Source organism: Camarhynchus parvulus, chromosome 2 (assembly GCF_901933205.1).
Source record: "Camarhynchus parvulus chromosome 2, STF_HiC, whole genome shotgun sequence".
In the NCBI taxonomy this organism is placed as follows: Eukaryota; Metazoa; Chordata; class Aves; order Passeriformes; family Thraupidae; genus Camarhynchus; species Camarhynchus parvulus.
The window spans coordinates 45,919,803-46,026,491 of record NC_044572.1 but is presented as its reverse complement, the minus strand read 5'-3'; the positions used below and the strand labels follow the sequence as shown (position 1 = coordinate 46,026,491).

The following is a 106,689-nucleotide window of genomic DNA, read 5'->3' as shown; positions in this document are numbered from 1 at the left end:
CAAGAGAAAAAAAAAATTAAAACTGTATCTTACTGCACTCACACCAATGCTACCTCTTTAACACCTTTGTTGTGATTCAATTCTGACTGCTTGAATCAACAGCATTTGGTAGAGGCTGTATTCTTAATAATTAAAATTCTCTGGGGAAATTGGAGGAAGATAATCTTTTTGAAAGAACTATAAAAGACTAGTGCTTAAAGAAAATCTCATCACTAACACAGTACCCAGGGGCTCAAATTATAACAATACAGCATGTAATCACATATTGTTTTTCAGCTTCAACAGAAGTGTTATAGAAAACATATACTGCAGGGAACACGGGATAAACTACAAGGAGCAATCCTTCTGGCACAGGAATGGTTTCTTATTAGTATTAGCCTGTAACTGACAGTTTACTGTCATTTAAAACCAGAAAATTGCATGCGATATTGGCCATTATCTCCTGCAGTAATGAGATATCCCCCCAAAGATTCATGTGAGTGTTTATGGTTCATTCTCATTTCACTCAGGAAAGTGCAGTCTGGCATCACTATTACTGTTATGGATTATGCATTATAGAGGCGTCTCAGTGATACTACTGGATAATGGTGTCTTATGGCTTCTCTGAATAGATTATTAGATTTTTTTTTTTTCTGCTTGAAATTCTCCTTCCTGCTAAAGCAATAAAAATGTTGAACTTTTAGCGTCAGTCTAGTCTAGGAAAACAAACTAGTTGACATAATCTATGTTGTTTTCGCAGTTCACACTGTGTGCATTTGTGAGTAAGACAAGTGAGATCTGCTATGAAACAGCTCTCAGAAAAGTCTCAGAATTTTCCTAAGGGAATTTTCTTTTTCCATGCACACCTAACAAGTAGCAATGAAAACTCAGCCCTACAGTTCTTCTATTACTCAGCTAAAGAACACCAGCTATAATATCATTACCATAGTAATAGTAATTTGTTACTCATTCTTCCAGTCATAGCAATAAGGCAGAGTTCTCAGCTGATGTGCAGTGAGACTTCTAGAGATGGATAACTTTTCCCTGGGCAGTACAATAGTTTGTGTCTGCAAGTAACACCAGAGCTAAGCAGTGCCATGGCAACTGATGGCTCCCCTCTATTTGTTAGGTATAGCCCAGCCTCCTAAAGAACAAAGCTCTGAATTTGTGGAGACAAGCACGTGAATAAAAAAATAAATGTCCTTTGCTTTCTGTTAAAGAAAAGCATAGATGAAATCCTGGCATGGATCTGAGGTTTGTATCTAATTTCTTCTGGATGGCAAGCTCACTTCATGTTGGCAGTATGTTTTCTTTGAAGCTCTTATCCAGAATGAGTGCAGTAATTCCCCTAGAAAGTTAAAATAATCTCTTTTCTTTTGCCGTCAACAAGACCAAATGTAATTTGAACTGTACATTTACATGTACAGTTGCATTAGGGCACCATGATGTAGGAGGCAGTGTTCCAAACAGGCTTCCCCATGGAAAATACAGTATTTGATCCTGTGGGAATGATGGTGTCCCTCTCATGAGATTGATAGGACTCTCAAGCGTGCGAGCAGAAGAGGGGAGCTTGGATTGTTAGGGACGTTTGCAGACACAAATGCAATGTGTCTTCTTCTGCAACTTTAAAGATGCTTAGATTTGGATGGCAGAAACATTGCTCTCAAATCCTGACTGTTTTCCCCACACAGATAGTCTCTTGTCCTGACCACTGTTGACATTTTCACTGCCCCAGGGTCCCCGGTCACTTTGGCTGGAAGGGCTTGCAGACCTCCAACTCCTGCGACTTCAGGTCAGATGAGACATGTTTGAAGAAGATAACTGGTCAGAATTGTTTCCTTAGAAAATACTGGTTGTGAGTAGTAAAGCAGAGATCTGTCCCAGTGGGTTGTGAGGGGAGCAGAGGAAAGCTTGAGACCCCAGGTGCAGCTGTAATTATTTGTGAAGTGGACACTGCTCTTTGGGGCCCCTGATCCAAATTCTTCACCTCCAAACACTAGCCATGAAAGGTGACAATTTTGTTTGTAATTCTATGCTGTTTTCCTCAGAACCCCATTTCTGCCCTGGTGTCCTTTGTGGAAGCTCTGTAGGTTGGCAACAGCAAGCACAAAACCCCTTACCACAACCTAATGCACACTGCAGGTGCAACATGGATGGTCTGTTATCTCCTTTTCTCCTTTTGAAGACTGACATAGCACTAAGTGCAGGAGAGAGCTAAAGCCAGACAACACTGACAGGAATGCATTGAAGGCTTAAACAAAAAGAAATAATGAGCATATGGTACATTCCCACAGTGGTTGTCAAGACAGACAACAAATATCTTTGAAGGTGGGCTAGAGAAATTGAAAGCAGACAAATTCCAGAATGATGATCAACCACTACAGTTTGGGTTTGGCTGGCAGCTCAGAAAGTTGCTGGTCCATTCAGTGGGGAGGGTAAATGGTAGTGAAGGCTCAAACTGCCCAGGATACACATGTATCTCCTTTTCTTACTCCTGGTTATTGCCACAGCCAGAAAAGGAAATAAAATGCTTTTTAGTCTGATCCTGCGTGACAGCTTTTTGGCACCTATTATTAGTTTCATCTTTTCCCAGCATCTCACTTGTCCTTGGTCCCTGCGTTGGCAGAAGCGTAGGGGCAAAGGTATCAGTGAAAGGGAGGTTCCTCTGTTCAGTGTTTTGTGCTGTTCTCTTGTTACACCTTGGCCATTCAGGGGTTGCTCTGTTTGTGACTGGTACTTGAAAACACGCATTTCTCTTCTTTTGTGCTTAATTTCACTGGGGTCTCCGCTAATGAGTGTGCAGAAGCAGCCAAGGTAAGCACTTCCAGGTGCAGGGATCTTTGCAGTACAGAGCAGGCAGAGGAACCCAGATCAGCAGAAGCTGAGGCTGTTACTGCAGCTCAAGTCTTCTTGAACATTCAGTCATTCCATTCATGCACAGTCATTCTAAGCTCTGTAGCGAGGAACTGCTGAAGAAGAGGAATGAGAGAAACCCATGGCTGAACATGTTTTGGCCCAACCAAATGCCAACTGTCTCTTAGATGGGCTATATAAAATCCCCATAAAAGTCAACATCACTGATGGCAATGTGTGTTGGTAACACCTTCTTCTGCACAGCTTGCTGAGGAAGCTGAAGAAGTGATGCTGCCAGCATGTACTGTGTGGTGGAGCAGAGGACAGAGAGGTGCAAGCTCACAAGGCATAACACAGCTCCTACCAGGTATTTTAGGCCAGTTTCAACTACTATAGAGCTGCTTATGCTCAGGAGCAGCCTTTGTGCATATGGTCTGTCTTTCTGCACTCCATTGATTGCCACATGGATGTTGTTCTTGGTTATGAGGACAGACTATTTTGATGGAATTTTGTCACTTGTTCCTGATTGTGTCTGAAGTAAATAAAAATTAGGTTAGATTTGCCACCAATACAGCTGCCTATTCAAAATGGCCCATTAATCCTAAATTGGTCACTGCTGCTTTTAGGGCCATTAGTTAATGAAAATGCACTGCAGGCTGTAGTCAGTAAGACAAATACAACGTTGAGGAATGGAAATTGCTATGGATCCCATTTTCCCCTCTCAAACAATGGAAGAAGGGCAGTTTTCCCTTGGGGCTACTCTGTTTCAGAAAGTGCCTGGATGGAGCAGCTGCCCAAGTGCAGCAGCCCTCCTGCCTGTGTGTGTTCCAAACAGCCTTTTCCCAGCTTGCTGCTTCCTGGTCTGTTAGTCATTTAGCTGTGTCATTCCAGTGCTCTGCTTTCACCACTTGTCCAGATATGGAAGGTGATACTGGCTTTTGAAGTGTCCTCTGGTGTCATGGGAGAAAGGCCATTACATCCCCTCTTCCTGTTTGTAATGGGACAAATTCTATGATCAACATTTCCTCTGTCTGTGGCTCACTAATATTGCATCTCTGCTGTGACAGATCTGGTCTCCTTCTGCAGGCCTTGAGGACAATTAATGGACAAAATCCATAATTTCAGTGTTTACTTACTCCTTTTACTTACACTGGAAAATCCCAAACTCTGTCAACATTACTTTTGTGTTCTCCTTAGGTGCAATCAGGGTTCACTACAGCTGGGCCACTTGCAACGGGTTAGACTTTTTCCATACACTTAGCTGATGGATGCCAGGTTATTTTTCTACATTTTATAGACTTTTTGGGTGACCCAGGTGAAAGACACTGGTGACAGTTACCCCACCTGGAGTACTCCAGCACAGGAAGGACATGGACCTGTTGGAGTGAGTTCAGAGGAGGACCAGCAAGATGATCAGAGGGATGGGGCACCTCTCCTATGAGGAAAGACTGAGAGAATTTGGGTTACTCAGCCTGGAGAAGGCTTTGGGAGGCTCTAATTATGACTTTCCAGTACCTGAGGGGAGCCTACAAGTTCTTGTAGTAACAGGACAAGGGAGAACGAGATCAAACTGAAAGAGAGTAGGTTTAGATTAGTTATTAGGAAAATATTCTTCACTGTGAGGGTGATAAGGCACTGGAACGGGTTGCCCAGAGAAGTTGCAGATGCCCCAATCCTGGAAGTGTTCAAAGGTGGATGGGGCTTTGAGTAACCTGGTCTAGTGAAAGGTGTCCCTGCCCATGCCACGAGGGTGGAACTAGATGATCTTTAAAGTCCCTGTCAACCCAAACCATTCTATGGTTTTGAGCTGTCCTGCTGACATGCTAATGCTTTGCAAAAATCCATGTATAGTGAAAAAGGCTTTGGGAAAAAAATTCTTAGGTGTTGTAAATAAACGTGGGATATTTCCCATCGCGCCTAGGTGCCCCTACCACTTCAGCAGCTCAATGCTACACAGCACAGTTTTCCAAACTGCACCTGAGGGCGTAGGAAACACAAAGGTAAAGTTAAAAACTAAAATAAAATAAAACATCTACTTTAGCTGGCTCGGCGGCGCGCGGGTCACGTGGGCGCGCCGCCGCCAATCGGAGCGCGCCGCGGGCGCTCGCGAGGCTTCGGTCTCCATGGCAACGCTGGGCCCGCAGCCGTCCGAGCGCCGGCGGAGCGGCCGCCATGGTGAGTAGCGGGAGGGGGCCCGCACGGCATTCCCGCTTCGTCCCGGTATCCCGGCACCGAGGCGCTCCGCCCCGGGCGGCTGGCCCGCAGCAGGGGCAGGGGTGCGGCCTGTCGTCATGCGGGAGCCTCTCGGGGCAGCTGCGGCCGCCACCTGCCCTCCCGGGCATCCCTGCCATCCATGCGGAGTCTCCCAGGGCTTGGGGTTTTTGCGGGATCCGATGGCCAGGTGGCTTATCTGCGTATCAGAGTGGCTGATCACGAGTGGCCTGTGCTTATGTGTTTATTTACTAGTATAATTTCGTTTCTGTCTGTAATGAATAGAAGCTTTCAACTAAAAAAACCCTCCAGCAACAGCAAAGACGTCATTAATTTAGTTTTCCGTATGATCCCTCATCTGCTATATGTGGGACTTGGTGGGCAACATCGGTCTTGCAGCCACACTGTAAAAGCTGGTTTTATTTAGTGCTGGTGCTGCTTCCTCGGCTGCATTGAGTTTCCAGAGTATTTGTCAGGACCCAGGACATCCCTCTGGCTGTCCTGAGCAGCCAAGACCCCTGCCAGGGGGCTCAGAGACCCTGGCACAGAGCCCAAAAATGCCTGTGGTTTTGATTATGACCTGTGGAGTAAGTTACCAACCTTAGATGAAGATCTGCAAGCCATGACAAATCAAATAGAATGACAGTGAATTTATTGCGGGGTGAAAAAGTAGATTTTGAGGTTTTTAGAATGGAGGGGCAAGATGGAGAGATCTAGGCGTGTGCAGCCTTTCTCCTTCTTCTTCTTGGCCTCCATCTTCTGCTGTGATGTTGGCACTTTTAGATTGGTTTGGAGTAGAAGCTCACTGTCTAACATAAGTGATAGGTATTGGGAAGTAATTGTAAACATTGTACACGTAGTTTTTAGTATAAAGACGTAACACCACCCCTGGGGTGGGCAGAGTGCCTGAACTGTCTTGCTGAGCGGACCTCGGCAGGACAGGAGAAGGAATTTTATAGATAAGGAACAATAAACAACCTTGAGACCGAGAACTGAAGAGCTCTGACTCCTTCTTCAAGCGCCAGGCTGGGAAAAGAGGCTTTCTAACTTCTCTCAAGGTCACTCTGACCAGCTAGAGACCCTAACAAGTATTGATTGATCATCCAGGTATCCCAGGATAGCATTGTCACTGGAGCTTCCCTAAGGACAAGGTGATCAGATGAACTGTTTTGTCTGAGTTACTACATTGCTGTCTCTCCCCAGCATCAGCCAAGCTAACGAAGTACATTGGAGTAAATGAAATGGACCTGCCTTTGCATCAGCTCTCCAGGGACTGTGGTGACAAACTCCCAGTCGTGCCCTGTTGTGCCTCCTTGTCACTCATGCTACCTGCATGAACTGTGTAGTTCTGATGTGATTGCCCATGCCAATAATCCTTTGAAATAGAGGCATGCATAAAAGGGCTACTTAGCCAGCTCTAAAATTACTTCCTTCTTAATTTGCCCTGGCAATGTTTGTTTCTGGGTGTCCTGGTTTAGGGCTGTTGAAAAACAAATTCAGATTATCACTTAAGATCTCCTTCTTCATCAAAACCAGCATAGGCAGCAGGTCGAGGGAAGTGTTCCCCCCTCTGCTCTCATGAGACCCCATGTGGAGTGCTGCATACAGTTCTGGTGTTTCCAGCTTGGGAAGGACATGGAGGTGTTGGAGCAAGTCCAGAGGAAGAACATGAAGCTGACAAGAGCACTGGAGCACTTTCCCTATGAAAATAGACAAGTTGGGGGTGTTTAGCCTGGTGAAGAGAAGGTTGTGGAGAGACCTCATAGCAACCTTCCAGTAACTGAAGGGGGGCCACAGGGAAGCCAGAGAGAGACTCTTCATCAGGAACTGCAGTGATAGGACAGGGAGTAATGGGCACTAATTGAAAGAGAGTAGGTTTATATTAGATATACAAAAAAAAATCTTTACTGTGAGGGTGGTGAGGCACTGAAACAGGTTGCCCAGAGAAGTTATGGGTGCCCCATCCATGGCAGTGTTCAAAGCCAGGCTGGATGGAGCTCTGAGTAACCTGGTCTAGTGGGAGGTATCCCTGCCTGTGGCAGGGAGTTGGAACTAGATAGTCTTTAAGGTCCCTTCCAACACAAGCATTCTCTGATTCTGTGAGAAGTCTCAAGAGTTTACATAAAAAGTAACAAATATAACATACTTTCCTCTGGGCTTTTGTTAGTACATCTATGAAAGATACGTCATTCAGCTACATTATGCATGTGTAATGTAATACCAAGATATATTTATCCAAGACCTTCATCTCCTGTACAATCCTTCTGGTTCTGATTGTCTGATTGGCTCTGTCTCTCTGATTTTGTATGACTTTTTGGAGGTTACTTGAGCCCTTCCTTCCGAGTACTGGAGCTTTCTCACCCACTTATGAGAGGTGCATAGGGACTCAATATACTAAAATGTGGTTGTTTTTCACCATGCTAGTTAGCAAGCTAACCCTGTAAAAGCAGTCACAGGAGCTAGTCAGAAGGCAAATGTTCACAATGGTTATGCTCATTTTTCCTTATGTTTGTGCTTGTATCCTCCTCCACAGGCAGAGCTGGGTGTTAATGAGCACCACCAGAACGAAGTGGTCAGCTACATGCGCTTCGCTCGTTTCAAGCGTGGCATGTGTCTCAAAACAGTGGATTCTTGTTTCCAGGACCTCAAGGACAGCAGGTGCTGTGTGGGGTGGTGCTGAGCAAGAATAAAGTAAAATATCCTAGCAGCAGTGGCAGGTTTGAATACTTCATGGGGCAAGTTTTCTCCATTTAGGTTTTTATGTTCTTGTATTTTCCAGAAGTCAAATGCTTTTAAACCCAAGCTTGTCAAATTCTTAGGAATTAGCAGAGATATTGAGATCGTGACATTGCTTCATATCTTGCTTCTGATATGTAAATTCAGTGCAAGGCTGTAGCTGAATTAATATTTGTAATTTTACTGATTTAAAGAGAAAATTCAAATAAAATAACCGATTAGTAATGCTGTGGTCATCTAATAATGACTGACAGTGGATGTTTTTAGGAAACATTGCATTATATGAGTGGTACCAGTGTAGTGAGATTTCATAACAAAGCAGAATTGTTACCTTTATCACACCTGACTCATCTTGACCTCTCTGTTTAGACTCGTTGAAGAGACCTTCACAGTTGACGAGGTGATAGACATGCTGGATGGACTGCAGAGTGTTGTACACAGCGAAGTGGAGTCAGAGCTCATAAACACAACTTACACCAATGTTTTACTTCTGAGGCAGCTCTTCTCACAGGCTGAGAAATGGTACCTGAAGTTACAGACAGACGTCTCTGACTTGGAGAATCGGTAACAGCTGTTGGACTGTACTTGCAACAATAAGAAAACTTCAAAGTGTTGACTATTTGCATTCTTTTCCTAACCATAGAAACCAATTCTTTTACCATTGTATCAGTGATAGGTTAGCTTCAATGTTTCCACCTATAAAATAGCAAGATACAAAATAATTTCAAAATTGTGAGCAAGATGTTTTATTATTATTATTCTTACTTGAATTAATAATTTAAGAGCAGGTGACTGGACTCAATTAAAAACTTTTGTTGTCCAGTTACATTATATTGTAATTAAGGATGCCAATCTATTGTAATGCATGTATCACGCCATTGCATAACATGATCTGTTGCGTTTATGGTATTTGTGTAGGACTTCATTCTGTACTTCTAACAAGAATTTTGCATGCAAGAAAAAGCATAGCATCAGCCTGGTAAAATGTGTTTCATAGCATAGCTCTTACTAAAGAAATGCGTGCTTATATTTTTTCTTTGGTAAATAAATGCCTCTTCATTTTTTTTTCCAAGAGAATTATTGGACCAGGTTGCTGAGTTTGAAAAGTCAGAATATACCTCTTCAAACAAAAAGGTAAAATTTTATTTTAATCAAATCATAATCAAATGTCATGTGGAGTCATGGCAGATGTTTAAAATGCCTAGTATTGACTCTCTGTGCCTAGGAGAAGACCAGAACCAAAACCCCACCATTTTTTTTCAAAACAGTCTTTGAAACTCTCCAAAAATTCACATTTTGCATTTTGGCACCAGGGCTCCCTCTGAAGTGCTTTGGCTGTTTCCAGAGTGCCTGTTCTGCCCTTCTGGGGTGTGCCTCACACACCTCATCCCAAGGTCAGACAGACCAGGGATATGTGGCAGTGTCTGCTCCTGGGTTCCCTTCCCTTGGCACCTGGGCTGAGACTGGGACATTCACTTGTGCCAAAATGGACCCAAGAGCTGAGAAGATTGCACAGTACAGATGTCACTGTAGCTTGTCTTGCATCAATATGGCTGCAAACGTTATTAAAGGTGTATTTATGTATGTTATATTGTATTTATATATATAAAATACATGTTATTTTTAATACCTTAAATGAGAAAATTATTTGGAGCTTTGTAGATACTTTTAACTCTTACAATCACTCAAATATTATGTTCTCCTTACTCCTTTTTTATTTTGGTTGCTGCAGGATTGTCAGTCTTCTGTAGAATCACGTTTGCAATACCTTTATGTCTCTGTGCAGTGTCTTTGTTTAACTTAAGCTCAAAGTGAAGTCCATAACTTAGGAGCCAAGGAAGCAGTAAAAAAATTAACTTTAAATAAAAGGTTGTTAATTTCCTTTTTAAAAGAAAGCTGGATTGACTATCAGTAGTTATTTTACAGGCTAGGGGCTTTTCTACCCCCTTGAAATATGTATAATTTAATTTTTTCAACTTTATTATTTCTTTAGTCCACGGCAGATCCCATTAAACCAAAACTTGCTCCATTAAATGAAGGTGGATCAGAGCTGCTAAACAAGGTAAGAACTTGACTGTTCAGGCAGTTGTGGTCAATGACCATTCTGCTTATGCAAATGAACTGAATAACTGTACAGTAATGTTTGTATAATGTGTCTGTCACTATATAGACATCACAGTAATATATCCCAAAATGTAAAACAAAATACTAGTAAATTAATAAACATTGTAAGCATCAGAAATTTATTGTGCGATCTCTAACATGTATCGCAGTATCAGCCTTTCTTTTGCAAAAAGATTTTGGTCTTTGTAGTAATTTATTTTTCCATTTCATGGAGTAAAATAGTAAATTAGTTCCATACAGCTAGCTGGTGCTTCAACAAAGAAGTAAATTAAAATATGCAGCTGGCTGAAATTACCAGGTTATTGAACATTTTCTGTATCGCCTCAAGTCAATCTCATTACATCCATTCTTTTTTGTTTTGTAAGTTGGTTAAATTCCTCCTGAAGAAACAGGCACTTAAGGAATTTGGAATTTACTGGTTTTTAAAACATTTGATTTCTCACTTGCTAAACATTTTCAGAATTACAAAACACTTTCTAGTACTTAATACTATCAATAATTTTTATTGGGTGTTGTACTCATTTCATTCACCTGCACTTCTAAAATGTCACACTTCTTACAGTAACCTTTAAAGTTTTTGATAATCAAGATAATTAGCAAGGAGTTTTATTTTCTGTCTTCTGTCCTGCATTCCCAAAATGATGTGTTGAGTACAATGTCTGTCTCAAATTGTTGTTATTCTCTACAATAAATAAAGTGTTCAAAGAATTCAGACTTGTGTTTTGCTTATAGGTTAATGTAGTTTTCTTTCAAAAATAATTTCAAAATCATAACAGTTTTTCTTGAATATGTGCATCTGTTGTCTTTTTTCCCCCCTAATCATTCAAAGTTCATGTGGTGAATTTTCTCTGACTGATAAAACATGTATATTTCCTGTGACAGAACAGGAGATGCAGTAATCTGGTATTTGTCTCTTTTGAAAAGGAATTGCAGGTAAATTCTTCCTTGTCTGTTGATTGAAAATATGAATTATAAGCAACAATGAGATTTGCATCCCTGAACATGCAACTTTTAATCATGAATCTTGCTCTGATCTTTTTTGCAGTAAATGCAGTAAAGCATGTGTTTAAGTGAACAGCCGTATATATTACAGTAGAATTGGAGACTTAAATTGCTTTCTCACTGAGGCAAAAAACCACAATAAATTAATGAACTATTGATTTCTTATGAAGGCCATTTTTATAAGCATTTAGGGTCTCTTTTGCTTTCCTAAGTTATGAAGTGTATTTTCTTCCCTGAAATATTTGCAAAATCCAAAATGGTGCCAGGGTGTTCATAAACATTTTCTTGTTCTTTAACCCAAAGACAGTTGCTCATCTCCAAGAAGAAAATGAAAAATTGAAGACCAGACTCAGGACCATAGAAACACAGGTAAATTCCCTGTAATCTTGGATGCTTAATGTTGGTTACATATTTTAAAATACCTGAATAAGAATCCCATGGTTATTATTCTTATGTTTTCAGTTAAAATACATTTTCTGAGGTTTTAAATTTTCAATGTATTGCAGGCTACTGCTGCCCTAGACGAGAAGTCCAAGCTGGAGAAGTCACTGAGGGATTTACAGATGATCCAAGGAGATCAGAAGGTAAGTATAATTATATCCCTCTGCTCCCATTTAACACAACTGTTGCCAGCACATCCAAAATGTTGGTCTGTATGGTGTGTTCCTGTTCTGGCAAATGCAAGAGTTTGAGTTAGTGTTGTTCCTGCTGACATTGTCTGTTCCTGCTGGTCTGTCAGTCAGCAGGTAACCCATAACATTAGTTGATGTTATGACATGTATTCAGGAACTATCAGGAAGTAGTAATCCAGAACTCATATTCCCAGGGCTGATATTTGTATTAACAGACATAAATCTATGTCTGTCTGTTTCTTCATGTTTAAGAGTGATACCTGTCGTTGTCAAGATGGTCACAACACAAAGCAGAGACCACAAGCATTCTCAGAGGGCAACTCTTTATTATTGAACATGACTGACCTTTTATATACTTTCTAATTGTTCATACTTCTTCTATCCTATCACCTACAATAAATCAACATAACACTACTAGTAAAAAGTTACAGTGACTTCAGCTAACTTTCTCAAAATACTTCGTCCAGCTACAAAGTTCTCTTCTTATCTTTTTTCAATTCCTCACTTCTCTTAGTCTCCTTAGTTACAGCCTTGAAAAACTCATTATCAGCTTCTTCTTGCTTCTCAGCTTCTCTCTCCTTTAGCTAACAAGCCCGCTGTTAACCCCTTCCCCAGATACCTAACCTGGTTTTTAGAGCAACAATAAAACACTAATTCTTTCTCACATTTGTCACTTGATGTTGACAGGAGCAAGCCAGACTTGCTGCTTGTTTGATTTTTTTGTAGTTCTCCCTATATCAGCATACTGTTAAAAATGTTTCATTTTTTATTTTTATTACTTGGGGTTCCTAATCTGTTTTGTAAATGAGGACTTCAGCATGGTGAGTTGCTGCTGGCAAAAAATGTAAGAAGCCTCAAGTCATGTTGACACAAATAACTTTCTTCAGGTCACCTGAGTATTCTTCTAAGTTTCTACATTTATTTGTCAATAATTAGAATTCTCCAAAGTTTGTTCATGTGTAATTGTGCCTTAAATTTAAAAATTTCAGTTCAGGCTTTCAACAAAATTAGAAGACTTTAATCCCATTATTTTGAGTAATTGACTTTAAAATTCCTGCAATATTTACAGATTAGAAAGTGAGGTTCAAGATAATAAAACATTTCTATTTCAATTTTCATATTTTAATCCTGATTTCTTTTTATTTTGCTTTCTACCTGGTTTATGGTATGTACTTGGTTTTCTTAATATGTTAAAAGTTTACTTAGTAGCTTTCAAAATTATATTCAATAATATTTTTAATAGGGAACTTGATTAATCAGTCATGGCAAATATTTCCTTTCTCTGTTTTGTTAAACTTTAAATTATTAAAGGTTTAAAATATAAAGGGGTGTATTAAGTCCTGGGTAATACTGTTTGTAGTGTTAAAAGATTGGAACCAAATCTCATCCTGCTTTTCTGGTTAAATATGAATTGGCCTCAGTGTCAGGGCTGCTGAGTATCTTCAGCTTTCATGTCCTAATTTGCCCTCTGTAATCTGTCACTTTCTCTCAGTTGTTCATAAAGCAGTAGATTTCAAACTCTTTGAACAAATAAATGACTGCCAAACCACAGCTGGTTCTTAGGGATCACTCATCAGATTGGGGTTTTTTTAAATTAATAGTTAATAGACAGCTTCATTTAGAAAGTGTGAGTTACAGTAACTGGGAGTAACTCCCAGCAGTAACTGGGAGTAACTGCTTTGTTAGTTCAGTTTAATTTGAAGATTTAGAATTTTGCATAATTGACTTATGTAATGGTTAGTAAATAACAATTAAAATGTACAAAATGGATGTAGTGCTTCTCAACACTGCAGCCTTGGACTCTGTCTCAGAATTCAAAATAAGCTTTTCATCTGTATAGGTACTACTATCCTGTTCTCAAATCTTATGTTCCAGATAGAAAAAGGAACAAGGCTTTCTTAGGTTTTAGATTTTGTTGTTTTAAGGTGCTTCTAGTTCAACCTCATCCTGGGTCATGACACTTTTGAGTTTGAAATTGAGCTTTAAAACCTGAGAATGTTTTGTGTTTGGTTTTTTGCTTTTCTTTAAATGAAAATTCATAGAACACTTACACAATTATTATGTTTCATGATTCAGAACTGATGTTCAGAAAAGTTTCAGTTGATTCTTCTCATAAGGAAACAAGAAAGTTGCTTTGCAACTTGGAGCCTCTTTGTGTAAGACACCTGAGAACAGCGCAGTGTTGGTACCTGGCTGAGAGTGTGAGCCTTTACACTTTCAGCCTTTCCTACCTGTCCCACACTAACAGCTTTGGAAATGTTTCAAAAACACATTGTAGTGTAGCCATTCAGATCTTAAACGGTAATTTACTGTTTCTGTATGGTAAACAGCTTCTTGTAGTATGATTCATCCTCTGGCTCTAATTAATTCCTAAAGAGGCAAAGTACAGGAACTTAAAATCTCATCTTGGCTGAGAAGACATTCCAGCCATCTTTAAAAAGCATTTATTAACAAGTTTTTAAGTTATAAATCAGTGCCTGCTCTAGCTCCTTTTTTAGTTGAAGCACTTCTCATTTAGGATTTGCCGGAGTAACTTGTACATCACTATTAAAAGTGAAGATGTACGTACTTTATGTGGAATTTTGCACTTAAAATTTTAATTATTTCTTCTCTTGAGTTTGACATATTTTAAATATTTCTTCTGTTGAAGAATAATGCAAACCAGGATATCACTGAACTGGAGAACAAAGTGGCAGCTTTGAAATCCCAGTTTGAGAAGACTTTGAATGACACTACTGCAAACCAAAAATTCTTGGAAGAAGACTTAGTGACAACAAAACATGACTTACTGAAGGTTCAGGATCAGCTATCCACAGCTGAAAAGGTTAGCATTTTATTGCAATGTGAAGATGCATTCCTTACTCACATTTTAACTGATTAGTGATTTAATGAGCATAAGCTACAGGATGCAGAGTTTACCAGGCTACACTTTTGCCCTTGTATTTTTGTTATTTCAGTGGCAAAGCACATGAAACGTAAAATAGCAAACCCACAACTAACTGCATTGTTATAATAGAGGAATATTTTAAAATTTACTATTTATCTCAATAGAAATTTTTAAATGAAAAGCATATTCCCAGTCTTCTGAAGACTTTTAGCTTGTTTTTGTTAGAAAATGAAGTTGGGCTATCTATAGCTGCCCCAGTAACATCATTTGAATCTACCAGATGACTTTATCTAAATTTGAGTAAGTTACAGAAAACTAGTATTGTCAAACTTGAGGAGGAAAAGCAAGTTGTGTTTTATAAAAAATATTTTTTTCTCTAGTCTTCATAATATGTAAATAATATGTTGATGTTATTATGTAGGAGCTGGAGAAGAAATTTCAGCAAACAGCTGCCTATCGCAACATGAAAGAGATTCTCACCAAGAAGAATGAGCAGATAAAGGATCTGCGTAGAAGGCTTTCCAAGTAAGTGGTGCTGCCCTGTCTGTCTCAACAAGATCCTTGTTCTGGATCCATGTTCTGCTCCCATTTTGTCTCTAAAACAGTCTATACATTTTCCCTTAAAAAGAACTTCTAATAGGCTATGCTCTGATTTTTGACGAACCGGTCCTTTGAATGGATGTTTGGTGTGGTTAGGACTGGTGTATGCAACAGCAGCTGCCATGTAGCAAGTAATGAGAGAATTTAGTGTGGAGAGCATACAGGGTATTCATGGCTGTAGTAGATAAGTCCTACAGGTGCTACACACAGAGATACAGATGGGAGATGTTCCAGCTGCTTTGGCAATTGTTTGGGTTTATGGATAGGTTATTCCTTCATTCTACTATTTGGTAAACTGGCCAGTTTTAAAAGGAGAAAACAGTCTAAAAAGTAAATGCGTTTGTCTGTGGCTTCAGTCATACAATAAACCTTGACAGAAATGTGTCACTCTTGGGTGTAATTTATTGCTTTGATTTGTTTAGAGACAAAATGTCTTTGGAGTATTTTCTAGTCTGTTTTAATTATTTTTCTATTTATTCTTTTTTAATCCTCAGATATGAGTCAGAGGACTGAAACACCAAAAAGCATCTGATCTATCAGAAGTTGTCATGGAAAGAAAATGTAGGCTGGTATTATTTTTCAATGATTTTTGGTTTTTTTGAATGGTGTATTCTTTGCTTCTAGTGTTTAAAGTAACTCTTTATTAATATTAATTTCACACTGAAACTCTTACCTTACTTCCTTTTAAACCTACAATTTATGGGTATTAGTTTCTGCAGTCATGTTTTAATAGTTAACCATTGCCATTCCTTGAGAAATAGCACACAGGACCTTGTTGAAGAACTGAGAATATTCCCTACAAAAAAAAAGGAGTTTATTTTTGTTAAAAAAGGGGGGAAAAAGACCAAAAATATATGCATTAGAGTTTTTGATGTCTTCAAGGTGGAAACTCCAGTTGTTACTTTTGTGTAGTTAATGTAGTTATGAAGTAGCATTATATGTAAAAATTCCATCAGTGAAAGAGTAGGAGGATCAAAAAAGAAACACTGATTCTGTAATGCTACTTCACACTGGACATGTCATAGCTCAGCAAAGTGTGGTCAGTAGCATTTTTCTAGAGGGTGTTCATTAGATAATGAGATAAATATGCTTTATAGCCAGAGTGCTGGACTCTTTCAAATAGAGTTGTGCTTTTTCACTGTAATTGATTTAAAGCAAATTTGAGCATCAGAAGACAGATTTTCATTTTGCCAGTATTCTAAATTGTGAGATGATAATCTAAATATGCATAGGAAAGTTAGTGGAGCAACATTTTTGGGACAAAGTTATTTTAGATGTTTTCATCTCCTTTCTTAATGTAACCTCACCAGAAAACAGCTTATTTCTCTTGAGTCTTCGACTTGTAATTCTCTGCCTTGCATTTGTTTATCAGTTGCCTAATAGTGCATTCTACTTGTTCATCTGTCCCTGTTCATATGTATCTTGTATTTTACTTCAAATAAAACACTATGTTTTCAAACATTTGATCTTTAAGGAGCTGGATTTTTTTAATAGGAATGTTTTGTATAGCTATTTTTAAAATATCTGTAGGACTGGGTGGCAGATCAGTAAAGAATCTTGCTAGAAATGAGAACATGTAAGTTACAGATTTGTGCTCAAAGCCACGTCACATCAAACAGCTGTAAAAGAGAGTACCAGTGACAGGGCTGAGGGTGTTTGTGTTACAGAAACTGGCATTTAACAATGTTTTTCTTAGGAGCTGCTTGAACTGAAACGGATCTTTTTTCCTCATTATTTCTTTAACAAGCAAAGCTGTTAAAATTGCTTAACTCAAATCTGCCAATCACTTGCAGTCTGAGTTCTTCTTTTTTCTCTAAGTTTAAGTTTTCATGTGTTCTGTAAGTTCTCCTGTCTTTTGCCTCCCACTGGTTAAGTGAGGTTGGTTTGACATAAAGTCCCGTGCCTGTGGCAGGATGTTATTGCTGTAGCACAATAGTAGAGAGTTATGGGGTGGCATCCTCCTCATGCAGTGACAGTTAAGATAATGAAAGGTATTCTTTTGCCCCTTGTACAGTCACTAAAATGTTAAGTTCTTAATAGGCGTGTACCAAAGAGCTTTTTGGCCTGTGTTTGCTCAGAACAACACGAGTACTTGTCTGGATGAATGTTGTGGGTTTTTCTTCACAATAACACTCGCTTTATGAGATCAATTACTATTTCTAAAATGGCAGGTAAAGGGTGAAAAAAGCCACAGATTCTCATGACTCCTGCTGGTCTTCTCATCAGTCTTTGACTCTAGAATGTTGTGACTCTGTAATCAGCCTTAATTATCTACATAGAAACCGTCTCAACAAGAAAGTACACTGTCAGCTTCAGTACATGGCTAGGTCTCAGTGAAATAAGTTGGCTTAGACAAGCATTGTTACACACCTTGTTATGTCCTCAAATAAGGAAGGCAAATGTTGTAAAGAACTGTGCAGTGCAAAATTAAAACTCAGACTTTGATTTCCTGCCTTTCAGATTGCCAGTTTAGCGAGTGTGGGATCACTGAGATGCTCGCTTTTTGTGCTGCAGAATGGCTAATTAAAAGTCTTGTGTGGAGCTCTTGATGAAATACGTCATCTTTGACAGGTGATGTACCTGTCAAAAAAAACCTGGAGTATTATACAGTTGTGATTTTTTTTCTTGAGATAGGTACAATATTTTGAAGATGGAAATGACATCTGAACCTCTCCTGACAGTGCCTGATGTTTCTAAAACTTCACTTCTTTCCCTGACGTGTAAACTCTAATACTCCTTTTAGCAGCCTTTGTTCCTTGTACTGCTCAAATAGACATCATCCATTTCTTCCATTTCAGTTGTTAATTCCCTAGATATGCCTGAAGGGAATGTTTAAAAAGAAAATTCCCATATGACTAGCTGGTCTGCAGAAATCAGATCTCTTTCAGGCTGGTTGGGGTTTGGTTTTTGGTTTTGTTTTGTTTTTTTCTTGCAGGCTGAAGAATATGGGAATGAAATGTAGGCATCTCAGCTTTGCTAGTACTGACTCTGACAGCCAACAAACAACCCTATGGTCCAACAGTGACTTCAGTGGTTGTTAATAAATGAGACAGCAGTCCTGCATGTTGCCATTGTAATGAGACCATATATTAATCAAATATCTTTAACTGTTAATAAAATGCTCATTAACCTGTTTTTCTCTTGTGCCTAATAGCCATTTAAAAAAAATGTCCTAAGGTGAGTACTAATACCTACATTGACACTTAACCTGCAAGTGAACCTTTTTGTTTGATATTGAGACTGATATCTTGAACAGCTGAAATTTGGATATTTCCCACATACCTTGCTTTTAGGAAACCCAGTCATCTGCCAGGAGCTTAGATTTCAGTCCAGCAAAAATGTTTGTAAGATTCCTTAGTTTGATTTCCCTCTTCTGGCATTATAAAGGACAGGTCTTTACTTTTGTGTGACATGAAATGCTGTGAAACCACAGTGGAATTTTACGGCCTCAGGAAGCAAATGTGAATCATGTTGGGGTATCAGGTGGCTGAATGGATCAAGCTTAAAAGGTTTGATGGGGCCTAGAAGGATGTGCCTTCTAAAACATTGTGAAGTAATTTGAAGGTAAGTTTGTATATGAGCAGGTAAGAATTGTTATTGTAATTGTTACCATGGTTATTTTTGTAACTGACTTTGAGCAGAGATGTGCCTAGGGAGTTACCCTGTGACTGTTAATTTAGACAACATCCCAGGGAAGGTGTTGTCCCAGGATTCCTGCTCTGCTCTGGCTGCCCAAAGACTCTCCCTGAAGATGTCTAGATGTGCCTTCCTTAGCAGGGTCTCCTCTTGGACATATCCTGACACATTAGGCAGCTCCTTTGGAGTCAGCTCTTCTCCAAATAAAGGTGGGTAGGTACATGTCATTCTGTTTCAACAGAAAGTTTTGTTTGTTAATTATTTGGAAATTCTTTTTAGGAACTTGTTGATGTAGTGCCTTGGAGTGTGCAGGACTGTGGCAGGGCAGCTCACGACTGACAGCTGCTGGTGAATAAGAGAGCTGCCCAGAGACCTCCCCAGAGTGCAGGCAAGCTTTGACAGAGGAGGAAGCAACTGGCAGATGACAAGCAGAAGAACTGACTGAGTAATCCAGCTGTCTTTTAGTGACATGCCAGTTTCTGACTCTCATTTGACACAGGTCAGTTTTGAAGTCTGGGTGAATTAGGTACAATTCTAGGAATCCCAATTTTATGGAGTGAGTACCCTAAAAAATCACACAGTCAGAAGATGGATAGAGCTGTGATGCTAAGGAAAAGAAAGGAAAATAAAAAGAGAGACTGTTTTCAGGCATGCTTTTCTTGGGAGGTTGAGGTAAAGTTAAACAGGATGTTGTTTTAAGGATGTTTGAGAGGCTGGAAATGACTTCAGGGTACAGACTTTAAAGGCATCATCTACAGTTTGGAACTAAGCAGCAAGTAGTAGTGATAAACTGGAAGGAATAATTGTAATCCTAGTAACTGCTTAGAGGAGTAACTGTAACCTCCAATTACACATAAAGCAATTGCCCAACAGTTGTCATGGCCTATGAGTTGTCAAAAATCCAGACGGATTCTTTCTTTCCCCTGGGTAAGGAAATAGGCATCTTAGGGTAGCAACTGTCAACAGTGAATCCCAACAGAAAACCCATATGTGGAAGCTGCTACTCCTTGTCTGCATATCTGCTTCCCTTGACAGCATCAGTAAATACATGCAGAGGCTGCAGATACTCCATGCCTTTGCTTTGATTGTCATCTGACACACTAGCAGATACACACTAGCAGTGTTTGCATCTGGAAGTGAGTTCCTCCAGGAACTGAAGATACTAAACACCAGAGCTGCTGACACTTTGTCCCCCTCCCATGTCTGGCTCATCAAGGAAAGCCCAGAAGGTTTATTTTTAAATCTGAGGGGTATAGTGGTATGTGTTGGAGGTAGCATGATAAAGGTCCAGGCTACCTGGTAGAATTTCTTCCCTTGTTTCTATGACATTTGCCAATTGAACTATTGAGCTTCTCTCCCACCCTGAAATCATTGTCCCCAACGTGTTGTTAGGACCCCAGATTCCCTTTTTGTCTGCGTTTTAGGTAGCTGGGAGAGGCATTTGTCTTTTCACTGTACTGGCGTCAAGAGACACAAGACCAGGGTTTTTAGTTGATACCTTCACCTAAGCACTTGAGGTTTTACTTCAGTGAGAAATGGGATTCTTTGCTTTGTTTATCAGCTTCTGACTTGGTTTACATAGGACAGTTCTCCTGGGCAGTCCCGTCAGTCCCTGGTCTGCTGTGCAGATGAACCCCTTCCCTTCTGAACCACTGTGGCAAACCCCACATCTCAAATTTTTTAGGTACTGCAAGAAAAAATTCTTTCTAATCCTTCTTTAATATGAGCAGTGATATGATCAAAATTTCTTGCATATGTCTATTAGAGCCTTATCTTTGTCCCTAAAGATAAAGCCCAAGCCCTTCTCTAACCCCAATGAAAGCAATTCAAAGGAGATCAAATCATGAACAACATCAGAAATTGCATATTGATAATCTGAGGTGTGTATAGAAAGTCCCACAGCAAGAATTCCTGTGTGTTGTCTTTTTAAATACATTTAAATATATTTAAAGTGTGTGTCCCAAGGAGCCAGTAGATGACAGGCACTTTGCTGGGTACCTATGTGCATGACCACCTTTCAAAAAACCTCACAGTAGTCTGTGATCCAAGCTACTGATAAGACTGACATTTGTGAGAGGCAAGGATTCATCTCATTCCACTTGAACTTCCTGATCTGGCCTAACCCCAGATGAGGACATCACACCTCTCTGCCTGCACAATCTTCTCCAGTCCATTAGTAAACTAGTTTGAAATGTAATGGGGAGGAGGTACAGAGCCAAGGAAATCTTTAACTTGATGATGCTCATCAGTAGGAGTAATCCATTCACACAGAAGCAACCCAAGTGGTAGCAATGTGGTATTTTTTAGGCTGTCCTATCAGCAAATTATTTAATACTGTAAGCTATTTATACACATAATTTATAATAAATCCCACTGCCAGGGGCCGGCATTTGACTTTTTAATAATTTGTGAAGGTTTTCGTGATATGGGACAACTCACATTCTCTGTGTGTGTCTTTCAGTTTAACAGCTTACGGATTTAAAATTACCTTGTATTATTCCTTCCAGCAGAATTCTGGGTTATACCCATGAGACATATTGCCAGGGCTAGCTGGCATGCTGCAGTTCTTCAGGCAAGACAAGAACTGCATGGATACTGCAAAAAAAAATCACAAACTCCCTCAAAACTCTACTACCTGCAGTTTTGGCAACCCCTGATGTTTTCCAATGAGAACTTACATCTCTAGCACCATTCAAACACACTCCAAAGAACGGATGCACGTATGGGAGATGTGTAAACCTCTTGCCATCACCTGCTTTAGCAGACAGAAAAGCAGTGTCCCAGTTTGTGACTTTGGTAATACAGGTGGCTGGTCAGCAGGTCCACCTGAGTGCTGCTGCTGGGCTCAGCAGCACTGCAGGACACACTCTGCAGTTCAGGCTCCTGTCCAGAGGCCCCAGGGCTGGAGTTCTCACCCATACCCACAGCTGGAGGCTTTGGCTCTGCCAGTGCCCAATGGGATGTTGGATCAGCACACCCACAACTGACTGGGACCAAATTCCTGGTGCTGTAGGAATGAGACTGACAGCAGCTGAGTGAGTCATACTTGTAAAATGATCCTGAAAGGTGCCCTGGAAAAACCCCATTTAAACAGAGGAAGTAGCCGAGTCCCTGGAGTTGCTCAGCTACTTTTTATTGCTGCAGACGCTGCTGGCAGCCTCCTTCGCTGGGAGATCTGTCCAAAGTGATTGAGCTCAAAGTGTACCTTGGCTGGGGCCCAAACACACAGGGTTCATGTTGAGATGGGGCACCTCAGTGTGCCTTCAGACAACCCAAAGGCCCCCTAGATCCTTCTGCCTCCACAATGATCAGAGACACCTTTTTCCACTGCCCTTCCACTGCCCTGCTGCTTGAAAGTATTTTAGAGCAGCAACCCCTCAGAAAAGTTCACCTGCAGCAGTGGGGTTTGAGCATGAGTGTGAATGAAAAGAGACTGGCTGTTTCACAGTGTCACACACATGCAGAGTATGTAGAGGGAAAACCTTATTCCAGGAGGGTCAAACTTGAGTGTTGTCAAGTGTGCACCAGGCTGGGGACCTGCAGGGCTGATAGGACTGTTTCAAGGCCACTTTTGGAAATGGGGAGTGTGCTGGGTTGGTTGAGGTGAGCACCAAGGCACAGTGATAGGATGTCTGAGGATTCTGTTTATTCTTACCCTAAAAGCGCTGACAGTCTCTAAACCCAGTCCTAATTGTGTGGGAACCTCTCTTCTGTGCAATCAAATTCAAGCTGGTGCCTCATGCACATGAATGCCACTTGGTAGGAAGGTAGCCCTGTGGGGAAGGTGTCCTATTTCCAAACCCAAACTGCAGCCCCGATGTTATTTCCTCACAGCTTCAAGTTGGCATGTGAGCCACTAAAAATCCTTCCCAGAAATGCCAGTCAAAACCCAAGAAGCTATTCACCCAAAGTACCAATTTTATAGTTCTGTGTGCGTCTATAATCTATTTACCAGCATTCCTATTTCAGTATGTGCCTGTTAATAAGATTAGTAATTAAAAAGCTTGATAGGAATTGGCAAGCATAACTCCTCCGCCTTTCCCTCCCCTCCGAGCCGGACTGGCGTGGAGTGTGAGGCACGGTTGGCAGAGTACCTGAGGGAGTGAAGGCAGGAGGCTCTGCTGCAACCTCTGCCTGCAAGAAAGCAATGGAGAAATCCAGACCCTTATGGGACAATCCCCTGCAGTTTGTTTTTGCCTGCATTTCCTATGCTGTGGGGCTGGGAAATGTGTGGAGGTTTCCATACTTGTGTCAGATGTACGGAGGAGGTGAGTGTGGTTTACATTTTCTTGCTTCCCTCGAGGAGTGGGGCAAGCTTGAAGTGCAAAAGTATGTTGTCCATGTTCATGCTCTGTCCACCTAGCAAGGTCCAGGGCAGAGAGGAGGTTTGGCTTTCTGTTGTTGTGCAATCTGTTTTATTGTGGCTTTATTTTATTTTTATTGTGGCTTTATTTTATTTTTATTGTGGCTTTATTTTATGTATTCTTTAGCATTAGGTTTGTACCTGACAGCTGCTGACAGCAATATAGTGGCATTGTTTCCTGTAAGTGCAATGAAACAGTGGAAAGGTCCATGTTTTCTAAAAATACTGAGGTAGAGTGAGAGATATAGATCCACATAGTATTCATTTATTATATTTTTGCCCCACTGAATCACTTTGAAGGTGTCAGAAACTGGTTCATCTTCTTGTACATTCACCTATGGGGACTCGGAAAATATTGAGAAAGGGAAATGATTATACTGATTTAACTTAAAGATCAGCTGTATTATTTCAAGTACTTGTCATTAATATCTTTTATACAAAGCCTTACTTTAAGAGATGATAACTTGACTGCAAATCTGCCTTGAAGTTGGCTGAAATGCCTTAATCAACAGGAGTTTCATAGCTAAAGCCTCCCAGGCACCTTTGGAAATAAGGAATAAATTGATTTGTCCTCCAAAAATAAATAAACCAACCAAAAAGACCTCAAAACCCTCTTTAAAAGTTTATCCTTCTCCTGGGTCCAAACTGAAGGAAGATATTTGTGGCATATATGAGCCACAGCTGTTCTTCCTTAGAAATGAAAAGTCAGGTAATTAGATTAATTAAAGACCATTATTAATAATCTCATCTAGTATACAGCTGCCATATTTTTGAAGAATCTTTAGAAACAGGCTCTCTATAAGACAATCAAGTTTTTTTACTACTTCATGCTTCATCTGTTGACATGGCTGGGGACCCGTCTCAATCTTGCATTAAGGGACGTGATGAGCATCTGCCTTATCTGCTTCTGGTCTCCTTCTGCCTTTTCTTCCTTTCAGGAAGAAACACTGAGATGTTAAACAGCTTTTTGCTTTTATGCTTCTTTGTTGGCTTGTAGCTTACTTCTGAATCCACTTGTGGTGGTAGCAGTTGGTTCGTGCTGCTGTTTGAAAAGCCATCTCAGGGCTGAGGCTGCATCAGAACTATCCTGTGGGATCAGGTCAGAAAAATCCAGATAATATGGTGGTGAAGTGTCAGTAGAAGATAGATGCTGCAGTGGCTGAAGCTTTCTTAGTTCAGATAGCAGAAATTATAGATGTGCTGTAATTTTGTGTGTATTCCTCTCCACATGCTTTAAGGGTAAAGACTTCGTATCTGAGCTCTAGCACAAAGCTTAAAGTGTGTTCCTGTACGCAGTCAAACTGCACGTGAATAGTTTGCTAGCAGCCCATCATGGCAAACATCCTGAAGGACAGCAAAACTCTGACTTTTGGGGGGCTTTTTGTCATTCTTTTAACCAGCCATCTATATTGTGGTGAAAATTCTCTGAAAGGTGAAAATTCTCTGCCATGTAACCAAAACTGGAACATTTGGTTAACCTGAATAGAAGCTTAAATAAGCTTCCCTGCTCATTGCAAGGGCTTTGGACTAGATGATCTTTAAAAGGTGACTTCCAACTCAAACTATTCTATGATACACCCAAGAATTTTCTAAAAGCATGTTTAATAAGAATGTTTTTCCATTATTTTTCATTATATTTTCCATTGTTTTTCTCTTCACCACATATTTATGTGAGGAAAGGCAGCTCTTTCTACTGTGAAATCAAAACTCCTGACAGGAGGTTTTGCTTTTCTTAATTGTTTTATCCACTGCCCTCTTAAAGAGGATTCTGTGGCTTTCCTGGGGTTCACAAAACCCACGCATACACAACATCGTTTCAGGAACTTAAAAGCTGGATATGTCAGGCTCTGGGATTAATTAGGGGGGTGCCAGCTTCTTTGGCATCTTCCTTGTAGTAAAGCAGGGAGCCAGTCCCTGTCCTGCCCAGCAGGGCAATAGGGCCCTTATCACATATGATGCTGAGTATTTGTAACCTGAGTATCTGCAGACTTTGTAACCTGTCTGTTCATCAGTAGTTTCCCTTCTTCTCCTCCTTCTCCTTGCTTTCCTGCTGGGTGCATGACCTGAGCAGAGCAGGGCGCATTCAAACCTCACAGGTGCAGTTCCTCTGTCCCTAAGCAGGCTGGGCCAGCCTCAAGCGCGGCTGGGCTGGGTCTGCAGCGGGGCTGGTACTCAGCAGCACTCAGCCCTCGGCGAGGAAGCCCCCGAGCACCAGGGAGGAGCCTGAGCAGGGCCAAGGGTGCCACTGGCCAAGCCCAGTGCCTAGAGCAGAGCCAGGGCACACTCCGCACCTTTTGCCAGGTACAGGGATCTGGCCTGGGGGCTGGTTTGTGCAGACAGCTGGCACCCGAGGGAGCAGCACACGGAGTCAATGAGCGGGGAGTTGAGTACAGCTGATTCCCAGCTGACAAGGAGCTGGTTTATCGGCTGCCCAGAGTTACTTGTGTGAGCTGTTTTGGTTCTTCTCTTTGGGAAGTGTAGCACTAGGAGCAAGATCTGCGTGCAAACAGGATGCAGAGCAAGGGGCAGGGGCTTGGGACTGGCACCCCCAGCTGCGGGGGGACACTGGGGTGAAGAACAAACCTGAAGGCATTTCTCCTCCTTGCCAGTTGGCACAGTCAATGCCAAACATGTGGCAGCGCTGCTGGGAGGGTGGAAAAGCTTTGCAAGGCCTAGTGCTGATTCCCCTGTGGTAGATGGCAGAGCTGCCTCAGTGGCTGCTGGGGCAGCTCACACCCCACCGGCACAGAGCGGCTGCGGGAGCTCTTAAACCTCCGACGGCTCCCTTGCGGCAGAGGAAGTTATCTAACAGACTAACAAAGGGGTTGTTAATAACAAGGGAGCTGGGAGGTGGGAAATTAATTCCCAGAATAAACCGGATTATTGCTCTGTGTTTATTTCCAGGTCTTTGCCTCAGTCGCTGCATGGAGTTCATTCCTCCACAGCGCTGCACAGAGCCCATTGCAAGGAATGTTAATGCCACAGATTAAATCCTAAATAAGAGATATTTACGTAAATATTTTGGCTTACTGTAAAAAGGGAAGCAGGGAAGCCTTCACAAAAATCCAGCTTTTGACTCAGTCAGCAGCTCTTTCTGAAGTGAGCCCCAGGTCGAATACAAGGATTTTATTTTTTTCTGGCAGAAATTTAAGCCAAAGTACATCCTGATTGCCAGACAAGAAGGTCCTTTTCCTTTCCTCGCTGTCAACCTTCTCACTCCTGCTGTTCCTCTTCCACAGGAGCATCTCTGTAGCTCTCCATGCGCAGGGAAGCAGGGATGAGCAGCCCCATGCAGGAGACTCAATGCCTGTGTCCCAGGGTCTGCTCCCAGGCTGGGAGGAGAGGCCCTGGGGGAAAAGCCTTCATTCATTTGCTGGTGCTTGTGGGCTCAGGATAGGAATTTGGGAGCTTTTTAGTTTGTTTTTTTGGTTGTTTGGTTTTTAATTTTTAAGCAAGGCCAGTCTTCAATATGTAACTCAAAACTCTCTGCTTGACACAGACGTTGCTGTTACCTTTTCTTTGAGCACTTTGGCTCTGCAGCAGAACACCCCACACTGAAGTAAATCTTTCCCTTGTCCTCTTTGTCTCATTATGGGTTACAAGGTTTGGCAGGTGGCTGGTTACCCTTTAACAGCCCCAGCCCCCAGCATTGCTCAAACCGCCCGGATGCATCTGTGCAGCGCTGCCACACAGCAGGGCCGACCAACACAGTTTAACAGCAGAAACCCCAGCCCTGCCAAGTCCCTGCGGAAAATTCCCTGCTCCCAGGCAGCCAGTGCCCACCAGCCTCTGGGACTCTGCCTGAAACCTCTGTCAGATGTCCTTCAGGATTGGGGCCTGTTCTCAGTACTCCAGGTACCTGGACAGGACCAGGACCCAGAGCCAGCCAGCCTCTGAGGCACTGAACAAAAATAGGGCAAAGTGGTGTTTATCTTGCTGCTGATCTGCTGAAAGCTGACTGCTGGGTTTGTTCTCCCAGGTGGCTTTTTGATCCCATACCTCATCATGCTGATTGCCGAGGGGATGCCGCTGCTGTACTTGGAGCTGGCCGTCGGGCAGCGCATGCGGCAGGGCAGCATCGGCGCCTGGAAAATTATAAGTCCCTACCTCTGCGGTGTTGGTATGTTCTCAGTTTCCATCTTTATTTTCCAGCATGCAGGGAACGTGGGTGATCTTAGATTGGAGAGCTTTGTCTTTCAGAAAAAACCCAGGTGGGAGCTCAGGTTTTACTGGGTCTCACGAGGCTGAGCAAAGTCAGACACCTCATGGCATGCATTTATCTTGTCCTTCGTTGGGCACTGGGGCCAGACCCCAGCTTGCTGTGTTGGGTCTGGATTCAGAGGTGTGAGTCCCCTTGCCCTCAGGCGGACTGCCAAAATCATGTTGTGGAGGCCAGTGCTAAACCCAGCCCTTGAGGCTGCCTATACTGGGCTTTGACCCCAAGAGCACCTTCCCAATAAGCTCAACATGAGTGATAAAATGGTGCCTTAATTTCCTACTGTTCCAGTCTACCATTTACCAATGTCTACTCTTAGCTACATTTGTATATTATTCAATTACCCTGAAAACCCAAGCTATCATCAATTTGCATAAGCATACTTTTTCTTTTAATGACACATTGAATATTCATTCCCCATGGCCTAGAGTATCAAATCCAGGTCAGGATAGTCATGGTTGGGGGAGGAGGCAGTGACTACAGTGACAGGGACGTGCCCTGTGCACATGGTTGTGCAGGGACAAAGCCTCTCCTGTGTCAGCCATGGCAGTGCTGCTCCCGCATCCCACAGATGTTGTGGAGCCTTGGGCATTCTGGGTTTTTTTGCTGATCAAGTGTCTCCCTCCATACCCACAGGAGTTGCCAGTGTTGTCGTCTCCTTCTTCCTCTCCATGTACTACAATGTGATAAATGCTTGGGCCTTCTGGTACCTCTTCCACTCTTTCCAGGTGTGTGAGCCCCCAACAGCCCTGCTTGGCCCCTCTGTGGCTGCAGAGGGTGACAGTGGCTTTTCCTTGGTGCTGGATGTTGCACAGCACCATTGTCAGCTGGGAATGGGGAGGTGGAGGGATGTCAAAAACTTCAGAAACCCCAGGGCTTTGCTGCAGGGAGAAGTGAGGCAGTGATGTCCTCCTCCATGGTCCTCCCAGAGACATTGGCTGCTGTCTTCTCCTTGCCATGGAATTCAGGTCAAGGCCAGGCTTGTGACACCTTGGTCACATGCCTTGGTGCCAGGGTGCCCTGCATCCTGGGATGGGCCTGTCTGATGTCAGGGGAGAGGTTTGGTCCCACAGTAGAGGCTTGGAGAGTGTCACCTCCAGGGGAGAGGGTTAAAGAGGCTCAGTCCTTGGAGAGAGAATCAGTCTGGTCATCCCCAAGGAAGAGGGACAGAGCTGATCTGTCCTTGGGTAGGGGAGTTCAGAAAGGGTCATTTTCAGGGGAGAGGATCAGAAAGCATCAGTCCTTGGGGTGAGGGTCATTGCCAAGGGAGATTGTCAAAAGACATCATCCCCAGGGGAGAGGGTCATCCCCAGCCCCTGCAGTGCCCTGCAGAGAGAAGCAAGCCTGGGCAGAAAGCTGTCCTTGCCATCATCCTCCTCCCTGTTCCCCACTGGCATCTTGGCTCTCCATGCCATGCCCTCACTCATGGCCCTTCCTGCCAGGACCCCCTGCCATGGGCCACCTGCCCCCTCAACAGCAACCGCACAGGCTACGAGGAGGAATGTGAGAAGACTTCGTCCACGCAGTACTTCTGGTACCGGCAGACGCTGAACATCTCCCCGTCGCTGGAGGCCAGCGGCAGCGTGCAGTGGGAGCAGGCGCTGTGCCTGACGCTGGCCTGGCTCGTGGTTTACCTCTGCATCCTCCGCGGCACCGCCTCCACCGGCAAGGTGAGAGCGGGCACAGCCCTGCCGAGCCCCGGCGGGACGTGGGGAGTGCTGGCAGGCAGTGGGGAATGGCTGCTGCTCCTTGGGGTCAGGTATCCCTCCGCAGCACCGAGCTCTGCTGCCCTGTCAAGGTGCAACTGAAGCAGGATCAATCAAAACGCTGACACTGAAAAAATAACCCAGAGAAGTCCTTTGAGAACAGCCAGCTCTCTCTCATGGCCAGTTGTCAGGCTGCTGGCCATGAGGAAAGCTGTCTGCCCCAGCCGAGCTGTGTCAGGAGACGTCTATTCCTTGGTCTTTGCAAGAAAAACAAGACATCTACTGGGCATTTTTTGCTTGCTTTTTATTCACAGCAGGAGTTATGAGGAATTGGGGAGAAAAACCCCAATGTCCTGGCTGAGCCTGCACTAAGCAGCAAGCTGAGGGCTGTAATCCCCAAATCGTCTTAGCCAAATACAGAAAGCCAAGAGACGGTAAACTAGGAATAACCTCTTAAACTTGCTGCAACTGATTACATTAAATTTTGATTCAATTTGATTAAATTTAAGTTTGATTTTGACCTTTTATGAGCTCTGCTTGCCTTCCTTATAGAGCAAACATGATGATGATGATGATGATGATGATGATGATGATGATGATGGTGATGTGATGATCACCTTTGCCTAATGAGTTTTTGATAGATGGTTATGAACTGGTGTTATGCTACCAAATGATGTAGATCTGAGTTTGCAAATGCTGCAAATATTTTAGATTTTTGTTTGATTTCTAGTCTAAGAGAAGACACTTGGAATAGTAGCACAGGTCTTCAGGATTATTAAAAACTTGTTTCCCTAAAATGTAAATCTAAAGTTAGATTTGTCTGATAAAATTTCTTTAAAGATTAATACATGATAACAAACACATTAATGAAATTATTTATGTGAAGTGAGACTGACATAGCAGATTAGCTTTGTCTTACATATTCTTTAGACCAAGGTCTTTACCCTCTTTCCCCAGGTGGTCTATGTGACAGCGTCTTTGCCATACTGTGTTCTCATCATATACCTCATCAGAGGATTAACACTTCATGGAGCTGTGAATGGGCTTGTCTACATGTTCACACCAAAGGTACAAAAAAACTGTATTGAATTCTTCAGGAAACGTTATCGGTTACTGGGCACGTAACTTTTTTAAAGGTCTTGGTCCTTCTTTTTTTTAATACTGAATTTTTGCTGCAGTAACATAGGTCTGGCAGCTGGGAACCTCAGCTGGGAATGGCTGGAGGCTGCCATGGTGCCCATAAGCTGCTTGCTTTTTCCTGCAGAAAAAGACCTTCCCGTTAGCACAACCTACTGCTTCCAGTCAGAGCAGTAACCCTGCCCAAAACCATCCCTGATCCATAATGAGTGCACAAAGAGCCCCATCCCTGCAGGCTGGAAGGGGCAGTGCTGGGCACTTGGTGGAACTTCATGGTCTTGCTCTCTCATCTGCCTTTGCAGCTGGAGCAGCTGTCGAACCCCAAGACCTGGATCAGCGCTGCCACGCAGATTTTCTTCTCACTGGGCCTTGGCTCCGGCAGCCTCATCGCCTTTGCCAGCTACAACGAGCCCAGCAACAACTGCCAGAGACACGCCATCATCGTGTCCCTCATCAACAGCACCACCTCCATATTCGCCAGCATCGTCACCTTCTCCATCTACGGCTTCAAGGCCACCTTTAACTACGAGAGCTGTATCAACAAGTAAGAGCCCTCTGTTGTGCTGGTTTCCACTGCACGCTGTTCTGGAGCAGCTGAGGGGGGAGGTAAATAAATAACAGCACACAGCTCTGCCAGCACTGCCCCAAGACCAGAGCTGATGCTGCCCTAATAAAGCTAAAGGAGCTGTTCAAAGCAATGAAGCTTGAGATGAAAGGTCAGAGCGCTTTGCCTTTTGACACCTGGGTGCTGCTTCCAGGCACAGGCCTGGTCAAGAGGGTGAGTTTGCCTGGGCAAGTCACAGAGGCACTTTCCCCTGTGTTCTTGTCCTGGCCCGTGCTGCAGGGAGTGTGGGGGAGTTGATTAATAAATCCAGTGATGCTCAGATCCCCTTTTTTAAGGTTAAGCCCTTAAGTTCCGCGAGTTCATCCTCCTAGGCTGTGATGATCTGCAAGTGCCCAGCAGCCTGCAGGATTGTGTCCTGTAGCTGCAAGCTTGCGTGCAGTCCCTGGCACAGGGCCCATGTCAGTTACACATTTACTCATATTTTTAGAGCTTTCAATCCATCTGTTGATCAGAGAGGAAACCAAGCTGCTAGTCCTTGCTTGTTGACAGAAGACTTTAAAGTTGGTGGGGTGTGGACGTGAGACCGCAGGGCAAAGGGGAAGAGACACCAGGCAGCACTGACCAGCTCCCAAGATACCTGCCTGGGAACAGCAGTGTGGGCGCAGGAGCTGCTCCCTCCAAGGCACAAATGAGCGCAAGGTTGCCAGCGTCCTGACACTGTGCTGGAAATGGTGCTCTCACCCAGGGACACTGAAGCTCTGGGACCAGCAAAGCATTCTCCCGGGGCTGATGGAGAAAAGGGATGAGGAGCCCTGGGCCTGAAAGACATTAAATTCCTATAATCCTTCCCAGGGTGATCCTGCTGCTGCTGAATGCTTTTGACCTGGAGGAAGGCTCTTTAACAGCAGACAACCTCAGTGAGATGAAAGATTACCTCATGGCCACCTACCCACAGGAATATGCCCAATTAGCACCACAGATTAAAAACTGCAGCTTGGAAGCTGAGCTAGACACGGTGAGTTGCCACTTTGTGGTGTCTCCTTTGCTCCCATTGAGCCCAGGAGCTGCCTGGCCAGGGCTGGGGATCATTTCTACACCTCAGGATGGGGCAGAGGCTCGCTTGGGTCATTAGCACCCAGTGTCCATGCAGTTGGGATAAACCAGTGAAGACCTCACCTGCCTTTGCTGTGCAAAGCCACACCTCAGGTGTACATTGTCACGGCACAGAGTCACTCTCTTTTGTCTTATGTCCTTTATGGAGCTGAGGAGCTGCCTGTAACTCAGTTTTCTCCCCTTGTCTCCGTCAGGCTGTCCAGGGGACGGGACTGGCATTTATAGTCTATTCAGAAGCAATCAAAAACATGGAGGTGCCCCAGCTGTACTCTGTGCTCTACTTCTTCATGCTGCTGATGTTGGGCATTGGCAGCATGCTGGGGAACACGGCTGCCATCCTCACGCCACTGAGCGACAGCAGGGTCATCGCCTCCCGCTTCCCCAAGGAGGTGATCTCGGGTAAGCACCTGCCAGGCTGCTCACAGGCCACACAGGGAGCACCTCGTGTGTGTGTGTGTGTGTGTGTGCACAAGCTGTGGTGTCCACTGCCATTGAGTGAAGTGCCATTCCACTCTCTGACTTCGGGTGGAGCAGGGAATAGCAAATATGCTGCTGGAAGGGTTTGCCTGCCCTTGTGAAATCCTGCCCATCCTGTGCAGGCCTTTCCCTTGGGAGCTCCCAAAGCAACAGGGCAGTCATGGCTGTGTATTTCCAGGCTTCCCGACACACCCCAGCTCCTTCAGACTCGTGTCTCCTGACTGGTGAAGCTCAAAAGGAGGGTACAAATGGCAGCATAGTCGCAGCAAAGCTGTTCAGTCACATCACCAGTATCCCAACTATGAACTACCTCAGCCATTGGTCAAAAGAAATATGTGCTCCTGTCTGGGCATGGAAATCAGTTTTAAAAAACTTGTTTTAGCTGGATGCCCAGCAGCAACAGCAGATGCTGCATGCACTTGTGACAAGGCTGTAGCTAAGACTTGGTTGTCTTGGCCATGTCTGGGGTGATGTGCTGTGACTGTGCAGGTCTAAGGAGCGGCAGTTTAATGACAGTCACACATGCAAAAGGGCAGGTCTTTTCCACAGGGGAAAAGCAAATCCTTCTCCTCAGAGAGCTGCTCAGCAGAAATCCTACCAGCTTGTTATTCACAAGAAGTGTGACATTTTCCCTACACAAACTTCCAGGTGTAATGACAGGATCCCTGTTTTTATCCACACAGGCGTTGTGTGTTTCATGAATTGTATAATTGGCCTGATCTTCACCACGGAGGCTGGAAATTACTGGTTTGACATCTTCAACGACTACGCAGCCACCCTCTCACTGCTGCTCATCGTGCTGGTGGAAACCATCGCTGTGTGTTACATCTATGGCATAAGGAGGTAAAGCTGGAGCCCTGCTTCCTTCATAGTCTGACAGCTGGGGGAGCAGCCACGGGCCAGGAATCAAAATACTGCCTCAGGATAAATATTTCTCCTGTGCTATAGGATCAGCAAGAGGATGCAGGTCTCCCCTGCCCTGCAGACTCCTTCTGGGGCCTTGGCTCAGAGCTGTGAGGGGCTAGGCTGGGCTGACACTGTCTCTGCTGGCAGGGCAGTACTAAGGAGCTGTACACACAGCTCCCTGCTCTTGTCTTCGGTCTCAGGAGCAACTTCGGCCAAAATTCTGCTCCTCCCATGACAGGAATTCAGCACGAGCACAAGAGTGCCAGTAAGTCTGGTTTCAAAGGTGGTCACCTCGCACATTGTTTGTCTCCCAAGTCAATCCTTGTGGGTAAAAGGAAGCTCTAGAATCAGGAGAAGTTTTGAACAGCAGAGGCATTTGAAAATAGCTGAAAGGAAAGGCTTCAGCATTTGCTTTGTTAGTCTGCCAGCACAGAGGGTGTCCAGGCACATATGTGGGTATTTCCTCCCTGATGAGTTCAAAGCCTTTGAGTCAGATCCAGGTCTCCTGAGAGATTTTAGGTACCATTCCCAGTGTCAGTACTTCCCCAAAGACAGTCAGGTAACAGCATTGAGAACACTCAGCTACACAAACCCAGCTGTTTTCTCCACAGTGCTACAGCATCATTCCTTCTCTCTGTCAGCTGACACCAGGAAGAGCCCAAGCTTATGCTTCAGGCAGAACTTTCTTGCTGTACTATTTCTAGCTACTTTCTGCAACTTGGGATTCTCTTGGAAGCCTCACTGTCTTTGTTGATTTCCCCCTCACTGTGGTTCTGGTGAGCCAGCTTTTCAGACAATAATTCTCTGCTTATTTGTGATCAACTGTACTCCCCTCAAGTATTTGTAGCCAGTCTCAAAAATATGTGTTTGGTTTCCTTCACAAAAATTTTTGGTTTTCTTTTGAACAGATTTGAGAAAGATCTTTACACCATGATTGGACACAAGCCAAACTGGTATTGGAAAATTATGTGGGCTTTTGTTAGTCCACTGCTTATTATAAGCCTATTTATTTTTTACCTCACTGACTACATCCTCACAGGAACATTGCAATACCAAGCATGGGATGCCACACAGGTAAATTTTGGATCTGGGCTTTTTTTCCGTTTGAAACCTTCCTTAGTTCCTGCAAGGATACAAGCTTCTAACTACACTCTTCCACAAAATGGCATTCTGAAAGCGAATAGCTGGAGTCATGGCCATTCCTTAATTTTGTGGAAAGGAAAACCAGGGAAAACTTGACTTAGTGATGATGCAATGATTCTGTAAAATCAACTAATTTCCCTCTATGATTCTTAATCAACCCTTCATAGAATTAAATTTAATTCATGTTGAAGACCCAAATATCATCTTTAAAAATACACTTAAACCCCCCCTACTTTTAAAGTGTATTTACTTTGAACAAAATTTGTGGTACTTTAAGACACCTGAGCTTTCCTGAAGTACTATAGTTATTATAGTTTTCATAATTTCCATATACATTTTTCTTCATGGCCCGGACACTTTCTTAAGAATACCGGACTGTGCATTTGCCACAGAGCAATTACTAATGGATAAGTAATCACTGGTTTCATAACATTTTGTGGAAATGTTTCCATCATGCAGGAACAAAGCACATAATTGTTTTCATGTCATGGCCAATTTAGGACTCACGGCAGGCTTGGCCTGTTGACTGGGTGTCAGCATGAACCCACAAGCTCCAGGAGAGGAAGAGAGCCCTGACAGAGGTCAGGGCCCAGCCACCTCATTAAGAAACACAAATCAAGCCAAAATCTGCTCTTTACCAAAGCTTGCAGAAGTTTCCCCCAATCCTGTTGTCAGCAGCTCTGTTCTTGTCAGTTTTCAGTGCATGTGGTTGGACAGAGAACACCGAGGGCAGCTGTGGGCTGCCACAGACTGAAAATGCTTCTCAGAGGTCCTGCTTAGATCCATAGACACAGCTCTGCTCCTGGCCCGACTCTGGGATAGATCCCACAGATCCAACTCTGCTTTTCTCCCTTGCAGGGCCAGCTGGTGACCAAGGATTACCCAGGCTATGCCCTGGCAGTGATCGGGCTGCTGGTAGCATCATCCACCATGTGCATCCCCCTGGGAGCACTAGTGACTTTTGTAAGGAAGAGACTGAAGAGGGAACGAGTCTCAACTGTTGCATGAAAGCTGACAGCTGGATTTGGGAAGACCTTACCCCCGTCACCAGTGACTGGGCACTTCTGGAACACAGCAGCAACCATTATTTTTAGCAGCTACTTATAGAGTTGAGAATGGTGGGTGCTATATTGACCAAAAAGTGCTCTTGGGAGATTCCACAATGGTTTGGGGGAAAAAAGCTCTTCTGTAACAAGTTGAAGCTTTAAAGTGGCCTCTGTAAGAGGTGAGAAGGAGAAGAGCAGCTCACAAAATGCCAGCTAGCACAAATTAACCAGCACATCAGCCCATTAAACGTTAGGTGATTCTTTTCCGCTGTTGTAGCACTGCCTGTGTGGAAACATGAACAACCAAGCATGTTCCTGCACCAATTTACCAACAAATGTCCCCAGACCATTCAAGACACTTAAGCATGCTCATTGTTTGAAATGACATCTGCATTTCATAAACAGGTGAAACTGTTGAAGCCTGGCAATGAGAATGTGACAACTGCTTTCCTACATGGGAATAATCAGCAGGATGGCACTGGGAGATAACTGTGGCCAATGTGGCTTCTTTCATACTTGTGTCCAGCAATGCAGTGAATATATATATTTATATTTGCATATATCTATATATATATGCACACATCTGTGTGAGTGGCACAAGTTCTCCCACCTCCAGAAGTAAGCTTTCAATTCCAGCATGCAACTGTGCGCTGTGCTGTACTTTGTATTTTCTAGGGATGTACTGTAAGTACGCTGGAAGGTATCTGTGATAAAGCTGCTTTACGAGCCCCACCCAAACAACAGTATGCCATATAATAGCTTTGACAAAGTTTATATGCAGGTATTCTTTAATCATCAGATGTAACAATCCAGCAGTTCCATGGACCTGGCTAATTTCCCTGTGCAAATGTTTTATAAAGAAAGCAACATGTTTAAATTGCAAGCTTCATGTAATAGAAAACATTAAAATTGTATCTAGGAACTTTAGAAAAGGTTGCTCTGAAGAACAGTATTAGAGACACACTCACAGGACAGGGGTTCTTAATACAGCATCTTAACTATGGAACCATTAGAAGATGGCAAGTGCCTTAGAAAAGAGGGATTAATTAAAACACTGTGAAAGTACAACATGAGTCTCTCGTTCTGGGGCAAAAAGCAAGAGGAAATGTACAGCCCCCAGGGGTGGGCAAAATCTCGACAGTGACAAGCAAGATCTGTGTAGTCTGCAACAGCCCTGTCTCCCTCCCCAGGCTTTGCTAACAAAGGAAAGACACCTTTTCACATTTCTGTTTATTAAAAATGGATACCATAAACAAGACCTGTACAAAATAAACCTGAAATTGCCTAGAATATGGTAATTGCCCAGAATTGCCCAGAATATGATGAGAAGTTATCGTCTTGGGCCTCCTCTTCCTCTTCCACGACCTCGGCCTCTGCCACGGCCTCTTCCACGGCCTCTTCCAGCAACTTGGCAGGCAAAAGAAAAAGAGAAAATATAGTGAGACCGAGGAATACTTTCTTTTTGATTAAAACATTCTGTATGGAGCATAATCACCACGCTGCTACCCTGTGATAAGACATTACATTAGGTATTAAGTCTGTTAATGTTCAGTAAGTTTCAGGTAATATTGCATCTTTTGTGTTAGTTCTTCCAGTATACAACTTCCACAGACTACTGTCTGTTCTTGGATTCACTGCAGAAAACAAGGACATAAAATAGTTGGCTGCTCCCAAATGACTGGGTAATCTGACAGGAAACCAGGATTCATTCTTTTTCTATATATATATATAAAGTCTAGTTTTTTTAAGAGAGAAATGCGAATTTTGACATGCTGTGAGATTCCCAAACCCATCCTGTCTCAGGCACCATGTGGAAGGTCAGCGTTTTGAAAGGATCCCAGCATCCATCAGCTCCTACTGGTCTCAGTGACGACTCTACCAATTGCAGATGTGATTCTAAGGCAAAGATCTTGACTGTGTGCTCCCAGTTTTAATTACTGCTATTTAATTGTAAAGGGAAGACAGAATCATAGGACAGTGCAGGCCACAAGCAACTCCTGAATGTCATATGATCCATAAGGTCATAACATGCCTTTGCATCTCTGTCTCCCAAAGAAATGTGACCCACCAGGTTGCAAGGACACTCTGCAAACTTTTAGATTATTGGTTCATTTAAAATGTGCTTGTGAGCGCAGGGCTCACAAAGATACTGAAAACTCTGCAGCAGCGGGTGGCTCTCTAAGAGACACCCACTGGCACCCACATTCAAGGAGCAAGCTGTGACAATTATTCTGGGATGTAGGTTAGAAATTCAGAAGAGACAGAAGAAGCAGCGACACAGGACAAATTTAGCTAAAGCAAGGTGTCATTATAATGCTGGTAATACACTGACCCTGTAAAATCCATGGAAGCATCAACCCCAGCTGGAGGATGACAGCATCAGCGGGCAGCTGTGCTCACCAAGTGCCAGCACGCTTGGACTCAAGGCACGCATGGCACACACAGCCTAGTCAGTATCCTGCCCTTTCCTGACCACTTGCTAAGGACAGAATCAAGGGTTTTACACTGCTGAAGCCCAGGGGCATTTATGGATTACAGCAAAGCAAAGCACAGCTTTGGTCAGAGAGCACTTCCATGAACTGGGGATGCAGGGAGCATCAAGTGGAGGTAACTGCAGCTATCAGGGCTGCTTCCCAAGTAGGGATGCTCCCATTCACACCATGACGTGAGGTTCAGGACAAAAGCAATCTAACCACGCTCATTTCTCTGTGTGATCAGACTGTTTTAATGAACTTGAGAGGAGCAAAGCCCCTCTGGGAGCTTTATCCTTATTCCCCACCAAGGCAGCAGCTGCAGCGCTCACACTCAGTGCTGCACAGCTGAGGTTCTGCACCAATGCAGAACACCCTGCACGCCCACATACTTCAACACTAATTACAGGAGAAATGGTACAACATGAATCTAGAGCACAATTAGCTTTCATTTACAGCTCACTGTTTTTAAAACACACAGATTAACTGGTGGCAAAATATATACTGCTGCTGATTTCCTAGGGTCTACTGGAGACTCATCTTCAATAGTGTGGATTACACATGAGTTACAGTCTATACTGTTAGGCTTCTAAGGAAAAGGATTTTTATTCAACAGCACTTTGAAAAAAAAGTTCCAGCAAGAGCAGAAGAGCTGAGACTGGAACACTACTGGGAGCCAAAGCTGGAGATGTGCTCAATGGAATACAGCCTTGATTCCCTCAGGTTCTCAAGTCTATCAAATCCATATGTACCATTTTTATCCCCCACCAAGTTTCAGGGAACCATTCAACACCATTTGAGATATGGTCCCGCACTTATTATCTGTGTGAAGCTCCCCATACAAACTGAGGAAACACAGGCACCTGGAGAAGAGGAAGTAAATCTCTTTGGGTACCAACTATAAGACTCAGACAGGTTAAGATTTACTGAAGCTGATAAACATTTACATTTTTAAAAACAGATGTATGAAAAGCCATAACACAACTTCATGTGAATGAAGCTCTGCAGATGCCAAGGAGGTGGGCAAGGCAGACTGAGCCAGTGCCGTGTCCAACCCTCAGGAATGGAGGAATTCAATACCAAATGCAGACGCTGACAGACTCCAATCAGACACCTTCAGACACACAGTACTAAAATGCACACAAAGGCAGAACAACACTGACTAGGAAAGCACAAACTCACCTGCTTCCCTTTTCTTGGATTTGACTTTTGGTTCAACATCGACCAGCAAAGTATCCAGAGGCAAACTGTCAGGCAGAATGAAGTAGCGGATGTTGTTCCCTCGAATACTCAGGGTCTCCAGCTGTACGGGCTCTCTGTTCTTCAGAGTCATTTTCACCGCTTTCAGATGTGTGTTCATACTCACATCCACTCCTGAAACAACACAAGCCTCATTTCAGGTATAAGGTCTCTTGTTGCCTGTTTTTCAGTGCACACATGAAATGAGATTTATTCTGTTCATCAACATCTGCTTCTACCACTGATGAATTACTTCAGCCTGTCACAGAATGGAACATCTCTTGTCTCTCTTGAACTACCCAGTTACCATGACAGTCCTTTAGCTCCTCATGGTTAGAGATTTTTACCCAGGTCCTGGCAATAGCTGCTGTGTAAATGGTTAAAATAACTCCTCTGAACAACAAATAAACTACTGCATATTACAAAAGGATAATACTAATTTTTAGTCCTTTAAAAAGAAGCAAAACAACCCTTGGAGGAGAAAAAATAACCTGCGTAAATCCCTTTTTCTGTAAACCTTAGGAAAATCCAACCACAAAAGCAACATTTACCTTCTGATAAAATACATTCAACACCAGAGTGAATTCTCTATGGAAGTACAGAAAATACCCCACTGCAAGGAACAACCACTGTGGTTAAACTCTGAGAACAGCCAGGACACAGGAATTGTATGGAATCAGTACTGTGCACACTGTGCTGTGTTATGCACAATTCCAAACTGGAAAAAACACCTCAGCTGGATGCATGTACTGTGTAACAGCCATGAGAAGCAATTAAACAAACCCCAGAAGGTTTTACTTTGCATACCCAGAGCTTTAGGTGGGATCTGACCTCCAGCTATGAAGATCAAAATGACAGTGATTTTCTTTTTCTGTCCTCTCCCTCTGGATTTTACACAGCTCCACCTGACCCAGTCCCTTGGCTGGTGTGAGGGGCATTACACAAAACCTGCCCCTTCATCCCTGCTCCTGCCCTGGAGCTGGGAGGAAGAGGACATGGTGCAATGTTTTTGCAGATTCTTACCAGAAAATGAGAGAGGCTTTGCTCAACAATTAAGCCTGAAAGAGCAGCGAGGTCAGGAGCCCAGCAGTGTTTGCTTCCCATCTGCTGGGTTCAGCAGAGCGTGCTGCAATTGGGCACCAAGGTGGCTCCCTCAGCTCTTAATCAAAGCTGATGGACCTGGCTGCAAAATAATGCCAGTTTTGAACTCTGCCAAATCCCCACAGATTGCTGCTGGCCAAAAAAGCACCTCAACAATCCTCTGGAATAAAATTCAAACTTAACAAGAGTTGAATCTTTTTTTTTTTCCAAGAGTGCCTGGGCAGAAGAGCTTCTGAAAGCCACCTGGGGGCAAGTTTAGGAAGGGAGATGCAGCAGCTTCCTCAACTCAGCCCTGAGGGTTTGCCTCATTAAACACAACATGCCCCACCCACATCTTACCTGCTCTAAGTACAGCTCATGGGAACACTCAGAGCAACGTCCCTCACTGGGGTTATCAAAGCAGACAAAAGCTCGAACATGTTTTAATACCTGAGAAACACTTAATGAACCCTGCAGAATTCCCTGCAACTTTCAGCTCAGTGATATAAAGAAGCACCTGCTAATCAGGAATCCCCACAAACACAAGGACAGATCTCTGGCAGCAGTCGGGGAGCAGATTCTCTAGGCCAGGATTCCTCTTTGCCCTATATCCCACACCCAGCTCTGCCGTTCTCAAACCCGCCTCTCGCACAATCAAACATATGCAAATATGCATTTCCATCTAGACTTGCCTTAACAAAAAACGTGCTTAACAGAAGTAACTTTATTTTTTAGTCAACATGCAAAATTTAACCAATTTAAGACCACATCAGGTGGAAAAGGCTGCCCAGAGAAGCTGTGGATATCCCATCCCTGGCAGTGTTCCAGGCCAAGGTGGATGGGGCTTTGAGCAGCAACCTGGCCTACTGGAGGGCGTCCCTGGGCATGGCACAGGGTTAGAACTGGATCATCTTTAATGTCCCTTCCAACCCAAACCATTCTGTGACTCTGTGACCGTGCTACTAAAATGACAAGAGACTACCAAGCAAGGTTTGGAAGAGTTTGCTTCCTTCCTCCAAAGCCTGTCTGCAGGCAAAGCTGCAGCTGGGCGCAGAGGCTCCCAGTGCCACAGCGAATTTACAGCTCGCAGCAGAACCTTAAAAACAAATCTCTGACCACGGATGGACTCACCCACTACTACACATCAAAGACAATCCGTGACCCACTGAAATTCCCAAGTACGTTCGTGGTTGCCTATGGAGAGCTGGCTGGTCACAGCTCCCCACTGTTCCCAGCAAGCCCCGACAATACCCAGACACTTCTGCAACACAAACACACCTCGCGCCTGCACACAAAGATACGAATTACAAAGCCCATCTCCTGCATTTCCCTGTGCCGGTCCCCGCAAGAGGGAGCACAGGACAAAAAACTCATTCAAGCCGCGACTGCCAATTGTTTGCCGAAAGGCAACCGGGAGTATTTTGCTGCATCCTCCCATCCTTCCGTACCTGTGATCGTTCCATGCACCTGCGTCCCATTCTTCAGCTCAATGGTCACAGTCTCATGGCTCAGCTTCATTAGAAACCTGGGAATTAAAAGCGCATTTAAAAAAGCCCCAGCCCGTTCACTTCCACGCAAAGCCGTACGTGTTGGACAGGCAGCACCCAGCAGTTCCGCATCCTGAGCTCCCTCGGACGGCGCTCACGGATTCTGCCGGGGATGTTCAGTGGCACACTCCACGTCCTGCCCAGACACAGGAGCTGGGACGCTTCAGTGACACACTGCCACATCCAGCATCTACTTCCAGGCCAAACAGCCATTATCGTATGAAGAAGGAACCATTTTAAAAATCGTTACAATCGCGGGAAGGCAACGCAAACCCGGCTCCGGGGGGTTCCCCTCCAAAAAGTGGGAGGGGGGTTTTCCTCAGCGACCCGCGCAGGCCCCGGCTCACAGCGGGGTCCCCGCCCGGCCCAGCCCATCCCGGGCCGCTCCCGCTCCCGCCCGCGGTGAGGGGAGAGCGCGGGGCGGCCCTGAGGGCGCGGGCTCGCCTGGCGCTGCCGCCGCGGCGGCCCTGAGGGCGCGGACAATCCGCCTCCATCCATCCCCATCCGCGCCCACCCGCTCACCTGACGAGCTTCATGGCGGCGGGCGGGCGTCCCCGGGCGCGGAGCGGCGGCGGGCGGGGGAGCCCCGGGCGAGCGGAGAGCCCCGGGCGAGCGGAGCCCCTGGCACGGTGGGGCGGAGGCGCCTCTCAGTCAGGCCGCGCCAGGCCGCGCGCGCCAGGACGCTGCCGCCACAGCGCCCCCTAGCGGGCGGGCGGACCCGCGGCGAGCGCCGGTAGCGCCTGGTGCCGGCCATGGGGGAGAGGGCGGGGAAAGGTGAGAGCATGGAAAAGAGGGATGGGGGAAAAATAAGATGTGAATAGAAGTGAGGGGACTTGGTCTATAAAAGCCTGGCTTTTTGTAAGGTTTTACAACTACCAGCTTGCCTTCCTTGATTAAAAATAAATGTAAGAAAAAACCACCCTACTTCGTTTTAAACCTGCTTTGAGCTTTACAAATAGGAAAAAATCCAAGGCCTAGAACCTGTAAAGCACTAATTTGTTGTGAAAAAAGTTACAGCTTCAGGATGCAGAACTGTAACAGCAAGAATTTTCTCTGTGCGTGTCCGTCTCCTCACCTAGCGAAGATAAAAGGGAAAGGAGGAAGACACCTGGAATTTTCACCTGTTGGTATGGTCAATAAGAGGCTGAAGTGCCCTTGTGAGGAAAGAGGCAAAGAGCCATCGGCCCTGAGCAGAGGTGACACTGGGGATGCAGCACTGGAGCACTCCAGGCACAGGTGCTCCAGACAGAGATCCAGCCATGGCTGAGAGGAGCAGAACATCTCACAGTGCAGACTGACATCAGGCTCTGCCGTGATCAGCACTGTTTGAGTGATTAACCCCACCTGCAACGAGCACACACAAAACCGAAGCAGCCTTCAGGTATGAAACAGCTCCTACAGAATGAGTTGGGAACAGTCTGCTCCAAAGCACAAAATGCACTGCAGACAGCATATCTAGAAAAGCTGAACATTTTATTGTCATTTAAGAGTAGTACACCATTTGTGATTTTAGAAATACAGACTCTTTGCAAAGCACTGAAACACAGGTGCCTTCCAACTTCTAAAACCTACATTATTCTAAGTCTTACAAACCTTTTATATTAGCAATTCAAGTTTGGTCTTTGCTGCAACAAGTTCTTCACCAAAGATGCAACAACTTAGTTCTAGACTGCAAGACAACTGAGCCAGGTTTCAAACTCCACCAGCCATTGAGCCACCAGAACCACTGCTTTCAAATATTGAGTCTATGATGTTTCTTGTACTTTGTGCCCATGAGGGAGTTCACCTTTGAAAATTTTAAGTTAGGAGGATTTTCCAGTTAGCCACCAACTGGTATTTTTCCATTACAGCATCTAGAAGCAAACGGATACCTTGCAAGTACTAGTGCTCATGAATAGGTTATGTTTACACAAAACCCAGAGAGGCCTCCAAAAACATTCAAGGTTAAAATGAACAGTTGCAAAAGAAAAACAAAAACAAAACAAAAAAAAGAATCTGTACATATTTTCAGTCATAACACAGGGGAACACTGGAGTATCAGTGTTTTGTGTTCTAGCTTCAATAGTGACACCTGTGCTAGCCCTAGTAGTATTCTACATGTTTGTCCCTTCCCCCCATTTAAATTTTATACTCGCAATCTGAATATACAGCTGTACTTACAGGAAATATTAAACAATGCACAGCGCCTTAAGCAAGTTCCATGTCTGTTTTTGAACAAACCATATAAAATAAGTGACAAAATAGTTTAAAATTGGTCCTTATTTTTATACAGCTTGGAAGCACTAAATTTAAAGACACACATTAACCAGCACAAATTAGTCAGCAGTTTTTTTTTCTTAAAAGAGTGTGTTACAGTATCATGCATGAAAAGCAAGCTGCTGCTCCCAAGTAGAAATATGGAGTTTAGACTTACTGCTTTCTTCTCAGGCTGTTATTCCTCCTTTCATAAATTATTTCAACATAACCAAGGATAGAAGCAGCTGACTAGCAAAACAATATGAAGTTCATCTTTTATGTTGTGACCCATTCTTAAAGTAATGAAGTACTTTGGAACTTTAGCATAAGGAAGGTTGAATAACCACTGCAAAGGACTTTTACATTCTTTGATTTTGTTTACATCTTCAGAAAGAAAATTCTACATTTTAACTTGCTAACTACTGGATTTTCATATGGAGACTGTAGTATTGAAACAGTGCAAGACATTTGCAACTTCAGGAACATCCAATTACACTGCCCTTTCACCCAAACAATGATTAGCAGAATATTGCATCAGTTCTAGATAAACAAGACAGGACAAAAACCTCATTTTAGAATAGCATTAGGATTCAAAAATCTTTCATATTTAGTGAAAAGAATCCACACACGAATATGCACGAAGGACTCCTTAACACAGACTTTATCACAACGAACGTAATCCAGCTGTAAGTCTGGACCAGGACTTTTTATTGGTAAGAAGCTATATTTGTTCAGAGATCCCTATCAGATGTTCCATTAATAATGCTTCAACATTTGGGTACTTTGAGACACGAACAGAATCAAAGCTCTCTCCTGTCAAGGCCAAAAAACCAGCTGGAACAACCCAGGTGGAGCATGAGCTTAAGCAGTCCGCTTAAGCTCCAAAAACATTCCAGACACCAAAAAGCTGGCTTTTGTCTTTGCATTACTCCAGTGAGAGTGGAGCCCTGCCCACTAATGCAATATTCCAAAGACCATTGCAACTAAGACTGTCAAGTCAGGTCTCAGTTGAAAGCTACCACCACCACAGGACACCGTTTCCTTACCCCTGACCCCCCCACTGCCAAGGAAGAATGTTCATAAGGGCATTTTTGGTGTGGAAAGCAGGTCAGTAGAGACTCCAAGTGTGGTTTGAAGAATCCTCAGTACCAAGCCGCTTTCCACACACACAAATTCAGTCCATCTTCTCCTTCTGGACCAGCTTGGGTGCATCTACAAAATCCTTGCCGTTGTAAAGGATGATAGCAAAAGTTCCAAAGCTGGCACTTCCCCAGAAAAGCACATAGGCCAGTGTCTCAGTCCATGTATCACCTGAGAAGAAGAGTCAGATAAACCTTTTAGCTCATTATCTCCAGTTAGCAGACAATTTTACTTTAGGACAAATGCAAATATTTCTAGCTCTCCCTCAGAGATTTGTTGTCAAATGAAATCAGAAGTCTCTCACAGATCTTCTTCTGTTTCCTTACCTCGGAATATTTGTATTTGCCACACAGTTCTTGGAATCCATTGAACAGAGATCCATGGAAGTCAGCCAAGAACTCTACTGGCAACAATGTTAGAAAATTCAAGGCAAAAGCAGAAGGCAAAAACCTTCACCACTCCCAACACAGATTTAGATTAAAGGGAAACCCATCAGAACCAGGGTTATGCCTGTATCTGACAGCTCTGAATTGTCTTTTTGCCCAAAATTAGACAGGTATTCCTCTGCGGCTTCATCCAGCCTACAATAAAGCTACAGGTGCATCTAAATTTGGAGATAATTAACTGTCCCTTAATTGACTTCTACGTGAGTTTTCTACACTGCTTTCTACAGCATCTCAGTTTTTTCCACGCTAACAACACAGTGCTAAACCTCAATCTCCAGAGCCACGTTCAAGCACTTTTAGAATGACTGAGAAGCAATTCTACACTGAACAGTTACTGGTAACCATTTACAAAATGTTCACAGAGAAATATTTACACAAAGTTCACAGAGAAATAAGCCAGTTTTATACAATTAAACTCAATAGTGACTTACCAGCCATTAGCAAACAAATAATGCACATGGAGAAAGCAACCACCATAATAATAGGCAACTGAGGAAAGAGAAACAGAATAATCACTTGATACAGCAGTACCTATGTTCCTTAATTTCTTTTATGATGGGTTGTACTGTAAAACTATTTACTTGCTTCGCTTCTCAATTCACCTGCATTCAGGTACAAAGAAAATTTGGATAGTTCCAAAATCTGGAAGACTGTATTCAATAATTATGTTTAGAACTGAAATACACTTCCTGTGTATTAAAAGAGAGGTTGAGGCATATGCTTTGTTTATAAAATAAATACACCAGTTAAACCCATTATGTTCCCAAATCCCATTTCAAAACAGAAAGGGAAAGGTGAAAAAAGTGAAAAGAATGTGGGTTTTGTGTTACAATCTATGCTCCTACATGAAGTGTGAGAAAAGAAGTCCACTAGATTCTTCTGCAGAAGGAAACAGTCATTGATAGTGACTAGTAGAATTTTCCCCCTTCCACCTGGTGAAGCATATTTGAAAAAAAACCAAGCAGCAATTTTTCCAATACCTCAAGGACACTCCATTTTCTGTCAAGGGAACAGTCAGGGTTTAATCCTATAACAGGTGTCACAGAAACATTACCAGATTACAGGGATGCTTCATGACTAACAGACAAGTCCTACTCAGACATAATGAAGCCAGTGACTGAATTGTTGTGTTTCTCTTATTACAAATAAAGTCTCCATACTCACAGCTAAGAACTTCCAATCTTTCTTGACATGTAAAGGACTAGCAGGTTCTACTTCATCCACTGAATAATTTCCAAGAAAAAGATCAATTGCATCCTGGAAGAGAAAGGGAGGGCAAGAGTTAGAATGCACAACAATGGTTATCAAATACACTTCCCCAAGGTTAAAAGCTTTACTTACTTGTCTAAATCCATCAGAAAAGTTGTTTTTGTAGTAACGTATTAATGAGTTCCAGCCATCCATTATTAAGCCCCACTGAGTTCTCTTCCCAGTTCTGCAAAAAGAAATTGTGAACAATATTTAAAATATATGTATGCATTCAGGACTAGAATTTCAGATTTACATTCTGTCACTATCCAGATGTGTACTACATTAAATGAACACCTGCATAGGAATACATTTATCTAGTGCTGCCTCTGCATTATTACCACATGTACTTGTAACAAAACTGTAAAATAAAATGACACTTCTTTCCATCAGACAACATAAACGTGCATCTTCATGGCACACTGTCTTGGTTTTCATTTCCAGATAGCCTTTACTTTCATATAAACACAGCATGGAATCTGGAGATTTTAGTCTTTTTACCAACTGAACCATTGCAAAAGACTCATCTATAGCCTAAGCCCCAGATGAGTAACCTTCTCAGACATGAGGACTTGAAGAAAATCTCAAACATGTTCAAAAACCCAGAAGGCCCTTACAAGAAACGCTGACTTGCCTTGTGTAATCGGTCTTTAAGGCACCAGTTCCAGCATATTGTTTGGCACAAGCATTAGCATTATCAGCCCATGCTGTGAATAGGAAAATGATAAGAAATATTAAGGAAGTTATATACTCTCTACAGAGAAAAAGTCATTGTTTGAACTCTATAAACAGCCTACCATTTTTGTAGATTTTCTCAAAGTCTGCCTGCTCTTCAATTCTCTGTCCCACATGCAGAACACCAAGTCTCTGGAATAAAAAGCACATTGAGGCTTGCTAGGAGTTTGATAGAAAGAAAAATTAGGATTTGCTCTCAAAAAAGCTGTATTTATCAAACCTGAGTCTAGTCAATGCAGCTCAGGTAAGCAGTACAGTAACTCCACTATGCAAGCTCTTACTGGAGCACTCAAGGTACATTTCCATTCTAAATGGAAAGCCTCTCTCCTCTTCCAGCTTGTCAAAGAAGAGTAAAAGATTTACCTGAAGCTGGGCTTGCAGAGACCTGCGTGCCAACAAGCTCTGGATGACGTTAGTGCGATCCAGACAGTCCATGCAGTTACTGCGGAACGTTCCTTCCTGCTGAGTCACAGTTTTACCCTCCGAGTCAACTAGAAAGTAACTAACACACACAATATACATATTTAGAGATAATAGTCCATATAAACCACATGTTTTCACAAGTAAATATCCTAACAACCCAACCACAACTGTCCTGAGCATTTGATGAGTGCTCAGCCATGTCTTCAAACTTTGATGTCTCCCTGAATTCCTGCCATGCTGCAAAACAGCACCAATGGATGAACATTTAGCAATCTCAGTGCAGTATTCACTCCTACCATTCAGAAAGTCAATCAGCAATACTTGAGTTATACGTTACTGGGAAGAGCAACTTCTGGTGCAAAATCAGGGACCTGTGGTTTTTTTTTTTCCAGTTATTTTAGTGTCCCAGCTCCACAGATATGAAAATCATTAGCAGAGCCTAGCAGCAGAAGTAACCACATTTGTTGGTAAGTGGTCACCAGTTCAACCCAGTCACCAATGCATAAAAGTTATCTAAGTTGTCAGGCACATTTCTTCCAGGAAGGTACTCAGGTACTTCCAGGAAGATTTTTTAAGGGTGCTTGCAAATTATGGAAAAATCTGCTACTGTCACATGCCATTCTCTCCATTATGTGAACATGGTGGGGGGTCCAGATATTCCCCCCTTGCATATGCTAATTATTACCTCAATCTTTTAAATCCACTAAACCAGGTGTTTCCAGTAGTTGATAACAAACAGCTCATTTTAAATACTGAATTGCACACCTGCATTCCAATGCTGAGCTGGTAGAAAAAATATTCCAATCTACTTATTAGCTGGATGTGCAAATAGGACAGAACTATGTCTGTCCTGCCACAGCATGAAGGTTTCAGTTGTCTGTAGGTTTACAGATTATAATTATAGATTAAGTTACTCCAATATGTAATTATGAACTCTGGACTAGCATATAATCCACTGTTACTGTAGAGCATTTTTATCAAGAGCCTCAGCATTTTTATCAGGAATCCTAGAAACACATGAATCTACTTTGATTAGCCTTGTGTTTTCTTTTCAAGTGTAATTTTCATCATTCTTGAGATAGTTTTGTTAAACCATGTTTTTACATTGTTGAAGACTACAGCGACAATAATACCTGTGAAATCTTCCTTTTCCCCCCAGGTTTTGGCTACAACTGATATTAGGATAAGATAGTTTGTTATTATCCTATTTAACTAGAAATGTCTATTCTTAAATGCTGCATCTCCTATAGCCGCTCTAAAAAATTAAAAAACTAACAAAGAACATCTCCACAAACCCAGCTTTCTTTTCTGAAAGATCTTCCACAACTGGATTTAGCCTGCAGAAAATAAGAGTTGTTTACCTCCCTAGGGGTTGCAAAACTATTTTCTGTGAAGATTAGAACTCAGACTTTTCTGTTCCTATTTAAGCAACAGTCGTTACAAATGAAATAAAACAAGTTCAGTTAGAGCCAGCCTTATCTTGAGAATGAGTCTTCAATTTTATATCTGGCTTTTTTTAAGTTTTCATTTCAAGGAAATCTGGTTATTTTCTATGCCTCCAGTGGCAGCTGACAGTAAACAAGTTAAAGGATTCGGTATTAATTCTAAGAATAAAGGATCCTTGCTATATAGGAAAAAACTACAATCTTATTTCTCCTTATTTAAGGTGCTCAAAGTCAATTTATTCATTAGGTCTTTATGAGTTTTTAAGGCTTTTTTTTTGTGGTAGACAGAGAATATTAACTATAAGCTGATTAATTTATATCATTCCCGTAGCCATCACTCCAGGCAAGAGACTTTATTAACAAGACTCTTGTTCTAGTCCACACCTTACCTCATTTCATTTTGTCAGGACAGACTATACCACTGCTAGTTTTCTAATGTTTTAGCTAATCTACTTTGTGCTTTAGTCACAAGGCTTCAAGAACAGGAAGGAAGCAATCAGAAAAGCAGAACAAACTAAACTATTTCCCTAGCAATCTACAGGTCTACAAGTAGCTATGACCAAAAACCCACTTGTGAGACTAAAGATTTAAATTGATTTGGACATTTTGTGCATTTTGTGTATTTTGATATGACTATAAAAAATAAGAATGTGTTTCCCTGTGGGTTAGTTATATTAGCAAGGGCTAACAACCAATGCCAATGCAAGCTTTGGAGCCACAACAATGTGTGTTAGAGAAAACACTTTTACAAATGCCCGTGGAAGGAACACCCAGTGTTTTACACTACAAGGCAGAACAGTTTGCTGTCAACATGACCTGGAATTACTATGGATGAAAACAAATATAATCTAAAGAGACTTGCTTTTTAATAGCTCCAGTTGTATGCACATTCATTTCTTTGTCTAACCTTCCACCAACCTTACAAAGGCAGCTCTTTTCACAACTCAGGGTTGCTGCAATTCTCAGATCCACTTTATGGAGAGGCAATGTGGGCTCTACATCCAACCCCCAACCAGGTGTCTAACTTGCACATGGTGTCAGCAAGACACCAGAGATATGGACACACTAATGCGTTTTCTCCATAGATGACAACAGAAGGTCTGTATGACTGTGCCTTAATGCAAGACAATAGAAACTATGAGGAAGTGATCTCATTTTAGCAGCACAGAGGTGAAAGAACTGCAGAGCCTTACCTGAACTCATCTTGCTGGTCTGCCAGTTGATCCATCAAAATCTGAAGCCGATCCCACCTCATCCGACTGCACTCTTTATGGAAGTCAAATGCCACGTATCTGTTCAGAGGGAAGCAGTTTTCAGATTATGTATGTACTGCAGTGAAGGTTACAGAAAACCCTACAGCAAAAGGCTGATCTATAAAACAGATAGTGACACAGGATTTGTTTTTCTTTAGAGATGATTTTCAGCACAACTGCAGATTTTGTAAGTGCTCTGTCATCTTCCTGATGCAGCACCCTTAGTGTGAATGGTGACACCATTTAAAATTCTTTACAAAATGCCATTAGTCTGGGGAAGCACACATTGTGTTCCAAGTTCTGTGTATGCTCCATTCTATGTTCTGGCTAATATTTTTCCTCCAGAAAAGTACAGAAGGGATACAAATCTTAATGTCTTTTTTTTTTTTTCCCCCGCCAGGATTCTTTTGTTCTCTGTTCACTTTGAACTAGACACAGGTGTTGAAATCCAACATTTTTTACCGACATAATTCCCTCAATAACTCTAGAAACCCAAGACAGGTTTTGTTTAAGCAGCTAACCTAACTGTCCTAAGAAAATTAAGCAGCTACTGACTTGGAACAAAATTTCAACAGCTGATTTCTGGCAAGAAGTACTCTAAATGAGTGGTACTTGATTAATTAGACATTTGTATGTATATGTTTGCTGTGAATTACAGGGCATTACATTCCTCCCCTCAAGCATTCATAACCCAAAAGTTATTTGACAAGATTCCAGGACTATGCATGAAGAAAGATGAACGCTGAAACAAGTAACTGAAGTCTCGAGTTTGACTCTGGCTGGTCAACACCATCAAAAACAATTAACCAAGAAAGTGGATTTTGATAGCAGTAGTAAAATAGGGCTGCCAAACACCACTTTTGAACATATACATCACCAAAATGCACCTTCACATAATTTCATGTCTTGGTTTCCACCAGATGACTTTATAGCAAATATGCACAGAATAAAAACACCATGGCACAGTAATTTCAAGGATAAGGTAGAGGGGCAAATAGCTGTATGAGTTGGATACAAGCCCTCCCTCCAGAAATTATCAAAAGCAAGCACAGACAGGTTGTAAAATTGTGTACTGCACTCTCTATTCCCCCAAAGAGATGGAATTTCTCATAACCCAAGTGGATTCTCCACTCTTGGCCCATTGTTACACTGAGCTCCAGGCATTTAAATTGTTTGTTCCCCTTACTGTTCCATCCTGTTCTGCTCACACTCAGCACTCCCTCACTAAGTTAGCAATGTAACCAAGGCCTTTGGCCAGAAGCTAGTTCTACAGGACATGATCATCTTTTTCCTAAAATGCAGAAGACCTCCATTGCATACTATGGCTCCAATACTGGCATTACCATTGCCTCTTAATTTCCTTCCTTATTCTGCCTGTGTCCTCTCTTAGCAAGTTACTTCATAAACATAAAATGCAAACAAATCACAGAGTTGGTAAAGGCCCCTGAAGAGCTGACCACTCAGTGAGTCTCAGAGGGAATGCTTAACTTTTAACACAAAATGTATTACTTCATGTCACATGTACCTGACCATTCCATTTGCCATGCTGTTCACCATTTTTGAAAAGGTTTGCTCAAGAGGCTTCTCTGAGCCTTTTTGGTTAACCTGGGAAAAGGGAAAACAAAGACAGAATTACTCAGAAGCCTGCTTAAAAGAACAACAACTTTTTCAGGAAGAACAAGTGAAAGCATACCAAGTTGACAATCATTTGCTTTCCATAGCTAATTATTTGTGAGTCAAAATGTCTTTGGAAGCCATCCATCTAGAAGAGAAAGGAAATGGGTTGACAGATGTACACTACTATTAAGATCTGTGCTTTACAAGGAACTGCCATTATAATATTTTTGATGATTCTTACAACTAAGTGTTTGATGTTCTCTATTGTGCCAAAACATTCCCACTTTTCTCCTCCCAGTCCATTCAGTTCTCCTCATTAAACATGGTACAGATAAGGAGTATTGGTTCATCTACTAAAACTGCTGCAAACTGGATCCAAAGAGAAACTACTGCCACTGATGCCTGCATTTTTTTTCAGCCTTTGAATTCATTATAAGAAGTACAAGGTTTCTTGCTATTACTTTTAAAAATAATGCTCAATCCAGTATTGCTGATTTTTATTCCTCTGATTACAGTTTGCAACCCTATCACACAAACATGAGCCCAGTAACATGTTAAAACCCCAAGACACAAACACTCACATACATGGTTTACTGACTTGCTGATCTGTGGCTTTGGTTTATACTTGAGGTTTGGTCTTTGAGACCAGAAAAAAGGAATAGATCCACGGGTCTGCAAAAGAATGGTAATGCTTTTAAACAGCAGAATTTACAAAACCCACTTGACATTTAAAAATAAAGCAGACAGGTTTATTTTGTCAAACTAATTCAGTTTGTTTGTTTAGTTTATGCTTTTAAATATAGATTGCATATAAGATATGCAAACAAGACAGAGCTATATCTGTATCTATGTTTCTTACAGTGACTTTACCTGAACGAACGATGCTTTGCTCCCCTTGTAATGCACAATTTGCTCTGTCTCAACAAAGTTAGCAGCGTGCCCTTCTGAATCAATACCTGTGGAGGAAAAAGACCGTGTTAGCTGGCTCAGCCTGCCTGCAAAACAGTGACAGCACATCAGCAAAAGGCTTCCTTCCCCGCCCTTTTAAGCCCTCACAGGAAGCGCAGAGCTGCCTGACAGCACAATATTAAACACAACCTTGGTAAAAGTTTAATATGATCTGCACCAAATTTAAGCAGAACTGTGCTTCTTTAAGTTAACACATTTTGATATTTCTAGCACTACAGATTATCATTTAATATGAAAAAAATACCAGTGCTCTGACACCAAAATATTCACAATTCTGTAACAATGGTACTGCAGAAATGGACCAATTTCTTCAAAAGCATGTATGTTGGGACTAAGAACAGAGAAAGTAATTTAAATTCATTTCCCTGTTTGCTTTTTTACTTCAAACAATTAGAGAACACCACTGAGGGCTCCCCTGCCAGCACCAGTGATGCTCTTAGTTGGATTTATTGCTAGACCAAAAGGGTTATTACACACTTGCATTTAGCACCAATGAAAACAGCCATCTGCTAAAAATCACTACAAAACTTTTGCAATTATGTCTTAAAGACATGAAGAACAGTCAGTTTTAATAAATATCAAAAAATGCTTCAGTTCTTAATATTTTCTTTGGAGGAAGAAGCCCAAGACAAACTAAACAATGTTTTTTCATTTACTCTTAAAGGTAACTTGCATGTGCAGATAAAACACATTATTTTCTGAACAAATCAGTTTTTTCTTTTACCTCTCACATAGTAGCGCACACCAGCCCTGAAACAGCTTCTTCTGGAAATAAGCAGCCAGTCAAAACACTTGCCATTAATAGAACAAGAGTGCATAGTGATAACTGATGAACAACACTCAGGAAAAACTCCTATGTTTCATTAGGATATTTTTACACATCAACAGGTAGGAAACTAAGGAACCAAGAGACTACATTCAAATAAATGTGTAAACATTTGTCACCCCAACAACAGTTGAACACTTCACTGGAGAGACAGTAGCAATATTAGGATCAATATGTACATTGCAAAACAACACTCTATAGTGATGTCACTTATGAACAATCATTAAAACTGCTGTAATTTTGAGAAAATGTAATTCTAAAGAAATCTATTCTGGATCTTATGGTCCTATTAAAAAATTAGGAAAACCATCTCATCCATAATTTCATTAGACTACTGTAACAGTTTCTTGCCCTATTGCTTTTAAAAATTAACAACTACTTCAAAAATACCTCTTCAAAATTTTTTCTAGGCTTTTAAAAGAGTAAATATCTTGGGGTATACATTTTGCACCCATAAGTGCGACATACATCACATCTACAAATGCCAGAACTAGCAGTAAAATAGACTGGCTTTCAAATCCATGTGAAGAAAAAGAGAATGAACACACATCAAGACTCCAGTCTGAACTTCTCACACAAGAATGGCTTCCTGTAGCCTGGGCTACATACCCAAAGTGCCAAATGCACCTGGGACTAACCAACAAGCAATGACAACTAATTTCAGCTTTAGTCTCATTTTGTGCTACTTATAGTGGCACTTATTTGGGACTGCAGTAAGCTATCAAGTCTAATAGAGACCAGCACTCACGAAAAATTTCTCCAGGTAGATTCACCAGTTTGCATGTTTTGCCCCTAAAAACTGAAACCCATCACTTTAAAGCAAGTAAAAGATCAAAATGGTCAATTTTTAAATTAGTCTACTGCAGTCTTCTCTTTGAAGAGTCTAGATACTTTGTCTCAAGTGAAATTTAGGCTCTGGATCTATGATTCAAATGGGACATAAAGCAGCTGTGTACATGAGCACCTCAGCTCTGTTAAAGAACACAGTGATTCCATACATGAGTCATCTTGATTTCTGTTTGTATTTATGCCAATACTGTTTGTAAACAACCTCCCAAAATATAATACAAATTGTCCCCATCCAGAATGTTCTCTCAATTCATAAATTAAGGCTGAAAAATACCCATTCCTCTGTTTCCCTGGAAAATTACTGCCAGGTCCTCCACCCTTAAATTCAACATTCGTACAGCCAACAGTATTCTGCAAGAAAGGTTATCTCTAACATTAGCTGCTTAGCAATTGTCAGCCTATTTTCTGTTGGCAGTCTGTGCTCACTTAAAATGACAACTTGCTATCAGCAACTTCCACATATACAGATGACAAGACAGAATTTACTGCTATTTAGAATGGCTTTGATTTGGAGCACCAAGGTAAATACTAAATGTAGTTTAGGGCTTCAGGTGATTAAAATCTCAACTATCCAAGTCCGTTATTTCTCATCACTGCAAGACTAGAAGCCCAGCACATGTAGTTGAAAAAATATATTTGGATTTATATGGGGGGAAAAAAAAGCACCTTTGATATTACTGAACTACCTTCTAGTGGCACTGTAACAATTCTGCTGTGGGGTCTTCCTAGCATTTTTATTGCTAGAAATCCCATTTCTTCAAATTCCTGAGTTCCCTAAGGTTTTGCTGTAATTCTGTTTTAAACAAACATTACTTATGCTAATTTTTTATACAGTGAAAAAACAGGCTCGAGGAAGGTGTTAATTGCAGTCTGTCAGTTGTTAATTGCAATTTACCCAGAACCAGCAGGATAAGGATAAGGGTGTTTCAATGGTTCGCTTTTGCTATCTTTCCATTGTCTCCCTGCCTACTCCCACAACATTTTCCACTAAATGAAGTCACAGGAAAGGACTGGATATCTGCCAGCTGCTGACAGTCCCATCAGATCAACTGATTTCATCTGGAAGCCATTCCCTGCACACACCTGAGAGGCCTTTGCAATGGATGAACAAAGCAGAACGTGGCATGAGTTGCTCTGTCCAGTCTTGCCAGTCTTTTTTCACACTGTCAGTCCAGGAGCAACTACATGGGATTTATTGTTTATCACACACTGCCTCCAGAAAGTGTTCAGCTTCCTTGCAGCATTCATCCCTTCTCAAAAATAAACTCATGACTGCTTTGCTAAAAAGGCTGTTTCCCAAAGTGTTGGTGCAGGAAAAGCAGCTGCCCAGGAAAAGCATTCCAGGAGCCTTCAGCAGAACTTATCCTTTTAGTCATCAACATCCATAAGCACTCTTTCAAGTCAAAACTGTTCTCCCTTATTTTGCATCTAAATTAAATGCATCCTTATAGCAAGATAAAAAAATACTAACGCTGATGGGAGAGCATCTGCCATATTAATCTTAACATTCCTACTGAAAGACAGCTATGCAAACCATGACTGTAAAATCAAATACATTAAGCCCTCAAAGCAGAATATTCCAGGGAGTTAACGTACAAGGGGACTATCAAACAATATGTAACATCCATATATGAGCAAACTGTAACTTATTTCTGACAATGTGTTCTGTATTGTAATTGGCAGTGTAGCAGCAGAGCAGCCTCACAGCAGCCATTTTGCTACTGGACTACCCATATCCAGTACACAGTTTTACAGCACAAAAGGATACATCCATGCATCACTGGTGTAGCAAACCTATGGATCTGAAAAACACAAATACATGTGAAGAATATTAACCACTAGTAGCCAAAAAAGGTGAGTGACTATGCTTTGCCTAAGGATTTTGTGGTAGTTTCATATACTTTATATCATTTACTTTTTGTTTAGGGTGAAACATTCATTTCTGAGGAAAAAGTTCAGGGAAAACAGCAACACATGTAATCCTTATCAGCAGGAAGAAAAAAGTAAAAGTCTAATCCTAATTAAGCAGCCTAGACAAAAAGCAAGCTGCTTTGTCCTCCCTATACACAGCATTTACTCTCCTACAAACATACCAGATATAAAGCCATACTTGCTGAAAATCCTTTGACATGGTGTGTTTCCTTTACTTCCACAGAAGGACATATGCAGAGACAGTAGTTACAGAAGCCTTCAGTAAGATGTATTTTTATGTGATTAATGCTCAAAATGCTTGTTCCAGGGTTTTTCCTATCTTGCCATTCCTGAATAACTTAATCTTTCAAGAAAACTTTAAAATTCAATACTAGAAGTCAGAAATTCCACACTTAACATTACCTAAAACTGTTCCTGCATCAAGCCACCTGTAATCAATGTGAGGGGAAGTGTGGAATAAAAATATCAGTTATCGCTCTTTTCAGCTCCTGTGCTTTGCCCCCAGGTCTGCTTTCACTAGCCAGCCATACTTGATTTTCCTTTGCTGTTCCCACCACAGCTTCTCTCTCATTTCCCAAGCTTTATTTGCATAGCACTATGCAAACTTTACACCCAGTAATATGCCCCTGGAATATGCACAACAGCCCTTCTCTACTTGCTATCTTCACATTCCAGAAGCAGTACACAATCCAGCCTTTTGGAACAGCGCTGTCTAATGTACCAGCACATCTCCACAGGTTACCGAGGCAGAAATAGAAGCCGTGCGTCACTTGCTCTGATAAATGCAAAGCACTGGTGGAGAGAGGAGGCTGCTGGAGTGCAGGCAATCCAAGGAGTTCAACAGACATAGGATGTCTCTGGCAGGAAGGGGCTCAGACAGTCTGGCCATTAAGGTGCCACAGCTGTGGCTCATAGACATGCACTTGTATTTACTGGACTAAGTGAATTCAAAGGTTACACCGTGTCTTCATTTGAAATAAACTGGAAGAATCTGAACTGTCAGTCTTACTCTCAATGACCAGCTTTATGATCTGTCCACCAGGAAAATGGAATTTAAACTGCACTCATAAAGAATGATGTGAGACAGTCTTAGGAAAAAAAGTGATGAACTGGACCTTGCCTATACCCAAATATACATAAGTAGCTAAACTTCAAAATGCTTGAAAAGCATACTCTGTGCAGTGTAACTTCCCCTTTGGTTTATATGAGTAGCTATGTTCACAGCACAGTATCTTCAAATACTGACACTTCCAAAAAAGTAGCTTTCTAGAAGTACTACTGAGGACATTGACAAAGTTGGAAGTTTGAAAGCAGAAGATTCACTGTGCTAAACTAGATGATGATTAGCCATGTTATACTAGATTCTGGCTGTCTGAAAGAGACAGAATCACAAAAAGATGTTGCATACTTATAGCAAAAGTGTATTTGTTCTCTATTAACAGAATCATTATTAAATGTTTACCTCTGGTTGAGCAATAAATTCTCTCAGAAGGTGTCCATTCCATACAAACCGTGGATCTGCCTGCAGCAAGAAAAAAAAGCAACATGCTTTTAGAGACTGTCAGTTCTGTTGAATTAAACATAAAGGCAGTATCATAGCATCCACGTGTCATGTAAGTTTACGTGAATGGGTACAAATGGAGATGAAATTCCCTTCTTTCATCAGTAGCCTTCATATCCTCAGCTAGAAATCTAAATAAAGACTGAAGAGAGCTATTCTTTTAGCTGCTCTTAAGGGTGTTGCATGATATTTCTAAACCACTGACAACTGAGATGCAGAACATAATGCATTGGTGCCCCTACACTGTGGTTGTTTCCTTCTGCCAGTACTTTTATAAAAAACATTGAACACAAATATCAAACAAAAACACCCACACTCCAAACACAAACCAGACTTCTCTTGCAGAGGAAAACTGGAGATGTTCAAAATTGCCATCATCCTTTTGATAAGCCATTATACTGCAGCCACGGGCATATGAAATTACACTGCAATTAATCATATGATATCTGAATGTACTTGTAACTGATGTTTTTTACTGTACTTTGTCTTTCAAACAACCTTCTGAAGTGACACAATTTTAAGGCAAACCAAACCTTTTGTGTCCTTGCTCTCCCTGGCAAGAGCACTGCCTGAGCAGCATTTGATGATGCAAAACAATTCCCAAATGTAAACAGTTTTTCCAATATTAAAAAAACAAAAACCCATCAATACAGACACAAGAGAATTTCAAGTTCAAATTGCATTTGGCTGCTGTCTTTAAGACAAAAGCATCATACTAAATACATGCTTCACACAAAGAATTGGAACACTTTAGAGAGAATACAACTTCCCAAGACTGACAGCCATAAAACCTTCAGATCTAGTCCAAGTTATTCTGGAAAAGAATATGAACCCAAGTACAACTTATTCCATTTTGGATTCCTTCCCCCTCACTCAAAGGAATTACTTGCTTTCTCTCAATTGCCCAAAATGCTTAGCTCCTTCTTCTTGTAATTACAAGTGTTCAATATGAGAGGCAAAATTTAATTTCTTTTGGATCTTTCAAAACCAGTTTAAAGTACATTTTAAGAAGTACTTCCAACTGCTGGTCTGGAAGTGTGACATGAGATCAGAACAGATCCCTAAAACATTGTGCTGCTCACAAGCTATGAGACTTGCACAGACCAGTGTGTTCACACACAACCCCTAACAGCTTGGATAAAACACCAGCATCATTTACACATCATCTGCACCAAACTGACTGACAATTTGCAAGACACAGACACGAAGCAAACTCAAAGGCTTACCCTCTCTAGAAGGCTCATCTCCTGGAACTCTGGACTCGTGTTGGCCAGCCGCTGCAGGGTGTGTGTTAGGTCGTAGGTTGTTGAGAAGTAAAACCCATCCACGCTCAAGACATGGTTAAGCATTGATAAAAATACTTTATTGTCCTGCAACTGTTGAGATGAGGAAAGAAAAGAAGAGCTGTCAGATACTTCTATCAAAATATTTTACTCTTGTAAGCTACCACTACTTTTTGAAGTGATGAGATGAATTTTGCTAGTGCTCTAGCAATACATGACATCATCCAGAGATTACCACACAAGAAGGATAGCACGAGAGTGCAATTCTGATACCAGTTCACTGGTAAAGTGCAGCTAGCACACTGCAACCAAATTCTGCAACAACAGTGGAGAGCAGAGAACAGTATTCTTGTGAGGCAAATAACTACTAATATTAAACAAATTCTAACAACTTCCAAGCAAAAGGGAAGCTGTTAGTTTCCCTGAAAACTATTCCGTCAAAAAAACCCCTAAAACCAAGATGATAAGACAAAAGAAAAGTTATAATCTATGTTCTGGTTCAACCTCATTCCTTTCCTGAAAAAGCACCAAATTCCCTTCCAGCTCCATTGGTTAGATACCCTGACCTGCTCTTTATCAATCCACTACATATCTGTTTAACAAAAAATCTTCCACCTATCTCTTCCTCAAAAAAGTAAAAGTCAATTTTTCCCTGCTGAGTAACTATGTAATTGAACAATTCCATAAAGAAAGCAAGACAGATAAGGAGACAGCTATGCAGTCTATTGTAGGGGCTGTCAGAAGAGTAAATCTCTGAGAAAGACTTAACAGAAGCATTAGGAAGGGTGTACCATTTAATAAAAGCAAAAATGCACATCCATAAACTGCAATGATATTCTAAGTTGCACCATGTGAGTTTAGCACCGTGAATTTTATATACTTTTTATCATCTTGATTTTATATACATCCATACACAAATATTACAGCCATTCTAGTAATGTGAACAAATCAGAAAACAGGTATTGTTCAAAGAGCTTCTTAAAAAAAAAATTCATAGTATCCTCAAATTAGGTCCTGTGGCAATGAGCATTAAACATTCCTCCACACTCCTCTAATCAATGTACCTACCTGAATATCAGTTAAGTGCAGCATGGTCTTTTTGTAGGAGAGGATATCAAAGTCTGTTGCTTTCCAGATTGCATGACCAAAAATCTCACCTACTTTTTTCTTTTTTGTTATTACAATAAGATATGTGCCTGTAAATCAGAAAGAACAAAGTTTAAAAAAACCCAAAAAACCACACGTATTAAGAAAAGCAGCCTATACCATATCAGAAAACTGAAACCAACAGGACTTTGCGTTCTTAAGTGTAGCAAAACACACAGGGCCGGAGCAAAAGGAAAATGTACTTTCTAAGCTACCCACTTCTCTATGCTCTGAGATCTCACTAAGTTTAAGGAACTTTAAAAAAAAGTGGACAACATAAAGTGTCACCTACTCTTACTTCTGATCAGTGACAGTCTGAAAATCTTCAGGTTTGCCCACTCAGAAAGAGGCCAATGCTCCAATGCTCTTGAATGTGATTTGAAAAGCACAGAGTAAGTCCAAAACACATGAAAGGAAGTATGTTTCAAAAGCCAAAAAGACTATTTAATTTATCATGAAAAAATATTCCTCCTAACAGATTCAAAATGGTACAAAGATTTGGGGTTCTTTTACCTATTTAAGACAAGAAGTGTGCTATTTCCCTGGTTGCATGAGTAATAAAGCAAAAAACCCACCCATAATCAGGACAGTTCATTCAGCAATTAATTTACACTTGCTGGTGAACACAACACAACCATATTTCTAAGCACAACATATTTTAGTATCATCTTGTTTTTGAAGAAAAATTTTACTCTTAATATTGCAATAAGCAAAGAATATTTATATTTGTTAAAGATGCTGCATTGCTAGACACAGGGTCAGTTTTACAGTTCACAGCAGTGAACTGCCTAATAACACTTTGCTGAACATTTAATTTAACTAATAACATCTTTACTTTGACAGCTGTATGCTAACACTCAGCGCAAAGCTCTGGGGGACAGAATGAAAAAACCCCAAGCTTTTAAGAGACTTAACATATTCTATATTTTATTTAATATTCAGGCAGATGAAAAGTCATTACCAAGCCTGTAAGTGATGACAATTCCCCTTTGGGGCAGTTCAGTTTTTAAACAGTCAGCACTCGTGGAGTCCCTAAGACACACGTATCCATTACATTGCTCTTATTCTGCAAGACCCACAATTCTTTAGAATATGGTCATAGAAACTTCAGCAGTTTTAAGATCCTGTAGAAGTCACTGCATTCAACACAATGTCCCTTTGCCTCAGTTGGGAATACTGCAGTGAGTGATCTTTAATTCTTTCTACATATGGGGAATTTATTCAGTACGTATGCTGCTTATTACATCATTTTTCAGAGTACTTCAGTCTCAAACTCTACCAAATTCTACAAAAAGGATTATTGGAGCAGCAATGCTTACTATCCCAAAAGCTTACACTTCAAGCGTCAGGTGTATTCATGACACTGGCTGCCTAGACCTGATCACTGAGACACTTAGAAAAACTGGACAACTTATTCTTTACATTACCCTAGAACTCTCTAAACTTAGAATTGTTCCAGTCTGCCCTTGCCCTTTTCATGCTGGATTTTCTTTGTATTTGTAGGGCAGCTGCAACACAACCATTACTTGAACAGCTGCATCTACCTGTCTATCCTCCAGTCACTCTCAGCTATTTGTGTACCATGAGTATTGATCAAGCTTCACAACGCAACACTTGACTGTTGCATCAAATCCTGCAGCTCAGATTAAAATAGTTACAAAGAATAAGTAGATGAGGTACTTTGCACTCATTTGAAATGCATTCCTTATAACTCAAACAACTACCATTTAACCCTACCTTTAGAGCACCTCATGGTTTAAGAGATACACACACATTCATGATAAAGTAGATTTGGATGCCTCCATCCTCTAGAAGCCACATGGAAAGCCTATCATACTGATAAAAGTGCAGCCTCAGATACTTGCAAATACTATTTTTACCTTTAAAGCTTCTTCAGCAATCTATTTCATCTAAGTATTTTTAAAGAGCAGAGTTCTGTTCTCCTTACCTGCCACCAATCGGATTGTTCCCAAAATACCAAATATAGGCCTTGTAACAGCTGAAGGGGGAACATCTTTTTTAACTGAAAAGCAGAAGAAAATAACATCAGAATTTCAGACTGCTTCTTTCATGATTGTATTGGAACACAATTAGAACTAGGTTTCTCCAGCCTTCCTCGTCAAATCAAGTTTTGCTACAGTATATTTATAAGTATATAAATATATTTAAGTATAAGAAACAAAGCATCAGAATTTCAAAGCCTGATGGAGCTTTGGGAGGAGGATCTGGGATTCTAACCCATCTTCTAACCAATTTCTCATGTTTAATTAGTCATTCAATTTGAATAATTTCAAGCTTATTTTCATGATAGCATAGCAAGTAGACTCCTCAATAATGTATTGTCCTGCCAGCTTCCAGAAGCTTTGTTTTGAAGCCATCAAGACATAAAGGATAACCAAACCACAAGTGCTAGTGCCTCCCAGGTCTGTTTGCATCTTCTGAGCCTTAGTCTATTTATGTCTCAGAAGACCTAAGCTGTCTCTGCAAAACTACCAACAGCAGCATACATATGGCAAGGGACACAGTATTCCAAACAATACACCAAGAGATCCAAAAAGGATCCAAATATCAATTAAGTCTTACCATGTGTAAGTTTAATCTATCTACATTTCTAAAACAACAGAAGGAATTTTAGAGAAATCGAAAGAAACTCAAACCATCCCCCAGAATGAAGCATTTTCCCAGAACTCAGAAAACTGAGAAAGGTAACCCTGGAATCTTCTTTTGCTTTAAACACCTTGTAGGTTCATCTGATAAAAGAGCAGCAGTAAGAGAGATGCAGACTGACAAAAGACCTGGGATAACTATCTTGACAGTTCTGAAGGGACAGTTTTGAAGGAGAAATTTAAATAATTTACTATGATACCAAAAGTATCAGTGGGAAGGGCACACTGCTCTTACATGAAGGATACAAGAAGCCTTTTAAAAGAGAGACAATGACTGCTTTTATATTATTATTACTGTAGCATTTCTGTCTGTTTGGAGATCAGTAATACTGTGCTACCAAACTCCTGAAGTATCAAAAGGGAGGTCACCCAGTGCCTTCATTTTACTGTTTAATCAAAATTCTTTGTTTCATACTCTTTCAAAAATGTAACTAAAATTTTCAAGACTTCAACAGGCTTAAGACTCTTCCCACTGACATTTGAATCTGGATTTGCAACACAGAATGAAAATTTACAGTAAGAAGTTTTTTACTGTTGCTATTTCTGGAGGCTTTATGAAAAGTCAGGTTTCAGTTTTATATAAAAGACAGCACTGGGACAATTTGCCACTGTTCAATCCTTTCCCTTTTTGATCTTGAACTTCTAGCACCAACCCCAACTAGCCTGGGTGAGTCAGCTTCCCCTGTTGTGATGGACAGTCTTACCAAAGAACAGGCAAGCACTATCACCCTGGGAACCCACAGCATCAAACCCACAGCCAAAAGGCATTTGAAACAAAGCTCTGCAGAACAGAATACCAAGCATTATTTTAAACAGTAACAAAGTAAAAACAATTATGTCAATATTATCTCACTAACGTCCTGAAAATCTTCTTGGATTCCTAGAGCAAAACAGACAAAAAGGACAGAGAAGACTGTATTGAGAAATACTGGTGAGGAGAGTCACCTGTAAGAGTGACTTCTGTGGAGACTCTGTCAATAGCAAGCACATCATCTGCTCCATCATCACAGGCCTCCACATAGAACTTCTCTGGCGTTATATGCCTTTAAGGGAAGAGAGAGGAAAAAGGAATTAGTTTAGCAGAACTTACTTTGGGTTTGTTTATTCTTCACCACCTGAAGACAGAACAATCAATTTTACACCTTACTTCAGCTGCAAAATAACAAAATTCTCACTGGATTGCTTCTCAACAGCCACTGATATTAGCAGTGTGCAAAAAAAAAAGCAAAAAGCAAAAAAAATGCAAGTGCAGCTCATCAGTTATTGCAAAATTCATGGCCTGATTAACAATCTTAATCCCTTTTTATTACTATAAGGAAAAGACATGAAAGTAAATTTGTGTACATAGTGGTCCACTCTGATTCCTGTAAGGTTGAACCATACCTGATAAGCCAAAACCCAACACAAAATCAGAAGTTTGAAACCAAGAACTTCCTAACAGATCAGACCACATCCCTAATGCAAGTCTAAGAAACATAAATGTAATGTACGAAATTGTAAACACACCTGTTTCACGTTAGCGTTGTAAGTATTGCAAGAATCCACTGGAAACAACACAGAAGAAATGGAAAAGTTCAAGTGGCACACTAATTTATTGAAGCAGGGGTCTCAACACTACCAATTCCCAGATGAGTTAGCCAGGTCTACATAACACACATGGCATTAACATGCACCCCTGCATCAGACAGACAAGTCACACATCGACTTCCTGTTCACACCTCATTGCCATCTTTGCCTTCCTTCCCCCCAAAACCAGCACAAACCCCAATGCTAGTCATAAACAGCTTTTAGAAGTGTTCCTGAAAAACACACTCATTGTGATACTTGCAAGAAGCCAGACATGTTACACTGTGCATCGAGAGGAGGGTTATGCAGAAGTGGCTTGTAGCTGTACAGAAGAAATTTTCAGGAAACAAACAAAACACCCCAAACACTCTTAAACTATTGCTCTTGACTCTTACAGTGATTTTTAGTTTAAGGCTTGACAAGACATTGGGTCAGAGTTTTAAAATTCTTGTTCTGGTAACAGGGTAGGTATTTTTAGGCTCCTTCTCCCTAAATAGATCTTGCATTTCTACGCATCTTTTATTTTTTTAATCCTTCAGAAAGCTGAATTAGAATCCTAATTTAGATCAGAGGAGTCTGATGGCCAGGTTTTGGTAGCGGGGTGAGGGGGGCCACTACAGAACTGGCTCCTGTGAGAAGCTGCTGGAAGCTTCCTGCATCTGACAGAGCCAATCTCAGCCAGCTCCAAGACAGACTGACTGCTGGCCAACACCAGCCCATCAGTGACAGTGGCAGCACCTCTGGGATAACATATTTAAGAAGGGGAAAATGCTCAGCACAACACCACAACCAAGCAGTAGGAGAGAGGAGCGAGAATGTGTGACAGAAACAGCCCTGCAGACACCAAGGTCAGTGCAGAATGAGAGGCAGAAGGTGCTCCAGGAGCTGGAGCAGAGACTCCCCTGCAGCCCCGGGTGAAGGCCAGGGAGACAAAGCTGCCCCTCTGCAGCCCAGGGAGGTCCATGGCAGAGCACAGACACACCTGCAGCCCTTGGAGAGCCACGACAGAGCAGGGTGATGCTGGTTAGAACAGGGTGCTAACAACACCAATGTTGTAGGTTTGAGGAGAGCAAATACTGAACTGAAAAAATCCACCAAAAAACATAATACAACAAACTGTAAAGCAATTAATAGTTAAGTGTTCATTCATGAGATAATTTAACTTCATTATAGTCTACGGGTCCTAAAATGGGAAACATATCTACAGTATTTCCTTTGTAAATCAGCATCCTTAAATCTTTCATGTACACATATTAAATGCTTAATCTTTGAAAACAAAAACATCAGAGTAAGAAATATAAACATCCTGAAGCCTTAAAACACCTATTTTACCTCCATTGCTTCTGTTTTTGATGAAGTGCACATGTGCACCTCCAGCTCTTTAGGGGAGTTTCACAGCAATAATGGGAGCTGTCTTTATGTCAAAAAGCAAACAAGCTTACACAGATAGAACAGGGGCAAGACAAGCTTAAAGCCATCTACAAACCCTCACTTTGTTAAATAGTATATCCTCTTTTCTTTTTAGTTTCTTTAAGATGCAGTCAGAAACCTATTGCTAACTGGCAGGAGGCAGCAGGACACATTTTTTCCCACAAGAGAAAGCTGCAGCTTATTGGTTTAGTTGAATGCTCATCTTTATCTGGGATGTCAGCTGACACACAAGATTCCAGCTAAAACAACAACTGGGAAGAGACTCTATGAAGTTTAATATTGGATCTGTTGTGCCATTAACACAGAGGCTTATGGACTCCTACTCATCTGAGCATCTCAAGCAAAGCAAGTTGAAAAAACACATTAACTTATCAGATCATAAAGAAAGTGTTGAGAACTACAGTTTAAGTTTTTGAATACTCTGTATGAAGAGCACAACACAGACAAGACATCTACACTGACTGTACAGAACACAAAAAGCATTTCCATCCATGATAATATTTTTAAAAGCTGCTCCTTACCTTATATAGTGCAACATGGCCATGACACTATTACAGTCTCAGAACAGAGATTCACATGCATATTGGTTAAAGCCTGTTTTTAACCAACTGAGAAGCTTACAAATCTCAAACAATTGTCATATAACAAATGTTTTCTTTATCACATGCAAGAATAACAATTTCTCCCTGAAGAACAAGAAGTCTTTTATCTCAATATCCCCAAACTGAAAAGAAACCAGAGAGAATTAGGGCTGCCACTGCAAATCATGCTGTTCCCTCAATGTGTGTCATATGTCCTGCTTTGCTAGATCACATCCCAGCATTTCTCTCTCTCCAATCCTAGACCACATTATTTCCTGCCACTACCATTGCTTTTAACAACTTTATCATCTTCACTTCCTTTTACAGAATGTCTATAGTTTAAGCAAAACTAGAAATTTATGTTTCACATTTATTCCAAATCCCCTTCCCATGGTTCCCTCCAGGATCAAATTTGGTGACAAAAGTGTCATGGAGAATGTAAGGCAATCCCTGGTTTCAGCTCAATGGACCAAAAAGGCTTCAGCAGTTTACAGCAGTCTGAAACAGAAATGTTGACTCTTGAGCGAGAGGGGAATTAGGGGTCAGAGGAAATGAAGTTACCAATCTACAAAGTTGACAGAACCTGAACAAATACTACACTCTTGGGGTCATCTTTAAAAACTGCCTGAAATAAAGCTGTGCAACACAAACTGGAAAGCCTAAGGCCCTGCAAGATATTGAATTTGAGCTTCAGAAGAAGTAGGATAATTAGTGCTCTACAAAATCTTCAACAGAAAGATGATTCACTTAGTCCTTGCCTCATTTGTGCAAGAAGTTCAACATTTCCTAAAATATAGTTGAGGAAGAGGCCAAGACTCCAAGCAGTTCCAGCCCAAGTGGTGATTTACAACTTCACCAACTACCAGAACTAGCTAGTAAGCTCATTCACACTTAAATGAACTTTTCCGTCATAAAATTGCTAGAGTCAAGATGATTTCCTCTCACTTGTCTTTCAGAAAGGAAACTGATGAACACTGCATGCAAGAATTGGTTCATCTCCAAACTGTACTCACCAGCAAGACTGTATGTCTCTCGCAAGTTTAGACAGATAACACACATGCTAATTTCAATCATCTGACAGGGAGATAGTAAATGGTGAAGAAAGGATCATTCACAACTAGAAACTGCAGATTCATTCTATTCTTTTAAGGAAATAAGGATAGATGAAAGTCCAAGTGACAGTATTGTATAAAAAATAACAATCAGGAAAGCAGTATTTTATAGAAGCCCACAGTGTCAGTAGTTATGAACTGGTTTTGATACACCCAGCCACATTCTGCTCTTGTATAAACTTCATATGTGACAGTGGAGCCTGCCTTCTCCTCAGCTACATTGTCACTGCTGTTTAGAACCATACAACACATGAAGAGCTCTCACCACCTTGCTTCCCTTAGAACTTAACAGCATGTCAAATCTTCACAAAATTTGAGTCCTTCTATTTCCTTTTTTTTAAATTAAAGGAAATCTGACCACCATTATGATGAACTATTTCTCAGTACTGTTAAAGAGGAAAGGATGTGATAAGTGCAAATATTTTACATTTTTACTATAACTCACATTACTCAAGAGAGGAAGTATTGAAGAACTGCAATAACCAAATTCCCATTTCAAATATTACTGAAGGTGACTTGAATTTCATTTTGATAGTCTTCTGCAATTGAAACTGTGTAGATTGATGCAAGAGATAATGCAACTCAATAGATTCATTTCTACAATTCAAAGTTGCAGGGAAAAAGTATTGATTCCATAACAGAAACATTAAAAAAAAAACAACAAAAAAGAACAAATCACTGCTTGCTTACATGAAATGTAAAGTCAGAGTCTTTTACAGTTGTGAGATAGCATTGCTTTTGTTTATGTATTTGTTGTGAAGTTTCACTTCCTTAGTTACGCTATAAAGCAGCACTGTGTATCATACAGATGATGCACAGTTGCATCCCACATTTTAATTAGGCTGATCTTACACACAGGAATATTCCTGTGCTCAGATCCAGCATGAAAGAGGACCCAGCATGCTCTAATGGCCACTAAAGATAGAACTTCACTCAATATCACTTAAGCCTTCTAGGCCTCAACAGCCAAATCCTTACTTCAGTAATTGATTATTTCACCATAAATACTTAACATTGCCCTAATGCAGGAAACTCTTTGATGTCAGCCTCTGAAAACTGTAATAAAGCAACCCAGAAGCACACCCTGTACTGCACAGAGATGCATTTAGGATCTTGAGCACAGCAAACTGCTCTGTAGTGAGATACAAGATGTTAGTTTATGCAGAGTTCCAACAGTATGTTAAGTAACAGAGAGAACACACTGGTGGTTTCAGCACTCCAGAGATTCCAGATTTTCTAGGTGAGCAGGTGTGCTAATTATATGTCTCCCATAAATATTACTCCTTGAGCAGAAACAGCTCAAGGAATTGGAACATCTCCCATACAGCAGTAGTTGTTGCAGGGAGAAAAACCCCAGGACTTAGAAAACTAATGGAAATACCATTTAAAAACAACAAAGAAAAGGCATGCATTAAAAGCCTAGCTACAAAGTGTCTATTTCCACTACAGTTTCACTCTAGATGAAAATAATTTACTGTATAAATTAATGTCCTGCTCAACCAACACCCCTGAGCTTTACCATAACAGCTACTTAGATGGAACAGGAAGAAAGGGATTTGTAGCTGTTCTTTCTGGAAGTGTTATCCAAACCCAAATGCCCTTTTAGACTTCCCCCCAAACACACACACGAGTGGAAGGCACTGTGGTCAAGTGCAGTGGCTACCAAAGACTGACGAGTACTTTCACAAAGCATGTGAGGCAACATAACTACAGGCAGGAGGAGTTAAATCTGAAACACAGCTAGGGTCACAGGCCCACAGGATACTGAGAAGGCTATCAGCAAGGTAAGTCTTCATCCAAGCACAAAGGAAAAAAAAGTGATTTTAACTGAGCAAAAACAACAGTCAGAATTTTCTCTATTCTGCAGACACCTTTAACAATCAGTTTTATATATTAACTGGACTGGCAACTCCACTGCCAGTTGTAGATGCAATACCTGCAATAGCTGGTATTGAATTTGAATTTTACAATTTATTCCTGAGGCTACCAGAAGAAGTTAATTAAATATAGCAATGTCAGAGGCGACAACTGTGGATAGCAGTTTTCAGGTTCATAGTTTTCCCAATAACTGTTGGTGTAACTCAGTAAGTTCCACAAGCAGCACAAATGCCAGACATCAGCACTTTCACTGCTACCACCTGAACTTGACTGATGACACTGGTCAAAGCACAAAGGGTGTGAACCACTGCTTTTGATAAGGTGGAGAATACAAGGGGTTTGTTTTGAGAGCTAGAACCTGTGGCTGGATGTACAGAACAGGGCCCTGCAGAGCACAGCAATCAGGGAAGCTCCATACAGACTACCCAGAAAAGGTACAGCTGCAGAATCTGACCTTATCATCTTGAGAGTGAGTAATCAGTCAAAAATCCAAACCCAAACAGTGCCACCACTGAATCCCCAAACTGAAGTCTAGCCTGGATTTTTCATGAGAACATTCTCCTTTGACCTTGACAAGCTGGTAAGTTTGACTCATCACCCAAGTTATGGCCCTTTATCTTCAAATGCTTGGTAGAAAGGCTGCAGCCACTATCACAACTTGGTGTAATGACAAGAAAAGAAAATAAGCTCATTTTTCAGAGCACAAAACAATTCTGTTTTCATGTTGATGAAAAAACTCATGTTAAACCACATCTGAGACAGCCGTGTTCTAAAAAGATCAAAGCTTACTTTTAGCCAAGATTAAACTTTGAATGAGAGAATTCTTTACTAGTCTGTATCCAGAAAAGTGCTTTTTACTTGAAAACATTCTCAGTAAGAACAACTGTGCACTACAAGTCACACAACTGCTACTCACACAACTCACCTTTGCTCCTCTGTGGCCAAAAAGATCACAAGATCAGCGTAAAGAAAGACAAATACTGCTAAGGTGACAAGAGGAGAAAAAAAAAAGAAAAAAAACTAAAGAAAGCTTTCTGCCAAGTGAAGTCTTTCTGCCATCACTGATGATGTTACTCTTCAGCAACATCCAATTATCTCCAGGGTCGTTGTACCCTCACATACCTACCTAACTAAAATAAGAAGCCTGGTGACTTTAAAACACATAACAGCATTATGGCAAACTGTTTATACAGACCTCCAAAAGATCTGTTTGCTCTGAATCCAAAAGAGGACTGTCAAATGAAACTTAACAAAGCATAAAGTACAGTTAAATCAGGCTTAAGAATCACTTTCAGATATTGCTGCCTGAAAATGGCATCGGTAACTCAATCACAGAGTTTCCAGCTACTGTTTAGAGGTCAAAAGCATGGGAATGCCTTTAGGACACACAAAGGCACTTCACTTTTGGTTTCAGGCAGTCATGAAGAGCCTCATGTTCAGAGCAATACCCTCCGGAGTTTGAACTGGTGTGAGGGTTTATAATGGAGATGCCTCTTGCAGCGTTAACTTTGTGCTGCTCTCGGTTATGCAACTTCTGCTGCTGTAGTAAAGGCAGCAAACAAACATCTGGCATACACACACGTTCAAAGGGCTGCAGTCTCCCCTAAAAAAATTTTGTTTTAATAATAAAATTACACTGGGTAGTTAGAAGAATTTATCTGGAAAAGTCACAGCCGGCACTGCACAGGAGAGTCCCGAAAGTTCAAAGCCCTCAAAGTTCAGTCATTGACTGGCATCCAAACCATCGCACACCACAAAAAAGCTCATTTGTGTGACGAGAGAGCGATGGACAAGCACGCCTAGGGAACCCTCTGCGGGCAAGCGCCGCTGCACACCCACAGCCCGACAGCAGTGCCCGAGCCCCTCAGCAGCAGGAAGGCAGAATCCCGGAGCTGTCAGGGCTGGAGGCATCTCCGGAGAGCACCTGGCCCAACCCCCTGCCAAGGCACGGTCAGCCGGAGCAGGTGACACAGGAACGCGGCCAGGTGAGTTTGGGATGGCTCCAGGGACGGAGCCTCCACAAGCAGCGGGCAGCGCAGGCTGCTCACGGCAAGGGAAGCCCCGCAGGCGCTGATCTCCGGGACCGCGGGAGGGCAGCGGGACAGACAGACACGGGAGCCGCCCGACCGCCCGCCCGCAGCGCCGGGGGATGGACGGCGACAGGGGACCCGTGTCCGCGGCCAAAGTCCTCCCTCCCCGTCCTCCTCCCGCACGCAGCCGCCGCCTCAGGCCAAGCCCTTCGCGGCCACCCGGGGGAGCGAGGGCGCCGAGATGGGCAGAAAGGGCGGAGGACAGGCCAGGGGAGGGCAGGGGACAGCAGTGGACGGGTGACCGTCGCTCCACCGGCGGCTCCTCCCTTCCCTTTCCCTCCTCTTCAGCAGGTGCCAGAGCCGCGCCACCCCCGTCCCAGCGGGTCACTCACAGCTTCAGGCTGGCGTAGGCCGCCGCTGCCGTGGTTCCCACCGGTGCCGCCGTCGCCATCCGTCCCCTCGGGCTGTCCCCGGCCGCGGGCTCCGCTCCGACCCGGCCGCTCCCTCCCTGCCCGACTGACGCGTCCTTGGGCCGGAGCGACGGGGCCCCGCTCGGGACAAACCTCCGCGGGCGCGCTGGCGAGCCCAGGGTGGGGCGCCGCCTATGGCAGGGGAGGGCGGGGACCAGGCGGGCTCCCGGAGCCGCCATTGGCTGAGGCCGCACGAGGGAATTATGCTGAACTACGCGGGGGCAGTAGCAGCTTTCGAGCAGGGCCAGTGGCGCAATGGATAACGCGTCTGACTACGGATCAGAAGATTCTAGGTTCGACTCCTGGCTGGCTCGGCTGCTCCTTTTTCGCCCCTTCTCAAATTTTTTTTTCTTTTGTGCTTTCAGCCGAGGATGCTGCCTACAGACCCCCCCACTTCTGTACTTACCCGCCACTTGTACATCTTTGCCCCCAGTGTGGGGGTCTCCAAACCTCTTAGGGCTGGGTGGTGTTACAGGGCTTCCTGCCCTTGGCAGCCCCCCAACTCAGGGACAGCTGCTGTCCACCTGGCCACCCTTTCTGATCCTGCAGGCTATGGGGTTTGGCAAGGACCAAACCGGGGGCACTTCCTGGCCAGTTCCCACCACATCCAGCTCTCTGGGTGTCATGCCCCAGGTTTGGGCAGCTTCTTGCCCCAGGGATGGGGAACTATAATTAGTTATTCCTATGTATTTGCTTCATTTTAGCTGACAGCTCCAAGCTGCTGTGGTGCTGCTTGGCCAACATCCAGTCTTCGGGCATGAGGCATCTGGTAGCTGATAGCAGGGGCACCGTGGGAACACCACCCAAAACCCTCAAGAAACCCCTCCCCACCAATGCTGCAAAGGAGACTCCCATGCTGGGGTCAGAGCCTGCTCCCACATGCACCACATCCCTCCCCACACCCTCAGCCTGGGACCTGGGCCTCCCCAGAAGGATGCCAGAGCAGTACAGCCTCCAATGGAGCTGCAGCAAATACCAGCTGCCTGGAGTGGAAATTCCCAGGAACCCCACTGAGGTGGGGGGACAGGAGTAAGGAAGAAGTTGGGAAACCATCATTCCACAGCATAACTGCCCTCACTATGGACTCTGGGCAATGACAGTCATTGTAAGTTTAGGAAAGACATGACTCTGAGTGTTGCTTAAGATACTGTCTTTAATCACTGAAATCACAACAGGCCAGTGGCTACCGGTCTCCATTCTTTATAAATACTTAACAGCACAGAAGAAAAGAGGGCTGTGTTCACAGGAGGCTAAGGTTAGTTACACCAGCACAAATCCTAAAATACTCTCTCCTGGAGCCGAGCTTTGAAGGAAACATAAAATAACTAGTACCATTCAGTATCATTAGGTAGGCTCTGGATCTGCTTTCTGGATGCAGAAAGGCAGAGCCTGGGGGTGTGCCTGGGTCCCTGCCTGGCCCTGTTCCGCAGACCTGCTGCGTGGGGAGGAGGGTTGGGCTGGCAACTGCAGCCCTGTCATCCCTCCACCATGGCCGCAGGGCATTCCTGCCTCTACAGGACTCTATGCCATGGATTTGCACGTGGGGACAGTTTCTTCCCATCTCCTGTTATGTCTGAGTGGGTTGCAGATGCACTGCCACACCAACTTCTGGCTGCCCTGGAAGAAAGCAGGGTAAGGATTTTTATTGCTCAGGAAAGCTTTGCTTCTCTTAGGAAAAGGGTGGGAGAGCAGTTCCAAGCTCTCTCTGGGCTTGTGACAGGAAGATGTCTGCCCAGTCAGCTTCAGTGAGGACAGCCAGGGCCACTGCAGCCAGCGAGCAGCAGGACACAGAAATGGAAAAGAAAAATGAACACACAAATGCTGTGCTATGATGAGAGATGCAAAGCCCTTCCCAGCTTCTCCCAGGGGCACTCACAGGATGGGGGAAAGGGAAGTGTATCTGCTCATGGCCCTTCCCTCCCTGCAGGTACTGACTCCAGGGGTACTGCCCAGTGATGAGGCCTGGGTCAACTTGGTGTTACATTCATGCACAGAAAATTGCTTAAAAGGCACCTACAAGCACTTGGCATGGGCACAGAGGTGTGAAAGGCAGGTGTGGAATGGGCAGCACCTGCCACACATCATCTGCATGGACACAGCTGCATACACCACCCCGAAAGTGAGCACATAGCAAGTGGTCAAGGCCCACATAGGATTTTTTTTTCCAAAAAAAAGATAATCCTTTCTTTGGAATGGCCAGCCAGACCCACGGCAGCTCTTGGAAACCCAGTTTTCCCCTTTCAAGGTTGCCACATCACACCTGATTGCTGATGAAACTCCATCATTTACAGACTAAGCAGCTATTCACTTCATAGTAAAAAGATCTAAAAAAAAAAAAAAAAAGGCATTTAAATCTTGAAAGACTGTGAAAACGTTTTAAAAGCCCCCAAATGAAATTCAGAAACTGAAGTGCCACAGATCTTTTCAAACGCTCCTTACCAGAGTGTTAGAAACTGCTATTCCCTGTGTTTTAACATCAGGGCAGCTTCCCAAAATGCTTTGATCACAGGTGCTTCTTACACTTTAAATTACACAAAAATGTCTGCTGCTTCTGTAGCTGGGGCTTTCCCCCGGCTCTAATGCAAAAATCCCTATTTAAATGAGTTTCTGTGTTTTAAGCAATAGAAATTTAACAGCATGATCTGAATGAAAAAATCTTTTAAGCTCTGATTCCTGAAAGCAGGCTTCAGGGAATTCACTTGAATAACTATTTGCACGAGAGTTACTCATTAACAGCACAATGGGACTTCCAAGGGTCCCTTACTTTAAAGCCAGTCAGAAGAACTTGTTGGGGGAGGAACCAAGACTAACTTTTCATAGCACCTTTTCAGAGCTTCTTAATAAATTAAAAGACAACAAGATTCATGTGAACAGCAAAACCCAATGTGTATCAGCCAGGAGATAAGTGGAATTTAACATGTTTTTTGAAATTCTTCCGAAGAGGACACAAAGTCACACCTCCAGCTCCAGGGCTATCTCTCCCTCTGGGGGAGCTGCCTGAAGGCAGGCAGGGAGGGCTTGCAGCTCCACAGATGCCTGGTGGAGGGTCGGGAGGAGGAGAAGGTTCCCCCCTGTGCCGGATGCCCCTGCCTCCCCATGTGCCAGACCCACTGTCAGGCAGCTGCAGAGCTGGGGAAAATCAACAGGGACTCAGACACTCACAGCCTGGGAGAAATAATACTGAGCTTAAAGGAATTCGAACTCCCAGAGATAGAAGCAGTGCAAGTTAGCACACACAGGGGTGCAGGCAGTGCAGTAGATGCTTTAGCTTCAAAACCACAAGCTCACACTGTGGTTTCAAGAGCTTCACACTGTCACTTCCAGCTCTTTGTAAATACAGGAAAGGAGAGTGTTAGCATTAAATAATTTATAGGGGACCTTAAAACTGGAAGTAGGGCAGCCTTCATTTCCTCAGTGCTGAGGGATACAGGATGGCTGGCAGGAGTAAGAAGACACTGTGTGGGAGCAGAGGCCAAACTCTCTGGTGATGCAAAGAGGGCTCCTGCAAGACATCTTGCACAAACTGCTGCCCTTGAGGCTTTCCATGAAGGAAAATTATCCTTCTCCCCATTCCCTTCTCTCCTGCTTATGTTGAGGTTTTGGGGAAGGCTGCAAGGCTGAGACAGAAGTTTAAACTGCAGTTTAAAAACAAAATACCAGTCCCACTAGTGTTTTCAGATCTTTAAAAAATGAAGGCCAAAAAATGTGTGCAAGGGCTTGATCTAAAAAATCAAGAGGTAGCAAAAGCATGGACTACATAGCAGCTGGTCTTTCAGAGGCAGCAACAGATGACCAAGGCTGGTATTTCCAGCTCCGTACGTCCAAAAAACACTTTGGTATCTCGTTGCCTTCACTGCAAAAAGCAGCCCAGGGCACAGAACCACCTGCCCAGGACTATTTGAATTATTTACTAAGGATTGTGAGCTGGTGTTATTTTCCACCTCAGTCCCTTCAGACAGTCCTGAGATCACAGTCACACCTGGAACACCCCCTCTCTGCTTCAGCCTAGCTGTGCTGCAGGACACAAGCTGATGGGAGAGCACTATGGGATCTGACTGGCTGTTGTTGCCCTCAATCCATCCTGCTTGATGCAGCACTGCTTACAGCTCCCATCCCTTTCCTAACCAGCATTTCGAAGCTAAATTTAAGGCTCTAGGAGGGCTCACATACTTGGGGTCAATTTTACCTCCTCTAAAATCACAGGTAAAACTCTCAAAGGATATATTTCACAGTGCTAAAGTGCCCTCCCTCGAGCTTTCAGTCACTCACTGAAGGGATTCATGTCCCAAGCTACACCAAAGCTCTGGATGGCTCCCAGGCAGGACCAGCCTCCAGCCCCAAGCTGCCATCCCCATCCTGGAGAGCAGTGGAAACAGGCAGAGGCACTTGCAGCTGGATGGGGCAGAGGGCTGGATGGGCAGCTGGCACCATGAAACTCCAGGCCAGGCCCACCAAGCTCTGAGGCTGGGGCAGTTTCACATTTCAGCCACGGGAAGATGATTTACTAGCACAGGCAGAGACAGACAACTTGCTGCTACCTGACACCAGTGCTGCTCCAGATGGACACACGTTGCTGTCTGACTACATCAAGTGGAGGTCAAGCTACATCCCTGCTATTGGAAAAGAGGTTTGGTTGAATTGTAATGGGTTTTCAGCATGGGAACAGCATTCTGGGAGTCCCAGTGCCACGGCTCAGCTAATTTATTGTCATTTCCACACTGTAAAGTTCTTTAAGAATGTCATCCCATCCTTTGCCAGTCAGAACCAAATTTACATCTTCAGCACGATACATGAGGATTTAACTAATTTTCCACACAAAGAAAGAGCAGTTAAGATCCCCAACTGCATCTGAGGCTTTAAATTAAGAACTTTTTGTTAAACAAAAGTACCAGTACATGAGGGGCTGCACAGCTTTGGTAGGTACAGAACAGGCACTGCAGGCACACCTATCAGAAATGTAACACATCCCAGGGGAACAGATTGCTCTGACTATAAAGCAGGGAGCGGGGGAGTGGGAGGGTCAAGAAAAGAAACAATTTGCCTTCCTGCTTTCTCAGCAGAACGGAAAGTAAGGGCCAAACTCTCTAACCCCTTGCTCAGATAAGCTGTTATTATTCATAGGAGCAAATCTGTTTATGCCAACATACTCATCTGAGTTCAGGTTGTGGAGCTGGGCTCTAAATCCCTGCGTGACAAAGCCTTCATAACAATCCCAAGTTCACTCCCCAAGCTCTGAATAAGCACCACTATGAAATGGCTTTGTGCTGGGTAAACACTATGGAAAGGAATAGCCAGGCTGAGGGCTGAGCTGTGAGGTCAAACTGGAAAACTCAGGCAACTGTCTGTGTATGGACAGCTTTTTTCCAAAGTGAGCTCTGCAAGCAGGAATGAGGGTGGATTTCCCCCATGTCCACACTTTCAGCATCCCGACCTTTCCTTTCCAAATATGATCCACTATTCAGACTCTGACACAGCAGACTGGCCTCTATGTGTCATGCTGACACACAAGCCTGGGCCCCAAGTCATTGCAGTAGCTTACCCTAGCTTGTTCCAGTTTTTTGTTCTGTTTGAAATGGGATGTTGGCCTCCAGTTGCCAGACAGCATTGCCTGGTTTGTGCTTGGAGAGCTGGTACTCTTACAGCCAGACTTGATACTGGAGTTCAGGGAATTAACTGAAAGTGTGCCATTTTGCACAGACCCCTTTCTTTTGTTTTCCTAAAGAATTAATAAAACAGAGTCTCTAAAAAGCTGGTACTAATAGGTTGGTGTCCTTCAGAGAACCTGGTGAAATGTGCTTTCAGGAAACAGTAGACTGATGGGATGTCCCCAGCAGGCAGGCAAGCCAGCCTCTGGCTTTTTAATTGTGCATGGCACAATCTGAGTTCATAGGCACGAGAGCAAATTGTGCTTTCACTGAAGAATCTTCCAAAACGAGCCTAGAGGAATCTCCAGGCAGCAGAAAAAGACATGTAAAAGTAAACTGATCAGTTTAGGTAACATGCCACATTCTTGGTCAAGTAGACATGGTTTGATGCAGCTGAAACCCAAAAGCATACAAACTTGGTGAATCCAGCAAAAATCTCTCATATCCTTTGACAGGAACATTGCTGACTGGCAAAAAACATGCACAGGAGATCAGCTGAAGGTGGGGAGAGGGGGATCATGTAACAACTCTTCTGTCCCAGCTTTCCAAAGCTGGCCATGATGACTAGTAGTGGTGCTGGTAGGCAGCTGCTGGGGTTGTGCCATTCTCTATGTGCTTCAGGTGACAGGAGTGACAAAGCAAATGTTCATCCAGTGGGTAGCAGCGGTGCCCATCTTCATCATTCAGCTCCATCCCACAGTCCTGCAAAGAGAGGCCATGCAAATTATTAGAGCTTTTGCTCATCTCCCAGGGTCACCTGGGGTCTGGCTTCTAGGAAAGTCATTTTGTGACAAGGACAGACAACACCCAGCCAACAGCTCCTTCCTAATAGGTCCAGCGTGTACCACAAGAAGAAAAACATCTGACACAGGCATTTTGATGGGCTGCCTTGTACAAATTTGTTCAAAGCAGTTTTATTGAATAAGCTTTATCTTGTGGTAAAGTACAAGCCTCTGTATTTTAAATATACTTGTGTCTCCTTACACTGTCAGGTAAGATTCACCTCTTCACATTACAGTTGTACTGATGTGAAGTTAGATTGTGGAGTCAGGGCCTCTCTTCTCTGTATTATAAGCGCAGTGAGAAAAAACAACTATTTATTTTAATTCTCAATGCAGCAGAAGTATGGCAGCTTTCTGAGAAGCCCTGTACAGACTAAACGGGTTTTAAGAGCTGGCATCTCCTGGAATTTTTTCTTGTGCAGCCACATCCTTTCTCCAGCCTCAAAGATACATTCATTTCCCATGAGAGTGAAGGTAACTTACACCCCACAGGATCAGTCACCACCTTAGCATTTTTCAACAATCTGACTTGGAAATCAGATACACTGATGTGATCTGGAGCTGGTGGCTTCTGGAAGGCAGCAATAGACCTTACTAAGTCACCATGTTTCCTGCCAAGTTTGAAAAGCAACAATTAACTTGTTGCCTGTAACTTTATGGATAGCAAATGAAATTAGAACTGAAACCCATTGCTGCAAAAACTTTTGTCCTCAATCTGGAAACTCCTCAGTCACTGACAGAAAGAGTCTCACACTGCAAGATTTGAATTGCTCAGCTACTGATGCTCTAAGGCAGGAGATTTATTTCCATCTTAAAAACAATAGCAGTTATGACTATTAAGCACCCACTCCCTGAGAAAGCTGCTGACCTACCTCACAGTGATAACATTCCACATGGTAATCCTTGTCCATGGACACAACCCGAATGGTCTCATCAGACCCCTGTGAGCATTGGAGCAAAGCAGAAATTACAAAGGATTACAGCAGGATCAGACACATGCACTCTGTAGATTGCTTCCTGCAACAAAATGAATGTTGAGGAAATGCATTTGGGCAGCTGGTTGGAGACCACAAATAAATCCTGCCACTTGCAGTTATTTTTACAGTAAAGCTTCATCATAGACTGACTGCAGATATCCTCTAAAATGTGATACCAGAAGTGTAAAAATGTTCTCTGTTTAACAGTAACATCTATCAGAAATCACAAATTAATAACTTGGTAATTTCAATACATCACATTTTTCAGCACTGTAAATTAGTTTTGCCTAAGATTCATCTCCAACTATTAAAATGTGTTAGTCTCAGAGTGGTCACACAGAGGACATTCATGAGTACCACCAGCATCTATTGACATAAAGGAAAATTCTCCTGAACATAAAACTAGTAGCAGCGTAATCCTGCAGGAGATGAAAAAAGCAGCCTGGCAGAGGAGCTATAAGCTTCACCAGTGAACAAAAGAAGGGTCACATCTCAAGAACAGAGCATGAGCTTAGACCAAAGGGTTGCACTCTGGAGGAAGCAACCATCTCTCCCCATCCACAAGCACATTTGTTTTGACACATGGTCAAGTGTGAAAGAGAGCAAGGCCTGACACTCCTCCTCCAAGAGGATATGGAATAAAAGGCTCTCACCTCAGATGGCAGAATGGGAAGTCCACACGCTGCACACTTTGGAGCTAAAACTCTGGAAGAGCAATGAGAAATTGAAGGCAAGTTATGGATCAACATAAAAAGAGAGGTCTGTATGTTCTCAGTGATAACATGTGAAATTGCTGCTGTAAAGTACTTATCCACAGGAAAGCTTTGCATCCTGAGATCATAAATTCATTTTAGCATGTATTTTAAGTAATGCTTGGCACACGTTGCTCCATCAGGCAAAAAGAGACCTTATATTTTACACTTAGTGCCAGAAAAAATACAAAATCTTCCTGTAAAATTATTGGCTGCTACTGTGAATTTGGGAAAGAAAATGAGGAGAGACTGAGCAGGACTGTCCCCAGAAAGATACATTAAAAGAAGTGGCAGCCTCTGGGCAGAAAAATTCTGAGAAAATATCACATGACTGCACAGCTTCTTAAGGTCTTATACCACAATAAATAATTAAATTAAATTGCAAGGAAATATTAATTATTTCGGAATAATGATGGCATACAAGGGCACTAATCTTGGCAACGGGATTGTAACAACTCTAGTCTTGGCACAACACAGAAGAGTTCCAAGGGCTGCCTGAGCAACACTTAATACTCTCCCTGCTCAGAAAATGGAGCAAGGACCAAAGCAAGCCAGAAGGATACACAAAATGTGTGCAGCTCTAATACCATAACTACCAGCCAAGAGCACAGCCATTTTATTTTACTGTTTAAATAAGAAGTGATTTTTAAAGTGGATTTATCCATTGTTTAATTTAGAACTGGCTAAAAGATTTGCTTTGCAGATTCAGTGGCGGTTCTTTAAAAGTCAAATTCAGCCCTTCAACTACTCAAAAAGTAAATCACATTGATTTCCACAGGCATTCACAGGCTTACCTTAAAGCAGACTAATTTTGTACATCACTGAACACTCAGGAGCACTCTTTCTCACTCTCTCTGCTTTGCAGAATGGGCAGAGAACCTCTGAAGCCCAGAGCTTATTTGGCTTCATCAGAGTTACACAAGAGTCAACAGCTGGATAAGAGGAGAGAGGAGGAATTTCTAGGGTTTAGCCCCATCCTCAAAACTTCTAACCCTGTCTCTATTTTACTAACCTGCACTCCTAACTAGCTGAAAAGCTAAATTAGAGGCTTGCTGCTTGGAACATCGCTGCTGTTTATTTTGCCCTTACTTGTGGTAATCCCTGACACAGTAGATTTTGTTTTCAGAGTCTACAGTGAACGGCACACCATCCAGACACTCGTTGCAGATGACGCATCGGAAGCAGCCCGGATGATATGATTTCCCTAGAGCCTGCAGGATCTGCAACAGAGCAAGAGAAAGGAAAAATGCACATGAAGAGCCAATGAGGAAGAAAATAGTAAACACACAGTTTTACACCAGATAATGCTGCATACTCGTCAGCAGGGCTGTGTCTTTTTTCACCTGTTTCATCTGAAAAATCAGTTAACAAGGATGGAAAGGGCAGCTGGAATCAATACACAGCACCTGGCTCTACAGATATTAATTATTAGCATGCATATGAAAACAATTTAGAGACTCAGTCAAGGTGTTTAGCATGACAAAGGATAGAAGTGACAGAATTCAAAAGAAAGAAAATAATTTCTGAAGTCAACAAGTAGAGAATACTTAGCAAGATCACAAGGCAAGATGTACCAGCGGAACAAATGAAATACACTATTATATTCTCCACAAGAAGTTGAAACTAGAATTATTGCTAGGTTTTCATAATTCCTTACATACTGAAGGGCTTTGTACTTGCTTGCCTGGCTTTCTAATTAGCACAGACAATGGAAACTGTTGAACTCAACAGCTGCAATTCACTACCTGGAATACCATGGTCCGTCAGTAGAAGGATCAGACTTCTGAGTAGGAAGTTCCAATTATAATGCTTTCCAGTGTAAGCAGGCAAACAAAGATAATTACTGATAAGCATTAGAAAATGTTGGGAGGCATGCTGTGAACCAGATTCCTAATTTCTTTGCCTCAGCTGTAGCCTTACACCACCAGCTATACCAGTCTCCCTCTGAACTTCCTATAACTGAATGCTGACCCCCTGAGTGTTCCCCACCCCATGCACATCTGGAATGGATGGTACCTGCTGCAGGCTAATCCTGCTTCACAGATCTAAACTGAGGTCTGGATCACACACCCTGGGTCAAACCTGCTCCCCAGAGTATCAGTACCCACAAAAAAAAAGACAAGAAAGTGACTTAATGCAGAATACACATGGGAAGTCACAGCTTGACTGCAGGAAAGAGAGGCTGAGAGAGCTCCACTGATGCCTCACAGCAAGGGAGGCAGAGCCACGACACTGCTGAGCAGGAAGCATCAACAGGATTACAAATATACTGTCCAGAGAAGTCCAAAAAAGGAATGAAAGACCTGGAGGCTCTGCTTTTCAACACCCACTGAAAACAGGCAGAGCAGTGTCTCTGCATGACATACACTAGGGTGCCAGATTCACTTCCTTGAAAAAATCAACAAATCAACAAAAGGCTCAGTGGATTTTCCTTCTGATACCAGGCTTACATGAGGCAAACTACCAGATGATAACAGACAGCATTGGATATGAATATATTTTTCTTTTGATGCATTCTTGTAAAAAGCTGTGGGAGTTTTTTCTCCTAAAGCAATTATCACTTACCATGTCCATTATCAAATGACCACAAATGAAACACCTGTCAGCCGATTGCTGGAAACCAGAATACTGCAAGGACAGAAAAGAATTCACTTAAAATTTCACAAGGCCACTCAAGCATAGACAACAGTGTACTGTGGAGTGCTATTTGCATATTTGTTATTGGTCCTTTTTCTGCGCTCCTTAGACAGAAAAACTAAATTTTACAATCTTTTTTCATTATATAAAGGTGTGGATGTGCTTCTAAGCGCCCAGGCTCAGAAACAGTACAAGTTCCTGTAACTTCCAAGTGCAAAATTTAACTTTAATTTAAAGTATAAAAATAAATACCATAAATGCACATGCAAATGAGACAGTTACTAATAAGACTTATTTACATGCTTATTTGACCACATGAATCTACAAGACAAGAACCTACTTGTGTTTATCACATACTTACGTTGCAGTATCTGTATATATAGGCCTGGAAAGCCAAATTTTTCTTTGGTTATATGGTTATAATTCTGTTGAAGATTCTCTAAGGTCAGTGGTATTGTTCCAGCTCCCTGGTAGGACAGCAATCAAGTCTGGCTCACTACAATTTTTTTGTGTTTTTCCTGAGATTTATTGATAAGGGACTGTCTATCATGCCCATGACATGCACCTTGGGCACAGCACATCATCTGTCTGAAGGAAATGCAAACTTGGAAAATGAAATATTTTAGGTGCATTTAATCCTTTTATTTTCATCCTACGTAGAATATAATAAGAAGAACAAAGATGACCTTACCTCTCTCTGACAGAAATCACTAGGATTCACCAATAAGTAAGCAAATACACCTTTTTCAAGTCTCAAGGAAGGCTTCATCTACCAGGACTCAGGGGCAGAAGGGTGCATGGATTTTTATCTGCACCAGCCAAGGAGAGGGGTGCAGATAAAAAAAAGGCTGAGGGGTCGCTTCATGCTTAGGTACACTCACACAAAATCCATTGAGGGCAACAGAAAGATATCCATTAAGATATCTATTAGGTCTCATCACAAGAGTCAACTGGGTGCTTACCAGGAAGTCTTCTTCACAGAACACCTTTCCATTGACAAAATAAAAGGCTTTTCCTCTCAGCTTTCGACCTAAGGAAAAAACCACAGAGATAAGAAAAATATCAGCAGAGAGCAAGGAGAAAATGTGAGCAAAACCTGGCTGCTGAGAAGCAAACAACAATGAAGACATCCAAGGACAGATGTCACACAGCTGGAAAAGAGCACCTAACCCCAGCATGGGTCTTCCCAGACTCCAGCGTGCCAAACTCTCTTCCACTGGTGGTTGCTGACGAATGCCAGCTGGTGGATCTGGACAGAAGTCCCACCTTTGGGTAGGAAGTAGGAGCTTTGCAAGCCTGGACCATCTCCTGGCAGATTACCATGTGTTGTAACCCTGGGAAGAGTGAGGGAGGATGCACTGACTCATGCTGGAAAACACCCAGGGAAAGGAGCAAGGAGGAAAGAAGAAAGGGCATACAGAGAGTGACCTACACTTAATTCCTCAAAATGTCACGACCTTACTGTTTTGCTATGAGAAGCGGCTGCCAGACAAGGCACTGCAATACCCAAGCACTCGCTCTGCCCCAGCAGAGTGCAACACCAGAGCACTCAACAAGCTTCTCTGCTACCTACCAGCACATTTCTTACTGCAGCTGCCAACAAAAAGCTTTGAAACTATTAAAAAAAAAAACCCAAATGTCATAATCAAGACAAGATGACAAAGTTTTTCCAAGAAAGGACTCTACATATGGAAAGGATTTGTATTTACTTCAGCTTTCATGTTTATGCCTCCCATTCACCGTCTGTTTTCAGTTCCATGTGATCATGGCAATGTTTGCTCACACTGCCACCACTCCTAAACTTCCCTTGAGAAAAAAGGGATAGGTTTTGTTTGTTTATAAAAAGCTGCCCCTACCTCTTTGCAGCCTGGTTTCCCTACTGAGCCCAGGGTTTGAAATGCAAGCCTGGCACTGGAATGGTTCTGCACTGGAGGCCCAAGCACGTGCCAGGAGACAGAGCCCAGGGCAGGGGAGCAGCACTGCCTGGGCACAGCTGGAGCAGGACCTGCTGCAGGCTGGTTTTGGATACCTACCAGGTACTGCTGGAAGGAAACTGGGTCTGAGACACTGGGGCCCAGAAGCCTCCTGCTTAACATGCTGAATGTGGCCAGTATAGTTAAAAAAGTGATTGTCATCTGCTGGGTGTATAGATGTGAACATCACATGGGACTGGACTGGGAGTCACCTTATGGTATGCACCTACCTGGCAGCCTTCAGCAAAGAACCACGCTGGCTGCAAAGCTTTAGGGAATGGACGAAGACGAGTAAACCCAAGAAACAAGTGGGCTTTCAAGAAACAAGTGTTACAGTCTTCTGCATACGCCAGAGGGCACCCTCAGGCTGGGAAACAACTCCTGCTGCCAATTTCTTCCTCTGCTGTTCTCAGCTTCTCCCTGTGCACTTTTGGGATGGACTGCTCCCAGTGTCTCTTCGAGGTAAGAAAGCACCTTCTTATCATACTATCGGGAAGGCAAGATGCAGGAAAAGCTCACTTCCCCAGGCTGCACTGGGAACTGTCCCGGTGGAGCACCTACCAAAATCAAGATGCTTCAGGGAAGCTCCAAAATTTTGCCAGTGAATTGAGCCAGACCAGCATTTCATCAGTAGTCCTTAGTGCCCAGTCTCAGGCAGTGGGGCAGGTGGAGGACAGGGCAGTGTGTTTTCTCAAGGAACAAGCCCCTGTTTGCATGTGCAGGAACTTTGGGGTTAAACTGTGAGCACTGCTCAGCTCTGTGTTTACTGGACCAGTGTAGGAGCCAAAAGCACATGGCCCCATCACAGTCACTGCCCCCCATTCTCTTCAAATCCCTGCTAGGGACAACCATGTAACCTGAAGGTCAGAGATGACCCAGGACACCAGCCCATCCTTGCATCAATGCAGACATTGGATAGGGCATGGAAGAAAACCTGACAATCCTGAAAGTGTCCCACTTTGATTTTTCTCATCCACCCTCTGTTGCCAAGGTTGCTGAAACTGAAACAGGACCCAGAGTTCAAAATAGAAAGTATCTAATCTGGGACACGTAATCTTTGTGATTCATAACCCAGGGTGTGTATTTGCATGATAACCCCACCTGTGTGTCTGCCTGTCCACAGGTAAGCCTGGCATGCTCACCAGCAGCTCTAGAGTCACAGTTTCCGAGGAGGGACAGGAGAGGCATGGGAATACCTGAGATTTGCACCACGTTTGTCAAGGGTGGTCCTAAGCAAGTTAACAACAAGCCCAATGCAGCAAGAAGTACTCCTGAAAATCTTCCACTGATTGAAATGCAACACTGGGATTTGGCACTCCCAAAAATAAAAAAAAACCAAAACCATGTAACTTTGGTTTTAAATTACATGGTAGCAAGGGCTCCAGTTCAGTGCAACGGGCAGGTGCCCAAGTGACTTTCCACCTGCATGCAATGTGTCTCCTTAAAGACAAGCTGACAGTAGTGAAGAAAAACATACACTTGGGGCCATGCAACAAGAAACACTTCTTTGGATGAAGGCCTGGTGCATGAGCAGCAGACATTCCAACAGAAGGGATGAGGTTTGGATCACTGCCACAATGCCATTCTTCCATGGTGACAAAAAAAGCATTTACCAGCCATTCTGCACCCAGTGTATTTTTAACATGGTGACATTAGCAGGTTAAGATTGATGGCAACAGACCTTCAGTGAAGGTGCCACAGCCAGCATGCTGTGTCTGGGCTTCTGCTGTAAACTCATTCAGCAGAGGGATAAACCCTTTGTAAAGGATTTATAATTTGGCTGTTGGTATTGTGTGAGTCCCTGAAGAGTTCCTGACGCCAAGAGCACTTTGAGGCAGGGCAGGGATGATTTAATTACTTTTGTTAGGGAAGAGGTAAGCATTTTAACTATTTTTGGTTCACCATGACTCTCTTTAAGCTCCTGACAGAAACATAAAACGAAATTAGCAAAACCCATGAGTAACCAGGTGCTCCCGCAGCCACTGTGGGAGTGGTTCATGCAAACACAGCCCATTTCTTCCCTGCTGCTCTCAACTCCTCCCTGTGCACTTCTGGGACGGACTTCTCCCAGTGCCTCTTTGAGATGAGGAAGCACTTTCTCATCATACAATTGGGAAGGCAAGATGCAGGAAAAGCTCACTTCCGAGGCTGCGCTGGGGACTGGCCCGGTGGAGCTGGGAAATGCATGTCCTTGCTGCAGCCACAGCAGTAAAAGGAACAGCACTGGGACTGCCCCACAGTGCAGAGCAGGGTGGCAGCGACTTCTGTCCCTGCACTGAGCTCCCTGCCATGGGACAGTGCCTTGAACTAAACCAGGCCCTCTCAAAAGTGATGCTTCTGACTGTGCCTGCAGAGGCTGCACAGGTTTCATCTGAGCATGGAGATGCTGTTTTACTTTCACCAAAAGGAAAGACTGAGAAGTTAAATGGCATATAAGGAATCACATATTGATAACTGCCTACTTTCAACATGTATCAAGATAAAATATCCTTTGACAAACCCAGAAATATTTAAGTGTGGTTAGCTGCTTTCAGGATCAATTGTTCTACTACATGTCTTATGCTGCTGGCTCCTGACTGCATTTCACTTTTACCTCATCCTGAATTTAGCTAATCTCACACCTGAAAAGATTCAGAAAATTAAAATTCTTTGGCATTTTAACTTTACTGTCTTCACTTGTTTTTACAAGCTATCTTGTTCATCTTTTGACAGGAAGTTTGAGCCCTGAGCTTTTATGTACTGCTCATCCCTCACATGTCTGTCTAGTCTGTTTAGCTGTGAGACCTTCAGGATGACCTCGAGGTCATTTCAGCACCAATTTCAAAATATTTCAAGCTTAGTCACTAGTGCCTTTGTGCTAAAATAAACACACTTTGCTTAGCAGCTGATAATAGGCATGCCATCAGGCTGCACTCCCAGGATGCCAGTGCTTTTGTCCACTGTTTTCTCAAATGATGGCTCTCTCCTTTTGAAGACCATGCAGAGAGACTTTAACCAGGGACTTGAAATGTCCCTGGCAAGGAGGATCCTGGGAGATGCGTGATTTGCTTGCTGGGGATTTGGACTTAACTTTCTCTTTTGAAGTTGCTTTTCCATTATTTATTAAAAACAATGGGGTCACAAACCTATGTTCAAAGACAAGAGATAGCTTGTCAATGCACACAACAGAACAGGGCCATGTCTGGATCCCAGGGCTCTATGGAGATATACAACCAGGATTGCTGCATTGCTGGAGAGGCAGTGTGAGGGCTTCACTTACTACTTATCTAAGCACTATGCAACTCCCTGTGGTATCTGCATAGCAGATGGGCAAAAATCACTGCTGACTGGCAGCTTCTCCTGGGTCCCTTCCACACTGACAGCCCTGGGCCTCTGTCATTACAAAAACCAGTGCTTTTTTAAGTGCCACAGCTGTAAAATAAATTTGGATATGTGATTACTGATGGCACGTTAAATTCAGCCAGCGTGTATGTTTTGGGAGCCCTCCGTGGACACTCTGCTGACAGGCAGTATGGTGTCCCACCATGTGCAGCAGACAAGGTCAGGCATCAGACAGCTCTGCTTCATTTCTGACATCTTTTCCATTTCTCTTGGCCACTGATAAAGCTGGATGCAGCACTCAGGCTGACACAGAAGCATCAGCATTTCCAATCTGCTCTAGAACTGAGCCTGCATGAAAGGGTCACTTCAATGGCTGTACATCCTCCAAGTCAGGCAAATGGCAGATAGCCCAGGACAGACCAAAGTCTTGCTCAAAGCATGGACAGGAGGATAGGATATCTGCAAGAAGAAACTGTGCTGTGACACAGTAACTCCGCTAGCAAGAAACATGCTCAGTCTCTCTCAAGTACACCAGTTGTATGCTCTGTGCTCTCACCATACATTTGAGGCAGTAGGGAAAAAAGCAAACAAACTGAAGCAAAAGACTTGGCAGTTTTTTGCTATTAAAAAGTGTTGCTTTATTCCTCAGAACTCTCAGGAAATGATCTGATGCCTGAAAGCCAAAAACATGCACACGTAAGAAAGGCCAGCTGCCTCTAAAGGCAACACAAGCACAGGTGAGGGCGGAAATGGATCCCCAGCCAGAAACACTGCAAAACCACAGCACCCCACACAACTGAGCAACACCTCTCCTTTGCCATCAGGCAAACCACTGTAAGAAGATATTAATGAGTTCTTCATTTTAGGGAAAACCCATAGAAGTATCAAAATTCAGAGGTAAAATACAGTCACCCTGGGACAAAGCAGCACTTTTGATCCAGACAGTCCCTGCTCAGGAACTGGTTTTCATCCCAGTGCTCAGCCACTCTGCATCACTCTGGAGATGGCTGCCCAGCTCCCCAAAATGCACCAAAATTAGGTGGCTGTCAAGAGCTGGCCTCCCACCCTGTCACCCAGTGACTCATTGAAACACAGAGCCTCTGAGGAGGAAGGAGGGGGAGGCAATCTCTGTGACCTCGATGAATTAACTGCATGTTGAAACAATATGAGAAAGTAATTTTTAAATTTCTCTGGTTATGGAAAGGGCCTCATTACTTACTGAGATACTACTCAGAAAATTAGTCACAGTATCATTAAAACGTTGCAACAAAGCCACTAAAATCTTTACAGCACAAATTAATCCTATGCCTGTTCTTTACAGAAAACAGTACTTTGAAGGTGACATTATGAAATAGAAAGACTAGAAGGACTAGCAATTTATTCCACAAAAGATTTCAACCTTTTTTTCCTCCTCACATTGTCCTAATGATTTCAGACTTTCAGCCAGCACTAAAACATACAATTGACTGAAACCACTACTACGCTGGTAAATCCCTGACTGCATCCATCCCCTTGTGGAGCTGAACATCTGCACCTTTCCATCAAGGATATCTACTGAGGACACCTGATCCATGCCAAAGCCCCTCCAGCCCAGGCCTCATATCACTACTGCCCTGAAATCTGGTCAAGAGAGGAACAAGTACTGTCACCTTACTGTAAAAGCTGTCCTGGCTTTTCTCATCTATAGCAAGCACTTCTTGTGACAAACAAGAGGATTTTTCATCAGTGACCTGAGACTGAAGACAAAAAGTCAGCAAGAACATAACAACCATTTAGACTGAAGCAGAAAAATATACTGATTAATTACCTGTCCCCTAAACTGTAAATCCAAGCACCCCTGAATCTTTTCTGACATTATTTTTGCTAAAAAATCATACTGTTTACTATGCAGACTCTGGCATGATAATTTTACTGGAGGGATGCTGAGGGTGGATTACTGACAATGCTTTGCACTCTCCACTCCAAAGATTTGCACATTTCTCAAGTGAGTTGATTGGTGTGGTGGGTTTTTATCCAATTATAGGCACTAAGTTCTGTCTCCATCAGAAGAGATGGCAGTTTCTGCATCTGAAGACAACCATACACATACGTGTGGCCTTGGAGAAATCCACTCGGCAAGGCTTACTATCCTGCTGTCTGGGATTAAGTCACATGGGCAGAAAAAGGTGACTTTCTGCTTGCAAAGTTATGAAACTGTGCCAATAAAAACCAGGCCTTCTTTTTCTAGGAGTTACATACCAATACAGGACATGTTTATTCCACATGATTAGCCCAAAGACACCAAGAGCTGCATTGCTGTAAGTAGCCATGCTTCGTAGTCACTGCGGCAAGACTAATTAGGCCAAGTAGAGAGTTATGCTTGCAGAAAACACTGCTTTGATAGCTTAGCTACCTAGTGTAGTAAATGACCCTTGATACCTCTAAACACAACTATGTTGTGAAATATTAAATATAAAATATATACAGACAGAGGGTGGCAAGAGGCAGCCAGCCTGTGTGATTTCAAAGTCTGCCCCTGGAACAGCAGTCTGTTAACCTCTGCACTGATATCAACATTAATCTGAGCTTGCAAAAATAGAAAAGAAAAATAAAGTAAAGTGGTGATGTTCACATGTCAAAGACTGAATTCTGTAATCTAGTAAAGGTTTCCAACCTTTTTTTCTGTAATCTATGCAACCATTTTCTGTAATCTGTGCAAGGCTTCCAACTCTTTGCAGCAAGGAGTCAAAATCTGGTCCTCACTTTGGCCCTCGTGTTGTAGTTCAACATCAAGCACTCCTTTCAAATCAACTTGCAATCAGTTCTTCCTTTCTGACTTCCTTCCTCATTTACTGATTTCCTTCCCAGCCATCTCCAACATTTCCCTTGCACTTTTTTAGCTTTCAGATTTCCCCTTGAGGACCAAGTGGTTCAAGTGCAAGACTCTTCTGCTCTAAACTACACTTCCAGCAGAGCATAAAGGTCTGTTTTCCAGGCAACCTGTGGCATTTGGATACAAGCCTGGCTGAACCCAAGAGAAAACACTAAAACTTAACACAAAAGGTTAGAGTGATACAGTCTAGCTAAAAGTATATAATTTGTAAGGTCTCTTTACTAAATTTGGACCTATTTACTAATAGGTCTCTTTACCTAAATTGTAAATATCAACACCTGGAGACACATGTATCTTTTTATACCTCTGAGGAGGTACAAATTAGTGATTTAATTTAAATGTGTAATAAACCATTTGATAGCTACAACTTTTTGCCCAACAAGCTGCAAAAAAACCCCCAAACCCCAAGGCGGAAACAGACACCTTGAGACTGCAGGAAACAGCTCAAGGCGTTTGGAGGCCTTTTTTTTTTTAACCTACTTTCATAGCCCTCCTGTAAAGTAATATAATTTATTACTAATCCTGCAGAAAGAGCCTGAAGCTTTTTTCTTCTCCCTCTCTGCAAAAGACTGCCTTGTTTGTGCCTCTGCCCTGTAACAAACAAGAAGATAAACGAGACATTTATGCCAAAGTAATAATTATAAATCTGTTGTTTTGACCTCCAAGCCAAATTTTCTGCATTACATGCCACTGGCTCAGATAAGACAGTACATTTTTTTCCTGCCAACTGAACCCTGTAGTGTCTGCATAGCCCTGTTCAACAAACTGCTCTATCATTTATCTCTGAACATATGTGTATTGGGAAGCTGAAGGAAATTTGGCACTATATGGGGTATCACCCCCCACCTAACCCCTTGCTTCTTAGACCCTCTTGATTTTCTGTGTCGGGGAAGCCAATGCACATTTGGACACAAATCCAGCTAGGAGCAAAATTAGAAATCCTTGCTCAAATGAAAACAGCAGGACAGTGGTTATAAATATCTAGAGGACAATATGCTTTACCTTAATAGGTAATTTTGTATATTTTATTTATTGGAGTGGGGGATATTCAGTGTTTCACCAGGGAAGAAATTTTAGGACTGAAATCAGGGGCAACCTTGACTTCTCAAAGTCAAGTTTGTACTGGATGGTGTCCAAGATGAACTCCACTTGACCTTAAAAGCACTACTTACTTTTCAACTAGAAACCAGAGTTTCAACACAGACTGCTCAAGATGCGCTTTGCAGCTAGAAAGACAACACCAAATAAGTATTTATTTTTCTGGCAGACAGAAATGGCCTCATCACATTTCCTGCAGTGACACAGGTGACAGAAAGCCTGCAGAGGGGCATGTGTCCTCTCTGAATGAACGACAGAGTGTGTGCCCTTTATCCCCACAGCAACTGATGGTCTGTGGAGCTGGGAGATTACTTTGGGCTACAAAAGGTGGGATTCCTCTCGAGTGGGTTTCCTCCCTGAGTGCAGGGCAGGATGTCCTGTACCTCCCCAGACAGCCACAGTGCAGAGGTTTGATGAAGCAGAAAGTCAGCCCAGAGCAGGTAAGGCCACAAAGCCCTGGAGCAAGCGAACAGGGGCAGTGCAGGAAACCATCCCCTGCACTGAAGGGTTTCTTGCAAACATTGCTGCTTGTAGAGGTCTGTGCACATGAGGGAAAACACCCACTACTGTGGGGGCCAACCTCTGGCACCATTCTTTTTGGAGTGCTGGGAATCCCATGACACCACAAACCTTCCCCTCCATCCATGCCATCCTGCCAGCTGCCACTGCCTCCAGTTTCCATTTTAGTATGGCCACTGCCACAATAGGAAGGACTTTATCTTCCATGACTACTCTCCTAAATATAACAAGCTGAATTAGGCTCTCACTTACATGCCCATGACTTGCATTCGCCTTTTCTACCTTGTTTTGAAACACAGTCTTTTCTACTGAGGGAAATGTCATCATTGCTCCCACACCCCTTTCTTTCCCCACCTCCCCATAATTTTCACTAGCCTTGTTTTTTAATTTTACTTTCAGTTTGAAACCCTTTGCCCCAGCACATCTACTCAGCACATTTCTCAGTTACAGCTTGGGTAAGAGAGAAAATGGGCTTCACTTTGCTGAACTTGGCTTCTTTCCATCTTTCTAAGTCTCACCTGACATCCACACCTTTTCATCTTGCACTGGAAACGTTTGGAAAGGGCTGACTTTTAAAATAAGCAGCAAATCGCTATCCTTTCAACCCTCACCAACCCATCTCATTAGAAATGGGATTAAGTTAATTTTTAACCAAACACAGACAAACAAACAGACGTAACCAAGGATACCTCTGCAACCACAACTACTTTTCCAGCACTGGTCTCCAAATAAAGATTGTAAAATTCATTTTAAAAGGAGGATCAAAAGTGTTTCTTTCTAAAGTACCAGTTGCATGGTAGTAATTTTAGAAATTTAAGACAGCTCAAACCTGCTGCTGGATTATTTTTAACAGGAGCTTTGGGTGCAAGGGCAGTTCAGAGACTGCCTCGCCCTAGAGGGTGAGAGGTAACTGAAGCAAAGCCTTGGCTGCAGCCAGGAAACCTCTCCACGGGAGAAGATAAATTAATTTCAAATTAATGTCTAAGAAAGGACAGAAGAGTGAGCAGCTGACTTCTGAGCCTCTAGGAAACTGCCACTAAATGCAAAAAACACTTTCTCTTGTCAGTTTTCCTATTTTCGGTCAGATGATGGTGAAATACTCTACTAAAAACAGAGGTGAGGCAGGGCAGCTGGTGTAGGACAGCTGGGAAATGGGCATAGTTCACGGCTCAGCTATTATTAAAAAGCATTAACATCTTTCTATATTTATTCCAATTTTACAGCTCCAAATAAAACACATGTAGTCCTGATGAGTTTATAACTCTAAATACAACTCAGGAGGAAAAACCCTCAGTCTCATCTGGGAAAACCAAACTCATATATACAAAAGCAGCAGAAGATTATTATTTTTTCTGCCACCACATATACAACTACACTTCTAAAAATACACTACTACTGCTGGAGTTAAACACAACAAAACAGAAAAACCACTGTCTTACAAACACAGCCACGGTTTAAAATCAAGTGGCCAGTGCTTCATTCCAGCTCCATCACAGACCTCCTGGAAAATCCAAGGAGGATTTTTCCTCCTGGAAAAGCTGCTCAGGAGGATCCATACATTGCTGTACAGCCCAGCAAACTCCAGATGTGGGTCTGACAAAGTAACCCACAGGGAGCTCAGCAGGGCCCGCTGAACTATTAACTGTGCTTCTTGGGTAGATTTCACAGGGCTCACCATCACTGCTCCCAGCCTGATACCTTTGCAGAGTAACCAGTTCCCTCCCTGGAAAAATCATAAACCAAGCTGGCAGAGACATGCCCCTTATCTCAGGGCATGGCTGCATTTCCCTGGAGAAAGAGCAAGCAAGACGTGTAACCTGGGACATTCATGCACTTACATGCTTTAACTGGAGGTATTTCAGAGGTACAAAATGATTTTAGCAAGTAAAAGGTAATGCACACAGCGAAAACGCTGCCACTGGATTTACCCTGCAGCAGCTCCATCTGAAAAGTAAAGCCTGCTGAGACAAAAAACATGCCAGCTAAGGCATTTTCTCTGCCACTTTGAAAAATACTCTTGTAAGAAAATGTGGCTATAACAGAGAGGCAGAGGAATGAAAACAACCATCCCCCATACCAGAAGGCAGAAGCCTGGCACAATCCAAAATATCATTTCTACATGCCTTGCAACAATCCATTCAAAAACAAACAGCAAGCAGCACCACCACCAAGTCATAGAGCTGCAGCAGACTCCAGCTGGGAGATAGTTTAGTAACTGCTTTCTTTTCTCCCCCCTTTACACCAGAAAAATGTTAAGCCTGAAGAGTTTGCTGCAGGGCCTGGCACCAGGGATACTCAGGAATCAGATAAGGCCAAGGATACTCACTGCAGGCTCCACAGGTGAAGCAGCTGTCATGGTAGAGGTTGCCCATGGCTTGGCAAGCTTGGTTTGCTCCATACACGCCCTTGCTGCACTTCACACAGGTACCTGGGGGAGAGAAGAGAGGTCACAAGTGGGACCCAACAGGGTGCCTGGGGACACTGGCTGGGTGACAACACATTTAGCTTGTCATGGTGGCTGAACAGCTTAGGACCATGCCACTGAAGCCACATGATGTAGGTGACATCACTGTCACCTGCCCAGAGAGGTGCTGTTAACAGAAGTCATGACAGCCATCAAACCTCCATGGTGAAAGACTTCTGCAAAAATATAAACTGCACAAGAACAGTTCTGTCCTTCCTTCCTTCTCCCATCCTTCCTGACAACCTTTATATACATCTAAATCTGCTTAAGGACCCTTAAGGATCCTCACAAAAGCAGTGAGTATCAGTAAGGGGTGCTCAGAGCTCTTCACAGACAATAGTTTCTGGCAATTATTGTATAAGCTTGTTGGTCACAACTGATGTGAGGAAAACACAGCTCTTTACTTACCTCCTTTAAATCATCCATTTCAGACCCCAGTTGTGCCTGCTGAAGACCCTAATGGTTCCCCAGCAAAACAGAGCCAGACTACCTGACATGTACCTCTCTTAACAAGGAAATGGGACATCAAGCCAGTTTAACTTACTTCAGGCATTGCCCTGCTATTGTGACAGGCTGTTTTTAAAGCAGCACCATCCTTTAATTACCTCTAACTGAGAAACTTGAATCTCTGTTTAAGCAAATAAATGAAGAAGGGACAGTGTGAAGGAAAAACAGATTATGTGTTCCTGTCTCTGGTCTGTAGCAACTCTAATGTGACTTCACCTTTCACCATTACCAGACCTATTAATCCTGGCTCTTAAAATCCCTCCTCAAGGGTCTGTGAGTCACACCTCACTCCTACTGGCCCAGGAGGAGGAACAGCATAATCCTGCGGGAGATCCTTAGTTATGCTGAGGATGGTAAACAAAATTTCACTTCTTTTGTGGCACTGCAAGCTCCAGAGTAACTGAAAAAGTCTGGAGAAAGTTAGGAAGAAGTCCACTGTGCTTACAACAGCACTGAAAAGTAACTCAATTCTGGCAGCATCAGGCTTGCACTGCCAGGGTGAGTAAGAATTTCTTCCTGCAGCTGATAGCCCTGGCGGTCAGTTTTCACACTACAGGGATAAAACCACTCAGGAGTCCTTTGCAGTAGCACACACACGGCTGCTGAAAAGCAGACACTTGGTTTCCCCAGGTTTTTGCAGAGCAGACCTGGCTCTCTGTGCTGCAGCTGCCTGTGTGCATCCAACCAGCACACTGAAAGCCGTCCTAGAGCTGTGCCAAGCCCCACTGCACTCAGAGCCAGAGTCCACACTGACACAAACCTGCAGAGAAGGCTGCAAAGAATAATTAGTTACTTTGTTTTGTCCAAATCCTACACGAATGAAATGCTCACTTGGCTGTGGGTCCACCCCAGCACTCAGGCTGGCACCAAGAGAGCAAAACTTTCTGGCTTTTTTTGAATTGAGCAGGTTTATCTCGTTTATTGAAAGAAACATTTTAAGAAAGATAAATCATACAGGCATTAGAAAAAGGAAAATAGAGTCAAGGCAAAGATAAGAAAAAATTGGTTTTTCAAATGGATGTGCTCTTCCAGGAATGCACACATTCAGCAGCAGCCTGAATTTCTGTGCAATGATCTGACACAAGAGCTAACGACTCAAAATTCCCTCTTGAGTACAGCAATGTCGAGCAGAAAGTTTAGAGAGCAGAAAACCTGCCAATTTTCCACGACACCCACCAGGCTTTCCACAGAGCCAACGTATTTATTGCACTGCAAGTGCTGCATTTTCCCCTTCTCCTGTGCCAATGAGTGGCTGCTCCAGAAAATCTCACCAGCATGCTCCGATTTCCTCCTCTCCACAAAGCAGCCGGGTGACACTGACTGCGGATGAGCAGCAAGAAGAAGCAGGAGGCAGAAGACACAGCAGCTGAGTGCAGGCACAACGCCCAGTAAAGATGCTGGCAGGCATAAGCCACTATTAAGTAGGCTAAGGCAAACCCTATGGAGGGCAGAAATTGCCCCTGCCATCTCCTGTCTATCCCATTACGCTTCAGAGCACAGGCACTGCCCCTCTGGCTTCCCAACAGGACAGATCCTGCAGGAGCTGTCAAGGCTCTCACATCTGTACCAAAATCTTCCTCCACCTCCCACCCCTCAACCATCCCAACCACTCTTCCACCTTCCTTTCAGTCCAGGTTCCATTTCACCCCCTGATTAACCCTTTCACCTGCTTCTTTCGATATTTAGGCCCCTAAAAAAATGGAAAATAAAGTCATGGAGTGAAAGGGCTTTTAAAATACATTGACAAGGTTTTTTGTAAAAACTGTAATGCGCTAAAATACTCAACTATGTCATAACCAGACATGCTATAAATATCCATACATTTCCTGTGCCAAGGTTGACAATTGAAAAATGGCATTATGGCACATCTGAATCTAGTTTATGTTCTTACATGTATCTGCTAAATCTTACTTGAAAGCCTATTAAATCTCACTAGCAAGTGAAATTACTCTCTAAATAAACCTTTGCTCTTTCCAGATATAATATTCTGAAGTATTTTAACCAACATACTTGAGCCTTCATCTCTGACACTCAGCACACCTGGCCTGAAAGGTGTGGGGGGGGGGGGGAAGTGATTTTTATTGATTTTTCCTTACCACTTTTTTTTTTCCCATTCACTCCCTGCTGTCACAATGATCCTGATCCTTTGGCTTAGGCTAAGCAAGGAAAAAGCAAGGAAAAATCTGCTCAGCAGCACGCGTGCAAAGCCAGCTGACGGCAGCCAGCGCAACCGGGGCCACCTCCAAGCCCATCCTGCTGCACAACGGGCTCCACGCCCTGCTCCACGCCAGCTCTGACGGCTATTTCCCGAAACACTGCTGACTGTGCTTGCTGCTGGTGTTAAAATGTCAGCAGCATTGCTCCAGCCCCACATGCCACTGACACTAGTCAGCAGTTCTGGGTAATTTTCTTGGCATGGAGTGGCTTTTAGCAAAAACTTCTGTCCTCAGCGTGAAGCAGAGGGATCCTAAGTAGCCACAGTTCAGCAAGTTCTCTGATTCCTGCACTCAGTAACTTTGCAGCTCCTAACAAGTGTTTATCCAAGTACCAATCGCAGCAGACATCTCCTCTGAAATTATGATTTTTAACATTAGACAACGTTATTAAGAAGAAATTACAGGTTTCCCTTTTACCGCCAGGATGACAAACCACACATGCACAGCACCATTAAATTCATGCATGAGTGGACAGGCAGAATGGCAGACAGATTTGGGAAGGAAAAGGGATGGAAATTGCTGATTTCAGTTCAATTTCTGCTGGCAGGGCAGCCGTCCCTGGACAACAAAGAAATCTCTGTTCCCTTTTGCATCACGCAGCAAGCAACCGCCCGCACTGCAGCTGAGAGTCTGAACAAAGGGACCTTTGGAACAGAGCTGGGACCAAAAACATGCCCTGGAAGCCACTTCCCGGCACTTGCCACACTCCATCTCAGCACTGCAGACCAGGAGGGCTCTCACCAGGAACAGCCTCGCCTCACATGATCCAAGAGGTTGGACACAGACCTCAAGGGCTGTGAGAAAGCGAACACAGTGCTCAAATGTCAGTCCCACCCTCAAAATTCAACAAGCGCATTTCCATTTACCACCCAACTCAAAGCCCCTGGAGACATTTTTTCCTCCAAGTGTTGCTATTTCACACTCACCAGAAGGAGTTTAGTTACTTTTACTGTATCCTACTCGCTAAAAATTCAACACAAGGCTTGCTGAACAGCAGCATTTTCTGGGACTAAGACTCATTTCCACATCTCAGACAACATCAATCTACAGACCAAGACCACAGTTCTTCCAACAGCATCCCTTTCTTTTCAGCAGCCTTCACCTCTACCTTCACCTCCCTTCTCAGCAACACACAGCACAGCCAAGCTTTCCTGCAAGTGCTCCTGGCTGGGCTTACTAATATTGTCACTTCATTTTGAATGGCCAAATGTGACAGTGCTTCAGTGGCGAGGTTTCTTTAATGCCAATTTGGTCACAGGTAAGAGGAATGCAGGGGCAGGATGATTCCGGTGTTGTGAGTCTGCTTATCTGGCTAATCCAGAAACAGCAAGTCTGTCCTACTCCTTCCACATACTCTGTGCAAGTCACATTTCCACCATCAGATTGACTCTTCTCTATCAGATATAACTGGGTTTTGCCCTCTCCTTACAGGAGGCTGGATTTATGCTGAAGAACCCCCAGCTGAACTTAGAAGAACCACTCCTCATAGAGACTTTGCACCTCTGGTAACATCATTCCCATCTGTCCACACACGCACCCAGTAGATCCTGATGCCTCCTAGCAGAAGTTGTACCTTCACAAGGGTCTCCCCCATCAGAATTCTGCTTGACACTCACTCTGACAGGGAGGACCCTGTGCAGGTGCAGCTGCTGTGTCTCCAACCCACCTATTTATCCCAGGAGAACCAAGCCCTCCACTTGCACATATGTGTTTCAAAGACTGCTGAGAAAAGCCTTCACCCTGACGTACATGGCGTGATGCTCAGTTTTCCTGGTTTTACTTTAGAATTTCTCTGGAACTTGAACCCACCCACCTTCCCATGGCTCACCTTTACCAAGTAACTCCTACATCAAACTCTAAATAACACACATTGCATGCCTTGCTATGCTGCTTATCCACTACTGAGCAGTAACTCTTGCTGGAGAGGTGATTTCAAGGAGATTTGGAGGTCTGGGTGAGACTGAGTGCCTGGAAAACCTGGCAGATTGGCACGGAGTGACTGGGTTGTCTGCACAAAGATGGACAGGTACTCCTTGCCCAGAGGACCACAGAGTTGGTAAACACAAGTTTTCTGTTCCCTTTTTCATGCCACATTCTTGACCCCCGACCTTGCTGCAGATCTTCATGTACACGCTGCCAGTGAAGGACGAAAATGCCATCAAACTCACGTCAGCGACATTTTAAGTACCTTATAGTGCCGTCAGAGATTATGATAGTTCCCATGCCATATGAATGAGGCTCCTTATTTCTTTCAGTCCCACTCTCACTGTATTCTGGCTGAAACACTGATTGCTCCTCTGCCTCAACTCTTTGCTTTTTCTTTCTTTTTGGTAGATTTTTCCTTAGCTTGCAAACCCAGCTGAGCTCCCCAGAGGTAGGGAGGAGAAGCACATACTGCTGTAATCTTGAAGAGCCATATTCCAAGCCAATACTTATTTGCTTGGTTTCTTGCAGTAAGATAAGCTTTGCAATCTGTAGTAGTAGTGCAAACCCACTACTCCAAGTGCTGTGATCCTTCTGGCTTTCCTTCTTCCACCAGGACCTGTCTCTCCCTGCCTCCCCCTCCTCTCTGCTGCAGGCAGGTGTCTCCTTTCAGCTTTGGTACTCTCCCAGGAGAGGGTAGTAAAGGATGCCTCTGCTCATTCCCGGTGGAAATGGCATTGTCATCATCATCCACAGACAAAACAGACTCAGAGGAACTTTAATTTTAATCAGAAATTCTCCACTTGTCAGCCCTGAGATTACCTTTGCTGCACATGAAGTGTCCTGGTGCCCCACCATCAGCAGGGTTTGGTAAAGTGCCTGGGTGTGTACAGCCCCAAAGTCAAACGAATTGTGGTTCCAGCAGTGGTGAAACACTAATTTCACTGTGCACTACACTTCCAAAGAGCACTGCTGACCTTTGAGCTGCTCGCACCCACTCAAAGGTGCTGGGCTCCCAGCTCTCCACAGGGCTCAGCGACTCAGCTACTGCTCTGCTTATGCCAAAGGGAAAAAAACTCTGCAGACTGTGCTAGGAGATATTCTCTGCCTGACTGCTGGGAAGCATCCCAGTTTTTGACTGCAAAACAAGATGCCCAGGGCCCTCCTAAATCACCCACAGCTTATCAGCTCTGCTGTAAATAACAAGGAAGCCAGAATACAACAGCTAACAAATATTTATAACACAAAAACCATTCATAAAAATGGTTTTATAAAAAGCTCTTGGTAAGGGTGTAGATAATCCTCATCAGGTGGAGATTTCCATCTAGCTGTATGAAAAAAGCACTGTTAAGAACGTGATGCTACATGTTACACCTCTAGAAGCATCCATCTGTGCCTGCAGACCAAGGCACTGCATGCTAAGACAAGCAGTCAAACCTTCGTGCAGACCCCAGCACACTTCAGCCAGGCCCCTCCTCTACCAAGTCACTCCCAGGCAGTGCAGGCAGATGCTTGGTTTGGTTGTGCATCTGTCTCACCTGAAAGCTCATCAGGCACCTTCAGTCTTCGGGAAGGTGTCGCTTCACCTAACCCTAAACATTTGGGTGGTGCTGCCAAAGGATTTGCAGCTCCCCGATCAGTCCTATTTAATCTTCTGTCACCAAGAGGAGATGAAGGCTGATGCACCCAAAGGAATTCCATGGGAAATCAGTGGGATTTGGGCACATCACCTCTGAATGTTCTCTGGAAATAATACACCAAAACCTAAATACATCCTAAGCTGGCTTCCAGTGACACCTCCCAGGGACATGGGGGCCCTTCTCTGCTGCAGGGGAACCAGTCTCTCTCACGGGAACCAGTTTCTCTAGAAAGCAACCAGTCACTCTCTGAGCAACTTCAGCTTTTCCTTCCCCAAGAAAAAGACCTGGGTGATACCTGAGACTCCCTACCTCCTCCTCGACAGCCCACATAAATCAAATCAGCATTTCAAAAGCCCTCTTGGAGAACTGAAATTCCTCCAGAGACATGCGCAGCTCAGGCAGCTCACACATAGGTCACTACTTCCAAAAAAACAAAAGGAAAAAAAACCCAGAGCAAATTCTTGGCTTTGTCTATTTCTTTCCTTTCACTTATTATACCTACTCTGAGCAGACAAAAGCATTTTGCTCAGCAAGTTGGTGCTGACAGACAACCAGAGTGCTGCTCCTCAGCACAGCATCCTACCTGTATTTTACCTAGTCCCTGGCTTATCCTTTCCTAGGCTTTCACATACAAGCACACATTTTCACATAGTGAAGGAGAAAGCAGCTCCTTTACTGTGATCAGAATTAATTGTTCTTTATAAACATCTGGTCCTGACTGAGACAGACTGAAGAATAGTATGCTAACCTGACAGACAGATCCATCTTCAAAAACACCCCCTTGTTACAAAAGCAGCACATAAAATTAGAACTGAAAATATTTTTTATAAAATAATTTGGTCATTTGTACTTTAGTCCTGGTTTCATTTCCTGGCTCTGATGAACTTCAAAACAGCTGCAACAGACTTCCCTTCACTGGGGAAGAAGTCTACAACAAAACAAACTATTGATCCTTTTTATCACTATTGCATGAAAGTGTTTATTTTACATCCTAAAGTTCGGTAGCTTGAGAGTAGGGCGTAGCAAAAAATAATTGAGAAGGCCAGCTGTGTCCTTTGTTCCTTCAAAGGAAGTAAGGTAACTGCACAAAAAATGAAAATAAAAGTGAGAAAGAGAGGGGGAGGAGGAGGAGGCCCAGAATTAAAATACCTCGATACTTGTTCCTTCCTGCTCCTTGGTCTTCAGCAGGGCAGATCTGCTGAACCTTTGTCTGCTGAACTGAGGCTTCACAAAACTTTACTTTTCCCTCTGCCAAGACCACATAATTTCTTTTTTTCTTCTCACTCTCCTCCTTCCCATATTTCTCAGACATCACATCCTGGTGCAAAATCTCCTGGCAGAAGGATGTCAGAACACCTCACTGGGGATCAGGCAGTCTCAGTGTCTCCTCCCTCCCTGGGGCTCACTCTGCCACCTGACCAGCCGGGCTCTCCATGCTGCCAAAAATACTCCTGCTTCACTATAAATCTCCCATGGGACAAAAGCCTCCTCTTGCCTTGCATCCTTATTTTGTGACAAAAATGTAAAAGTAATCTAGCCATTCACTGGGTTCCTCTGCCTCCTGAGCCCATCCTCAGGCACATTTCAGATGAGGTATGATCCAGCTAGTTTACACACGCTGCGAGAAGCAGACACAGCAGGGTCTGTCAGAGAGACCCCTGACACCTCTCCAGTGGAGCTGAATGTCACCTCCAGAAAAACATTCCCATTTTCGAGCACCACCTCCCAGGATCCTGCTGTCCCAACCCCATCCCCGTTATCAGCTCCCGGTCACGGCATTCAGCCCCCCCCAGCGAGGCTCCCTGCGCTCATTCAAACCGCGCGCTTCCTGCAGGGGACGGAAAGTGCCAAAACTTGTTTCCAGGCCAAAACACTGGGAGCTGAGCAGCTGAACACATCACTTTTCTACGACAGGATAAAAAATGCTCCTGCCCTGCCACAGGGCTTAATCCAGTCTCGGATACCAAGATAAACAACCCCGGCACAGCCCTCTGAGGGCAAGTCCCCCTGCCTGCTGCCAAGAAACACATTTAGTTATGCAATCTGCAGCTGAGCGCTCGGTGGTCCCCCCAGCTACACCCCCAAAGCTCGGTGTGAAGCTCTGGTGCGGCTCAGACCACCACGGAGCCACCCACCGACCCCACCAGACAGGACTCTGTGCAACAGCACCTGTGCAGGCGGAAATGCACAGAACCCTTCCTCAGCACCAGGCTGAAGAATTTAATCTGTCCGTGCTCTACTTCTATGACTGCAGGTCTAAAATCATGAGGCATATCCATACACCTGGCCTGCTCCCATAGTTTCTTAAGTTAATCATGGAGTTTCCAGCCTTCCCATCAACTGCCTCTGGGTTTCCCTCTCCCAAAAGCTGAGCTATCTTATCTGCTGTTAAATTGTGAAGTGGCACAGCAGGGAACGGAAACACGCAATTCGACCCTGACCTCCCGCCATCCTGGGGTAGCAAATCAATTTAATCCAGGAGGATATTCAATATTCTCATCGGGAGTCCTGGCATGCAAGTGGGTCCTTTCCACTGCCAAGCGCCAGTGATAACCTCTGGTGGTGGTCTGGACTCGTCACAGACCCCAGATTTAGGGAAGAAGGTGCCTACTGCCCGTTCTTCTGCCATCTTCGGGATGCACCAATCATTTCACTGCTGATGGGAACCAGCACCTGGGGGCAGAGGGAAATCCTGGCAACTTTGAGAAACCACTGCCCTTCCCATCTCCAAGCTACTTCTCTCTTCCCTGAACTCCGCGCCGTTCTCCATGACGGCAGCCTATGCAGGCACGACTCCTCCGCAGGCTGGACGGCTGCCTTCCCACCCACACGTGGTCGTGGTCGGGACGCATCCTTGTAAGACACACAAAACCAGGAGCATTGTCAAGAAAAGTTAAATGCCTCCCTGCTGGCAATGAAGGGCACTTCAAAATACGCTGTTCCAGCTTCTTCCCAGAACTGTCCCCCCTGCAAAACTGCTAAACTACCTTTGCTTTAAAATTAGAGAGGTAGGATTAAAGAAAAAGGTGTCACAGGAGGAAGAGCTTCTAATCCCTGTGATAAATAAAATTTAAATAAAAAACCCCTGCTCTGGGCAACTGACAGAGCACAACCAAGCAGATGTACAGGCCAATGCAATCCGGCAGGTCTGAAGCCGCCCGTGACACTTTGCAATGAGCCCTCCTCGTGCCGACGGGCGGACTGCCTCCTTACCGAAGTAATCGGCCTTTGGCCGAGCATCCATCTCCTGCTCCAGGCGCTGGGTCAGTGCCTCCAGCTTCAGCTCAGCCGCCGACGGCCCTTGCTCAGGCTGCGGAAGGAGGGTCTGGCAGGGCAGCTTCACCTTTGCTGCGCTGGAGCCATCCAGGTGCCCAGAGTCCGACCGTGGCCCACTCACGCCCTCCGGGAAAAGCATCTGCTGGGCATTGGGAGCCACCATCCCTCGGGAGGCCAGGCGTGAGGAGCCCGGCTCAGGGTTCCCGCTGCCGCTGGCAGGCCTGTGGCTCTGACCGTGGGCCACGAAGTGACCGCCTGGGCTGGGGTAGGCAGCGGCGTGCTGGTATTCCACACTGGGAGCAGCAGGTGCGGAGCCTGGCGGGAAGGACAGCGAGACACCCTGGTACCACGGCTGGCTGCCATCTCCTCCGCCTTTGGGACCGCAGGGCTCAGCGGAGCCTGAAAACCCCCGAGTGGGCTGCGCTGAGGGTGCCGAGAAGGATGAGGACCTCTGCTGTGGCGGGGGCTCCTCTGGCCCCACCGAGGGTGCCGAGGGGGTCCCGGCGTTTGAGAAGGAGGAGGATCTCTGTCCGGCTGGCATCGGCTCACGGCCCCCTACGCCTCGCCTGCCCTCGCCGCCGTTCTCCTGCCCGCCGCGGCAGGGCTGGGGGTCGCCGGGGCTCCCAGCCTGCTGCTCCCCGCGCCCCATGCCGGGCTGTGAGCCCCCCACTCGGGGGATCCTGTCAGGCTCCGCTTCCCAGCCCCGGCGCCCGGCCTGGCTCCCCGGGGCCTCGGCACGTGCGCCGCTCTCTCCGAAGCCGCGCTCCGCTCCCTCGCAGGGCCTCGCTCGCGGCCCCTCGGCGGCGGCGGGCGGCTTCGAACCCCGCGCCACCGGCGGGCTGGGACGGGGCGGGTGGAAGGCGGCAGCCCCTCCGTTCATCGCGGCCATCAGCATCTCCTCCTGCTGCTGCTGCTGCTGCTGCTGGAGGTGGATCTTGGCCATCTTGGTGGCGAACACCCGCCTGGTCTCCTCGAACTCGGGGTTGTTGCCGGCAGCTTTGTCCACCCGAAAGAGACCGTCCTTGGAGGCCTCGTACATGTTGAGGTCCTCGATGAACTTGCTGGCTTCCAGACCCAGATCGTCGTACTTGTCCATCCTGCCCGGCTTAGCGGGAAGACCCCCGTTTTCTCCTTCTTCTTCTTCTTGTTCCTCCTCCTCCTCTCCTCCTCCTTCCCGCCGGGATCAAGGCAACGCCGGCAGCGGCAGCCGCTCCGTCCCGCCGCGCTCCCGCCGCGCCCGTCCCCTCCGGGGGCGTGGCTGCGGGCGCGGTAAGGGGCGTGGCAACGGTGATCGCGCCCCGACCTTCCCCGCTGACCGCGCCCCAGGCCACGCCCACCGCCGGGCAGCGCGCGCTGCTCGCCCCCGCTGCGTGGCGGGGGCGCGCGCGGTCCGTCTGGAAAGGTCGCGCGCGGTTCCGGAGCCGTCCCGCGGTGTCCGAATGGGTTCGGGAAGGGGTCGGGTCAGGCAGCGGAGCTGGGAAAGGGGCTGTGCACGCTGGTTAAAGTCACCCGGGTGATGCAAGCAAAGTGGTTTTGCCTCGTCTCCTCGCTGGGTAATATTCCTCCTTTTCACCCT

General features: G+C 43.6%; 5 protein-coding genes and 1 non-coding gene across 7 annotated transcripts; 3 read left to right on the top strand and 3 right to left on the bottom strand.

Annotated features, from left to right (window-relative positions):
* Positions 1-4,920: 4,920 nt before the first annotated feature.
* LZTFL1 (leucine zipper transcription factor like 1) lies at positions 4,921-16,477 on the top strand. Its single transcript, XM_030971462.1, has 10 exons — positions 4,921-5,007; positions 7,577-7,701; positions 8,149-8,343; positions 8,853-8,913; positions 9,773-9,841; positions 11,209-11,274; positions 11,412-11,489; positions 14,188-14,361; positions 14,846-14,949; positions 15,519-16,477. Exons 1-10 carry the CDS (start codon positions 5,005-5,007, stop codon positions 15,535-15,537), a joined length of 894 nt encoding a protein of 297 aa, XP_030827322.1. The 5' UTR covers positions 4,921-5,004; the 3' UTR covers positions 15,538-16,477.
* Positions 16,478-22,792: 6,315 nt separating this feature from the next.
* Positions 22,793-35,294, top strand: SLC6A20 (solute carrier family 6 member 20). The gene is made up of 11 exons (XM_030943490.1): positions 22,793-22,928; positions 27,003-27,143; positions 27,876-27,967; positions 28,682-28,909; positions 29,903-30,013; positions 30,385-30,626; positions 31,500-31,662; positions 31,955-32,159; positions 32,921-33,080; positions 34,052-34,217; positions 35,145-35,294. Exons 1-11 carry the CDS (start codon positions 22,808-22,810, stop codon positions 35,292-35,294), a joined length of 1,779 nt encoding a protein of 592 aa, XP_030799350.1. The 5' UTR covers positions 22,793-22,807.
* Positions 35,295-35,704: 410 nt separating this feature from the next.
* SNRPD1 (small nuclear ribonucleoprotein D1 polypeptide) lies at positions 35,705-42,352 on the bottom strand. The gene is made up of 4 exons (XM_030943491.1): positions 42,192-42,352; positions 41,571-41,647; positions 38,986-39,177; positions 35,705-36,739 (listed from the first exon to the last, which is right to left on the bottom strand). The coding sequence occupies exons 1-4, from the start codon at positions 42,203-42,205 to the stop codon at positions 36,663-36,665; spliced, it is 360 nt and encodes a 119-aa protein (XP_030799351.1). The 5' UTR covers positions 42,206-42,352; the 3' UTR covers positions 35,705-36,662.
* A 773-nt stretch (positions 42,353-43,125) lies between these two features.
* On the bottom strand, positions 43,126-72,591 carry SACM1L (SAC1 like phosphatidylinositide phosphatase). 2 transcript variants are annotated; one of them, XM_030943048.1, is made up of 20 exons: positions 72,434-72,591; positions 64,389-64,486; positions 62,726-62,800; positions 60,700-60,827; positions 59,575-59,724; positions 58,250-58,309; positions 56,624-56,657; positions 53,905-54,006; positions 53,082-53,167; positions 52,797-52,883; positions 52,288-52,356; positions 52,120-52,199; positions 50,535-50,633; positions 47,837-47,975; positions 47,536-47,605; positions 47,373-47,445; positions 46,832-46,925; positions 46,655-46,747; positions 45,922-45,979; positions 43,126-45,215 (listed from the first exon to the last, which is right to left on the bottom strand). In XM_030943048.1, exons 1-20 carry the CDS (start codon positions 72,490-72,492, stop codon positions 45,079-45,081), a joined length of 1,791 nt encoding a protein of 596 aa, XP_030798908.1. In that variant the 5' UTR covers positions 72,493-72,591; the 3' UTR covers positions 43,126-45,078. The 2 variants fall into 2 exon arrangements, with proteins under 2 accessions (XP_030798908.1, XP_030798909.1); XM_030943049.1 differs by lacking the exons at positions 60,700-60,827; positions 72,434-72,591 and having other exon boundaries at positions 64,389-64,463.
* A 161-nt stretch (positions 72,592-72,752) lies between these two features.
* On the top strand, positions 72,753-72,825 carry TRNAR-ACG. The gene has a single exon. It is a non-coding gene; the product is annotated as a tRNA-Arg (tRNA).
* Positions 72,826-73,651: 826 nt separating this feature from the next.
* LIMD1 (LIM domains containing 1) lies at positions 73,652-106,367 on the bottom strand. The gene is made up of 8 exons (XM_030971782.1): positions 105,051-106,367; positions 95,414-95,515; positions 84,267-84,334; positions 83,233-83,295; positions 81,757-81,887; positions 80,569-80,620; positions 79,811-79,879; positions 73,652-78,858 (listed from the first exon to the last, which is right to left on the bottom strand). Exons 1-8 carry the CDS (start codon positions 106,207-106,209, stop codon positions 78,721-78,723), a joined length of 1,782 nt encoding a protein of 593 aa, XP_030827642.1. The 5' UTR covers positions 106,210-106,367; the 3' UTR covers positions 73,652-78,720.
* Positions 106,368-106,689: the final 322 nt, after the last annotated feature.

What these genes read in the sequence shown, in the direction of transcription:
- SNRPD1 (XM_030943491.1), bottom strand. An exon ending in GGTGCATGGAACGATCACAG is followed by an intron (nt 39,178 to 41,570) that starts GTACGGAAGGAT and finishes GTGTTGTTTCAG; the next exon opens with GAGTGGATGTGAGTATGAAC. An exon ending in ATCCAAGAAAAGGGAAGCAG is followed by an intron (nt 36,740 to 38,985) that starts GTGAGTTTGTGC and finishes TTGCCTGCCAAG; the next exon opens with TTGCTGGAAGAGGCCGTGGA.
- LZTFL1 (XM_030971462.1), top strand. An exon ending in GTCTCTGACTTGGAGAATCG is followed by an intron (nt 8,344 to 8,852) that starts GTAACAGCTGTT and finishes TTTTTTTCCAAG; the next exon opens with AGAATTATTGGACCAGGTTG. An exon ending in ATACCTCTTCAAACAAAAAG is followed by an intron (nt 8,914 to 9,772) that starts GTAAAATTTTAT and finishes TTATTTCTTTAG; the next exon opens with TCCACGGCAGATCCCATTAA.
- SLC6A20 (XM_030943490.1), top strand. Translation starts at nt 22,808, where the DNA reads ATGGAGAAATCCAGACCCTTATGGGACAATCCCCTGCAGTTTGTTTTT. An exon ending in TCCCTACCTCTGCGGTGTTG is followed by an intron (nt 27,144 to 27,875) that starts GTATGTTCTCAG and finishes CCATACCCACAG; the next exon opens with GAGTTGCCAGTGTTGTCGTC. An exon ending in ACCTCTTCCACTCTTTCCAG is followed by an intron (nt 27,968 to 28,681) that starts GTGTGTGAGCCC and finishes CCTTCCTGCCAG; the next exon opens with GACCCCCTGCCATGGGCCAC.
- SACM1L (XM_030943048.1), bottom strand. Translation starts at nt 72,492, where the DNA reads ATGGCGACGGCGGCACCGGTGGGAACCACGGCAGCGGCGGCCTACGCC. An exon ending in AGCAAATGATTGTCAACTTG is followed by an intron (nt 52,200 to 52,287) that starts GTATGCTTTCAC and finishes CCCTTTTCCCAG; the next exon opens with GTTAACCAAAAAGGCTCAGA. An exon ending in TGAGAAAATCTACAAAAATG is followed by an intron (nt 47,446 to 47,535) that starts GTAGGCTGTTTA and finishes TCCTATTCACAG; the next exon opens with CATGGGCTGATAATGCTAAT.
- LIMD1 (XM_030971782.1), bottom strand. Translation starts at nt 106,209, where the DNA reads ATGGACAAGTACGACGATCTGGGTCTGGAAGCCAGCAAGTTCATCGAG. An exon ending in GCCAAAGGCCGATTACTTCG is followed by an intron (nt 95,516 to 105,050) that starts GTAAGGAGGCAG and finishes TCTCTCCCCCAG; the next exon opens with GTACCTGTGTGAAGTGCAGC. An exon ending in TCTGTGAAGAAGACTTCCTG is followed by an intron (nt 83,296 to 84,266) that starts GTAAGCACCCAG and finishes CTGTCCTTGCAG; the next exon opens with TATTCTGGTTTCCAGCAATC.